The following is a 144,179-nucleotide window of genomic DNA, read 5'->3' on the forward strand; positions in this document are numbered from 1 at the left end:
AAAAGGAGAGAATGATCCAATATGGGAAGCGGGATACACAGCAGACTAATAGAATGGCAGATGTCCTAAACAGCACTCTAGCTTCAGAATCAGCCAATAAAGCATTCAGATCTGGCTAAAAAGCCCATGAGAGTTTCACAGGCATGGAAAGCCAAGACACTGTGGCAAAAAAAAAAAAAATGACCTATATGAAAGATCTCTGTGAGTGAGATCCCAGTGGAAAGAACGGGCCATCAAAGAAGGAGGTGGTTTTCTCTGAAGGGAGGAGAGAACTTCCACTTTGACTATGGTCTTGTCTAAATAATATCGGAGTTGGCAAACTCAAGAGGCTTCCATAGCCTTGGCAACTCATGACAAGAGCCTTGGGTGATTACTGATGCCATAAATAAGAGTGTCAATTTTTAAATCAACAACAGGAGTCACTGTGTGCCTACTCCCCAGGTAGGATCTCTGTCCTTAATGTGTTGTTACTATGTGAATAAATGGTAAAACTACTGCTCAAATAGTACTCTATACTTTGTATGCCTTTGTGGGTGCCGTCTGTTGAAATCTTTACTTAGTATACACTAAGTTGATCTTCTGTATGTAAAAATAATTGAAAATGAAAAAAAAAAGAAATTTGCTCAACATTTAAATGAGCAGACTTTGAATAAAGCAAGTGAACTTCCATATTATCTTGTGTAATCAGTTGGAGGACTTAGGAGACAAAACTAAGGTTTCCCAAAGAAGAACTCAGGGCTTCCTTGTAACTCAGGAGTGAAACATCAACTCATCAGCATACTAGCCTGCCCTGGAGTTTTGGGACTTGCAAGTCCACAAATTGTGTGAAGCACTTCATTAAGTAAATTTCTTCCATTATTTATTTTATGTTATAGGTTGTTTTCTCTGAAGAATCCTCACAAATTATCCTAATTCACTCTTTCCCCCCTTCTCTCTCCCTCTCCCTGTCTTTCAGCCTCTAATTTCTACTATCTCTTTCTTTCCCCTCTTTAGTTTCTTACAGAAAAAATTATTTTTAAAATTTTACTGTGAAAATTATTCACATAGCATTTTAAATTTATCATAAGATATTTCATTTTGATATTATTGTATACTGTATTGAAATTCATTCATTCATTCATTTGAAAGGCAAAGAGACAGAGTGACTGTCAGAGAGAGATCTTCCACCTACTGGTTTGTTTCCCAAGTGCCCACAACAACTAGTGCTTTGCCAAGTCCAAAATAAATGCTAGGAAACTGGATGCCAACTTGCATCTTCTAAATGAATAGCAGGAACCCAAATACTTGAGCCATCACCTACTGTTCTCCAAGTGTATAACAGTAGAAAACTGGAATCCTTAGTATATGGCCAACTCAAACCCAGACACTTTAAAATGGGATGCAGTCATCCGAAGAGAAATCCCAGTTGCTAGGCCAAGTATGCATGTCTTAAGTTGTGTTTCTAGTTACTTGTTGCTATAATGTAGACATTCAATTAGTTTGTGTTATTTTCAACTTTAATTATTCATATCTAAATTAATCTAGTACATTTTGTAGATGTCCTTAAAGTTATTTATATACATGAATATTTTATCTGCAAAGAGAGACAGAATGCTTATTTATTTTCAACATATATTGCCTCTTGGCCTTTTACTAAGATCAAGTGTATTTTCAACATGTATACTTTTAATTGCTTTTTCCTACCCAAATTCCTTAATTCAGAAAGGAAATGCTTACCAAAATTCTCATTTTCATATGGTGATAAAAAAGATGACCTATGAAATCAAAACATGGTTAATCCTGGGAGAGGATAGAGAGAATTAGGAAAAACTAGTGGCCATGTTTGATTCTTTATAGAACTATGACCATCTGACATATTTTTGTATACTAAAATAAAAGAAATAAACAAATTCAATATAATTCCAATGCAATGATTTCAAACAACCTGATTATATAATCATATATATTTTACAAATATATATATATATATAGTATCCATATTGGAAATAAAATATTTACCAAAATAAAATATTTAACAACCATAGGCAACATTCAAAAAGAATAGATAATCTTCTAACTTCTGAGAACTTCGTACAAATGATGTTCCATTTTGATGAAAGTTGATTACAAACAAAGAATCATTCCAGGTGTGATTTATTTTTAAAGATGATCAGTCATCATCATGCATGCAAAAAAGCAGAGTGCAGTGACACAAAGGGGTCAAAACAGTCACATACACACAGACACAAAAAGGATACTGTGACTGTATTCCACACTCTATTCTAGGTTGTAGATTTGTAAGTGTCTTACCATGGTGCAATATATCAGAAAGACAGTCCCAGGAATACTGGAGATAAACACCATGGGTTCAAATTCTCTTCTCTCACTCTGTGATCACTCTTTGATCTTTATGTTAAACTTCTCTGAGCCTCAGATTTCATTACCTGTAAATTGCAGGTAATTGTTTTAGCAATCAACAGGATGATTATGAAAACTAAATGTGTTATGATTAGCAAATGTGTATGGATATGTGTCCGTGTGTGTGTATGTGTGTGTTAAATAAAATTTAAATGTATTCCTCTTTGGGATGAAGATACACAATTCATATGCCTCAAGGCAAAGGTATAATTGTTGTCTGAAAAATTATTCTAATTAGTTCAATAATTTCTACATTTGACTAACAAAAGATGCAGACTTTACTACACGGTAATATTTCTACATTTTATAGGGCATTGTGATAAAAAAGAAAACTATTAATATTTTTCAAGAGTTCACAAAGAGCTAGGATTCTGCATCAGCACTCTGTGTTCTTTCTTCTTGCCACTATTCATTACATAATTTCTGATTCTAATATGACAGCTGAAGTGTGACTCTTTTAAGAAATGGTCTCTGATTCTCATTTTGGGTTGCATCCCTGGATTATGTCTTATTGGACCCTCTGTTCTTCCCTTGATAGTGCTCATCACAATTGTAGTTAAAACATTATTCTTTTTTTTTTTATTTTTTTTTATTTTTTTTTATTTTTATTTTTTTATTTTTGACAGGCAGAGTGGACAGTGAGAGAGAGAGAGACAGAGAGAAAGGTCTTCCTTTTTGCCGTTGGTTCACCCTCCAATGGCCGCCGCTGTAGCGCGCTGCGGCCGGCGCACCGCGCTGTTCCGATGGCAGGAGCCAGGTGCTTCTCCTGGTCTCCCATGGGGTGCAGAGCCCAAACACTTGAGCTATCCTCCACTGCACTCCCTGGCCACAGCAGAGAGCTGGCCTGGAAGAGGGGCAACCGGGACAGGATCGGTGCCCCGACCGGGACTAGAACCCGGTGTGCCGGCGCCGCAAGGCGGAGGATTAGCCTGTTGAGCCACGGCGCCGGCCTAAAACATTATTCTTATCATTTCTTTTATATCTCTTTCATTGTAAGACTTTAAGCCTCCCAGGAACAGGGGTCTTTCGTGCTTGTAGCTGCAACTTAAGTTTCTACAAGTGTAACACAATGTATAAGTTTTTGAATAGAAAGATCTAGACATACTCTGTTTATCCCAAACTGTTAAAGACAATAAATATCTGTTGCATAAATGAATGATGAATTGGAAATATAATAAGTACTAATTATATATTTGAATAATAGATTAGTAACAGATTTGTTTATGCAAAGTTATAATGTTGATTGTTGGTACTAACCTTTTTTTTTTTTTGACTGCCAGAGTGGACAGTGAGAGAGAGAGAGAGACAGAGAGAAAGGTCTTCCTTTTTCCCTTGGTTCACCCCACAATGGCTGCTGCAGCTGGCACGCTGCGGCCAGCGCACTGCACTGATCTGAAGCCAGGAGCCAGGTGCTTCTCCTGATCTTCCATGCGAGTGCAGGGCCCAAGCACTTGGGCCATCCTCCACTGCCTTCCCAGGCCACAGCAGAGAGCTGGACTAGAAGAGGAGCAAACAGGACAGAACCCGGCGCCCCAACCGTGACTAGAACCTGGGGTACCGGAGCCGCAGGTGGAGGATTAGCCTATTGAGCCATGGTGCCGGCCCGTGTTAACCTTTGAAAACACTACTTTAAGTCACCTTTTAACAATATAATTCTAGTTAACTTACATTGCAATAATTTAAGCACCGAAGGCTACGAGATTAATAGGGAGAATTTTATGGAATTCCCTGATATGCTGAGCTTTTAACTTCTGGGAAACACATACTTTTTCCTGTAGTTCACTAACATAGATATTGCTATGAAGTGATTTTGCAGCTATAGTTAAGGTACTCAACCAGTTGTCCTTGTTTTATGAAGATAATGTGGGTGGGCCTTATTAGATTGTGAATTTAGGTAAGTAGGTTAGATACAGGAGAAGTCAGTGATGTGAAGTGTGAAAGGAATTCCATGCAAAGGAATTTCTCTGTTGCTGGCTTTGAAAATGGTGGCGACAAGTGGAAAGAATATAACAGAACATAGGAGCTGAGCATGAAGCCAACATGACAGCCAGCAAGGAACAGGGACCTTACATCTATATCACATGCAACTGAAACTTACCAACAGCTCGAAGGAGTTAAAAGAGATTTTTCTCTAGATCTTCAATCCAAAAATAATTTCTAGTCTACTTGTCAAATCATAACCCTCATTGAGATACTAAATAAAAAAACTCATGTACACTAACCTGAAGATTACAGATACTAAATGAGAATTGTATGAAGCTACTGAATGTACAGTCATTTGCTATGCAGAAACAGAAAATGAATAAATCTTTCGATGAAACAGGTTGATTTGATTAACACATGCAAAGAAAACTTTTACATATCTCAGATAATTTTGATTTGTCTGACTCTAACTTTTTGAGACTCAATTTTAATTGTTTAATCATAAAATCTAGATGCAATAAAGCAAGGGTATTAAAATATTTTATTAAGAACATCCTATAAATTAGCTTTAGTCAACAAGACAGTGTTAATGGCAATGAAGAAGGTTTAAACAAGAGAAACAAGAGTTTTCAGATAGACGGTGGGTATTTGGGAGGGATTTAACTCTTTATGGTTCAGTAGGAAACCCTTGCTGACTTGTTTATACATGCCAGAGAGATAATCCAGATTTGTACATCTCAGAAGTTTGTTCCCTTCAATAGCCATCGACCTTCAGAGCTTTTATTTCATAAGCTTGCTTGATCCCTGCTACTTTATGTGAAAATCACAAAAGGAAGAGGAAAATGACAATCCTATTACGTTGGAAGATTGGCTCTGTGCCATTTCTCTATGTCCTCCTATAAATAGGTGAATCAGTAGTCTTGAGACCACAATAAGAATAATTTCTCTGTTTAACAGAAACAATTCACATACTCTCAGTCAGGAAAACTGCAAATGGAGGAACCAAGCAGAGAGGGGGGGGTCAAGGTGAAAAGAAACTTCTGATTTTCTTCAGTAGAGAGACAGCTGCTATCATACACAACTCCCAGCACTTCCTACTTCATAATGTGTTGGGAGCAATAATGAGCATCCCTTGTATGTCTGAGTCCCTAACATTACTGTCTCATGTTGCTTTATTACCATAATAAACTTGTGAATCATACTAACTAACTCAGTAGGGCTCCTATGGTAAATTCATTTTCAAAATCTCTTTTGTTGTCACAAATGAGATCCAAACGGGTGCCAAGTCAGCAGTTCCTAGCTGCTTATTAATATAACACATTACAGAAATTCATTTAAAACTTCAACAGATGTAATATAATGGAACACTACTTATAATTGTAATTATGCTAACAGTTAATAATAATTGGGCCTCTTTGCTTATATTTCATTTTGCTCTAAAGACAATTGGATCTTTTCAAAAGTACATAACCCCTCAGCAGGTGTTCTGCTTAAAAAGCTAGTATAATTAAGCAAGAAGGAGAAAAGTGGTTATGGCATAAGCAACAAGAGTATAACTGAAAAATAGAAATGAAATAGATTTTAAGATTTAGTTGTTCTCAAAGAGAAAGCAACATTGAAAAAACAAAATTTAGGAAGCTCAGTGACATTGAACAGCTACATGGAAGTCAGAAGTAATGAAATTGTGAAATGATATGTTTAGCAAAGCTTTGTTGACAAATTAATATGTAGAGTTACATATCAAGTATAAGCACGATATTCATCAACAGTTAATGTCAGCAAATTGTACTCTTGAAACTTAATAAAAGTTTAGACTATACATATTCATTTTAGTGCTTATCATAATATCTGTTTTGCATCATACCAAATGTATTTCTATTATCATGTCTGTATCGTATTACCAATATGATACATAAATACCAATACAATACATAAAGATAATACACCAAATATTATGAAGAGACATTTGGTAACAAATAAACTTCTTCATTAATAGAAACTATTGATTTTTACTCATAATTCTCCATAATCTAAGATTTTTAGTCTCTCAGTAAAATTTGTAGGTTTGAATGGATTCCATTTAAATGATTCTGTCACCTTCACATACATAATCTCACATAAATAATTAAGTAAATGCCCTGAGTGATAGTGAATGACAATGATAAATAATAAAAATATATTTATAATGTATATTTTAGGAAAATATATTTCAAAGAACCCAAGCATATGCTTTGGTTCTAAAAGCTCAGTGAATACTCTTGTAGGTTCTGGATAGAGACTGATAAGCAATGAAACATGATTCCTTTTTCAGAGAATTCACAGTCTAGAAAAAGACCTGTAATAAATTAGTATATATTTATATACTGTGATAACTGGTATAATTAAAATAAAAGTTGGCAACAACCCAGGAGATAGAGTTAAAAATTAAAGACATGGAGTGTATTTTTCACAAGGAACTGCTGTAGCTCATGCATGATAAGGATAGTTTGAGGTGAAATAGACGAGATGGGCTGAGGTGATTCCAGGCTGAGTTTAAAAGGGTCCTTCAGGAAGTATCTGGAAAAGACCACTAAAAATAGGTTTATTTTGGTGCAAGAAATTTTGAAGTTCATGCAAAGTTTTTCAAAAACAAACATTCTTCTTGCACTTTTTGATGATCCCCCATATGAAAGAATTCTAAACTTTTGTGCATCAAAAAAACCTTAACTTTTCATTCTATTTATTCAACATTTTTGAAGCACACTCATATGCACGTAAAACTCTGAAGGTATATCAACATAAGTAGAGCAGACTGTGAATGGTCCACAGTAATCTTAGAGATAAGTAGAGAAAGTTCAAGATAGAGTAGATTAAGGAATTTTGGATGTTATTTTAACTAAATGGAAGTCAATGTATTTTAAGTCATGGGCACCAGCATTAAGGCTGCTGCCACTTGTGACACCTGCATCTCATTTAAATAACTGGTTAGAGTCCCCACTGCTCCACTTCAGATCCAAGTTCTTGTTAATATGCCTAGGAAGGCAGTGGATGATGGCCCAAGGAATTGGACCCCTTTCATCCATGTGAGAGATCAGGATTGAGTTCCTATCTGTTGGCTTCTGTCTGGCCTAGAACTGGCCATTACAGTAATTTGGAAAGTAAAACAGCAGATGAAAGACATATATATAAATATATACATGAAGACATATATATATATATATATGTATATATATATACATACCTTTCAAATCTTAAAAAAAAATAGAGGTAGGTGTTAGGTGGTTATGAGGCTATTCAGGATACCCACATTTCCATATCCGAAGTGGCTGAGTTTGAGTCCTGTATCTACTCCCATTCCAGCGCTTTGCAAATGCAGATGCCAGAAGGCAAGAGGTGATGCCTCAAGTAATTGCATTCTTTCCACTCTTGTGGGAGACCTAGATTGAGTTTGTGGCTGCTATTTTGGGCTGGCCCAGTTCCAACTGTTGCAGGAATATGAGGAATGAATCAGCTGAGGGATGATCTCTGTTTCTGCACCTCTCTCTCTCACTCTCTGTCTTAGAACTGAATAAAAATAAATTAGTTTTTTAAATGTGAAGTCAATCATAGTGAAATGAACTTGAACTTCAAGCAAAAGGAAAAAAGATGACATCAAAGTTAATGTAAATTCTTTAAGTGCTTATTACATTTCTCAACATTAATAAAAGGTGGAAATGTGACTTCAGTTTATAAAATGAAGATATTTTGAAAATTTAAGCAATTATAAAACTGTTTCTCAGTTGAAATAAAGTAATTCCTGATACTGATATTCAATGCAAAAACCTCTTTGAATAGAAATCCTGTATTTGAAAGGAAAATGACCACTCTACAATCCCCTAGTGCTTACTCCAAAGTGAGAAGACCAAGCCAAGTCAAATTGTTCTTGAGAATTAATCTTTGGTTTCTTCTTGCAGCTGTTTCAAGTGGTTTCTGAATATCAATGCAGCATTAAGTCCAGGCACTTTGTAAGCACACACCTCAGCCTATTACAAATTCAAGCCAATATTGAGGAAAGGTCAAAAAAGTATGAACAGAATCATTATTCCTAATAGGGTTCTCCAAACTGTTCTGAAGAATATAACTATTAATCTCTAATGGGAAAAGAAACTGGTCCCAACCTATCTTTGAATCACGTACAACATGGGCAGTAATGCCAGACAAGAAGAGCACAGTGGTGAACAACAGCTGGATATGCTAGCAAGAGCAAGGATTCTTTTCTCAAAGGGCTTATTTTGAACACTCAGTCTACACTTAGCAGTGTTTTAAGCTCTCTGAGCCTCACTTATCTGGTTATAAAATGCTGATACGATTGAACATAGCTGTAGTGAGGATTAAATGAGATGACGCATGAAAAGCATCATTACAGTAACTGATGCATGATAAGCACTTAACACTTTGTGACTATTTTTCTTTACTTGTTTAAAACAGAAAATAAAGCTTATTTAATGTTGCTTCTAAAAATTCAATGCTTGCAAAAATAATATCAATAAAGTTACTAATCTAATGAAATAGTTAGAACATTTATTCTCTATAAAATAGCAAGGCTCAGTAAAGTATTTTATATGATAAGTGATAATAGCATGTAGGATATACACAGATCATCACATCAATTTCAGAAAAGTGGCTCTCAAAGCAGGAACTCCTAGCTTCTCTTACCTCTAACAGACAACCAGCCAGAGATCTCAGGGTGTGGGAGGATGGATTACTTATATAGCATGGATTGGAAAAGAAGGAGCATATATAAAAACATAATGGCAATACTTTACCCAACCTACTGTAAAGCACACCATTCATTTCAGATCACATTATGTGCTGAACCTTCAGCCTGAGTCTACTCACATTTTTCTCTGCAATTATTTCAACATTGATTATTAATTTTGGATGTTTGAATAACAAATATGTGTGCTAATTATATGAAATGGCTATATAAGAAAATAGCCATGTTGTATCAAAATATATTTAATGAAAATTCTCAATTATTTTGGATCACTTATCTTTAGCTCTGAATAACTAAGAGTTCTTGATTCCAGTAGCCCAAGATCAACTCTGCCCCTGTATCATTTACATCTAGAATATCTAATGGGAAATTTTGCAAGTTTCTCTCATTCATCAACTACATTTCAGCTTTTATTTACAAATATAAGGATATTAGGAATAATGCAACACAGAATCCTTAAACTCTTTCAACATGTTTTCTTTAAACAACAGTAATTTGGGTATAAGCACACACACACACATTAATAGGAGATAAATGCATTTGGGCATAGTAACCAACCTGTTATCATGATCTAGGACACATTTTCCAAAGTGCAAGTCACATAGAAGTGGATTGGATAACATAATTAAAGTAGTCTGGTTAGAAGCTATTTTGTCCATGCCTTCATCTACACCTTGAAGCACAAAATAAATACCAAAGAACAAATTGGAAATCTGGCTTTTGCTGTCCTTCAAGGTGGTAATGGTACTATTGTTAGATCAGATCCCACTTGGAGATTATCATTGTCCTATATGAATAGGCTGGTATGTTGGTGGTTAGAAAATTATAGTAGCACATTAAATTTTGAGAATTTTATTTTTCAAAACTAATTTGTTGTTTGCAGACATATTAAAAGCCTTGATAAATTAATTATTATGATTTCCCATATGTTCTATTCACACAGGAATCAGAAGAGCGAAAGGGGGGGCAGATGGAAAGAATCCATTTATAAAAACATTATGGGTAAAGCTCCCAGAAAGTAGAAATTTAGCCATATGCTGATGTACATTGAGCTAATGTCCAAGTTTGGTTCAGGGAAGAGTTTTAAGTTAGGAACCGAGAGTGAACTCAGAGAGTAAGCCAAGCAAACATACATTATTCATTTGGTAAGCACCTGATTATGACAGCTCAGTCTCAATTCAAGGTCTATAAATCAAGGATAACTTAGGGTTGAAAAACAAGCTCCTTGCTTTGCTGAATTCTCGCTGGAAGCAGTCAATATCTCTGCTGTACTGTCACATTCTCATAGTGCCCTCTACTGCCTTTTCTGGCAGACTTGGTGGCAACAGGTTGCATGACAGTGAACTGAAGTACTTTTAGGAAACAGCAGTCTGTCAGAAGGGACAATAAAAACTGGTAGATTTCTTTGTTATATTTTCTTTTCTCCGATTGCTAGAAGGCAATCTAAGTTTCTCATGTAATTTAATTCTTCATCAGTTCTAGACCAAAGATCCCTCATGAACACCTCTCAGAATACACTGAACACAGAACCAGGAAAAAAAAATTATAAGTTAAAGGGACAATTATTAACTTACTAACAAAAAACATTTTTAGCACATTAAGTAGTCCTATAATTGATTATGAGCTAAGAAATAATGTTTACAAATTATTGCTTTAAAATATTAAGCACATAAAAACAAAATGTTCAAACCACAGATTGTAAATTTGAACAAACAGCTGTCTCTCCCAATAATTATAGAAATTATTATTTTGTAAGCCGTTGTAATTGAGGAAGTCCAGGTCTATGTAAGAAGCTGAGAATTATCTTTTTAAAACACAAATGTTTACAAAGAAAGGAAATTATTCAAAATGGAGTCTTGGAAAATTGCTAAGTAAAAGTAAACAAATGACATTTGATTTACAATGCTCATAAGGTAGTAGCAGAACTTTTTGTATGTCCATAATTTCACCATTAAAAACTCAATGGATAGGTCTCAGGAGAATACAAAATGACTTAGCAAAATAGTTTAGTGGGCAAAATAGGGAAGTTATTCTGCACAAATTAGCATAAGATAACATTTTTAGTCTCTTTGTTTTAAAGAAAATCTATACTAAATTAATATAAAATAGAACTTGAAAGATATCTAGATATAGCTATAAAATTGGATCTCTAATTACCTTCAATCACATACCAACTTCATAACCCAGAAAATAAAAGAAAACAGTCTTGCTTTGAAGATTGCTTTATGTCAAATCACACTTTGGTATTATTTTATAATAAATAAATATAAAAATTAAATTCAGAATGAACAATCATGTATTTCCTATTGTTTAGTGGGAATTTATCAATGAATATAAAAAGGAAGAGGAGAAAAAAAGCACTACAATTTGTTCTCTCTCCAAAACAGAAATGGTAAATCACACAAACACATAATTTGTTCCATTATATATTGTAAAGGTTATGTTTATACTACGAACCCTGAATGAGATTAATGAGTTTTCTCGGCACAGTAAAACTCCTCCACAGAAACAGAAGCTAAATTGCAATAAATCACAGGTTTATGTTCACGTATTTATGGGATGGGGAAGATTTAAAGTTCCTCAGTAGAGAAAACCATCCCAAAGTAAAAGAGAAAATTATGGCTTCCGTAACATAAAGGTAGATAAACTGGAGGAGACTTGAAATTGTGCATTCAATACACTTTAATAATGTCAGTAATTTATTAAAAGTAATTATCATGGCACAGTTTCATACTAGTACTTCGCCAGAAGTGACAAAATGCTGGTTCAATATATTATTTTCACATGACTATATATCAAGACCAATTAAATTAGAGTTGTGATTTTTCTACATTTGCCTTAAAATTAAATACCACCTTTTCTTTCAAAAATGTGGACAAATTATTACAGGTGTATGATCTAATTAATCCACTATAGAATATCTCACATTTAAGTCAAAAGTCAGTAACAATCTTATATTACTTTCAAAAGAGAAGATTTTTTTTTGTTCATTTTAGGGAGAAACATACTACTAATGATATTTGACTATCAGGTAAGAACAAAAATCTGTGTATGTATGTATGTATATGTATATAAAGAGAGTTTGAATAAAAATTGTAAGGATAAACAGACATTAAACGTATCTCAGTTTTACATGAATAGTCTGTCTCTTTGATTTATTGTGACTTACTGGAAAAAAATGCAGAAATCCGGTTACAGCAATGTTGACCCAAAATTCAGGATCCTAGTAAATGTTACTTTGCCCATATCTATAAATGAAAGATTCAAAGTCTCACTATTGGAACCAGTAGACTGACCTTTCCCTTTAATATCTTGAAAACAAAAATAAAAAGACAAGAGAATCTGATATATATTTTGCTCCTGGGAATATCATTCAATCTGACTCAAGCTTGACATAATACTAAGAAAAGAGAAAAATTAGGTTGCTTCAGATAAATAATGATCATTTCAAGTGAAATATTGATAGGTAGAAAAATTCTCGTGAAAGAGTTGAGAAAATAAGTACAATCCCTACAAATATAATACAGCAATACAATTGAACAAAATTTTATAAGTTCTAGAATGTCATGTATAATACTTTTTTTTTAAAAAAAAGATTTGTTTATTTGTTTGAAAGTCAGAATTACACGGAGAGAAGGAGAGACAGAGAGAGGTCTTCCATCTGCTGGTTCGCTCCCCAAATGGCCAAAATGGCCGGAGCTGCGCCAATCCAAAACCAGGAGACAGGAGCTTCCTTTGGGTCCCCAACATGGGTACAGGGGCCCAAGGAGTTGGGCCATCTTCTACGGCTTTTTTAGGCCATATCAGAGAGCCAGATCGTAAGTGGAGAAGCCAAGACTCAAATCGGTGCCCATAGGGATGCCAGCACTACAGGTGGCGGCTTTACCTGCTATGCTACAGCATGGGTTCCATATAAAACATTTTAAAAGGGTTACCTTTCTCATCTGTATTCAAAGAGACAGACAAACCATGGAGATAGACATACATCTTCTGTACTTAAAAGGTATTAAAAGCTCTTTGCAAAAAGCGTAAATTCTAAATTAACTATTGATAGAAAAGAGCATTTTGATGGAGGAATGAGAACTTCCTCAGATTAAAGAATGAAGTAATATTTATAACATATTTTATTGTACCTTGAAAATTGTTACTCATAAGAGGATAAACAATCACATTCATACTACTAAATATTTTAATTCATCCAGTTTGATATTTCCACTTAAAAGATATTTAATGAATAGTAGTCAATAGTAAGCCAGAAATGCAAAAAGTAATAGTGCAAAATATTACCGTAAAACAGGAAACATATCCTTAAAAACAATTTTTTAAAAACATAAAACTTTCAGAAAAAAAATAATCTGTAGATAGATTAGAAAAGACATCTATTTTGAAATCTACAAAACACGGTTAAAAAGATAGTTTTGTTTATTTTTTTAGGATTTTTTTTTTTATTTATTTGAGAGGTAGAGTTACAGACAGAGAAAGGGAGAGACAGAGAGAAAGGTCTTCCATCTGCTGGTTCACTCCCCAAATGGCAGCAACGGCCGGAGCTAGGCCAAACTGAAGCCAGGAACCAGGAGTCAGGAGCCAGGAGATACTTCTGGATCTCCCATGCTGGTGCAAGCACCCAAGTTCTTGAGCCATCTTCTACCACTTTCCCAGGCCACAACATTGAGCTGGATGAGAAGAGGAAGAGCCAGGACTTGAACTGTTGCCCATATGAGATGCCTGTGTCACAGGCATTAGCTTTACCCACTATACCACAGTGTTGGCCCGATAGCTTTTATTTATTATTTTGACAGGTAGAGTTAGACAGTGTGAGAGAGAGAGAGAGAGACAGAGAGAAAGGTCTTCCTTCCGTTGGTTCACCCTCCAAATGGCCACCATGGCCGGCACGCTGCATGGATCAGAAGCCAGGAGCCAGGTGCTTCCTCCTGGTCTCCCATGCAGGTACAGGGCCCAAGCACTTGGGCCATTCTCCACTGCCTTCCTGGGTCACAGCAGAGAGCTGGCCTGGAAGAGGAGCAACCAGGACAGAACCCGGCGCCCCGACCGGGACTAGAACCTGGGGTACCGGAGCCACAGATGGAGGATTAGCCTATTGAGCCATGGTGCCAGCCCGTGTTAACCTTTGAAAACACTACTTTAAGTCACTTTTTAACAATATAATTCTAGTTAACTTACACCCTTATGGGTGCCACTTTGTGTTCCAGCTGCTCCACCTCTAGTCCATCTCCCAGCTAAGGACCTAGGCAAAGAAAGGGAAGATGGCCCAAGTGTTTGTACCCCTGCCACACACATGGGAGACCTTGATGTAGCACCTAGCTCATGGCTTTGGCCTAGCCCAGGTCCAGGGGCCCTTGCCCCTATCTGGATAATGAACTGCCAGATCAAAAATCTCCCCTCCTCTCTCACTGTAATTCTGACATTCAATTAAATTTTACAAAACTGTGAAGACAAAAAAGAGGAGTGGATATATCAGGACCTCATAATGTAGAATTCATGGCATAGATTTTGAAGTGAGGAAATAAGGGTATATTACTATTTAATGGACATAGTTTCATGAGTAAAATATTTATAAATACCTATACACTAAAAATATCAGATAATAATCTGATGCTACAATGCATACAGAAATATTTAGGACCTAGTAACACATATAATTCTTAAAGAATAACAAATTTATAAGATCCAGTTTCAAGACTTGTTATTAAAATGAAATAAAACCAAATAGGGTTAGCCACATAAATAATTGAAAAGAATAGACCTGAAAAATACACAGAATCTTCCATACAGTATTGAAAAATTCATATAATTAAGAGCTGTGCATGGATTTCAACCATTTTTGTACCAAAATAAATCTACCTTTTCATTCAACCTATACCCTCATATATACATTAAACTTTTCTAGCAAATTTTGTTAGAAATATATTATTTAAGCCAGTGCCGCGGCTCACTAGGCTAATCTTCCGCCTTGCGGCTCCGGCACACTGGGTTCTAGTCCCGGTCGGGGCGCTGGTTCTGTCCCGGTTGCCCCTCTTCCAGGCCAGCTCTCTGCTGTGGCCTGGGAAGGCAGTGGAAGATGGCCCAAGTGCTTGGGCCCTGCACCCCATGGGAGACCAGGATAGGCACCTGGCTCCTGCCATCGGATCAGCGCGGTGCGCCGGCCACAGTGCGCCAACCGCGGCGGCCATTGGAGGGTGAACCAACGGCAAAGGAAGACCTTTCTCTCAGTCTCTCTCTCTCACTGTCCACTCTGCCTGTCAAAAAAAAAAAAAAAAAAAAAAAAAAGAAAGAAATTATTATTTATTGACTTGTTTGAGTGTTGATCCAGAAAACCAATCTTTAGATAGTTTAAAATTTTCCTCCAACAGATAATTGAAATGTTAGTTTATTTTGGTGCAAACTGTTTTTAATCATGCATAGTTTTTTTCATAATATGTACCATCCATGAACAGACCATTCTAAAACAATTTTATGCATCTTCCCAGTGTACCATCTCTATCTGTCTTTCTGATAATCATTTTCATCATATATTTGTTTGACCTGTTCTCAAACTTTCTATGGAAAGAATAATGCATTTTCCTAGACCATAGATATAATTTCTTTTTTTTTTTTTTTTTTTTAATTTTTGACAGGCAGAGTGGACAGTGAGAGAGAGACAGAGAGAAAGGTCTTCCTTTTGCCATTGGTTCACCCTCCAATGGCCGCCGCGGTAGCGTGCTGCGGCCGGCGCACCGGGCTGTTCCGATGGCAGGAGCCAGGTGCTTCTCCTGGTCTCCCATGGGGTGCAGAGCCCAAACACTTGGGCCATCCTCCACTGCACTCCCTGGCCACAGCAGAGAGCTGGCCTGGAAGAGGGGCAACTGGGACAGGATCGGTGCCCCGACCGGGACTAGAACCCGGTGTGCCGGCGCCGCAAGGCGGAGGATTAGCCTGTTGAGCCACATAATTTCTAACGACTACCAAGACTTTTTTCACTTACTCCATGTTTCATTGAAAGATAGAAGGATCCCAATTTGCCTGACTGTATATTTCTCCTTCAGAAACCTTACAGATAAGGAGAGAATGATATGAGATTTTTACAATACTGAAAGGAAAAAAAATTGTCAGCCAAGAATACCGTCCAACAAAGCTCTCTTTAGACATAAGGAAGAGATGAAGACATTTCCAGGAGGCCAAAAGTTGAAAGAATTTTTCACTACTACACTATGTACAAGAAATGCTAAATGAAATTCTTCAAACTGAAAGTGATGTTAATCAGTAAAGCAAGTAAGAAGACAATATCAAAAGTTAAAAAATTCACTGATAAGAGTATATAAAGAAATTCATAATGTCCTACTATAGTAAATATGGTATATAAAATTTATAAATTTACTGCAAACCCCCAAAATATATGAGCACTATGTTAAAATGTTAAGAATAGGCAATATTGAAAGAGATCAAATGTAACATTAAAAATTCAAAATATGAAGAGGAACAAAGAACAAAAGTAGAGTCCTTTATGGGGATTTCTTATTTCTTTTCTTGTCTTCATCTCTATTTTGTAATCAATGTTGAATTTTTGTCAATTTAAGACAGCTTGTAACAACCAAAAGTTTTCTGTAAGCCTTATCATAACCACAAAACAAAAACCAGTCAGATTTATTAAAAATAATAAGCAAAGAAACAAAGGACATAACTAGAGATAGTCACTAACCTGGAATGAAGATTGCAAGAGAGAGAGAGAAAGAAACTACAATAAAAATGCAAAACAAGTATGAAAATGGAAGTAGTAAGATCTTACCTATCAGTAATTACCTTGAATGTCAGTGGACTAAATTCTCCAATTAAAAGACAGAGTGCCCAAATAGATTTAAAAACAGCATCCAGGGGCTGATGTGGTGCAGAGAGACGCTCCTGACCCCTGGATTTGACCTGGCCCAGCCCTGAACTTGCACCATGTGAGAGTGAAACACCAGATGGAATCTCTCTCTCTCTCTCTCTCTCTCTCTCTCTCTCTCTCTCTCTCTTCTCCCCCCCCCAGCTCCTGCTCTCTCTGTAACTCTGACTTTCAAATAAGTAAATAAATCTTTTAAAAAAGAAGATAACTTATTTTTTAGATTCCATATATCATGTAATATATCAAATATAATGTGATATGTGTCTCTCCATGTTTGACTTATTTCACTTAACATAAAACTCCAGTTCCATTCATGTTGTGGCAGTTGTCAAGATTTCATCCTGGGCCCGGTGCCGTGGCTCACTTGGCTAATCTTCCACTTGTGGTGCCGGCATCCCATATGGGCGCCGGTTCTAGTCCCACTTGCTCCTCTTCCAGTCCAGCTCTCTACTGTGGCCCGGAAGGGCAGTGAGGATGACCCAAGTGCTTGGGCCCTGCACCTGTATGGGAGACCAGGAGGAAGCACCTGGCTCCTGGCTTCATATCGGTGCAGCGCCGGCCGTAGGGGCCATTTGGGGGGTGAACCAATGGAGGGAAGATCTTTCGCTCTCACTGTCCATAACTCTACCTGTCAAATAAATAAATAAATCTTTTAAAAAAAGATTTCATTCTTTCTTATGACTGAATAATATTATAGTTTGTATATGTATTAGTTTTTTATCAATTCATCAGTGGACTGACTTGTTATTTCCATACATGGTTTTGTGAATATTCTTGCAAGATTCAGCCCTTTATCATTATACGATGACATTGGTCTCCTTTTTACTGCTTTTGACTTAAAATCCATTTTATCTGATAGATACCTGGCTATTCCTGCTTTGTTTTAGCTTCCCTTTGCATGGGATATATTGTTCCATCTTTCTACTTTCAGTCTGTGTTGTCTTAAGGGTTAAATGCATATAATTGAACACTTTTTAAAAAGATTCATTTATTTGTTTGAAAGAAAGTGTAGAGAGAGAGAGAAAGAAAGAGAGAGAGAGAGAGAGAGCAAGCAACTCCATCTACTGGTTCACTCCTAAAATAGCTGCAATAGCCAGAGATGGGTCAGCCCAGTATCAGGAGCTTGGGTGCAGGGTCTCAAGCACTTGGACCATCTTTCAGTGCTTTGCTAGGCACAATAGCATGGAGCTGGATTGGAAGCTGAGCAGCCAGGATTAAAACTACTGTCCATGTGGAATGTCAGTATTGTAGACAGTGGCTTTACCCACTACTCCACAACGTTGGCTCTAGGACCAAATAATATGCTGTGGTTACTGGGGACTAGGAAGTGAATTGGGGAGTGAGGAATGGGGAAAGATGGATTGATGGGTACTAGACTGTAGCTAGATAGGAGTAAGAAATTCTGGTATTCTACAGCACAGAGGTGATTATAGATACTATTAAAATATTATCTATTTCTTTGTTTAAAAAACTAGAAAATAGAATTCTTCATATTTTCACTATAAAGAAATACCAAATGCTTAAAAGGATAAATATATTTAGCCTGATTGGATGCTACAAAATATATACATGCAAAAAAGTCACAGCATACTCAATAAATGTAAAATTAAATATATTTGCTAAAATGTTTAATAAAAATGGAAATGAAAATCTATTCATAAATTTTAAATGTAATATAGCAGGAGAAACAATATGATTTAAATGTAGCAGAGGAAAGACTTGGAGAAAACAGCAAAGGAAAAATGACTCGTATCTGGAGGTTACCTCTACCTAGAGAAAGGTTAATTTTCTTATAAGTTTTATTTAACAGAATGATGTCATCTAGAAAGTCAAATGTAAAGAGAATCTCAAAAGTTCAATTTTTAAATCATTTTCTTTAATGATATACATGGGCCCTTCAAAAAGTTATTGGAAAATGCGTATTAATTTTAATTTATTTCTATCACAAAGTTTTTAATGTGCCCCTCTATGTTTCATTCAATGAGCATTGAAAAAGATGGGTCAGTTTCGGTACTGTTTCTGCTACTTAATAGTTATATGTATAATTTTAATTTTATGTGAATGAATTTTGTCATTTGTCAAAAAAATGGAAAATGATGCATGCCACCAACATTTTTATGAAAAGGTTATGCAATATTTATGAAACCAAACTGGGTATGAAAAGTTTTAAATCACTAAACACAATTATTTAATCAAAGATTAATTAATACATGAGGATCCACACCTGCATAACCATAAAAGTTTTATAATATCCTATTAGCACTTATAAGTAGTAGATATCATTGAATTCCATGTTATATATTGTAAAAACTGGCAATAAGAAATAGCATTTGCTAAATTAAATTTCGTTTAAAGTTTCTGACATAATGTGTGACCTTTGATCATAACTTATAATCATTAAGACATTTTATCTTGATTTTTCTTCTACTTCTAGAAATATTCTCTGTTTCACATACCTCATTCCTTGTACCATTGGTAAACATGGGATGCTGCAAAAAGCAAGCAGATTTGCAGATGCTTTTCAGATATATCTGAGCTGCTGTTTTGAGATCTAGGGCATTTCTTATACAACGTGTTGTTGCATATTCTTTAAATGTCAAGACAAGCTCTCAAGATTATACACGCTTTTCATGATGTCTACCGTAGCAAATTGTCACTTTTCAAAATCTAAACATACTGATTTATGAACAATCATGAAACATTCTGTTGGCAATTTTTTTTAACTTTCAGAGCTTAATCAAGCATTTCTGATAATCATATTTTTCTATTGTCTTCTAATTGAATACCAATTATTGTAAATATTAGTGAAAATCCCAATCATTACATACATTTACAATATCCATTGACATAAAATTTTAAAACTGAGTCAAGATGTTGAGTATGATAAGTGCTTATGGGTACGTATATATGTATATAGTTATTTTAATCATAAAATTTTGCCAGGTTAACAAAGTTACTTTAAAAGTTTCATAAATTGGGGATGATAATAGAAGTAGCTTATAACATGAGAAGGAATTTTGGAATAAATTTCATATATATGAAAAATATAGAAATGATTATATAATAAATGTAACAGACTCCATATTTTCGCAAGAAATACTAGCCAATAATTTCTGCCTTAAATAACTTTCTATATATTAAGAACTAAGAATTTATTACTATAATACTCTTTGATATAATCTCATTGTTTTCCTTTTACAGTCACAGTTCGTTTTTTGGTAAAGAACTTTTGAATAATGAATATGACTGTACAACATGAAAAAAATCTGTTAAGTTTTGTTGGAATTAATACAACACATGAAAAATGCATTGATATAATGTCTAGGATATCTGTTCATGTATCTAATTTTTCATTATTAATTCATTTTTCTTCCCACCATGACGTTCTCCACTTTCACTCATCCAAATAAAAAGTAATCAATCACAAGAAAGATTGAAGGCTGATTCCACAGTTATACATTGTATACTACATAGCTATGTAAGTAATACACAATGTACTGTAAGTCCCCAAATTAGCAAGAAAGTAAAGTAAAAGTAAAGCAATGAAGAAGTGGGATACACAGCAGACTCAAAGAATGGCAGATGTCCTAAACAGCACTCTGGCCTCAGAATCATCCCTTAAGGCATTTGGATCTGGCTGAAGAGCCCATGAGAGTATTTTAGGCATGGAAAGCTAAGACACTCTGGGAAAAAAAAAAAAAAAAACAAAAACCTAAATGAAAGATCTCTGTGAGTGAGATCGCAGTGGAAAGAATGGGCCATCAGAGAAGGAGGTACCTTTCTCTGAAGGGAGGAGAGAACTTTCACTTTGACTATGACCTTGTCTAAATAAGCTCGAAGTCGGTGAATTCAAAAGGCTTCCATAGCCTTGGCAACTCATGACTAGAGCCTAGGGAGATTATTGACGCCATAAACAAGAGTGTCAGTTTGTTAAGTCAACAACAGGAGTCACTGTGCACTTACTCCTCATGTAGGATCTCTGTCCTTAATGTGTTGTTCAATGTGAATTAATGCTATAACTAGTACTGAAACAGTATTTTACACTTTATGTTCTGTGTGGGTGCAAACTGATGAAATCTTTACTCAATATATACCAAATTGATCTTCTGTATATAGAGATAATTGAAAATGAATCTTGATGTGAATGGAATGGGAGAGGGAGCGGGAGATGGGAGGGTTGTGGGTGGGAGGGAAGTTATGAGGGGGAAGCCATTGTAATCCATAATCTGTACTTTGGAAATTTATATTTACTAAATAAAAGTTAAAAAAAGTAAAGCAATGAATTTAAATATAGACTCATGAATGATAAGAAACCAATGATAAGGCTATTGGCCTGAGAAGAAATCTTTATAACTTTCAGTGCAGTCCAGGAAGCTGATACTGTGGTCAGTAAAGTTACCTTGAGTCATCCATCAAATAAGTACAAACTAATTGCTCTGCAGAAGTTTGACTCTTCTTATTATTTAGACCATAGTTTGGATTTTTCTTCTAAAAACATCCCCCCCAAAATAGGACTTTGCAATGCTGAACAGAAGTCACACTACATTCAGTGAAGCACTTTTCAAAGGATCTGTTCCTTTACTCTCTTGCTCCTGGATCATTCTCTCTCTTCCTGGCTGTCAAGAGATATTTTATCTGGCGTGAATCTCATCCTTTCTTCCTCCAACTCTCAGATGGTATGCTACTTAACTTGGGAATAAAGTTTGGCCTCCTGCCTGTGTTCTCAAAAGCCCTGTATGGGTTGGTTCTTGACTGAGTCTCAGGTACAGTCTTACAGCTAGCATCTTCACAGCAGTTCTCATCAAGCTTCTTAAATGCTTGCTGTGCTTTTTGATTTTGATATAAACTGATTTCAGTACAGTTTAGTGGGGCTGCAATTGCCTCCCCTCATCACTGAAGGCATCCCCTCCAGACTTTCATGTGCACAACCACTAGAGTTATTACAAGCAACCTGAGTAAACCGATTTACTTCTGCATTCCTGTACCTCTCGCTGCTATGTTCACAAAACTTATGAACATGTATGACAATGACCATGCTACATTTTTAAAAATTCATTTGCTATTTAACTTCCTAAAGGCTTGCTCAAAATAATAATAATGCAGTATGACCCAAGGAGATTTCTTGCTACTGCATCATTACCATAGCCTAGCACCAAGAACAATGTCTGACTCATAGCTGTCATTTAATAATTATTTTTAAAAGTGATTTCTACTTTATTTATATATTTACTTATTTGTTTTTGAAATGCAATGAGAGAGGGGAAGAGAGAGAGAAAAAAAGAGGAAGGAGGAGAAAAAGGAGGAGATGGGAGGGGAGGGAAAGACAGGAAAGGAGAGGAGAGGAGAGGAAAAAGAAAAGAAGGGAAGGGAAACAAAGGGAAGGGGAGGGGAGGGGAAGGAATGGGAGAAAAGGGGAGGGGAGGGGAGGGGAGAGATATATAGATAAAGAGAGAGAGAGAGAGAGGTCTTTTCCATCTACTGATTCACTCTCCAAATGCCCACAACAGTCAGGCCTGGGTCAGGAGTCAGGAACTCAACCTGGGTCTCCCATATGGAAGGCAGGGACCCAAGTGCATAAGCTATCATTTGCTGCCTCCAAGAGTAGACATCAGAAGGAAGCTCCATTGGAATCAGAATGCCCAGAATTTGAATCTGGCATCCCAAATGGAGAGTTAACTACTGTACAAACACCCACCTCTAATAATGATTTTTAAATCATAGAAAAATGGGAAACTAATATAAACTGAGCATGCAGCTCTCTGATTTCTGGGAAAGTAGAACATAAATTACATGAAGGGGTCATCTCCAACCCTCAACACCAGATTTTCAACTCCTCAGTGAACTTGAGATGATGAATGGCTATATGGTTGTTGTGATTTTCATATGCTTCAAGCTGAGCACATTTAAAAAGTTCTGCAGTGGGCATTTGGATTAGCAGTTAACAATCCACTTGGGATGCTCAGATCCCAAAACAGAGTGCTTGTGTTTGAGTTCAGCTCTGGTCCCCATTCCGGTTTCCTGCAACGCACACCAGAGGAGGCATCAGTACTTGGGTCCCTGTCATCCATGTGGAAGACTTGGATTGGGTTCTCAGCTACCATCTATTTTGGAAATTTGAGGAGTGAATCAGAGCATGATTCTCTCTCTCTCTCTCTCTCTCTCTCTCTCTCTCTCTCTCTCTCTCTCTCCCCTTCTGTTTGTCTTTCAAACAATAAAATTTATTAAATAATTGAAAAACCTGCTTTTTCTCTTGAGGTGCTATGTATGAATTATTGGAGTAAAGTGATTCTAATTGTTGAAACAATGCCAGGATCATCTAATTTTAAAAACAGTGATCCATAGGAATGGGTGCAATTTCTATAAGCCTGCAAAATTTTATCTTTCAACTAAAATATAAAGGCTACTGAACAATACTGGGTTTGGAATAACTTCCCCGATAAATCCATATAGGAAATCTATTCTATGTAATCACTCAACTGTAGACTCATATGCTTTAACAGGAGAACATGTATATGAAAGTACTTCAAACAGTACATGGAAAATGAAGTTGAAGTTAAGTTTACTTTGATTAGACAACTTTTGAAATCCATGAAGACATTTTTGCTGACTTTTTGAAGATCTCTGGTATGCATGCATTTCAATTTTTTACACAAAAAATTTCTTTTTCAATTCTACTTGCCAAGAACTTTTTGAAGTACCATGAACTCATATACATATATGGAATTTTTATAATAATAGTATTTATTACTATTATTATCACTATTTACAGTAATAGGTTATTATATATTATTATAATATATTAATATATTAAAATAATAGTAATAGCAACTAGTATTATTGTAATTGTTTCCATATATAAATTAGTTATATAATAAGTATATAATAAATAATATATGTACATATGTTATAGATCCATACAAGAATACTTGAGTGAATATAATATACTCTCATCTCTGTTGCAGAACTAGATGAGGAAGCTCAACCTGGTGGAGTCAACTTCTTCTTTCGAAGTCAGAAAAATTATAGTTCAACACCTAGATTTCTCCCTCACACCAGGATATTAGTTAATATTTTTATTCTCGGACCAGTATGCGATGGATAATCTTTGAGAAGTGTCACTTCATTCAGTCTTCACAATAGCCCTTTGAAAGAGTGCTATTATCACATCTATTTTAGAGATAATCCATTATGTTTGAGTATTGAGACCATATTCCTGACCACTTTGTTATACTTTATAAACATTAAAAAAATCAACTATCACTTCTCGGCCTTTTGGCTAAGATCAAGTGTAAAAAATCAACTAGGACTGTTGCTGTGGCATAGCAAATAAAGCCTCTGACTGCAGTGTTGGCATCCCATTTGGGCACTGGTTTGAATCTCGGCTGCTGCACTTCTGATCCAGCTTTCTGCTATGGCCTGGGAAAGCAGTAGAATATGTTCAAGTGCTTGGGCCTCTACACCCACGTGAGAGACCTAGAGGAGGCTCCTGGCTCCTGGCTCCTGGTTTCAGATCGCCCCAGCTCCATTTGTTGCAGCTATTTGGGGACTGAACCAGCGGATAGAAGACCTCTCTCTCTCTCTCTCTCTTTCTGCTTCTGCTTCTCTGTAACTCTGCCTTTCAAATAAATAAATAAATAAATCTTAAAATAGACAACCAAGGCAAAAGAAGTAAACTTGCTTAATAATTATTTACTGCAAACCTATTAAAGTTGGAACAGATTTCATTCCAAAAAGCATACTTTATTCTAATGTTTATAATTTGAAAATTATAAATGATAATTATGAACAGTAATATTTCAATTAATAGAGCTCCTGTTAAGGGGTGTCACAGATTTATATATGTGTGCAAATAAACCTATATATATACATGTATATAAATACACACACATTCTATTGTATGTGTGTGTATGTTTGTATATGTACACAAATTAGTTTTCAAGACAGTTTTCTCAGAGAAGGTTTTTTTATTAATCCAAATAGTTGAGAAATATGCTTAAATGGATCATCAGACTAACACATATGTATGAAGAAACTCATCAAGACAATCCTATATAATCTACTTATGGCAACAAAGAACATGATTCTATAGAGAATCAATAACTAGACATGTCTAATAGGTGAGGTTTTAGAAAAGTCTGCCCATAAAAACAAAGACTGAGAAAAGGTTAGTCTAAAATGTATCTCTGATCAATTTTTCCTGTTAAATAGCGATATAACAAATGCTGGATTCTATTGAGACATTAGCGTACATTTTGATGAAATTATACTAAATTAATAGATGTGTAATTTTGGATGAGTAATGCATATTTATGTCTGGACTCTCCAAATTGTATTTATTCCAAGAAATGTTCATAGAAGAGACAAGGAGGACTTCCATAGCTCAGGCTACTGCCTAATGGGAGTCTTGGTTGGATGCCAGAAGTGTTTCAATGAGAGTAGGAGCTGAAAAGAGGCCAAGAAAGACCAGATCACAAATTACAGCTACTAAGGTTTTCAGTTGCAACTGCCAATATAACAAGCAGCAACTTGCTGGCCAGCAGATAGTCCTAGAAAGAAAGATGTCCTGATGCCTCCACCCTGCCAAGTACTATGTTTCATGCCTACACTACAAAGCTGCATGAGCCAAATCTCCCCAAAATACAGAGACAACGTAGTGACTATGGCTATGAGGGAGGAGTCAGTGACTAAGAAAACAGAGAAACATCAAATTATTCATAGGAGGTTATTTTAATGATCAGTTCATTATGTTTTAAGTCATTTGGAACCAAAAATTTAATATTCATCTTCTAAATGATATTTATGGGCTGAGAAAAAAGATTAATTCAAGACAAAAATTAATTCAAAACAAGAACTTTTTTCTCTATACTTACTTTTATTTGTACATCCTCATTTTGCCTTGCCTTGCCTTGTATATTCAACCTTAAATAAGCTGTATTCTAAAATATCCACATTGATTATTGATGTTTTACCCAGCATAATTTTCAACTCATTACCATAGACTAGGACCAAAACAATGCATAGAAAAAATGAAACTTGGCTTTACAGAGAGCTTTATACTTAGCTTATTTTTTTTCCACCCTGGTTATGTGTGAAAGATTATCTTTCAAACATCTTCCTAATTTTGTGAACATTTTATGTATCTTCCAATTTCCAACACAAAAGCTATGAAATATAATATTCTTTTTTATATTTTAAAGATTTATTAATTTGAAAGGCACAGTTACAGAGATGTATGAGGCAGGGAAGGGCCAGAGTTTGGTGGGGAGGAGAGTGCTTCCATCTGCTGTTTCACTCTCCAATGGCTGAGACAGCCAGGATGAACCAGGCTGAAGCCTGGAGTCAGGAGTTTCTTCCAGGTCTTCTATATGGTTGCAGGGGCCCAAGCACTTGGGCCAAGGAGCTGGATTGGAAGTGGAGCGCTAGGATATGAACTGGCACCCACGTAGAATGCCAGCATCACAGATGGTGATTTAAGCCTCTATGCCACAGGACCAGCCCTATATTCCTTTTTATATAACCAATATCTATGAGTTTTACATTAGGTACAGAATATTCTCCTTGAAGACTGAAAATACAAAGATAAATGCAATGCTATTATTTATCTCAAAGGAGCAAGGACTCATATCTCTGGGTTTGAGGTCACAACATTAGACACTTAAAGTCAAGTCACTTTCATCAGTACAAAATACCTTGAGAACATAAAGAAAGAGCAGTAATGTTCTGGCTGCTTAGGGGTACTTAAAATGCAGGTGACTTTTGAGTTCTAACTCGAGTCATATTTTGATAGGAAAATATTAAAAATATTATTTCAAGTATAATAGTTGCTTGTACAAAGGCACAGTACCATGATGAACACATTGTATTTATATTTACAAGTTATTTCCACAATGCCTTTGATTAAGGGTCATGATAGCAACAGAAGATATAATTACATAGAATTTGATAATAGGACGTGTCCAGTAATCAACTGATATCAAATGAGGAATTACAGATTATTTAGTGCTAAGCAAGCAAGTAACATTCTTTCATCGATTGAGCTCTCAGCAATCTGTTCATTCTCCAATGTATCTCCATTCTTTTATCAATATTAGCTTCCTAAATATACAGATTAATAATTACTGCAATTTTAATACATATGTTATTACTGGTAGTTTTTACTTTGTATCTTATTACTTTTAGGCTGCAAATACTCCCAATTCTTGCTGTCAGGTAACAGATAACTCAATGCTGCTTTGTGTAGCGTGTAATACACTTCACAATCTGGCAAGGCCAGCTTTTCTAGCAAACTTTCTACTTTTCTCTCCCACACATTACACTCCAGCCTTAGGGAAATCTGCCATTCTTGTCCATGTTTCAACTCAGTCTAATTATCACTTCCTCTTTCAAACCTTTCCCTGGTGCCTTTAGGCACACAGTGTTACCCCCTCTGTCTGCTCCCATGAAAGAAGGTAATTGGCTGTCATTCAAGGATCTTAAGGAGAGTATTCCAGAACTGAGACACACACTGGATTAAATAACCTCAAAGGTCACTCCCAGCACTTTATTACTTTCCTACAAGCTATTAAGTTTGCATAAACATTACCCACATCAACAAGCCCAATTACAACTGAAGTATTTTACATTTAAGTTATTTGAGAAAAATAAACTATGCCTCAAGCTGTCAACTACATTTTTGTTTTAGCTTAGAACTTCTTGTGTCTTTCACAGTGGTGACACAGCATTTTATATTAAAGGGGCAGAAGACTGTATTAACAGAGATATGAATATCCTAGATATATTATCTATGCTAGGTGTTATGTTATAATGTAGTATACTGCTTTGTTAGAGCTACTGTAAAATTTCCAAAAACTGGTGACTTAAACAACAGAAATATACCGTTTCACATTTTTCAAGGTAAAAAGTCCAAAATTAAAGTGGCAGCAGGGTTGTTTCCTTTTGTGGGCTGAGAAGGAAAATTTGTTCCATATCTCTCACCTGGCTTCTGCTGATATATTGGCCATCTTTGGCTTTAGTGTGTTTGTAGATGTCTTATATACTACCTGCTGTCTTCATGTGGCATTTTCCCTGTGTGCATATCTGCATCTGAATTTTTCCTTTTTTATAAGGATGTCAGCCATATTGAATTAGAAAGCCTTAAAACTACAATATCACTTAATCTCAATTGATTGCATGGGCAACAAACTTATCTGTATCCAAAGTCTCACTTGAAGTACCAGGATTTAGGACTTCAGCATATGATTGTAGGGGGTGAGAGGTACAATATATAGTCACATTGGTATCTATACTAAACTGTACTACCTATTGGATATATATATGTATATATATAGACTAATATAATGATACACAAATGCAAATACAGTATATAGATAATACACATTGGTATTTTAGCATATTGGCATATTAGGTTGATAGATAATCTATAAGAAGCACACTTTAGGAACTGGCTGGGGTGCCTGAATTCCATATGGGCTCCGGTTTGAGTACTGGCTGCTTCACTCCACATTCAGCTCCCTGTTAATGTGCCTGGAAAAGCAGCAGAAGATGACCAAAGTGCTTGGGCCTCTTCAATTCATGAGAGACTAGGAGAAAACTCCTGGATCCTGGCTTCAGTCTGGTCCAGCCCTGGCCATTGCAGACATTTAGGGAGTGAACCTGCAGAAAGAAACTCTCTCTCTCTCTCTCTCTCTCTCAACTCTGACTTCCACATAAATAAAGTCTTAAAAACAAAACATACTTTATTGACTTATTATTTTACTCTAGGAAAAGCTGTAGGCTGAATTAATTATTGGTAAACCTTAAATTTGGCAAACTTTTCGTAATATATTAATTCCTTAAAAGAAGAAACCACAAAATATTGTTAAGAATTGTGAGATGTTCAATATTATTTTGAAACATGTGTTCAGACAATTAACATAAGTGTTTCTTTTTCCCAGGTAAACTTTCAATTCTGTGCATTTTATAAAGCCTTAATCTTCATATTGAAGTTCTGGGGCCTGCTCTGTGGTACAGAGGCTTAATGCCCTGGCCTGAAGCACCGGCATCCCATATGGGTGCCGGTTCTAGTCCCAGCTGCTCCTCTTCTGATCCAGCTCTCTGCTATGGCCTGGGAAAGCAGTAGAAGATGGCCCAAGTCCTTGGGCCCCTGCACCCATGTGGGAGACCCAGAAGAAACTCCTGGATCCTGGCTTCAGATCTGCGTAGCTCCGGCCGTTGCGGCCATCTGGGGAGTGAACCAGTGGATGGAAGACCTCTCTCTCTGTCTCTACCTCTCATTGTAACACTGTCTTTCAAAGAAATAAAATAAATCTTTTAAAAAAGAGACAAATTGAAGTTCTACGACTCTAACTTTGAAAGAAGGGTTTGACAGTTGAACCTACAAATGAACATAGTTCTGTTCCTTCCCTGAAGATGTGGAAAAATTGCCAATATTTCCCAAAGTAGCATTTATACTGCATTTCCTCATTTTATATTGGAAAAAAAATATAAAAATGCCCACAAATACATGAAAACTACTCAACATCACTAACCATCAGGGAAATGCAAAACAAAAGAGCACTGAGATACTAACTGGTCTTGCTCACAATTCTGGATACTCATTTTATTTTTTTAACTTTATTTAATAAATATAAATTTCCAAAGTATAACTTTTGGATTATAGCAGATATTTTTCCCCCATAATCTCCCTCCCACCCACAACCCTCCCATCTCCCGCTCCCTCTCCCATCCCATTCACATCAAGATTCATTTTCAATTATCTTTATATACAGAAGATCAATTTACTATATACAAAGTAAATATTTCAATAGTTTGCAGCCACATAGAAACACAAAGTATAAAGTGCTGTTTGAGTACTAGTTATACCGTTAATTCACATAGTACCACACTTTAAGGACAGAGATCCTACATGGGGAGTAAGTGCACAGTGACTCCTGTTGTTGATTTAACAATTGACACTCTTATTTATGGCGTCAGTAATCACCTGTGGCTCTTGCCATGAGTTTCTCATTTTATTTTTGATTACTAGAGGATTACATTTTTTGTTTAACCATGGTTATCTAGAAAAAATACTAAAGAATTAGAATATGTAGGTATCACTGATCAGTCATTTTGATTGGAAGTCTTGAATACAGAATTTTTAGATATGATATACTTCTCATAATCAAATTTGTACAGATTATTTTACTTACATTGTTCTTGAAACACCTTGTTTCTCTTGAAGAACTAAAGCTTTAATGTTATTCTAAATGTGACAAATCAGATCCTTAATAAAATTGAAAATAAATTAGCTTAACAGGTTTCACTCAGAAAGATATGTCAGTATAATACTTAAGATTTTAAAACACTATACAATATTATCTTGAAATGTCCAATTTTTATCTAAAATCCAAAATGTAAAATCAGATGTTTTCACATTTTAAATTTGATTTATTAATGGTTTAATGAATCAAATAAAATTTACAAGGCTCTAAGAATTCTTCTAGCCTTAAATATTTAAGTTTATTTTTATATTACAGTAAACCAACCTTTGAAGTTGCCATAGTAATATTCTAATAACAACTATAGATAGTGATATTTTTCTAGGTAGAATAACAAGAGAAACTTAATTTACCCTGAATGAATATAGTTTCCCTTTGTTCTAGTTAGAAGTAAAATTCTAATTACTCTATTTCTCTTTAGTGAAGCCTAAGAATGTCCTTCACAATTTTAAATTACATAGTCCCTAAAGTTTAAAAAAAATCTGTTAGAAATTTTACTATCAATCTTAAATTTATTTTCTCTTTTTTGGTTGCTAAAATCTTCTTTGTACCTTAGGTTATTGTCTGAAATGCACTCACAGACATTTGAACTCATAAAAATATATGAGTTTTATTAATTTGCTAGGTGAATGCTTCTGCCTTTGCAGACGTTTTCTCTAGAAAAGATTTTCAGTGTGCTGTTCTCTCAAAGAGAACTATTCTTAGTTAATACAACTGTCTTTAATTCATAAATCTTATTCTTCTATTGCACAGCCTTCACATTCTATATATGAATTCCTTACAAATATATTTTTTCTGTGACATTGCACACTACTTATCTTCAATATTTCTATTTCTCAATAATGGAAAGCAAACTTATTCAGCAACAAAACAATAATTTTTAAAAGCAAGGGTAACATTGGAAAGCCAAGTCTTAGCTTGAAAAGTTAAAACTTGGCAGGCGTGCTTTATAGTTCTAACATTCTATCAAAATTTAATAGTTCTAATTGCCTAATTATCTGCTCCAGTGCAATAATAAAGCATTTTAATATTTCATTTTCTACTACAGAAAAAGGTATTCCAGTCTGTGCTAAGGAACCTTCTGGCCCTTTTTTGAATGCTAAGCAGAAGTTTTTTAGTATACTCTTGCACTTTTGTAAGCTGGTTCCATCTGTCATCACACTTTTGTGCCCTCCACCCCCCTTCTTACCCAAATGTTACTTATTTATTCCAGGAACACCTCATTTTCTTTGCTTTATCTTTTTTTCATTGGCAGCTCCATTTTTTATACTCATTTTTACGCTCTTCAATAAATGTCTCTCTATTTCTGTGTGTGTGCTCTTTAATGCAGGCAGTAACTTCCTTTCTGAATCTTTATGCCACCCCACGCCTCTGAAAAGTTTTTCTCTACTTCAGATCTTGCCATTAGCACCTCTGCTAATCTGCAGGTCTGTGCTGCACTGAATAGTTAGAGAGAATCAATGCATCTCTTCAGGCACTGACAGGAAGAACTGCCTTGGGCTCACTCAGCAGGATGAGGGACCATGAGGTCAGCAACAATAAGATGATTTAAAGACAAGATCTAAGCGCTGAATTCCTACTTGGGAAATTCTGTGATCCATTTGTGTCTCCTAAGAGAAATAATATGTATGAAAAATTTATTTATTTACAACTTGAGAAAAATTTATCCCTTGCACCATGAGCACACAAGGTATTGCAGGGTTTCATGCACAGAAATACTATCATGGATGTTCAGAACTGCACTATTATTGTATTAAAGATCAGAACGCTCAGTTTCTGCTTCCCGCACTGGCCTCTGTTCGTTCAGCCCATCAGGTTTTTCAGCATTATTATTTAGGTACCACATGCTTGTTTAGAGATTTTTGATAACTCACAATTAAAATATCTACTGTTCAGTTTCATTATAAAGTCATAACAGACAAGTCAACAGGTCTTAGGGCATTCATATCAATGAGGGAGATTAGAATCAATTTGTGAAACTACTTGAAGTCATTTTCTTTTCCTGGGGAAAAACTAATGTTCAATTGAATAAACTGAGGAGAGACCAAAAACAATCATATTTTTTAAAATAATTTATTTCTAACATGACTTTTTTCTTAATAACAATGCAATGCATTGCAATTCACAGGACAGTATTAAACCTAAATAAAAGATTTTTTGATTAATATAGTTACTTTCATTGTTAATCATGATGTGCTTCAGTAGTACATCTCAATAGGAATTAACTATATTATCATCCCCACTTAACTAGTGGGTAAGAAAAGGAAAGTCCCCTTTACCTTATGACTTAAGGTAAAATGGAGACTCAGATTAATAACAAATCACAATTGCTTTAAAATTTGATTAGTTTTATGTATAATGAGAATAGGGAAATAGCGATTATACCTGTATGCTCCTTCAAAAAGCACTTTTTACAAATAATGTATATAAGGAAAACCTTTCACAAGAAAGAATATTTATATGCTAAAAATATGCTAAACCAGGCTTAGATAGGTTAGCACCATGCCTAATTCATTATTTTACAGGCATGTTGAAAGCAGCTAAGAGTATGCTTCATTTACTTTTTTGAAAAAGCCTTTTATAAGGATTTTTGTGACAAGCCCCAGTTAAAAATAAAAAGAATAAATGATCCAGAGTAGAAAACCAATCATATAGATTTGGTAAAGTAGGGCATTTGATATGAAATTATCTTTATTATGGTTTTAGAGATCACAACTATTTGTAACAATCATGAAATTCCGGATCTGATAAAAGAAAGGATGAAATTAACAAAGGAAGTGTGTATCTTAAGGGATAGCAGTTCATAAAATAGTTCATATTTTCTTTGAAAAGGTGTTAAGTCAGCAATCTTATAGAATATAATTTAAATACCCATGGTTTTTTGTTTGTTTGTTTACATATCCTTTCTCCTCCTTATAAAAATCCTGAATTAAAATGTTTACTTATTTAACACAATGGTTGATGTCTTTAGATTAAGCTACCTCCTGGATGTTAGCATCCCATAGAGGCAGTTCTGGCTGCTCCATTTTTTTTCTTTTCTTTTCTTTTCTTTTTTAAGATTTATTTTATTTATTTGAAAGGCAGAGTTACAAAGAGAGGTAGAGAAAGAGAGGTCTTCCATCCCCTTCACTCTCCAGATGGCACAAATGCCAGAGCTACACCGATCTAAAGCCAGGAGCCAGAGCTTCTTCCAAGTCTCCCACATGGGTGCAGGGGCCCAAGGACTTGGGCCATCTTCTACTGTTATCTCAGGCCATAGTAGAGAGCTGGATCAGAAGAGGAGCAGCCAGGACTAGAACCAGCGTCCATATGGGAGGCCGGTGCTTCAGGCCAGGGCTTTAACCAGCTGCGCTATAGCGCCAGCCCCCTGCTCCACTTCTGATCCAGCTCCCTGCTAATGCACCTGGGAAAGCAGCGCAATATGGCCCAAGTGCTTAGGCCCCTATACCCATATGGAAGACCCAGATAAAATTCCCAGCTTCTGGATTTGGCCTGGGCCAACCCTAGCAATTGTAGCCATTTGGGGAGTGAAACAGCATATGGAAGATCTCTCTGTTTCTCCCTCTCTCTGTAACTCTGCCTTTCAAATAAATAAATGTTTTAGAAACAAAAAAAGTCACCTTGCATATATAGACTATATTAAGCTGACCTCCTTTAAGTGGGCAAAGATCAATCTTTTAAGAAACACTTAAGAAACATGTGACCAATTCTAGAACCATGCATATAAGGAAATCAAATGTAACCAAAAAACAAAAACAAAAAAACAAAACATAGCTGATATTCAAAGGGGTAAACTCCATTTAGCCTAACCAAAGATGTGCCAAATGATTTTGCAGGTTTTAATTTGTTTATTATTCATTGGGATTTTTGTAAGCATTGCAGTAGCTAACTTTACACCTAAACCACAGTGTGAGCTGCAGGGTGGAGTGGTCGCTAGGCAACCTTACCAGGCGCACATTAAGTACCAGATTTTCCTCATTTAAATCTGCTTGAGAGCTGGAGAAATGAGAGATTTTCATGGGCAGAACTTTTCAAGTTGACTTGGCTAAACTAAGCAGACTGCAATTTGTATGCCTGAAATTTTGTCAAAATGGCAAGGGCCAGAACAACAGAAATTGTTTAAGAAAATACTATTACTGCTGTGAGGAGGAATTTCATTCAAGGAGTAGACCTTTTTGGTCCTTAAATATAAAGAAAGATTTTCCAAATACTATAATCATAACTGGTATATTTTTAGTCCTGTACCACCTGATATTCTGAAAATAATTATTTCCTGAGGAATTTAATGTGCCATTAAGATGAACCCAAAACTTAGATACAATTAAAAAGAAAATATTTACTCTTATTTGTAGATTTAAGTAGAGAAAATTTCAATTTCTTCTTATCTCTAGTAGCTTATTGGCAGGAATTGAGTGGATAGATTTTGTTTTTAAGAAACTGTGGGGGCAGGAGCTGTGTCATAGTGGGTAAAGCTGCCATCTGCAGTGCCAGCATCCCATATGGGCTCTGGTTTGAGTTCCTGCTGCTCTACTTCCTATCCAGCTCTCTTTTATGGCCTGGGAAGAAAGTAGGAGATGGTCCAAGTCCTTGAGCCCCTGTACCCACGCAGGAGACCAGGAAAAAGCTCCTGACTCCTGGCCTCAGATCAGCTCAGCTCTGGCCATCGCAGTCATTTGGGGAGTGAACCAGGGGATGGAAGACCTCTCTCTCTGTCTCTCTCACTTTCTGACTCTCCTTCTTTCTCTTTGTAACTCTGACTTTCAAATAAATAGGTGAATCTTAAAAAAAAGAGCCTATGGATATTGTTTTTATCATTTCTATTGCAACTTTAAGAATTAATATTTCTGGGGCCAGCATTGTAGCTCAGCCGGTTAACATCCTGGCCTGAGGTGCCAGCATCCCATATGGGCGTCGGTTCGAGACTAGGCTGCTCCTCTTTCGATCTAGCTCTCTGCTATGGCCTGGGAAAGCAGTAGAAAATGGTCCAAGTCCTTGGGCCCTGCACCTACGTGGGAGACCCTGCGGAAGCTCCTGGCTCCTGGCTTCAGATCAGCGCAGCTCCAGGCGTTGCAGCCATCTGGAGAGTGAACCTTCAGATGGAAGATCTCTTTGCCTCTCCTCTCTCTGTGTAACTCTGACTTTCAAATAAATAAATACATCTTTAAGAAAAAGAATATTTCCTTTCAGCGTATGTCTCTTTATATGTATATCCTGAAAATTATGAAATATTAAGATAATTATAAAAATCTTAATTGTCTGTAATTGAGTGTATCATATATTTGTTTATAAGTTGCAGTTTTTCATTAAATAATACGTAAAAAACATCTGTGGTTTTTGTGAGCTAGTTTTGTGATTTTATTACTGTGTATTATTTCAATATATGAAATTAACTCAGGAAATTATTTGGGCCAAATTAATAAGTGGATTAGCAATTTATTTTATTGTTAATAAAAGTTTTTCATCACTGAGTTTGTGTATTAAAATAATTATGTATTAAATTAATTATTTTGTTATATTTTGCACACCTCTTCCACTATACTTGTGAAAGTGTTTCTCAAGAAATAGTCCAGAAAAAAAAAAAAAAAAGACAAGGTCATAAGAATACTAAATCTTTGTTTGGTTAGGTTATAACATTGTTTTCCAAAGTGCTCCTACACATTAGCACTCCCAGGAGAATATGTGAGTGTCCCACTAGGATGCTCACCAAATTCAATTATTGCCATAATTTTTTTTTCATATTTGCCATCCTAAGGAATCATTATATATCTAGTTGTGGCTAGTTTTCATACTGGTAATAATAAATGAGAATCATCTAATGGTTGTTTTCTGTGAAATATCCTATGGGTGATTGTTTGCATGAAGGTTCATGATCTCCTGTGTCCCTACCTGTGGTAACTTCCAGGTGGCATGCCTTCTGAGGAGGATTATACTATTCTATCCTATTGAACTAGGGAGTACTTAAGTAAATGCTGTCCCTAGTTGTATGAGACTAGAAATGGTGTATATCCCTTTTGGGCACAATTATTAATTAAGAACCATCTTGTGATGTTTATGATTCTTTTTCCTCTATCCTGAGACTAATACTGTTCCAGATGGGTTTTCTCCAGGAGCCTGGTCTCTAAGTAAAACCACAGAGCAGCGTCAAAGGAACTGCGAAGGACATACACTCTGAAGGGAAACTTGGTTGCTGTTTCCATCCAACAGCAGTTCTTAGGAGTTCTGAGTCTATCTTTTGGGTACTAGTTCTTTGTAAGATTGAAGTGTTCACAATATTATTTCCAATCCCATGATTTATTTTTCTTTCTCTGGTGTATTTTGGTGAAAAAAAATCTTCAGTGGATTTACCAGTCTTTGCTCTTCTGCTCAATTCTATTTAAAAAAAAAATCCTTCTCTCTCCTGAGATCATTATATTCTGAAGTCTTTCACACATCAGTAGAACTACTTTGTAGATATATCAGACTTTGAGGTTTATTGCTTATTTTGAGTAATACTTATGACTTTACTTTTGCTTAGTAATTTCATTTAATTATTTTTATGTATTTGAAAAGCAGAGCAATAGAGAGAGAGACAGATAGAGACACAGAGAGAGATCGTCCATCCTCTGGTTCACTCTCCAAATGTTCAAAACCACCATTGTTAGACCTGACCAAATCCAGGAACCTGGAATCCTCTCCAGGTCTCCCACTTGAGTGGCAGGAACCATCATCTGCTTAAGCAATCATCTACAGCCTCCCTGCTGTACTAGCTGGAGGCTGGGTGGGAAACACAGGTGATACTCAATCTCTGGCACTCCAGTAGATGGTGTGCGTTCTCCAGCAGTGCTTTCCTTAATGTGCCACACCGGGTACCTTGCTCTAAGGTTTGACCATAGAGCTGATTTTATTTTCTGCCATTCAGTTTTAATATTATCTTCTTTTCATAATTTATTCAAATTATATGAATTGTTCTATTTGGGGACATAAAACTTTTAAAAAATATTTCAGCATTTATATATATATATACACATATATATGCAATATTTGTAATTCATCAAATGTACTTAATTTTTCTATCAGCTATGTTTATCATTTTATTAGATGTTTGCTAGTCATTTTAATAGAAAATTCCTCAGTGTTATACAGATGAGGTTTTTTTTTTTCCTTTTCTTTTAATATTTCTCTATTTATTTGAAAGGCAGAGAGATATTCAGAAAGACATATGTGTGTGTGTGTGTGTGTATAGAGAGACAAAGAAAGATAATCTTCCATCTTCTGGCTCACTCTCCACATATCACTAGTGGATATGTGGCAACCCTGAAACTTCCATTTGGATGTCAGGGACCCAACTACTTGAGCCATCGACTGCTTTCTCCCATGAGACACAGAAGCTGGAAGCTGGGTCTCAAGCAGAGCTAGGACCTGAACTTCGAGTCTCTGATATAGTATCCAGACATAACAAGTGGTGACATAACTGATAGGTCAACATTTACACATTCACCAGTTTTTAGTCTTTTATATTTATGATTTCCTTCATTTAAATTTAATTTTTTAAGATTTATTTATTTAAAAGGCAGAATTAGAGAGCAAGGGGGAGAGACAGAGAAAGAGAGAGAGAGAGAGACAGATCAATCATCCATCCACTGGTTCACTCCTCAATTAGTTGTAATGGCTAGGTCTGGGCCAGGCCAAATGCAGGAGTCTGGAACTCCATCTGGGTCTTCCACATGCGTGCAGGTGCCCAAGTACTTGGGCCATCTTCCAGTACTGTTCCAATAGCATTAGCAAGGAGCTGGATCAGAGTGAAGCAGTTGGGACTTGAACCAATGCTCATATGGGGTGGTCATCTCACCAGTGTAGCCTAAATCCTTGTACCACAAGGTCAGATCCCTTAATTTAATTTCGATTTATTTTTTTTCTCTCATACCTTGAAATGGGTGCTTCTCTGTGAATTTTAAGCATTTTCCCTTTTCCATTTAGGTAGTAAGGTCTCTATTTAGAAGTTTTTACATATGATAGTTGTGTTCTGAAGTCTAATTGAACTGAGTATTATTAGTATATATTTTCAATTCTGAGTTCAGTTCCTAACACCTGGATCATTTAGAAGTGGGTACACTCATTTTTAATATTTTTTTTGCTTCAGATATTACCTTCTAGTTTCATTCCATTTTGTCACAAATTGAAGTAATTAATTTTTGAAGCATTTTACATGGAAAATGTGTGGTCAAATATTATAAGTGTTCCAAGTGTGCTTATAAGTACATATTTAACATTTGTATGCAATAACAATATAGATGGATAGATGGATGGATGGGTAAATGGATAGATATCCATTACATCAAATTATGTGAATTTCATTATTTAAAATATCTATATTTTCTGGGATTTTTGCATGTACTATTAATTAATGATGTAAACATAGTAAATGTTCCAGCTATAAATTATTCCTTCTCACATTTATCTCAATTTTCATTTCATTTACTTCAATGGTCTTTTTTTTTTTTTTTTAAAGACAGAGTTACAGAGAGAGGTAGAGACAGAGAGAGAGGTTTTCTATCTGCTGGTTCACTCCCCAGATGGCTGCAGTGATGGCAGGTGCTGAGCTGATCCATAGCCAGGAGCCAGGAGCTTCTTCTGGGTCTCCCACATGGGTGCACGGGCGTACGAACTTGGACCACCTTCTACTGCTTTCCCAGGTCATAGCAGAGAGCTGGATAGGAAGAGGAGCAGCCGGGACTAGAACCAGCGCCCATATGGGATGCTGGCACTTCAGGCCAGGACTTTAACCTGCTGTGCTACAGTACCAGCCCCTCAATAGTCTATTATTAAACAACCTAAAATTATTTATCTTCCTGGTTCTCGCTCTGTCTCTTGATGTTACATCTTAAAAATACATTTTTTAAATATTCCTATAACTTACACAAGAAAAATGATATATGTGACAACAAATATGACAACAATGATTAAAAAAAATTTCCAAAGTGCAAACTTGTAAATGCATCAACCTAAAATTGAAGCAAAATAGTTCTTTATTAATATAAAGCCAAAACTATGAAAGTTTATCATCAGGAGACCTTCACTAAAGTAATTGCTATAGTTTAAATTCAAAATTAAAAAAAAATCCTATACAAAAAAATAAATGAAAAAACTTGAAGTAATAATCTTAATGAATGACAAATCTGTAGATGGACTTTATAAATTAATAATTTGCAAATCTTTGAGTTAAAATTACAGCATTTTTGTACAAATTTGTTTGTTATACATTTTTATCTTTATATCTCCTACTAGCTTACACATTCTAGGAGCTCAAAGATGAATTTACTCAGAGAGCAAGTGACAAGAGCATTTGGTTTCAGTACAACAAATTTGTTTTTGTTTTCCTTCCTTTTTTATGTTTCGTTTTTGGTGTTTTTTTTTTTTTTTTTTTTTTTTTTTGACAGGCAGAGTGGACAGTGAGAGAGAGACAGAGAGAAAGGTCTTCCTTTTGCCGTTGGTTCACCCTCCAATGGCCGCCGCGGTAGGCGCGCTGTGGCCTGCGCACCGCGCTGATTGGATGGCAGGAGCCAGGTGCTTCTCCTAGTCTCCCATGGGGTGCAGGGCCCAAGCACTTGGGCCATCCTCCACTGCACTCCCTGGCCACAGCAGAGAGCTGGCCTGGAAGAGGGGCAACCGGGTCGTTTTTGGTTTTAAAATTTAATAATGAACTCTTGAAAACAAATATTATTGAATTCTTGAAGACAGATACACACATATTTATTTTTATTTTTTGTATTACTCATGGCTAAACTCTAACATCTACCATGTTCTCCATTAAATTGATTTTATAACTCAGTTGAAATTAGAGTAGCAGACTCCAAATCAGTGAACTATGTTCTGCTTACTAGCAATGTTACTCAGAGGCATACTTGCACATTCTTGCCCATGAATTTGCAACTTGCTGCCCCCCAAAGCACTTGTTTATGAGATATCTCCTCTAACCCAGGTGGCAGAGAGAAGACTAGGACAGAACAGTTATGCTAGCAGCAAGGGAATACAGCACATTTAAACTGAGGCAGCCTGAAGGCATAAAACTACATGGTCACTCAGTCAGAAGATGCCTTAGGGTAACTCCTGAAATCCTTTGGTGAAATGATTTGAAACACACAAAAGTCACTCAGCAATGTAATTTCATAAAAACCTATTTTTTTAGATTTCTTACTAGTTTTTTTTTGAAACAATTAAGTATTTGAAAAACAGAGAGAGACAGATCTCATTCACTGATTCACTCTTCACATGCTGGCGGTAGCCTAGGCTGGGCAAGATGGAAGCTGAGAGCTGAGAGTTCACTTTAGGTCTCCCAACTGAGTGACAGGCAAATTTCTTATTCTTTCCATTCCAGTTACATGTGCCATCATCTGCTGCCACTGTGGTTCACACTAGCAGGAGGCTGGAGTGGAGAAAGGAGTGGGAACTAGACCTAGGCACTCTGATGTGAGTGTCAACATTCCAAGTGGCATCTTAATCATGCCAAATGTCCACATAAATCTGGATAAGAAGAGAAGCAAAACCTGACATGTTGATCCTGAAATTAATACCATAACCATTCCAATGCAGAATGATGTTGGGCAACACGAAGATAAAAGATCAGTAATATTCTCAAAACTCAAAACAAAGACAAACTGGAGTAGATTTGCTGTTTGGTTGCAATTTGAGATGCTGGTATACAATGTTCGGATGCCTGGTTTGAATCCTGGCCAGTTCATTTCCAATAGATTGAACTTCCTGTCAGTTCGAACATTGCAAGGCACCAGATAGTGGCTTAAGTACATGATTCCTGAGACTCACTTACCAAGTTCTGGATTCCATCTGGCCCTGCCCTGGCTATTGCAGACATTTAGGGAGTAAACCAGTGGATGGAAGGTATCTGTCTCTATGCCACTCTGCCTCTTTGATAAAATAAATAAACAGACCAACAAACATAAGAGAAATAAAACCAGAGACTAAAAAAAAGACTAAAAAAAGACTAAAAGCAAATTCAAAATTTTCATATAAAAATTTCCTCTGACTTCTAGGGAAATTGTGTAAGAAATCCAATTCAGAAACTTAGCGCTTTTTACTTACGGCAGTTCATTTAGTTAATTCTAGACAACAGAGGTTTCACATAAATATTTCCTTATTCATTCCATGAAATTATATCCTATGGACACTTACTGATGGTAAGAACACGAAACGTGGCAAATTGTTTTTTTTTTAATTTCTTAATTACCTGTAAAATTAGGGATAACAACATATTTTACTCATTGGACTGCCATAAGAATTGAGTTGCTCCATCTTAAGTGCCTAGGGCATCTCCTACCACATAAGAAATCAGAAAAAAACAGCCAAGGCTAAGAACACTCAACTGCTAAACAAGTGACGCAGTAATTTAAGGAATAACAATGAAAATACTAACAACAACTTTTCTCCTAAAACTCTTTTTTAATCTTGCCATGTCAAAAGGTCATTAAAAATGGAAAAACAATGGCAGATAATTATGAACAAAAGGGCATAATAATAAAAAAAAAAGCATTTCAATATGAGCTTCAGGTTTGCCTGTTCATATGTTTTTGACTATTTCTTTTTAGATAGCTTCTCAGAGATTGAAGAGAACTGTCAGTCATCTGAGAAGATGCAGGTTAAGGAATATTTTCATCCTTGAATAAATCATGACCAAACACTCAAGGTTTAATTTCAGCTGTTAGGAAAAGAGAACACGGTTGAAGCAGGCTGGAACTATATATTTCAACAGGAAATAAACAAACAATAGAGACTAAATATGGAATCCTGGTCTGTGAATGTTATGTACATCGCTGTTGCCTTAAAAGAACTTGATGGGCTGGCTTGACTTTGAATTTGTCTCCTGAACAGTTCTTAATAAGATATAAGCTACTGGGAAGGAAATGAAAGAATCAAAGTCAAACTTTCTCTGCAGCAAATGTAGATCTTTTATAATATAACATTAGAGTCAAATGGCCTATTTCCAAAAAAAAAAAAAAAAAGAAAGAAAGAAAGAAAAAGAAAAAAAAGCCAAAAGAGAAAACAGTAACTGGAGGCAGGTGCTGTGGTGTAGTAGCAGGTAAAGCCATCTTCTGCAGCACCAGCATCTCATATGGATACCTGTTTCAGTCCTCGCTGCTCCACTTCCAACCCAGCTCCCTGCTAATGCACCTGGGAAAGCAGCAAAGGATGACTCAAGTATTTGGGCCCCTGTAGCAAAATGGGAGACCTGGAAGAAACTCCTGACTCCTGGCTTTGGTTTGGCCCATTGCAGCCATTTAGAGAGTAAACAGCAGATGGAAGATCTCACTCTTTTTCTCTCTGTGTCTCTCTGTCTCTCTGTCTCTCTCTCTGTTTCTCTAACTCTACTTTTCAGACAAATAAATAAATCTTAAAAAAAAGAAAAAGAAAACGGTGACTGGAAATGGAAGTAGCATTTCTGATTAAGTTATGTGAACTTGAAAAACCTGAGGGTGATTCAGCTGCAGTCATGGAATTTTTCAGACTGAAGCATTTAGTATCATGAATCTCAACATGGTACCTTGGAAGAATCATTATACAATGATGTTCAGAACACATATATCAAAAAGTATGGTCAGAGACATCCTCTTTATTTTGGATTGCATCTTCTACTTTTCAGTAAAGAAATAATGTTACCTAGCTGCAGCAGATATTTGATATTAACTCATAAGACATAACCACTTGCTTAAATTCTTTGACATTTTCTAGTGGAGCGCTTGGATCTTTTCCTAAAACCAGGTTATGCTGAAGCAGCAAGTTCTAACTTGCATTAAAAATTTTAAAAAGAAACAAAGATCTGTGATCTTTCTTGAGTAAATATATCCTTAGGGATGACTGAATATGTCCACTTACACCTCCACCTGCATACATAATACAGAGAGAACTATAGACACCCAGTTACCTTGCCCTTGAAGAACAACTCATTTCCTGCTAAAAGCCACAGACTTGCCCTAAGAAAGCCAAACTAAATGATGAGCCAAGATCAGTCTGTGGTTGTTTAGATACCCCAGTCTTCAAGGCACCACATGGAAGATTTAAGAACTGGAAAGGAGCTGAGACTTGTGTTTAGAGATAGAAAATAGAAAGCAAGAGGGAATGAAGATCTGAACAAAATTAGTGGTGGCTCTTGTCATAGAAACCAGGGAGGGAGTTGGGTCCCACATAATTTAAGGGTTTCAAAGATTTTGAAAATTGATGGAAAAAAGCCCAAAAACATATTTTTTATATTTCAGTTTCAAATGACAAAGGAGAAACTTGAGCACCAAGAAGAGAAATTAGTAGTAGAGGAAAGTAAGGAGCTGAAAATAGACAGGAACATTTTTTTTTATTGCCAATACTTTCTAATATATGAATTGTCACCTTAGAAAGTGTCTGATTTCTTCAAATCTTTTGAAAATATGGGAAGAACTGAAATTGAAATAAAGCCCCCATTGATTTTATAACAATGTGTGACAATCAAGTGGTCACTGTTAAAATGTGCAAAATAGCTCAGAAAATTCATAGAAAATGTCCTGTAGTCTTTATTTATTTATTTAAAATTTGTTTATTTGAAAGGCACAGTCACACACCACACACACACACACACACAGAAAGAGTGAGAGAGAGAGAGAAGGAGAGAGAGAAGGAGGGAGTGAGGGGGAGAGTGAGAGAGAGAGAGAAAGGTCTTCCATCTTCTGAGTCACTCCCCAGTTGGCCACAATGGCCAGGGATAGGCTAGGCTGAAGCCAAGAGCTTTGTCTGGGTTTTGCTCATGTGTGGCAGGGGCCCAAACACTTGGACCATCTTCCACTGCTTTTCCCAGGCTATTAGCAGGGAGCTGGATCGGAAGTGGAACAGCTGGGAAAAGAACTAGGGTCCATTTGGGATGCTGGTGACACAGGCATCAGCTTTACTCACTCCACTACAATGTCCACCCCTCTGTAGAAATTTTAAGCACTGATAATGTTATTAGAGTAAGTGATGACCTTCCAAAATTACTGTTTTAAAGAATAAGCCCTTCACTGTAGACATCCTAGTGAATACATTTAGAAAAGTGAGCTCTTTACATTTTGTAAAATATATGTATATATTTGTGATTTTATTTTTAATTAAACTAAAGACACTCTTAAAATTTGTCATCATTTTTGACAGCAGAAACTACTAAAAATAATGACAGAGTAATACTAGAGAAAGTTCATAGTAACTAAGTGATGAAGGATTAATAGCCAAAAAATATTTAGTTAAATATATTCATAGCTTAAATTTATCCTCCCGATGCCACCCTACATGCATTTAAGTCTCTAGTAAATCTAGCTTTAATCTATAATTATATAATTATCTAATGACAGATAATGATAGAATATATTATAATAAGTGGTGTTTGTATTTGGAAAGGCAACAACAGCATCTAGAAAATCAGAGTTTAAACAAAAAATGTCAGTTCCTGTCGACGGGTTGTGTCAGGAGAATTAACCATACTGGATAAATAAATAAAAGCAAGATCATCTCCAAACTGGAAAATGATATTCATTGTGAGGGAAAAACAATACACAGCATGGAAAGGCTTCCTAAGTTGCTTGGTAAAGTGAAAACATAGAAGATTTTTCAGAAACAATTATGGTAATACCATAGTCACAAAGTGGATGAGGGAAAAAAGCAAAAACTTGAGCTCCGCATGCTAGCTACATGGGGAAGAATGTGTTATCCTGTCTGCCATGATTGCAAGCTTTACTCTATTACTGCCTGATATATTTGAGCCTACCAAATAGATATAAAATGATAGCAGATGACCTCCTGTGGGATTTTGTGCACAGAAAACGAAGGATGAATCAGCCTGAATTGAATTGTGTTTCTCTCTCCCAGAGATAAATATTGCATACTAAATCAGTTTCAGTGTACTCTCACTGCCTTCCATTTAGCTTAATATATGCAGTGTCAAGTTATTTCAAACTGAGTACCGTTTGACTCTATGTACTGTTTGTCTAAGGTAAAAATTGGAAACAGTTAAAGTAATGTATAATGAAATTTTTTTCCCACTCCCACGATTTTTCACTGAATAGTAAGAAAAATCTAAGAGCTGGAACCTTGACTTAACTCTTATTGCTAATGCTCCTTAGTGGTGTGAAAACTCATATCTTTGGAATTCTAAGAACCGACTTCATTATTTCATTCACAGACTTTGTTTAGTCACTGTCTTAGTGAAATGGAATAAATCAAGCTAGGTCGTATTTTTTAACTACAAGTTTTCACAAGGTTACTATATTCCTGAAGACATTGTCATCTGCATCTGTTGTATCAAAGATACATTTTTTGTGTCTGTGTGTGCAGAACTGTTTTCTCTGTTTCTGAAGTGGATGTGGGTGGACAGGTGTATATGTAATATATGCAAACTGTAGTTAATAGGCAGATAAAAAGACACTGGATACAAAGTTCTTGAAAATATTTATAGTGAAAAGATAACACTGCCTTCTCTGCTCTTTTTTGGCCAGCGCCGCGGCTCACTAGGCTAATCCTCCACCTGCGGCGCCAGTACACCGGGTTCTAGTCCCAGTTGGGGCACCGGATTCTGTCCCGGTTGCTCCTCTTCCAGTCCAGCTCTCTGCTGTGGCTTGGGAATGCAGTGGAGGATGGCCCAAGTCCTTGGGCCCTGCGCCTGCGTGGGAGTCCAGGAGAAGCACCTGGCTCCTGGCTTCGGATCTGCACAGCACGCCGGCTGCAGCAGCCATTGTGGGGTGAACCAACGGAAAAGGAAGACCTTTCTCTCTGTCTCTGTCTCTCTCTCACTGTCTACTCTGCCTGTCAAAAAAAAAAAAAAAAAAAGATAATACTCCCTTCTCTGCTCTTTCCCTTCCCCAGCAGATATTTTAGCCAACACCTGAGACAAAGGGGAGGGATTAGAACAAGAAAAAAATAATCAATGATAATTGATATGGAGAACCACACAGCAAATTCAGTACAATCACATTGGTTAGGACATTTGGATGGGCTTCTTTAACAAAGATGCACAACAATACAGGTTTATTTATCTTCAATGCAGAACAAGTTTGCAATAGAGTCTTTGAGATGAATTTGTCTATGATGCAGGTGTCCTCTATTTTATTGTAACATCCCTCTGAGGATGACCTGATGTTAGAATTTAGCATGACTCTTCAGCCAGATCTGAATGCCTTGAGGGCTGATTCTGAGGCCGGAGTGTTGTTTAGGACATCTGCCATCCTATGAGTCTGCTGTGTATCCCACTTCCCATGTTGGATCTTTCTCTCCCTTTTTGATTCTATCAGTTAGTATTAGCAGATACTTGTCTTGTTTGTGTGATCTCTTTGACTCTTAGAGCTATCAGAGCTATCAATTGTGAGCTGAAATTGATCACTTGGACTAGTGCGATGGCATTGGTACATGCCATCTTGATGGAATTGTGTTGGAATCCCCTGCACATTTCTAACTCCACCATTTGCGGCCAGACCGATTGAGCATGTTCCAAATTGTTCATCTCCTCCCTCTCTTTTTCCACTCTTAGATTTAATAGGGATCACTTTTCAGTTAAAATTTAAACACCTGAGAATAATTGTGTGTTAATTACTGAGTTCAACCAATAGTACTAGAACAACAACAACAACAACAAATACTAAAAAGGATAAAGTATTACATTGTACATCTAAAGTCAGGACAGGAGCTGATCAGTTCATTGTTGCTTATAGTGTCCATTTCACTTAACAGGTTTCCTCTTTGGCGCTCAGTTGTCATCGATCAGGGAAAACAAATGATATTTTTCTCTTTCGGACTGGCTTAATTCACTCAGCATGATGTTTTCCAGAGAGTATAGCAGGCATGGAAAGCCAAGATATCATGGGAAAAAAAAAAAAAAGACCTAAATGAATGATCTCTGTGAGTGAGATCCCAGTGGAAAGAACGGGGCCATCAAAGAAGGAGATACCCTTCTCCGAAGGGAGGAGAGAACCTCCACTTTGACTATGACCCTATCTAAATAAGACCAAAGTCAGCGAACTCTAAAGGCTTCCATAGCCCTGGCAACTCATGACTAGAGCCTAGGGAGATTACTGACGCCATGAACAGGAGTGTCAAATTGTTAAGTCAGCAACAGGAGTCACTGTGTACTTACACCCCATGCGGGATCTGTCCCTAATGTGTCGTCTAAAGCCAAGTGATGCTATGACTGGTACTGAAACAGTATTTTTATACTTTGCGTTTCTGTGTGGGCGCAGACTGATGAGGTCTTTGCTAATTATATACTGAAGTGATCTTCTGTATATAAAGAGAATTGGAAATGAAAAAAAAAAAAACAACCTGGTGTTAAAATGGAAATGGCATAGAAAATTAATTATTTTGAAAAAAAAATTATGTAGGATCTCTGTCTTTAATGTGCTGTACATTGCTATTTAATGCTATAATTAGTAATCCAATGGTAGTTTTTTCACTCGATGTTGCTATATGGGCAAAATGTTGAAACCTTTACCTAATATATACTAAATTGATCTTCTGTATACAAAGAGAATTGAAAATGAATCTTTACATGAATGGAAGGGGAAAGGGAGCGGGAGGGGGGAGGGTTGCGGGCGGGAGGGAAGTTATGGGAGGGGGGAAGCCATTGTAACCCACAAGCTATACTTTGGAAATTTATATTCATTAAATAAAAGTTTAATAAAAAAAAAAAAAGAATTTAGCATGACTCACCAAAATGTGCACAATTTGGGAAAAGGAAAATAGTAAGGTCATGTATTGTTGGTTATATTTTTATTTAAGGCCACAACCCTGAAAATTAAAACAAAAACAATCATATCAAATGGTCCAGAAATTAGTCACTTGGCATACTAGATTCAAGAATGATAAGAAAGTCAGTCTTTGATCCAAGCAATCAGGTCTTTAAATAGAACTGATGGGTGGTTGACTATAAATCTTGGAAAATGTCTAGCACTCTGTTATTTTCCTAAAGTTGGTAGCTAAAATTACCCACAATGCACCTTCACAACTTGATGAAAAAAATTTTGTCATTGTTTTTGGTTCTCATTCTATTAACAGTTCTGTAACTGGTAAGAGGTGATTGATGTAACAGTATAGCGGCCATTGGGGGGTGAACCAATGGAAAAGGAAGACCTTTCTCTCTGTCTCTCTCTCACTGTCCACTCCGTCTGTCCAAAAAAAAAAAAAATACGCCTTTGAAGTGAATCTTGTTTTTTCTACTTTCTTGCTAAAAGACTTCTCTTTACCTTAATTTGTTACTCTGTGAAAATGGGAATACAATTCAATAGGTTACAATAAATATATGGTTTATATTGCAAACACATAGAATAGTATTTAGCCAGAGCGGCAAGATGGCGGAATAGGCAGGGAGCACACTATTAGTCTGGGGGAGAGACAGTTTAATATAAGTGGAAATACTGCAGGGTCAAGGAAGAGTAGGGGATGAAACAGCAGAGGAAACTCTTCCGGAACTAGTGATTCACAGTGTACCTGTGTGGAGAGCGTGGGAGCCCAAGTTGGGGACACCAGCGGCAGACTCAACACACCAGTGCCGGAACGGGAGGTGAGCCGAACCTCAATAGCCCGAGACACCAGCGGGCAAACGGAAAGAGGAGACTAGAGGGAACGAGGCTTGAAACTCCGTGGGGAAAAATTCACCAGGCTAACTAGAAGAGAGAGAGGAAAAAAATAAAAAAAGTGACCGATACGGACACGAGTTTCTCTCTCTCCGCTCACCTCTCAAAGGCGAGCAAGACAGAGCAGGCACCATTTTGGACATACGTCATAAGCAGGGCGACCTCAGGTCTACACCAGCCCTGAGCCTAGCAGAAAAACCCTGACTCTGGGGGGAGGGGTGAAATAACAGGAGATTAGCATCTAACTTGGCAACCCAGTGGGAGACTGCAGGAGAATTGGAGCCCACACTGAGGGCAGCAGAGATTCCCTGTGTGGTCCTTGGGAAAGAGCTTCCGATCTCTGGCTCCTGTGGGTATATCATTTGCCTGCTAACTACCTCCAATTACATTTAGCTGTGCAGAATTACTTCCCTTTTGAATCAAAAAAAGAAAGAAAGAAAGAAAGATTTACCACACCTAACCTGGGAGTGTCATCTTTGACACACCCTCAACCCTGAGGAACCAAACACAGCTCTCAGTCCACACTCATCTGAAGCCTCTAAGGCTCCACTGAAAGCAGACAGTCCACTGAATATAGAGCCATAGTGTAACAAGAAAAAACACCACAGTGAAGAAACCAAATATCTCCAACATGCCAAACAACAAACGCAAAAACCGAGGTAACAAGAACAAGGAAGACACTATGACGACCCAAATGAAAAAGACACCCCAATTCAAGATTATGAAGATGATGAGATAGAAGCAATACAAGAAGCAGATCTCAAAAAATTGATAAGAACATTAAGAAGTTCTCAAAAACAAATTCTTGAACTACAGAAATCCTTAATGGACAAGATAGAAAATCTCTCTTGTGAAAATGAAATATTAAGGAGGAATCAAAATGAAATGAAACAACTAGTAGAACAAGAAACTCTGATAGTGACGAGAAATCATAATGAAATGAAGAGTTCAATAGATCAAATGACAAACACATTAGAGAGCCTTAAAAACAGAATGGGCGAAGCAGAAAAGAGAATATCAGACTTAGAAGACAGAGACAGAAAAGGAAACAGGCAAACCAAAGAAAAGAAGAAGAAATTAGAAATCTAAAAAATATTGTCGGGAATCTACAGGATACTATTAAAAAACCCAACATTCGGGTTCTATGAGTTCCTGAAGCATGGAGAGGGAGAAAGGATTAGAAGGCATTTTCAGTGAGATACTAGCAGAAAATTTCCCAGGTTTGGAGAAGGACAGAGGCATCTTAGTACAGGAAGCTTATAGAACCCCTAATAAACATGACCAAAAGAGATCCTCACCACGACATGTTGTAATCAAACTCACCACAGTGAAACATAAAGAAAAGATCCTAAAATGTGCAAGAGAGAAACGTCAGATTACTCTTAGAGGAGCTCCAATTAGACTCACAGCAGACTTCTCATCAGAAACCCTACAAGCTAGAAGGGAATGGCGAGACATAGCCCAGGTACTAAGAGAGAAAAACTGCCAGCCCAGAATACTATATCCTGCAAAGCTCTCATTTGTGAATGAAGGTGAAATTAAGACTTTTCATAGCAAACAGAAACTGAAAGAATTTGTTGCCCTGCAAACGATGCTTAAAGATGTGTTATACAGGCCAGCGCCGTGGCTCAACAGGCTAATCCTCCGCCTTGCGGCGCCGGCACACCGGGTTCTAGTCCCGGTCGGGGCACCGATCCTGTCCCGGTTGCCCCTCTTCCAGGCCAGCTCTCTGCTGTGGCCAGGGAGTGCAGTGGAGGATAGCCCAAGTATTTGGGCTCTGCACCCCATGGGAGACCAGGATAAGCACCTGGCTCCTGCCATCGGAACAGCGCGGTGCGCCGGCCGCAGCGCGCTACCGCGGCAGCCATTGGAGGGTGAACCAACGGCAAAAGGAAGACCTTTCTCTCTGTCTCTCTCTCACTGTCCACTCTGCCTGTCAAAAAAAAAAAAAAAAAAAAAAAAAAAAAAAAAAAAAGATGTGTTATACACAGAAACACAGAAACATGGTCACCAATATGAAAGAAGGTAAAGGAAGGAAACCTCACAGCAAAAGATCACAGGAAGCTCAATTTCTCTTACACATAGAATTAAACTCTGATGCTCTGTTAAATCAATGTGTTAAAGTAATCTATTATATTCTCCTGATGTCTGTTAAATTCTAATTGTTCAAAAACAGCTGAATTTTTATTAAGAGCTATGGGTTATTTAAATATGTGCTTATTTTCAAAGATTTGAATAATCACCTTGTAACAATGATCAAATTTGGTCTATGTTATGTCATGATTTTAAGGAATCATATTTCAACCAGATATTTTGGATTTTGAGCCTTCTTGGCTGATCTGTACAGTGATATGCCCTCAAGGAGACCCAACAGGCCAGTCCACTGCAGTGGCTTTCAATGTGGTAAGCCTGGGCTTCAGCAGAAGTCAGCTTGTGAAGAGCCCTGGCAGCTCTGCCAAGAGTTGGATCACTGGAAATGGACCTGCCCTGGAGTCGAAGGATGCCCAGGTCAGAGCCACAGATCTTATTGGCTCTAAGCTGAAAAGCCCTTCACTCAGCCCAACTTCCAAAGTGACCACTGCAGCTGAGGGGATGGTCAAGTAGGGTCAGCAACATTGCAGGCAGAACTGTAAATTTCTTGTTAGAGATGCCCCCTGCCTTTACCTGGCCAGCTCTCCTCCCAGGGCAGCCAAGTAATGAAAGTCAACAGAGTGCCTTCCCCTAGGAGGTTCACACCTCCCTTAGGTTGTACCCCATGGGAAGAGATAGATAGGTCTGGGCCTCTTAACTTACAAGACCTAAAGCCCACCCGATTATTATTAAGCCCCTTCTATCAGGTTCTATTTGCCTCTCAATCAGAAAAATTACTTGTACTTAGCACCTTTCTTAGCTCCTCTAATAATGACTCTGTCCTTTGTTCTAGACCCTGTCTAGTGCACTTGGGCCTCATTCCTTCGTAATCATAACCTCAACTCTACCACCAATGGCTCTACTCCCAACCTGTGTGTACTGATGGTCCTCTTCCCCACTTAATGCTGTATAATTGTTCAAACCTGGTAAATGCCACTCTTAGGATCATTGGTTACTATCCTCACTCTGTCTTTTATGACCTTGTCTAAATATGATCAGAGTCGGCAAACTTGGAAGGCTTCCATAGCCTTGGCAACTCATGACGACAGCCTAGGGTGGTTCCTGGCGCCATAAACTAGAGTGTCAATTTGTTGGGTCAACAACAGGAGCCACTGTGCACTTGCTCCTCATGTGGGATCTCTGTCCTTAATGTGCTGTACATTTTGATTTAATGCTATAACTAGTACTCAAACAGTATGTTTCACTTTGTGTTTCTATGTGGGTGCAAACTGTTGAAATCTTTATACTAAATTGATCTTCTGTATATAAAGAGTATTGAAAATGAATCTTGATGTGAATGGAAGGGGAGAGGGAGTGGGAGAGGGGAGGGTTGCGGGTGGGAGGGAAGTTATGGGAGGGGGAAGCCCTTGTAATCCATAAGCTGTACATTGGAAATTTATATTCATTAAATAAAAGTTAAAAAAAAAAGAATAGTATTTAGCACATAAGAACTCAAAATTTAATTTAATTATGAGTCTTTTTCTATAACAATAGTTTTAGGCAGGTATTTTATAATTTATCACTGTAAGTTCTGTTTATAGACTTTTATTTTACTTTATTAAAATCTGTATTGTTTAATAAGACCTAATATAAAAGAAAATCAAGTACATAGAACTACAAGGTTTTTTTTTTCTGTTTTTACTAATTTCTAACAAATGATACTTTTAAAATTTATATCTGTCTATAAATAATGGCTTCAATATTGGATTAAATATGTTTATCAATTGGCCTGTTCTTTAAAAAAAAATTACTAGTAAAATTGTAAAACTCTGTGTATGTGGTTAAAAACCAAAAAAAAAAGTCTGTTTTAGACAACCGGAAACTAATAATTCTTTAATATTTCATTCCAAGCATACAGCAATAATAAAGATTTGTGAGTGCCTACCAGAGCACAAAACAGCTTGAGAAATACAGCTGAGTATGGTGAAGGCATCCTGATGAAAGAGAGTCAGATAAAATTTAAGAAATTATGTGGAGTATAAATTATAAGCAAGCATTTAGCACACAAAACCATGGACAGTAGCTGATGTTCTGCATCAGTACAGGGCTGGCAGTAGTAATAGAGTGTGTGGTTCGTGCTTGAGCATGCGGATATCTTCACATAAAAGAGAAAAACATTCCTGCCTGTCGTGATGGGTCAAGAGTGAGGGGACTTCACATCACAGATGGAAGAAAGAGAACAGGCACTGGGAGGACACGCAGGAGAAGGGCAAGAAAAAGCAATCGAGATTAACCAAGTTGCCTACGAAAATTTTAAATCTGAAAGTGGGCAACATGAATAGCAATGGAAGGAAGGGGGGAGAGAGAGAGAGAGAGAAAGAAGGAAGAAGAAAAAAATATAATGAAAATGAAAAATAGCAAATCTCTCTCTCTCTCTCAAAATTCAGACCTTGGGCAGGAATTTGGTACAGTAGTTAAGCTGCCAGTTGAGACTGCTGAATCCCATATGAGAATGCCTGTGTTTGAATCTCACCTCCACTTCTAATTCCTGCTTCCTCTTGCTGAAAACCGGAGAGGCAGCAAGTGATAATTTAAGTAGATGGGCCCTGCCACCCACATGGGAGACCTGGTGAGTTCACAGCTTCTGGCTTAGCTCCCAGTCAGTGGCTGTGGCAAGCATTTGGAAATGAATCAGTAGGTGGGAGTGCTCTCTAACTCTCTCAAATAATGTATTTATAAAATTTAAAAAGATATATTAATTTTTGAAAATAGAGGCTAAAATGTACGGCATAACCCAAACACAGAGGACCTCGTCTCCTTGAATCAGAGCCCTGTTGCTCTCCTGATAGTAGTTCAGTTGTATCTGACTTTACAAGAGAAGTTTGTAACAACCTTTGGCCTTGATGCCATACTTCACTACTCACCTACACATCAACCTTTGCTTGAGAAGCTGATAAACTTCAAATCATAGTACTGCACACTCAATCCTTCGGTCATAGATAAATCTAACTGAAACTAAGGAAAGAGGCCTAGATCTGTGCTTTCCAGCACATTAACCCCAGTCACATTAGGTTGAGCACTGGTTCAAATTGAGGTGAGCTGAAAGTACAAAACACATACTGGGGGCTGGCACTGTGGCATTGCAGATAAAGCCAATGCCTGCAGTGCTGGCATCCTACATGGGCACCAGTTTGAGACCTGGCTTCTCCACTTCCCATCCAGCTCTCTGCTGTGGCCTGGGAAAGCAGTGAAAGATGGCCCAAGTCCTTAGACCCCTGCACCATATAGGAAGACCTGGAGGAAGCTCCTGGCTCCTGCCTTTGGATTGGCACAGCTCCAGCCATTGCAGCATCTGGGGAGTGAACCAGCGGATGGAATATTTCTCTCTCCCTCTCTGCCTCTCCTTCTTTCTATGTAACTCTGACTTTCATATAAATAAATAAATCTTTAAAAAAACACATACTGGATATTGAAGACTTAGCCTCAAAAACATATACATTATTTTATCAAAATTTTTAAATTGATTACATGTTAAAATAATTGTGAATATTGAGCCTAAAATATACTATTCAAATTCAATACACTTATTTCTTCTAGGTTTTTAAAAATGTGAGTGCTAGAAATTTTTTTTAAATATTTATTTCTGGGGCTAGTTCTGTGGCACAGTGGGTTAAAGCCCTGGCCTGAAGCACCAGCATCCCATATGGGTGCCGTTCATGTCCCAGCTGCTCCTCTTCCAATCCAGCTCTCTGCTATGGCCTGGGAAAGCAGTAGAAGATGGTCCAAGTCCTTGGGCCCCTGCACCCACATGGGAAGACCCTGAGGAACCTCCTGGTCCTGGCTTTGGATAGGCTCAGCTCTGGCCATTTTGGTCATTTGGGGAGTGAACCAGTGAATGGACGACCTCTCCCTCTCTTTTGCTCTACCAATATATATGTCTCAAATAAATAAATATTTTAAAAAAAGGATTTATTTATTTATTTTTAAGGCAGTGACAGAGAGGGAGAGACACAGAGATAGATTCTCCATCTACTTGTTCACTCTGAAAAAGGTCACAATGTCCAGGGCTGGGCAGGGCCAAAGCCAGGAGCTAAGAGCTTCATCTGGGTACTCCATATGGATTCAGGATCCCAAGAACTTGGGCCATCTTCCACTGCTTTGTCACATTAGCACACTAACAATAAGATAGTTTGGAGCATCCTGGGCACGAACTGGTGCCCATACAGGATTCTGGTTTTGCAGGCCAGGTTTAACCTGCTGTGCCACAACGCCAGCCTTGAGTATTAGAAATTTTAAAAAAATTTTATTTGAGAGGAGAGAGGGAGAGAGAGAGAACTTCTATACAGTTGTTCACTCCCCAAAGATGGGAACCAGGAACTCAATTCAGGGGAGTGGCAGGGGTGCTAGTACTTCAGCCATCAAAGTTCCCTCCCAGGGTCTGCAGGGTATTGAAATCAAATATTCCAAGATCAAACATGGACATCTTAACTGGTATGTTACCACTAGTCCAAATGCCTACTTCAAATTATATTTCTATTGAATCAACCTGATGTAAAATTTTATCCATCAAAAATCAAAATCATTTACCTTTCTGTAAATGCAAAAAAGAAGAAAGTAGCCCCCTACTGAGCAGAGATTTGTATAATTATAGTATGTAATCTATTGCATTAACAAGATGTAAGTCCACTTGGTTGTCCTCCTAGTCATTCACCATATCAATCTGTACTTTATTGGAGGACTTTAGAGTATGTGCTATTGAATTTTTTAAGCCAATTAAATAAATCGTTACCTCTTATACCCCTGTAATCACAGTTTTAAAATTCTCCCTTACTAATGCTGAAAAGTACAAATGGCAGAAGAAAAATTATAATTTCTACCATATGTAATTTGAGAGTCAAAAAAAGATAATATTAATTGAACAATCATGGTAACTGACCAATGTATTGATTTTTATTTATTTATTTATTTTGACAGGCAGAGTGGATAGTGAGAGAGAGAGACAGAGAGAAAGGTCTTCCTTTTTGTCGTTGGTTCACCCTCCAATGGCTGCTGCGGCCGGTGCATCTCGCTGATCCGAAGCCAGGAGCCAGGTGCTTCCCCTGGTCTCCCACGGGGTGCAGGGCCTAAGCACTTGGGCCATCCTCCACTGCCTTCCCGGGCCATAGCAGAGAGCTGGCCTGGAAGAGGGGCAACTGGGATAGAATCCGGCGCCCCGACCGGGGCTAGAACCCGGTGTACCGGCACCGCAAGGCAGAGGATTAGCCTGTTAAGCCACGGTGCCAGCCTTTTTTTTTTTTTAATTTTTATTTATTTATTTATTTTGACAGGCAGAGTGGATAGTGAGAGAGAGAGACAGAGAGAAAGGTCTTCCTTTTTGCTGACCAATGTATTGAAATGAAGAATAAAAACCAATGCATCCATTTCAGCATTAAGTAGCTGAGAAGTCAGTACTTTGCTAGCTATGCTACTTAGTAGTAGGAAAGCTCTACAGTAGCTCAAGCATTGCACTTTATCTATTATCCATTGCATGTCTTTCCACATTTTCATGTCTTTGAAAACAAGGTGCAGCAATGATTGATGATATTCTATAATTTCTGCCTAGCAGACAGCATTAAGCAACAGAAACATAATTGCCTGTGCACGAGCAAGCAAGTATCACTGTTACTTGTGGCATGACAATACATGTGCCATGCCAGTGTTTTCATCAACAAACCATCTGAAAAAGAATAGGAGTTCTGTTTTGATTTTTAAAAGTTTCTGCAGATACAGTCTAGTAAGATTGGAATAAAGCAACACGTCTGATCAAATCATGTCCATATCAAAAGAGAAAGTTCTGGAGACAACACACAGCAATACTGACATAAATGCCATCAATTATCTTGATAATCCAGGTGACGGTGCATTTTGAACATAAATAAAACTAAAAGGAATGATACTTCTGATTTTCATGTGAAGAACTCTTAAAAAAAAGTTAAACCAATTTATTTTGTTTCTATTTTCCTTTCACTTTGGTAATGTAAAATTAAAAACCTCTTCCCCCATACAGGCGTGTCATATAAAATTCTTACAAAAGTTTGGAATTAAAATTCTAAATTACAGAATTTAAATAAATTACATTTTAATTAAGTGCATTTTCTTTATTAAAGTAAAAAATAAAATTTGATTTGCGCTATCTTTAATTTATGAACTAGAAATCTGAACTGTGAATTGAATAGCTCATTCTCAGTGATAAGGTTTCTAGAATCTCTCTGAGTTCCTGATTTTAGCTACTCATTCTATTAGATCATTTTATGATTACCAATGAAATATCAAAATGTTAAATATTATGCTTATGCTATTTCTTCTTATATATTCTATTTAAAACAAATGTATTGAGTTATCTATATAAGACACAAGAATATTAAAAACAGTAAATATGACTCCTTTTTACTGCTGATGTCTACCCATTATGATTCTTTTTTACATTCTCTGAATTTACAGTTGTTGCAGTTTTTTAAATATTTATTTATTTATTTATTTGAAAGAGAGAAAGAAAGTAAAACACAGAGAGATACATCTTCCATCTGCTTGTTCACTCCCTAGATGGCCATAATGGCCAGGACTGGGCCAGGCTGAAACCAGGAGCCAAGAGCTTTATTTGGGTCTCCCACTTGGATGGCAGCAGTCCAAGTACTTGGCCAATTTCTACTGCTTTTCCTAGGCACATTAGCAAGAAGATGGATTGGAAGTAGAGCAGCTGGGACTTGAACCTGGGCCAATATGGGATGTTGGCATCACAGATGGCAGCTTTATCCCTTAAGCAACAATACTGACCCTAGTATTTGCATTCTTAAACAGGATTCAGCCTGTTGTATCTTTCTGGACATTCATTGGATAAACAAACAAAAAATCAAGAATACAAAATTCACAATATCCTGCTAAGTACCTGTTTTTTAAGTTCAGGGGATAGGATTGAATCCATAAAGAAATAATCAAAATCAATTAAGTAAATATTTGTCTTTTGATTGCCTAAAAGTCACAATACATTTTTCCCCACAGAAATAGATGAAAGCTATTTCAAATATCATTATTTTATCTTATTCATAGAAAATATAACATATGCATTCATTATAAAATTGTAAATTTTCTTCAATTGCAATACAACACACTTTTGGCAATGTTCTCTATAGACAAATCTTATTTCTTCTTACCCCTTGTATATTTAATATTAAAGCAAAAGTCTTTACCATGATTTTCTATGTCTTTAATTCTTTAGATTCCTGAGTTTTTTGTTTGCTTGTTTATCTCTGAGTATGTGTTTGTGTGTGTACAACTTTAATATTTTTGTCCAAGAAGCATTGGTGAAAGATGTCTTGGTGCTGTGTGTGTATGTGTGTATGTTTGTGTGCCTGAAATTGTCTTTAAAATTTTTTTATCACAAACTTAATCTGATTGTTGTTACAGAGAGTACAACTGGCTTATTTAACACTCTTTCCCAGCTCCAAAATCCCTTGGCAACCTCCAATATAAAGCCATAGGAGAGGGAAATTCAGTTTCAGTACTCAATTCTCAGCTTCCTGACAGCTATGAGTGGCTAAGAAAAACAGTTGTGTCTGGAAAATTTTACCAAGATGAAACTCTGCCAGCAAAGGAAAATATCAAGAAAAACTTTTGTTTCTTGAGGAAATACAAATATAAAGATTCAGCTGCTGTGGCACATTTACTCTTTTCCAACCCATGTATTCTCTTGCAAGAGAGATAAAAATCATCTTGTGACCATGAGACAATAATAATGAGGACGAGTGCCTACGTATGTAGAGTGACCACGCAACCCAAGGAAAAAAAAATAAGAAACTCCCCTTTAACGTTATTGTTTTGTTAGCTTGTCTGCTTCAAGTGACCAAGTGATTCAGAACATCAGCATGGTAATTAACTCTTGCTACTGCATTGGCCTGCCACACTCTCATAGATTCAAGCAGTAAAATAGCAATAAATCCAAATGGGTTTGGACTGCGTATTAGTTGCACATACAACATAACAAGAACAGTATGGTGTCAGCTTCCCACATCTGTAATTCCCTAGCATACCACTAAACCAAAGGGGTCAGGTGACAGATGAGATAATATGTGCTTTTATAGGTGAGGGAGGGTTTCAGCTAAGTAGCTAGTAAGATAGAATACACCATTTCTTACCAGAAACAGGAAGGTGAATGTAAAATTGTTTTGTACTGCCTCTTACAACAGTCTAGAGTGCTGTGTTCCAGGCACAAAAAAATTCTGCCGGGACATGGCCACCTGTACTTATACTTTCCCTGTGTGTCCTCTATGGAGACACATAGGGTTGCTAAGATACTATGGCAGGGTCATTTCTCCACAAGCATTTGTTAAGTGAGAATAATATAAACCATGTATATCCATGCTTCAATTAATCTGGTTTTCTTTTCTTTATAGCTAAATTAATCCTACCTGATGGACTTCAGCACATAATTTTATACTTTAAACAACTGCTTCTTTGGACTATGAAGGTAACGTTGAATTGGCTTTCTGAATTCACTGAGACTCAAGACAGACTGTTGCTAATTTGATTCTCTTTAAAAGATTTATTTATTTATTTGAAAGGCAGAATTATAGAGGGTGAAGAGGGAGAAAGAGAAAGAGAGCCATCTTCCATTATCTGATTCACTCCCCTAATGCTGCAAAGGTCAGGGCTGGGCCAGGCTGAAGCCAGGAGCTTCATCCGGGTCTCCCATCTGGATGCGGGGTTTTTGGGCCATCTTCCACTGTTTATCCAGAAGCATTAACAGGGAGTTGGATCAGAAATGGAGCAGCCGGGATTTGTGTCCATTTGGGATGCCGGTGCTATATGCAGTGGCTTAACACAGTGCTACACTGTGCCACATTGAAATTTGTTTTTACATTTTTCCATTTATTTATTTGAAATGTAGAGCTACTGAGAAAGATGGAGAGGTGAGAGAGAGAGAGAGAGAGAGAGAGAGAGAGAGAGAGAGAGAGAGAGAAGAGAGAGAGAGAGACTTCCATTTGCTTGCTCACTCCCCACGCAGAAGCCAAGAACTTGGAACTGAATTCCAGCCAGGTCTCAATATGGATGGCAGTGCCCAAGCACTTGTTTCATCATGTGCTGCTTTCCCAGACACATTAGCAGAGAACTTGATCAGAGCGACCCAGACTTGAAATGTTAGGGAGGCTGGTGTCGGAAGCCGCAGCTTAACTCAATGCGACACCTGGCTCCTGGCTTCAGATTGGAGCAGCTCTGGCCATTGCGGCCACTTGGTGAGTGAGCCAGCGGAGGGAAGACCTTTCTCTCTGTCTCTTTCTCTCTCTCACTGTCTGTAACTCTGCCTGTCAAATAAATCTTTAAAAAAAAGATTTATTTGACAAGCAGAGTTACAGAGAGAGAAGGAGAGATGCAGAGAGAAATCTTCCATCAACTGGTTTACTCCCCAGATGACCAAAACTACAGGGGCTGGGCCAGGCTGAAGCCAGGAGCCAGGAGTCAGGAGCCAGGAGTTTCTTCCTGGTTTCCCATGTGTGGACAGTGGCTCACAGACTTGGGTCATCTTCCACTGCTTTCCCAGGCTCATTAGCAGGAAGCTGGGTGTGAAGTGGAACAGCCAGGACTTGAACCAGCACCCATATGGGATGCCAGCCCTTCAGGCCATGGTTTAACCTGCTGTATCACAGCACTAGCCCCAAATTTTTATTTAAAAATTTAAAATATACTCTGTTGCTGTTCAATAAAAACTTCTTGATTTTTTAAAAAATTTATTTATCCATTGGAGAGGTAGACTTACAGACAGTGAGAGGGAGAGACAAAAATAAAGGTCTTCCATATGCTGTTTCACTCCCAAATAGCCACCATGGCCAGAGCTGCACAGATCCGAAGTCAGGAGCTAGGAGCTTCTTCTGGGTCTTCCATGTGGGTGCAGGGGCCCAAGTGCTTGGGTCATCTTCTAGCGCTTTCCCAGGCCATAGCAGACAGCTGGATCAGAAGAGGAGCAGCCGGGACCAGAACTGGTGCCCATTTGAGATTCCAGCGCCACAGGCAGAGGTTTAACCTACTGCACCACAGCACCTGCCCCAGCTTGATTTTTATATAATAGACTTTAGACTGTACCTGTGACCAATAATTATTATTTTAAAATATTTACTTTTGCTTCTTGTATTAATTTCTTTATCAAATTTTCCATTTACTCATGCTTAGCTTTCTCTTTCCTACTGTTGCCTATCTTCAATGTCTCATAACTTCATTTTTGAAATTTTAGTACAATTTTAAGAATATATTATTTTGTTGCATTTTCCTTGTAATTTCTACATGCATGCATATTCAAATGGAAGGTTTAATGGTGGGTTCAATGAAAGTGAACTGCTGTTATTAAGAGAAAAACTTCCTTTAACGCTGTAAAGTGAAAATAAGTAAACGTGCTTTTAATCCACACAATTAATTGTTAAGTAACTCTAATTTTTCTTTAGGTGGAGTATTACAATTGCTGTTATGCCTCATAATGTTCCATACTCCGACTTTTGTATTGTCAATTATAAAAGCAAAATATTGAGTGCTTTCTATGTGAATACTCTTATTGAAACCAATACATGTATATAATTTAATTTACTTCTACTTTAGAGATATATGGGGATCATTACCCTCTTTTATATATGAGGTAACTGAAAAAAGTTGTATTCCAAAGATGATACAATTTGGGGGAGTTTTTTGTTAGTGCATGTGTGCGTGTTGTGTATCAGGCATTTGACTCCACAGCAAGCTAGTAGAGAGGGATTTGGTGATACTATGTAAAGAAACTCTCAATCCAAAAAATTAATAATATATACTAATATGTTGTACAGAAAAGTAAGGATAAAAGCAATGATTAATTCTTAGTATTACATGGGGCACACCCATTCTAAAACTATGTAGTATCTGAAATTTATACTACACTGAACAGTTATTCACTTTCTATCTGAAATTCAGATTAAACTAGATGCTCTGCTAGTTGGTTCGCCAAATCTGGCAATCCTAGGGTTAAAGACAAACATACTGCACTTAGAGGGAGAATCTAGGATGGAAAGGGTGTCATTGTATTTCAAGTTGCAATCGGAAATATGGGTATTTCATAGAAAGTGGTATAAAACTGTAAGGAATAGAATGTAGGTGCTATTGACAAGTTCTCTGTTGAGTCAATTTCAGGAAGCTCTTAAAGCTTTGAATTTTAGAAGAAGTTGAAGCAGAAGGCAGTTTGAGTGAAGAAGAGTAGGGATCCATGGAAGCCCACTACTTTTAGCTCAATAGTGGGAAATAAAAGTTCTCCCATAGTAGGTTTCTGGATTAGAAATGTGCATGAAAGAAAATACTACCTTTGTCCAACCTATTTTTTCATGATTTTCTATAACAAGAGAGCAGTATTACATGCACTCAATTCACATTTGAAAAAAATAAGGAAAATGGACAAGAGTAGGACTCAGTCTTGTTGAACACAATAAATAAGAACATATGTTTCCCAGGGGTGGGTTTGGGTATGACATTGACCAACAAGACATTTCACAGGGATGGAGAAAGGGCTGAAACAATCTTTTTTTTTCCCCAGTTTTAAATAGCTAGATTGATCTTATTGAGATTATGGGATCCAATCCTATAAAATCATAACCTGTTAGTCTTTCACTCCAAACAGTTTCAATAATAGAGTGCCTCCATGAATCCACACACATTTGTACACAAGTATGTGCATGCTTGTATACACTATATGTATTTTAACTGTGTAAACCCTGTACTAGGTTTTTAAAGAAAAAAATTCATGCATTTTTATCACCTTAACTTAAAGAATTTCTTTTTCTAAAGTACATTTTGAAATGAAGATATATAAGACATATTCAGAGGAATGACCCTTTGTTTAGCAGTGAAAGAAAATAGTCAGGGTTACCACCTTTGCTGCAAAATATCACAGAGTCTGTGAAATAAGAAAGTCAATATGTATTAGACAAAGAGAAGAGAGGTGTATATAGAGAGAGAACAGGAAACCAGCCAAGAGGAAAACAGCAGGGGGTTGCTTGTTGAGCCCAGTGACCTTTCTCTATTCCTAATACACTGAAGATTGTGTAGACCACAGGGAAAAAAAAACTATTTATTTAATTCTTTACTTTTCTATATACAGGTAAGAAATTTTCTCTTCTCTGTTTTCTATTTAACTTTAGCAATATTCCCCATTGAAGTTATTACACTTGTAAATTCAGCTCAGTGTTAGCTGAATAGGAGAAAATAATCAGTATCTTGAAGTTTTTCCTAATACTATTTATAAAACTCTCCAAGAACTGCCAGTATTCTTCCCCTAACAAGTAATACTATATGCACCAAGGGAAATGAAACAGAGCTGAGAGTGAGTCTTGCAGGCTATTAAACATTTAATAAGTAATAAGGATCCATCAAAGTGTGGACTATTTTTTTTTTTTTTTACATATTACAACTGCAGACAGTCATTTCCCAATCTGAGTTATAGACTAAGGAGGAAAGCCATTGTGACAGAAGAATCAAATATCAAGTGACTAAGAATAGCTGATTGATTGTATTTTTCACTTGTTAATATGAACTTTCAAGGACTGAGTCATGAGTTCAGACAGTTTTGTGCCATTGTCTAAGTGTACGTGTCTCTGACTCAATATCTCAAAATACTGAGCTCCAATTTCCTTTCCAATGTCACAATAACTGCTTTGATACATTCATTAATCAGATCTGCGTTGCAATTTGTCTTGTCTTGTGATATCAGAAACTAAAACCAATATAGGAGGCATTAAACATAATTTGGTAATTTGGCATGTCTCTCATATTCTGATTGTCAAGACTGGCTGATTCTATTAAGTCAAAATTTCAATGATAGCAGAGTTAAAGTCCATCTCCATAGGATATATATCACTTGTTTCTTCTTCATTCCACACTCCAAATATAGCCTACCCTGATAGCCAACTGTGAATAAGACCCATAAATCACTCTCCCCAAATCAAATACAATAACCTTCACATACTGTGAAAGGTAGGCAAGTTTCTAAGATGTCCCCAAGATTTCTGGTCACTCACTTTCATGTCCTGTATAACTGCATCTCCCTGCAGGTAGATTCGACCTGTGAATGAGATGGAATATCACCGCTGCGTTTATGGGTTTTGCCTGGGTAAGTACATCCTAATAAGAGAGCCCTTTAAGAGCAGGCCTAGTGTTTTTCTGATATCAACTATTCTCTTTCTAGGTTTGAGGATGTAACCCCCCATGTTGTGAGAGAGCAGCATTGCTCATGTTGAGGGTGACCTGTAGGAGCTGAAAGAGAACTCAATTGACAATCAGCAAGAAAACAAATATGTCAAAAAATATTTTAAAAAAACACCTCCAATAACCTAAATTAGCTTGAAAATACATTCTTCCCTAGTTAAAACTGCAGCTTGCCAAAGTTAATTTCAGCCAGGTTAGGCTCTGAGCAGAGGACTGTCAGGTCATGTTTAGACTTTTGTCCTATAGAAACTATAAAATAATATATTTTAAAAAAACTGCTAAATCTGTGGTAGCTTTTTTATGCAAAAATAGCAAACTGTTACCAATGGCTTTTAAGGCAGTCATCATAATACAAATTCATGCTGGCTGATATTGTTTTATTATTTGAAGTATTTGAAATACAGGACTACATTTATATAGGGTCCCAAAATAAACAATAAACACACAGCACATAGCCAAAAAGTGTGTTTGTAGTATATCCCTTGCTGTTGCAGCCACACATGAGCGAACTAGCAGTTGAAAAAAAGCTCTCTTTCTGTCTCTCCCTCTCTTTGTGTAACTCTGACTTTCAAATAAATACATAATTATTTTTTAAAAAAAGAAAACTTTTCGGACATATCTAATATCTTTAAGTTTCCGTTGCTTCATCAATAAAATGTAATTAAAATAGTACCAACTCACAGAGGGCAGAATATTTGCATAACCATGCCTCTAGTAGACTGACAAAAAGAAAACAGAAAATGTGAATGTTTGAAATTTTAAAGTTTTTATAACCCTGTTATTTGCTGTCTTCATAGATATCTTTACATATACTAAAGTAATAAAGAAAATTAAATTCCTGCTGTAAAATGTAATTTAATTTCTTTGAATAGATTTTACATAGTTAAAAGAAACATTTTACCAGGCTGTGGTTAAATGTGTACTTTTTCTTCCATTTTAAACAGTGTTATTGTTCAGTGGGGGCTTTGGGTTTTTATAAAAGTGTTGATCATGACTCCAATATGTTTGTATTCATTCTCCAAAAAAAAAACAATATAAACATTGATTTAAGATGATAATAAAAAAGCACAATTATAATTCAGTTATCATCTTTAGAATTTCAAAAGCAAACAAAATCACTCTAAAATTTAAGGAAAGCGCCAGGTGATTTCTTGAAAAATATTTTCACTTTATGAAAAGAGAATCTTTTCATTAAATATTGCCCAAAAAAACTCACTTAGCAGGTAGCTCTTATAGACTTTCTAATTGAAATAAGTTTTTTCTTAAGAATAAAAGAAAAAGCTCATTTTTGTACTGCTTAAAGAAAAATGTTAAAATAACCTCTCAAAAATTACTTTTCTATCTGAATCAATTTGGGTTTTACAATATATTTCCAAAATTTATTTTGTGTTTTCCAAATTCACAAATACATTTTTAAGCCTAGTAAATATTTTTGATTTTTCCAAAATGATTCTCTTCAGTCATTTGCCCAGAATAACTCCAGAGGATCTTGAATAGGACTTTCTGATAGATACACTTAGATATGAAACGTCTTGCAACATGATTGACAGATTCTCATATACAACCTAGATCTAGAGAGAGTAGATGTCATTCTCTGGGGCTGCAAGAAATGAGTTTAAAGTATCTAGTACTAAATTTAGCTATTAATTTTTATAGTCATAAAATTAATAGTTTGATAAATTGATTCTGAAATGATCACAAATATTGTATCCTATGCAGAAGAAAAAAAATAAAAGAAAATGTTTACTAATCATATATGTTTATATTTCTGTCATTATGTCTTGGGAATACTATGAAAAATTTTCACTTTGTTAATAAGCATTTTCATTTCTCTTTTTACTGGTTGTGTTCAAACCATAAAATATATGTATATAATCAGAAAAATCAAATCCTTTCTTATTTGCTATGGTTTTTTAATTTATAGTATCCTAAATTCTAATAGCGCTTATCGTAGACTGGAATGTAACAGAGAGACTCATCATCAACCATCGATAATATTAAACTCACAGGAGATGCCTTTACTTAGTTTTCATACAAAGCAGGAAATCATTCTTTCTGTGATGAATGAGTTTTCAAATACAAGAAAACAAAACTCCTGCCTCTACCTGCATTTAAAACATAGCAAATAAATTATTATTTTTATGTCTTTTTATCTATATAGAGTAACAAAAATGTAAAATTAATCATATCAATAAACAGAAGGAGGGAAATAAAGACATATATGCACAGTAGGAAGTATCAATTTTCAGAAAAGATTTGCAGATAGACAGATGATGAAGAAACAGCTATATGCCACTATGCCTCCAGGCAAAAGAAAAGCTACATGTAGTCTAGATGCCTTGAAAACAGTGTATGTTGACAGTATATCTTGACTTACAGAATAGAATTTCCACATTGATATAAATTACATTAACAAGTATAAGTGATTACGATAAGAAGATTGTAATAAAGCAATGCTTTTAATATTTTATTAGGTAGCTTTTAAATGTTGGGAAAACTCCACTTAGATGAATATTTCCCATGAATAAAATTCTAGGAACTAAAAAGAGAAATGCATTTTTACTCTGGCATACACAAGCATATTGTTAGGAAGCTACAGATGGATATCGTCGAGAAGGATGATGAGACTTACTATTCCACTAAGATCGATTATTATATAAAAACTGAGAAATTTCCTACAGCAATTAACAAATAATTTTTACTTGACAAATTGTGACTTTAAAAAAAAATCTCTTTATCTCAAAGAGAAATTCAATTAGGGCCTTGAAGTTCCTGTTGCCTGAGCAGCAGTCACACACACCTGGTCTCTGTCACAGTGCTTGATATTATCTACCAGTGAGTGACAGAAAAGCCCAGGACTAACAAAGGCTCGTTCTGTTCCTGTCTGGATACTGTGGTATACCTTTCTTATTAGAAGTGCCCAGGAGTTTTCTCTGTAGAAGTAGAGTGCTAGAGTAGGTAATAGCTTTTTCTTGTTTTTAACCATTCATATTCCTGATTCAAAAAAGGTCTCTCCCTTTCTCATGGAAATGCCTGCCCCCTTTTGGCCAAAAAACAGCAATTTAATTTACTTTGAGAAAGTGCAAAACAGAATGTCCTCTCTTTTTTCATCCCCACTTACATTATCCAGTGGACAGTTCTCAAGAGTAAAAAAAATTATATATATTATTTTGATACAGAATTTCAGTCCCAAGTAGACTCCTATTTTTTATCAGTCAGAAGTAAGATTTGGAACTAACAAAATATTTTAAGTTTTAGACAAAAGAAATAAAAAGTAATTGGTCAAAATAATTCTGTTTTAAATTCACATGTCAGGAGCCATCTCAAATTTATTACTTCCTACTGGAATAAAACAATATTAGTAGTAGTAGGAGAAGGAGGAGGAGGAAGAGGAATAATAAGATTTAGTAAGATTATAAATTAAATGTTATTCCTAAAACTTGTGCCCATTTATATTAATTTTATGAATCTCATAACAGTTAAATGCATCACAAATTACTGATGCTTAAAAGAAAAATAAAAACATTCTGTTTATCCCAGTTGTTAATTTCTTACTTGATTCTAATACTGGGATCAGGAAACACTGCTTTGTAAAAACTATTGCAAAGAGTATGAAGAACAAGAAATACCCAAGGGCAAAACCAGCTTAGTCATAAATGTGAATAATCAAGGAATGTCAAAAAAGCCAAAGTTTTGGCAGAAAAACAGAATGATTTGAGGTGAGTGTCAGGTTGGTCGAACACTAACCTTTGAATCTGTGATTAGGAATTAGGTGGCAGTTCCTGTTGCAGAGTTAAAAAAAGAAAATAAAAGAAAACAGAGCTTTTTGGCTTTGCCCTAAAAGGTGATTATTTCATCAAGAATGACATTGGATTTATTTATGGCTTTGCAGTATTGAGTACTTACACTGAGATTTGATGGCAATCTGTTTCTTTTTTGAAATAGACTAAAAAATAAATGTCAATTCTTTTTAAATATTGCCTGAAAAACCCTTCGTTTTGAGAATGTCACGTTACCTTATTTTGCAATTTATTTAATCAGAACCAGTAAACATAACGTAATATTTTATGAGTCTCTATTTCAAGAATTCTTAATTTCAGTTTGTGCTTGTTTGGGGTTTTTGGTGTTCATATAAAATTCCAGTTTATATTTAATTGACAGCATTGTCCATTATTCCAAGCTACAGCACTCTCTCTCTCAAGCACACACACACACACACATCTTTTAGAAACTGGGTTCTCTCTCCCTCATCCTAGGTTATAAGGAGTAGAAGTGCGGATGGCAAGAATGGTCTTATTGTTGCCCAATCCTCGACAGAACTTTGGACAGGCTTTCCAATCCTACTTTATCTCCATTTTCTTGGAACATTTAAGGTTTCACAGCTTGGAATTGCAAGTTACTTTTTGTGCTCTTTGTCATGTAAGTCTGCTTAAACGCCATTTGCATGTTTTATTAATCCTAGACATATTTTTCAAGAACCCAAGATCCTCCAGGAAGATAGAGCCCAGTTCCTGTGGGAGGATAGTTCTGTAAACTACCCCCTCTCAGGCAGTTAAGAGAAAGTTTTGCTTTTCCTTAGGTAAAAACCGATGAGCAAAATTGCCGTAAAAATCTTCTATCCAGCTCCTAAAAACTTCCTCAACTTTTGTTTCATTAAGCTTCTCTTTCTTTAATACAATAATAAAGTTTTCTTGACTTGCTTTATTTTGGTCAGCACAAAGTTTGTTTTGACAATCTCAAGTCCATGGTGTGTGGAACTCTTTGTGTGATGTGTATGGGAGTCCATTCTGTGCTCAAATTCTCATTTCATAACTTTGTCCCAAAATTTCCTTTGAATTTATACCTAGGGATTGTTCTTGGTCTGTATCCCTTTTTGAGTGTATGCTCCCATGTGGGCAAAGATTAGGATGTAGACATAAAACAAAACTTTTGAAATTCTTTTGTGCCATGATCCTGTTTAATAATCTGGTGCTACAAAACCTCTTAAAATGTTCCATTTAAATCTATAAAATAAAATACATAGGATTCAAAGGAAATCAATTGTATTAGAATACTTACAAAAAATATTGTTAAAATGTGACAGAAATATCTTTGCTTCTTTAACACTTTAAATAATAAAATATAATTGCTGCTTTATTGTGAACCATAGCATCAAAGTAGTGATAAATGATAGTTTGAGATATCTATAAATAGGCCCTAGGGGAAAACAAGCATACAATTTTTGTTGGTAAATATCAACAAATTTGTTAATGTAACTGTGCAGTTATTTTAATCTATTCATAATTAAATGAAGTGTTAAATTTAAGTTGGTGATTTTTTTTAAAAGATTTATTTATTTACTTGAAAAGCAGAGTTACAGAGAGGCAGAGGCAGAGAGAGAGTCTTCCATCCACTGGTTCACTCCCCAAATGACTGCAATGGGTAGAGCTGAACTGATCAGAAACCAGGAGACAGGAGCCTCTTCCAGGTCTCCCATGCAGGTGCAGGGGCCCAAGAACTTGGGCCTTCTTCTACTGCTTTCCCAGGTCATAGCAAAGAGCTGTAAAGGAGGTTGAGCAGCCACTCTAAGGGGTGCCCATAGGGTATGCTGGCACTACAGGCAGTGGCTTTACCCAGTAGGCCACAACACCGGCCCCGGTAATTATTTTTAAAAGTAACATTTTATTTTTCTTATTCAAATATGTAGATAGCTTGGCCTTGAATAAAAGGATCAGAGGATGCTGTGATACTGATCTAAGATTGCAAATGAAAATTAAGGACATAATGGCCCAACCTAACTTTTCATCACTTAGAGATTTAGATAGGAAATTGTGTCTGGATGCCTACAGAAATAAACTATAAATCCCTCTCATAAGATATCCTCCTCATAAACTGAGCCCATGAAAAGATAGAAATGCAAAAGGTTGGAATTCTAGCACAATATCACCAGATATTCATTTTCACTAGCCTTTAACTGCATCAGCATTAAATGCACTTACTCATCCGACTATGCTAAATTCAAATGCCTTAGTGACAACCTGTTCACTTTCAATGGTATTTTTGTAGTGTGAGATAGGAAAGAGCACCAAGAGAAGGAATGTTTTAGTAATGGCAGAGATGCTATAGGGATCATTTACTTAAAAATGTTCTTTAACTTCCTGAATACATCAGCTTTAACAACAAAATGTCTCCTGTAACAGCTGTATAAAGCTAACCTTGTTACATATTAAAATGACAGTACACATCACTTAAATGCAGTTTGCTGTCTACTTTGCATGTTGTATAGATTTCTAAAATCATAGTTTTGAATAGACTTTATGCGTTTATACATATATCAAATTATCACACTATACCCCACATATGTGTACAATTATATGCAATTAAAAATTGGGGCCAGAATGGTGGTACAGCAGGTTAAGCGACCACCTTATGCAAGGCTCCATAGGAGCCCTGGTTTGAGTTCCATCTATTCTACTTCTGATCCAGCTCCCTTCTAATGAGCCTGGGAAAAGCAGCAGAGGATAACCAAAGTATATGGACTTCTGCCACCCATGTGAGAGACTTGGATATAGTTCCAAGCTCCTGGCTTTCACCTGGCACAGCCCCAGTTTTGCAGCCACTTGGGAGTGAACCAGTGGATGGGAGATCTCTTTGTTTTTGTCTCTCCCTCTCTAATTCTGCCTTTCAAGTAAATAAATAAATCTTTTGTTAAATTTTAAATATTAAAAATATATTTTGAAAATGTTAAATAGAAGTAGTTTATATACTTTACATCTACTTATAATTGATAATGATTTCAATTTTGTTTCATCTTTTCTTTTTGGACACGTAGAGTTATAGACAGTGAGAGAGACAGAGAGAAAGGTCTTCCTTCTGTTGGTTCACTCCCCAAATGGCCTCCATGGCCGGCGCTGCACCAATCCGAAGCCAGGAGCCAGGTGCCTCCTCCCGGTCTCCCACACAGGTGCAGAGGCTCAAGCACTTGGGCCATCCTCCACTGCCCTCCTGGGCCACAGCAGAGAGCTGGACTGGAAGAGTAGCAATTGGGACTAGAACCAGTGCCCATATGGGATGTCGGCACTGCAGGTGGAGGATTAACCAAGTGAGCCAGGTGCTGGCTCCCTATGTTTCATCCTAATATTAGGAACTACCAGTCTTAGGGTGACCAAGGTAATTAGAAATTATTTAAAAAGGCAATCTACAGTAGAAAAATAAAATGTAGTCATAAATACAAATTCCTGAGTAGAAGCTTAATCAATACAATAGGTGGGACAGAAAAGGATGCTTAGCTTTAAACTGAATTAATTTAAATAGTATATAAGCTGTAAGCTATTCTAAAATGCAATGCTATGAAACTGAATGTCTTTTATTCTGTACTGTGTGCTTAGTACTACTCAGCTAATTCTCTTGCGTTCTAATCATGTCCAAAGCTTTTAAACAGTTTCCTTTGAAAACTATTAAGAAGGTGTTTATAAACAGAAGTAATTCTGTCTATATTTGTGTTTTTTATATAAATCAAGGAAGCCCTCCCCACTCTCATAATGCCTATGGTTGCTTCCTGAAAAAAGCCCTCTGGAAAAATAAGATTATCAAGTTAGGTTATAGATCATTGTCATAGATTGGATCCACCAAAAAAAAGGTGGGGGGGGGGACATAGCAACTGAATTTGACCAGTTTTCCATCTCTCCTTGGTTTGCATACAGCATACTGGGTTAGAAAGACAGGAAAAATGAGCTGACATTTTTGGTCCTACAGCTAGCTTCTCACCGTAAAACATCTCAGTGTTTCTGTGGAGAGATGAGGCAGTACTGTATGCATTTGAATGTGATAACCTCTTAGATTATGTCTTTATCTGACTCTGTTTGATAAAATGCCAGGGACTGTGAAAAGTAGAGATGATTATAAGGAACAAGACAAATCATAACTGCATCACTGCAATTTCTGTAGCTCCACATGTGACTTTAGTACAAAAATAGGATCTAAATTAAAAAATGTCTTAGGGGGAACAAAAAGTCAGTAGCATTTTGTAGTATTTTGGGGAAGTATCAATCACCAGGCAATAGCATTGGTCACATGGTGTCATTTTCTAATGTAACTAAAATTATCTAACAAGGACAGATACATGGGCAACAGACAAACCAGAAAGTGTTGTGAAAATTGCAAAGAAGAGTTGTGGAGCCAACCAGCAATTTATCCAGTGGGGCAAATCCAAATATTTTGAACAGGTGCCAGTTCTAACAGTCCAGCGCCTGAGTAGGAAAGCTGTAAATGACTCATAAATTCCTGTCTCAGTGTGGTTACTCCCATGATTTATTGTTAAAATCTGTTACAACTATGATAACAAGTATTCAAGTACTTCCATGTAAGTGTTCAAACCATACAGTTTACCTAGACCTACATAATATATCTTTTGCATGTAAAATTGCTTATTCAGAAGCTAAATATTTACTCTTTGCTTAAGGTATCAAATGGTCCACCATGCCATGGTTAAAGCAATATTTTATTTAGTTGTCTGTACAATATTAACAAGCAGATTTATGTATTGTTAAAATGTCAATATTTTCCTTATGAGATATTTAACTTCCGGATATATTTATCTAAATCCCAATGAATTAAAAAAAAGAAAGCAAAATGTTTATACACTTTATCTGAGACTTAAGTACTTATCAAAGGATATAAATGAGATTATTATTCATTTTAGGAATCTCCTTGTTCTTATTTCCCTATTATCTCTATTACATCCCACTTATCAGGGTCTAGCCCAGTAACTGAAACAAGCAAAGGATAATTAACACAATAACAAATAGGTCAGTTCATAACATATTTAATCAGAACTACAAAACAAAAAAGAGAAAGATGTAGGAAGTGAATACAGAATACTTAAATATCACTAAGGAAAGTGAACTCACACCCTAGTTTTCCTCAGTCTTGGAAGACAGTTTCCAAACATGTATTTTTGGACAATGTAGTATCCCTTTTCTTTCAGAGAAGGAGCCTACTCCTGACATTTGCCTTATTTTTGTAGTGATGACATTTATTTAATTCACTGAAATTCAGACTTCCCTTAGAAGCATATTCAAAAGCAAAATCCTTAGACCTTTTGTGTATTAAGAAACACAAATGCAACTAACATGGTTTGCTATCAGATACACAGAAAAGACATGGAAAAAGAGGGGGGTAAAAAAGACTAAACGAGGCCGGCGCCGCGGCTCACTAGGCTAATCCTCCGCCTTGCGGTGCCGGCACACCGGGTTCTAGTCCCAGTTGGGGCGCCGGATTCTGTCCCCGTTGCCCCTCTTCCAGGCTAGCTCTCTGCTGTGGCCAGGGAGTGCAGTGGAGGATGGCCCAAAGTCCTTGGGCCCTGCTCCCCATGGGAGACCAGGATGAGCACCTGGCTCCTGCCATCGGTTCAGCGCGGTGCGCCGGCCGCAGCGCGCCTACCGCAGCGGCCATTGGAGGGTGAACCAACGGCAAAAGGAAGACCTTTCTCTCTGTCTCTCTCTCACTCTGCCTGTCAAAAAAAAAAAAAAAAAAGACTAAACGAGGTATTTCCTTTAAGTGATTTGTTCAAGGGGACTATCAAAATGTTAAAATTCTACAACATTTTTCAGCTATTGTTTTTTTTTTCCATTTGTTTGCATTCAAATGCAACATAATCTTGTAAATTTTCTTTCCAGGTTTATGTGCCTTGCTTTAAATAGAGCACACATCATCTGGAAACACAAGTTAATCTCATATTTTATTTCCAATGAAGATATATTTCTCGAGTGTAGAAACGAAGTGCTGTTTTTCTTTATTGACTTTTTCACAATCTGAGCCCATCTTTGAACCTGGGGAGAGCTGGGACTTTCTAGAGAATCCAAAGCTTCCTTATCAACAGAAGCAAGGCTGTCTCCAACAGATGCTGGGAATCCTGGGAACTAACAGATCCCATGCCTTGTCTGTGAATCTAGACTGAGATCCCATTCAGTGCTGTCTTTCCTATCCTTTTTCTTCCATCGTCAAGTCTTTGTTCCATTATATACTGCTGCTTTTTGAGATGTAGTCTAATTTCTTGTAAATATCCATAGGACTTCCATGGATAAAAAGAAAGTATAAAGAGAAAGTATAAAGAGAAATAATAATAACCTAGCTTTTCTCTGAATCATAGCATACTTCTTATAGGTCGCATCTGTCAGGGACCTTTCTCAATGTGTCTTCAACTCCCCTTACCTGTTCCACTAGTCCATTACTGATCCTTTACTTGTTACAAGCCATGAAATATTCCTCACCATCTACACTCCTAGAGCCTTCAACAATGACTATGCATTCAATACTCTTATTCCCTTCATTTCGCTCCTGTGACAATGAGCTCTCATGTTTCGCCCCTCCCCCATCTATCCTTTCCTTTAATTTCCTCTATTTCATGAATATTAGTTTTTCCAAAGTCAAAAGAAAAATGCCAAATCACATTTTTCATTGAAGAAATAATAGTACTGTTGCAGACCAATAAGATGCTCCCACAAATATTAAATTCTGAAATTCTGTATTTTATTTCACTTCTACATCCAAAGTTCTCCATCACCAGCATTAGCCTGAACTCTCAGCTATCTTAGAGAACATGAAGAATTCCCTTCCTAATCATTTTCCCTTATTCTTCATACCCCCCCTCTAGTCTAACCTTTGCGAAGAAATTAGAGGTATATTTTTAAATACAACTAAAACATAAGGCATCCCCCACCACACCCTATCACTTCAAACTCATTTTCCAATAATGAAGCTCAAAATTCGTAACACTGCCTGCAAAGTGCTATCCTCCACCACTGCCTCACTTCACCCAGATTTCCTGACTGCTACCTGAACTGCAGCTGTCACTGGTCCACTTTCAGTTCCTTCCATGTGTTGTACATTAGTCCTGTCCCCACGAAGTTTGGCAATTACTGTTCCTCTTCTAGCTATGTGTATTCCTTGCCTAGGACCTATTGAACTTTTATTTTCATTCAATTTGCAAAATACTCATCACTTCTTTAAAACGGTTCTCTTCCTTTGACTTCTGATTATGTTTCTTTCCAATACATTATCTTAGCACTATTTGTGATTTATTCCTTGAATTATTGTTGTTTGCAGCTATATATTTGAAATTTTTCAAGGAAGATATTCAGTTGACAAAGTCGGAACAGGATAGAACAATAAAGCAGTCTTAGTAGCAGCTTTTTAAGATCTTTAACTGTTTTTTTTTTATTATCAATTAATTAGAATTGCTTTCTGTTTTTAGTAACCTAAATTAACCATGCTTTTTTAGTTGGAACCTGTTAAACTTTGGCTTTATCTATTTGTAGAGCCATACTAAAGTACTGAATATAATAAAGGTAGAAAAAAGAAGTCCTTTGAAACCTAAAAGAGGACACATTTAAACACACAACCAACAATGTTTTAATTTTTATGAGCAGTAACTGTGAATGACAAAAGGCTTTAAGTGGTCATGGTTAAAATTATAAAACTTATTAGACAACAAGAAGAGGCACTTGTTTACTCCACACACTATTTTAGAAAGTACTTGTAAGATTTTATTAATTTATCCTTTTTTAATTCTCTGGACCTCCTTTCATTAAGATAGCCATCATGACTGATTATGCAGCAAAATTTATATATTTGACCAAACCATAATATAAACACAGCTTTTTTTTTTAACTGTCAGAATTAAAAGAGAGACAGAGAACACCAATAGGATACAAAATTGATGTTTATTTGTCAATAAAATGGGAAATAAAATCCTTAAATACAAATTAGCACATGGAATCATCCCATAACTTGGAACAATTTTAACAGAGTCAGAACTAGCAAAGAGAAGAGAGCTCACTGGATCTGGCTAGAAAACGTCAGAGTAAAATTAAATAAAACTATTAAAAGAGTATATTGTAGTTTAAAGACTATTTAAAAATATTAACATATGTGTATTACAAAAACTTTGTTTTAAAAGAAGATCATATTTTAATTAATAGCTTTTGTATCCAGAAAAATTTTTATTACCTTTTGTGACCTTTTTACACCTTTTACAACTGAAACTTGTTTTTTTTTTTTTTTTTTAACCAGGAATAGCTTTATACTTGGTGGCCTTTTTATCTGCTGAATTGTAGATTTATATCAAAATAATCCTTTAAAAATCTGTAAATTAAGGCAACATTTTTAAAATAGATAACACATCAAATTTTAACCTTAGTTACTTTTAAGCAGTCTTGAATTTTTTTTTATATATGGGCTCTAATGAAAACATTTTTGTTAGACACATTTATCTCATTTACCTTTACCTAATTTATATTTAGCAGTTAGAACTCAGTGACTTAAGATGTTGATATTATATCATACATACCTTTATCTGAATTAAGATCAAAATTACATTTACATGGAATTTTACTCTTTTTATAAAACTCCAGCTAGAAATCAATGACATAAACCAGAGATTGAAAAATCCACATCAGGGCTGATCACCCATTGTTATTTTTCATCCAGATCTGTAAAAACCAAGACACAAAACGTTGGCAAGTTAAAAGGCAATTTTTAAGGCAGCAATCTTTCTAGATTTAAAAGAGAGAACTTTTTGAACATACACTGAAAAGGTGTCCCCTTAGACTGAGCAGAGCCCATGCTCAGGGAAGGGACAGAGACTCCAAAGACAAAGCAATAAAGGAGACAAACAGGCAGGACAGGGAGAAGAGTTTACCTCCCAGGATTATGGATGCAGACGGTGCATCAGAAAGTGGCCACGAGACAGGAACAGAAGCCAGTACATCCAGGAAAGGCCTTTCTTTAACCAGACCAGAGTCTCCCATCCTAACACCGTCGTGCTCAAACGGAATGGAGACTGTATTGGCATCTCGTCAGACCTCCAATACCCAGAAGGCGCCACCAGAAAACAGGAGTCGACTTACCAGAGGACCTAAGGCCAACTGGTTGGTGAAGAGGTTGAGCTGAGCCTTCCAGGTCGATGAATCGGGACACGGGGCCCTGGAACATCATCAGGGGGCGCCTCCCCTATGGCCAGAGCACCAACCTGGAAGGATCGGAGCGAGGTCTTCCCAGAGGTGGTCTCCATATCTCACTGGGGCCTCCAAAATGTTGTACCTGAGTGAGTGCAAACAAAGGAGCTCCACAGATTGATAAAATTTGATGGTCCTTTATTGCCAGCGGTGGAGAGTGGGCTCATGCCCTAAAGAACTCTCCACCCTGAAGCCCAAAGCAACAGGGTTTATAAAGGCAAAAACCACAAAATCGGAGGGGAATACATGGTTGCTAGGACTAGGGGGAATACATGGTTACTGGGGTCAAGCTGACCTAAAACCTATGTGAAACTAGTATCAATTATAATCTTGACAATACCAGTTACAATCTTAACAATTCCAATTATAATCTTGACATTAATCCAAGTATTGGTTTTAATCATATGTAGGACATAGACAAATTACATTTTTATCATTAAACCAGGTGTAGCCTATCCACTTCCACGCTTAAGCAATCATGCTGGGGGTTTCTATGCTCTGCCAAGTGTGATGAAGTGGACTGCTATTGTTGAACTGTTTTAGATCATAGTTTCAGACCAGAGTCTCATGGTGTGGGGGGACACCTTCCCAGAATGGAGTCTCAGGTTCTCCAAAATGGAGTCCCTACTGTCAAGGTGCTACTTCAATACATCCAACAACATGACTGTCTCCTATACTCCCTTAATTTTTCTCAAATCTTGCCAATTCTTTCTATGCCTAGCATGAAATTTTACCTAGATTATATTTATAGATAAGCAACATTTTGCTCTGTCTTCAAACGGTTCAAATAGTTATATTCTTAACACCCACATGAGCAATCTGGTTTGAGTTACTGGCTCCTGGCTTTGTCTTTCTCAAAGCCTCTGCAGGCATTTGGGGAGTAAGCCACTGGATGCCAGATCTTTCTTCTCTCTATGTATGTGTGTGTCTATGTGCATCTCAAATGAATAAAATAAATAAAAATAGAACTCTATCAGATGCAAAAATAATTTATTTTTAATTACCTTTTTTAACTATCAGAAAAAAGTTTTGAATAAATATTACTACCTCATTTTTATAATGAAAACTGAGACTCAAAGAGATAAAATAATTTCTTCATGTCCATATTGTATTAAATGGTATTAAATTAAAAACCCTATTCTTTAGCTTCAAATCATGTGCTTGTTACACCAATTACTTTGCGTATTTTTTCTATAAATTAAAAACACTTATCTGGGTGATTTGCATGAATGAATTGATGCATGCATAAACAATCTAATTGAAAATTCACATGTTTTGAAGATCCAGTTGTTGGGCAAATACAGGATAAAATAGAGTAATTTATAGTTTCCTAGGAAGTAGCACCATACCAGAGACAGTTTGTGGTCTTGTGGGTTTAATTCTGTAAAAACTGACAATTATTTTTTTCTGAAGAGATCAAGAATATGAAGCAAATAATAAGTGTAACATAGGTTGCAGAATTTTATTTAACATAAGTTTTAAATTTGGTTTAAAAAGTTATATATCCGATTAACTTTCCTTACCTGAAGATATATCTAAAATAATTTTCAATTAATCATTCCACTTTCTTTCTATTTTAAAATGAGTTTACATTTAAAGATCATAGTGATTTTAGGCTTAATATTTCTGTAAAGTGATATGAATCACACCTGCCTTTAAACATTTCTGTTCCTGTAAGTGTGAATGCAAATTAAGAGAATGAGAAAATTATAGGCAATTTATGTTTGTTGTAGCCTTGGTTCTGTGGCAGTAGGAGAAAATGACCCATAATCTGTCGCCCTGGTAACCAGAAATTCACAGAGCATCATAAGGGGCTGCCCCCACTAAGTGCTTCTCTTCAAGTCTTAGTGGGAGAATAAGCAGGATAATACAATCAACTTTAAAAATCCTCAATAACATGGCAAACTTTCATCCTTTAAAAATGAAATCATTATCATTAACACTTCTCCAAAATGTCTGTATTCACTGTTGCTGAAATTGTATAAGAGAGAAAGAAAAACAGAGGAATCAAAGGCTTTCTCATTCTTAAATTGTACCTTGAGATAAATTCAGCTCATCACATTTAAAATCTTTTTATTCAAAGGAAAGAAAGGAATGAAGGAAGAATAGAAGAAAAAAGGCTGAAAATTTCCCTGCATCATTAGTTTACAAATGTTGCTTAGTTTTTTAATGTGAAATATTTTATTTAATGGGAAAGGACAACATTATTTTAAATACTCTCCTCCTCAAATTTCAAATCCTTAAAAAATGTCTCTAATCGTCAGGCATAATTTTAGTGGCCTAAATTCCATTGTAATTTTTATTTTTAATAAAAATTTACTTACAAATTTGAAAGGCAGAGTGGTGGAGAGAGAAGGAGAGACAGAGAGAAATCTTCAATCCACTAGTTCACTCCCCAGGTAACCGCAACAACCTGCGTTGTGTTAGGTCAGGAGGAAACCAGGAGCCAAGAACTCCATCCTGATCCCCAACAAGGGTTGTAGGGGTCCAAGCACTGAAGCATTTTCCACTGCTTTCTGTGACACATTAGTAGAGAACTGGATCAGAAGTGGAGCAAGTAGAATTCAACCAGCACTCCATTGTGGAATGCTGGTATTCCAGGTGGCAGTATAAACAGTATCACAACCCGGGCCCTTCACTGTCTTTTCTACTATAAAAAATGTCTTAAAAGACTTAACACACACTGATTTTATATATATATATATATATGTGTGTGTGTGTGTGTGTGTGTGTGTGTGTGTGTATATATATATATTTGACAGGCAGAGTTAGACAGTGAGAGAGAGAGACAGAGAGAAAGGTCTTCCTTTCGTTGGTTCACTTCCCACATGGCCGCTACAGCCGGCAGGCTGCGCCAATCCGAAGCCAGGAGCCAGGTGCTTCCTCCTGGTCTCCCATGTGGGTGCAGGGCCCAAGGACCTGGGCCATCCTCCACTACTTCCCGGGCCACAGCAGAGAGCTGGACTGGAAGAGGAGCAACCAGGAATAAATATCCATAGTGTATTTTAAGAACTGTAATTTTATACATTTCTCATCAAACTTCTTGTGTGTACACATATTTATAAAATGGATATTTATTCTTAATACGGTAGAGTCAAAATATAGACATTTTAGAAAATAATAACTCCCAAAATAGTTCACAGCAGTTCTCAAAATACACTATGGAGATTTGCATTCACATTTATGTAATGTGAATGACGGCTTTTTGTTCTAAGGCTTAAAGTCCGCATTTTGTAAAAAAAGTTATAAATTAGAAACACAGGTGGAATGTGAACAAATATTCAGTTAGTGAGTGTATAAGGAGGACTTCAAAACCATGGACACATAGTCTACTGCTAAATAAATATAATTTCTATTTTTACTTAGAAAACCCATGATATCACTAAACAGAAATTTTGGTTTTTGTTTAATTTACGTGGGCAATAAAACAACACTGAGGAAGAGGGTGGTCATTCTCAAGGATACTATCAGTTACTATGTATAGTATATTACTCAGTTCTCCGGTGTTAAATAATGATTTACTTCATATGGAGTTCTAACTCATTGCTATAGGAAATCTACTTCTCCAACAGGGGTAAATCAAAAGATCCATACATACTTGTCCTTAACCATCAGACTGCATCAGTTTTATATAGAGCTAGCATCTTTATGTTGACACCAATCCCATTAGTGATAACATACACTTTTGCTGCTTTCCTTTAACAGCAAGCACCATGAAAAAAAAAAAAAAGAAAAAAAGAAACCAATGATCTCAAAAGTTTGCTATTTATGAACTTCAGTTCTAATTCATCCTATGACGTTCACAGTCCCTGTATCCTCACCCATACTCTGTATAATATTTTTGTGACATTTCTAATAGTTTCATAACATGAGGTTGAGTTCACTTTTTCTACCTACAGCTACTTAAAACTGATAACTGATTCATGATATTTACCCATAGTAGGTAGGTGTGGGATGTAGTGGTTGTCACCGTCTGGGATGCCAGCATTCAGTGCATGCAATCCAGTCATGTCTCAGCTTCCTATTCCAGCCTTATGCTAATGCAAGTCTGGGAGACAGCAGATTTCAAGGTCCCTGCTGCTCATTTGGAAGTCCCAGATTGAATGACTTATGGCTCCTCGCTTCAGTTTGGCCCAGCCCCTACTCTGTCTCTGTCTCTATCTCCCTCTTTGTTCCTGTATCTCTTTTTCTCACCCTACCTCCTCCCTCAAATAATAATAAAAAAATCATCAGGAATTAACAGGCATAACTGCATTTGAATAGCTAAAAATATAAGAAGCAATACACATTCTTCCTTTAGGATAGAACAGACTTCCACTAGAATAGATCCCAATGGAAGAAAGCCAGCAATTATGCCATAACTCTTGTTGATCTATATTATTCATGAACATCACTGTGCATCTTATATAGTTATTCTTAAGTTTTTGCATTATCACTTGCATCTTGATATCTTTCTCTTGCTTTCCTTACTTGTCCTTTGCAGCCTGTTAAATATTCTCTCTCGTTGGACTCTAAATCATTTTTGAACAAAATCATAGGAACTTGATAATAATAATAGCTATCAAACCATAATGGGTTCTTTAGTTTTCCTCATCAATAATTTTCTTCCACTCTTTTATGTGTCTCTCTTTTTCTTCCTTATTGCAGATCTTCCCATGTTTCCACATTTCCTGTTTTCAATATTGGCCCTGCTGGTCTCACTCGGCAGGTGGCAATGTCTCTTCATTCTCTGGTGAGGTTTAAATCATTACACTTCATTTTCACAGTGTCTTTTCTCTAGAAAAACCCAACACTTGTCAACGTGCACTTCTCTCAGTTCTGAATCATATCCACCTCTCCATATATCACCCCTCTTAGGTCAGAGGAAGCCCTTGACCCCAGACTTCCTTTCTGCTTTTGCAAATATTCCCATTCTCTATATCTGCCTCGTCCATTAAAGTATTCTGTGATACCACATGAAACTTAAAATGCTATTACCAAAGAAGGGGATGCAATTATGGTACCAATTATAGTTTCATAACAAAGATTGCTATCACCACTTCCTCAATGCCTATTCTAGGATTTTTTTCACTCAAGGTCAACATGTATTATAAAAAATCCATGCAGGCATTTTCTAGATGCTTCCAAACAAGACTACTCAGAAAACTCTGCTGCTCAGAATGTAGGAACAGGAAGATGAAAGAAAATACTTCTTAATGTTCAAAAGTTTTTTTTTTTTTTAAGAGAGCCTTGTTTAGGGTTCAAAGTGCCATAATTCCATGGATATTACATATGTTGGTCTTCACAAATTGTCCTTATAGGTTATTTAATATGCACTTTCATTTAGGAAATATTGCACTGAATTATTTAAATGAAAAGATATTTGACCTACTAAAATCATCATTTCAAACCTAAAAATTTCATATATTTTTTCTAGTATAACAGCCATTGTTAACTCCAAGGTCCTTTACTATTTGTCCCAATTCTAATATTTACTTATCTTTCACTCCCCAGTCATTATCATATTTTTAGCATAATTCTAGAGTATCTTGCTATCTTGTATAACTCAAATCCATAATGTATTCACACTAAGAGATACTGCTCTCCGAGCATCACTTATGCACATTTACTAATGGCCAAACTTGGGTAATCCCATTATCTTTTTTATTTAATTCTGGCTCAGGACTTGAAGACTTACTGGAGAAAGTATGGTAATTGTATTAATAGGCTTCTGTACACTTTCAATTCAGTTTAATTCAACTAATGTCTATGATATTCTATACCTATCACTAAGTTGGGCACTAGGAAATAAAAGAAAATAACATGTGTCTTTGGTTGAGAAACATTCCTTATGCTGAATGATAGACAAGAAATAAAATAAAAATTAATAACATTTGTCAAATGCTAAGAAATAAATAAAAAACAATGTGCATAGTATGATTTGAGCGCAAATGAGGGGATTTTCCACAGCCTAGATTGACCTTGGAGTTTGTCTTGAGAATAAATTGATTCCAAGTAGTAAGATGACTGCAACTTAAAGAAAAGAGATTTGAAATACCTAAGTATGTTTTAGAAATTGGAAATACCTTTAGCCCGGTGAAGAGCTAAAGGCTTGGCAGGTAGGAAAATGTTTGTAAAAGAGGAATTGTATGCAATAATTTTAATAGATAGAATACAAGAGTGTACACCAATTTTTTAAAAGGAATTAAAGAGTCTCACACAAGGCTCTCAGTGGCCTCATACAAGGGGAGAAGGATGGACACTGTGGATCTAACAAATTTGGGAACTTCCAATACAGGTATATGACAAGCAGTAAACCATTAGGGTACTTTCAAAAGTTTGTGACAGGATGAAATAAAAGATATATTTATTTTGGTCAAAACTGTTTTGAAATCTGGGGCAGGTGGTGTGGCATAGCTGGTAAAACCACAGCCTCCAACCAGCATCACATATGGGCGCTGGTTTGTGTCCCAGCTGCTTCAGTTCCAATCCAGCTCCTTGCTAATGGTCTGCGAAAAAGCAGTAGATGATGGCCCACATGCTTGGGCTCCTGCTACTTTTAGGGAGGCCTAAAAGAATCTTCTGGTTCCTGGTTTTTGTCTGGCCCAGTTCCTTTGTGGCCATAGGGTGGATGTTCTCTCTCTCTCTATAACTCTGACTTTCAAATAAATAAGTCTAAAACGTTTTGAAATTCATGCATGTTTTTCATGATATGCATTTTCTGTGAACATTTTGGAGACCCCTTGTATACAGTATTGAAATGTAGGATAGCTATGTGAATAGAAAATACATATCTGAGGCACCTTTATGAAGAGTAATTAAGCTCAGGATTGTAGATGAATTATTTAGCCAATAGAGGTCAAATAAGAAGGAATCACAGGAATGACAGCAGAATTTTTCAAAGTTGAATTAGAAGGCAGAGCTTGAAACATTTAAAAAGGGGAATAGAATTATGAAAAAAACCTGAATCTGACAGTAGCATAGAAGGCAGGAATGGGATTTCAAGGAGTTTGTAGCAGATGAATTCATTAAAGAAAAATGAGAAAAACTGACATTGAATAGCCATATGAGCCATATGGTCTCAAGTTAGGATGATGTTTTATAAACATAACAGAAATTGGATAAATTTCAAATGAGAAATATAAATATAACTACATAAAATTAAAATAAAAAGAACAAGTATACACAATAATATCAATCCAGAAGCAATGTTAAAGCAAGTATAATATGTGGTTAAAATGACTGCTGTATAAGAATTCAACATAGAAGCAGATATTGTTGCAAAGCGGATCAAACCACCATTGGGAAGCCCATATCTGAATATCCAAATGCTGGTGCCAGGCCCAACTAGTGTATACTTCCAACCCAGCTTCCTGTTAAAGAGCCTACAAGGCAGCACATGATGGCCCAAATGTTTGAAATCCTGCTACCCAAGAGGTAGACTCATACGGAGTTCTTGACTTCTGGCTTCAGCCTGGTCTAACGTTGGCTGTTTGCCTAACGCCTTAAAAATATCCATATTCCTTGACCCACTTCAACATCTGGAATCATATACTTCCAAATGGTAATAAATTCTTATGAATGGACTCATCTCTGGATTGTTTATAGTAAAAAATAACTAAAGAAAATGTTAAATTGTAAGAAATTATGGCATTTGTATATGAAAGAATCTCTGTAAATATCAAAATTGCTTATGTTGAATTTTTGATGATTATAAAATTAAGTTTTAGGTTATGAACAAATAAAATTAAGTTTTAGGTTAACTGGAGAAAGTAGAAAACTGTAGTGTGTATGTTTAAATGTGTGTAGATTTGTGGGCCTGCTGAGAGTTGAGGAGATGTGTAGCAGTGGATTCATTTAATGGGATACAGATAAATCTGGGAATAGCAGGGATATTGTAAAGTAAGTCTATCGTAAGTTTACTGGGGAACAATCTGTTAAGACCAAAAGAAGAATACTGGATGCTAAAAACTTTTATTGAAAAGAATTATTAGTATTCTGCTTCTAGAGTGATGTCATCTAATTTTTCTTCCATTGACACACAAATATGAACTAAATTAAAGATGCTACTCAAAGTAAGTAATGTAGGTATTTAAGCAACGATTTGGGAATAATACAATTGAGTGTGGCAGTTTGGAGCAGTAAGGTCCTTTGTGGACAAGATAGTATGTAATGATTTAAGACCACATTAAAGGGTGTAGAGTCAGCAGTAGAGACCAGAAAGAAAACAGTGGGCTAAGCAGAAAAGGAAGAAGATGATGGAAATCATTCAGCAGTTTCAAGGATTTGTCCTTCGTACCTGTGAGGCACATCCTGGTAATTCCCAGAAGGAACTGGAAGAAACATTTTCAAAATCAAAGCTCTTATAATGACCTAAAAAACATTGCATTAATTTCTTGTTGATGCTGTACAAATTTAAGCATACCTAAGGGCTGTTGTCTTGCTAAGTGATATACAGCCCCAGACAAATTTTTAGAAAGGGCATTAAGAGAAATATTTTGGATCCATGTAAATGGATATACTGTCAGTAAGAAGGTATTTGGGTGGGAAATGTGAGGAAGGGGGATATTTTAAAGAGAAGTATTCACAACATACATTGTATTGTTTTATAGCATGCCATCCAATTTTCCATCTACCCAGAATTTTACCTGAATATCTTCTATACTTTTGAATTTGCTAAATACTGTATAACAGAAGGAAGGATGGTATCAAATGAATATCATGTTTTTTGGGACAAATGTAAATGTTGTTTTCAAGATTTGGATTCCAAGTGCTCCCTAAGGGGTGGTGCATAAACATTGTAAAAACCCCTCAGGATATTGTTACACATAAATATCTATTCCTCAACTCAATAGTAGAGTTAAGAATTTTATCCTTAGATTGCATGTTAGTATGAAATAAGAATACCATAATGATATTTGATTCTATCAAGATATGTAACGTATCTCATCAATTTAGGTTCAATTTAAGTCTTAAGAACCTACTGAGATGTATACTATTTTTAGAAGTGTTTAGAGATTAAAACATATTAGCAAATCACAATAATAATTTAATTTAAACCACAGCTGATTGGGTTAATAAAAATGTAAATATTTTCCTAGATCACTAGCATGATATCTTCCCTCTCACATAGAATCAAACCATGTTATATACATCATGACTGTAATAATGTCTATAATATGAATACTCAATATAATCATAATTATATTTTTATTTTCAGAACTTTAGGAAGTAACTGGAATAGTACAGTGTATTTTAACATAATTTCACATTTCATCCAATTATTTCATTTGAATTTTTAATTGACATATAGGCTTTTTAAAAAAATCTTATCTATAATCAGATGTAAGGTGATATTATCTAACCAATAAAACATAAACAGTACAGCACAGGACATAATTACTTTTTAGTTAATCTTTTCACACTTGAACAATTGGATACCCTTTTTTTCCTTACATCCCCTCAAAGTTCATAGATTCATCTCTTTACCACAGGTAAGAGTAATTGCTTCAAAATAATAAATGTGAAAACTGCTTAGAAAGGGAAAATGCCTAAGTCAGAAAGGATAGTATGCATTCTGGGCACGTGAACAGGTTTCTATGGTTAAACATTTATATGACTGAAATCAGGGTGGAGTTCCTGGCTTTAGACTGTTGCCTCCATTTGAAGAATGACCAGTAGGTTGAAGATCTCTACTTCTCTTTCTGTGTGTGTTTGTGTATTTCTTTCTTTCTCCTCCCTGATCTCTCTGTTGCTCTGCCTTTAAAATTAATAAATACATCTTTAATAAATATTTATAGGTCTATTAAAGTCCATAGACTCATAAAAATAAGTTCTAAATATTGATTATACATTTTTAGAAGAAATAGTCAGATATATCACAGTGTCTTGTATCTTAGATTTTAAAAGTGAATCAAAATTTTATATAGAAGGAAGTTGATAAAGACACTCACCTTCAGGAGATTTAGTATTTTATTGAACATAGTACTTAAATTAACAATTATAAAATCAAAAGAAGTATATACAAGATCTTCACTCTTTGTATGTCCTAGGTTTCTCGGTGTGAAATTCCATTGCAAAAAAAGCAAATCAACTCAACTCTTTCCATTAAAAAATGAAGAAGATTGAGACCTTTTCAATAGCAATGTTCAAAAACATGCTTTTGCACTTGCAATAGCATATTTTTATGAATTAAAGAGTGCAACAAGGAAACAGAAACATTGATTCAGTTTAAATTTTGAGTTACTAGTTTCTAGGTTTTTCAATGTTATTTCTTTCATCACTTATAAAACACACTCAAATTAATATAAACATTATAAAAATTAACTTAATTATTTCATATTCTGAATTGTGGGAAATATGGATTGTGATTAATTATACCCAGAGGTTTTATTAAAAAGATTTCGTGATTTATTTGAAAGGCAAAGTGACAGGGAGAAAGGGAAAGATAGGAAGATATCTTTCATACATTGGTTCACTCCTCAAATGGTCATGATGGTTGGAGCTAGGCTAGCCTGAAGCCAGGACCCAGAACTCCAACTGCTTTTCCACATGGGTGTCATTGAGAAGCCTTCTGCTGTGTTTTCAAGAGATTTAGCACAGAGCTGGATCAAAAGTGAAGCAGCCTGGACTCAATCTGGTGCTCTAATTTGGAATGGTGGAATCACAAATGGAAGCTTAACCTGCTGTGACACAATGCCGGCCTCACCACCAATGATGTTAACCATAAGTATTTATAAAAAATCATGACCTGAAGGACATAGGTCATTAGCTTGTTTATCAACCTAATACCCATTACTTGCACCTTCCAAATCAATGTTTTGCATTTCAATGACTGATTTTAGAATAGTAAGAGTTAAATGGAGTAAAGCAAACTGAAAATCCTATGGTAGAAAATAGTTTAATAATGTAACTTCTGTGCTTTTTTTTTTTTTTTTTTTTTGACAGGCAGAGTTAGACAGTGAGAGAGAGAGACAGAGAGAAAGGTCTTCCTTTTCCATTGGTTCACCCCCCAAATGGCTGCTATGGCCAGCACGCTGCGCCAATTCTAAGGTGCTTCCTGCTGGTCTCCATGCAAGTGCAGGGCCCAAGGACCTGGGCCATCCTCCACTGCCTTCCCGGGCCACAGCAGAGAGCTGGACTGGAAGAGGAGCAACAGGGACAGAATCTGGCGCCCCTACTGGGACTAGAACCTGGGGTGCCGGCACTGCAGGCAGAGAATTAGCCTAGTGAGCCATGGCACTGACCCTCCTGTGCTTTTTAACATTTAGTGAGTCTGCATGTTTCCTATCTACCTATGTATGAAGCCAAGATTTTATAAACCATAAGCTTGACATATGCTTTGTGATCAGACTCTGTAAAATGGAAGTTCAAATGAACACTGAACAATGCTATAGCCTAAAATCTAGTGTTACACATTGGCATTGGTGTTCTTTCAATCTAGTTAAATATGATGCCAAAGGAAATTGCAGCTGTTTCTCATTTGTCAATGACAATCACCTAAGATTTTTGAGAACCAAGGGAAAAAGAACAGAGATAAATGAGAATAAATCCTTGTAAATCCAACCATATCATTAAAAAAAAAAAAACACAGTAAATTAGAATTAAATCTTGTCTGTGTGCTTGATAAGATGAATTTCCAACCTAATATATAAAGTGTTCATTGACTGTTTTCCATTGAAGTCTTCAGTAGCAGAATTATTAAAGATTCACGCAGTGGTCTACTATGTGGTGTTAGGCATGCACCCAATAGGTGTTCCATAGCTACTAATTATTTCTGCTGTTTCAGAACTCAAAGGTGGCTTTGGAACATTGTATAATCAATGGAAGAAAAATACAAATTACATTAGTGGATTTCTTAAATTATCTTGGGGTAAGGATGGCAAGGAGTGAAAACAGCAGATACTTACCAATCAGTATTGTTATAGGTGTGCTTTCAGCACAGCATGGACAAAATATCTACCCCATGCTCCAGATATCACAGCCCTTCCTGGTCTTCTGTCAGTAATCCAAGTCTGTTTCCGGAGGACACAGGCAAATTCAAACTCTTATTTTCTTGAATAACATAAAGGATAGTTAAAATGAAAACAAGCATAAAGGAAAGAAAAAAAGTTAAAAGAAACAGGAAAATGAATGGAAGGAAGCAAAGAAAGTAGGGAGAGAATAGTGGAAATATTCCCTTGCATTCTCAGTGTCTTTTGAGAACAGGGGCATTATTGGCCATGAATGAAGGGCAATGATTATCTTTTTAATATTTTATTTACTATTTGACAGGTGGTGTCCCGTCCCGCGGGATGTCAACTAGGGCCAAGTACCTAGAATGGGGAATGAAAGGGACAGGAGACACAAGGAAGGCAGCAAGACAAGAGTTCTGATCAAGCTGCAAATTTTATTTTTCAACCACACACTTATATATCATGGTGCAGTTACAGAGAAAGATAGAGAGAAAGGGAGAGACAGAGAGAATGGTTTCCATCAGCTGGTTCATTCCCTAAGTGGCCGTAATGGCTGCAGCTGAGCCCATCCGAAGCCAGGAGCCAGGAGATTTTCCAGGTCTCTCATATGGTTGCAGGGGTCCAAGCACTTGGGGCCATCTTCCACTGCTTTCCCAGGCTATAAGCTAAAAGTTGGATAAGAAGAAGAACAGATGGGACAGAAACGAGAGCCCATATGGGATGCCTGCACTGCAGGCGGAGGCTTAGCCTCCTCAGCGCTGGCCCCAGTGACTCTGTCTTACAATAGAGATTGTTTCTATCCCTGGCTCCACCAATAACAATATCAGTTACTGTAAAAACCAAACTAAATAAAACATTTCCAAACATACCCATGAAGCTGGTAACTTCTTGCTAGAGTATTTCTGCAGAACTTTGTGTCTCATGGAGCTCTTGGTAGATTACATGCTGTATGGTTCTGAAAAAGATGATAGTGTTTCGGATGTTTTCATCAGTTAGAAATGTTAAACTTCCACTTTGCTTATTGCCTTGTCTAAATACTGATGAATTTTGTGGATTCCAAAGGCTTCCTTAGCCTAAGCAGCTCATGTCAAGAGCCTTGGGTTATCACTGAGGTCATACATAAGAGTGTTAATTGCTAAATTAACAACAAGAAACACTGTGCATTATCTTCCCATGCAGGACCTCTGTCCTCAGAGTTGTATTATGAGAGTTAACAGTAAAACTTGTTCTCAAAGATTTACTTTGTTTAGTGTATTAAGTGGAGGATATTCTTATGTCTCAAAAGTTATAGTTATGTCTAAGTGCTCACAAAAGCTGTATCATTTTTGGTTCTTTAAAGTTAATGCAGTTTCTCAAAAAAATAAAATAAAATAAACTTAGAGATGCATTGACTTTTTTTTTTTTTCAGACAGAGTGGACAGTGAGAGAGAGAGAGAGAGACAGAGAGAAAGGTCTTCCTTTACCGTTGGTTCACCCTCCAATGGCCACCGCGGCCGGTGCACTGTGCTAATCCAAAGCAAGGATCCAGGTGCTTCTCCTAGTCTCCCACACGGGTGCAGGGCCCAAGAACTTGGGCCATCCTCCACTGCACTCCCGGGCCACAGCAGAGAGCTGGCCTGGAAGAGGGGCAACCGGGACAGAATCCGGCACCCCTACCGGGATTAGAATCTGGTATGCTGGTGCTGCAGGCAGCGGATTAGCCTATTGAGCTGCGGCGCCGGCCAAGATGCATTGACTCTTGAACATCCCTTGTCTCAACTGTTGAGGAGCAGTTTTATTCTTTCATATAATTTGTTGAACTCTACTTAGTATAGCATTAAACTTCTGTATATAAAGTTAATTCAAAATAGATCTCAGTTAAAAATAGGACTGGGAATAGGAGAAGGAGAAGGAAGAGCAGTGGGAGTGTTATGGGAAGTCAGGTATGGTGGGAAACATCACTATGTTCCTACAGTTGTATGAAATGAGCGAAGATTTTATTCCTTAAATAAAAGTTTTATTTCAGAATAAATTTTTTAAAAAGTAATAAAAAAGCAAACTATTGCATGAAAATTTTGTTGCAGAATACATACAGAACAAATTACATTTATATTAAAATTTTTAAAAATGCAAGAATATTGGGTATGTTTTGGAAATAACCAAACATGTGATCGAAGTAAAAAAAATGTGCACAGAAAAAAGTAAACATAAAATTTGTATCAACAATTTCCTGGGAAAGGGAGAAGAACAAAACTGGGGAGATGCTTTTCTACTCAGAGGCATTACCTTTATCTGTAGTATCCTGTTTCTTAAAAATGGACAGCATATATATTATTATTGTTTGTACATTTGACTGCATGGTAAATATTTAAAATATATATTTAAAAGAAAAAAAGAAATGTGAAATGTTTAGGAGATAAATTTATTTTTCTTAATTGGATGTCATTCACTGTAAGCATATATAGAAACATCACATAGTAACTCACACATACAGTTTTAAGCATCAGTTAATAAAAATTAAAAAAAAACAACACCAGAAATGTATTGCACACTACACCATTGGTTTTCTATATTGGATGCACACTAGAATCATGCAGGGAGCTTTTGAATTTCCAAGTGTCCAGACTGGGATCTAAGGGAATTAAATCAGAGTCTGCAGAGGTGTGACCCACACATCAGTAGAGTTTAAAGTTCCCCTCCTCAAAGTTTTTGATTTTAATGTTATAAAGCAAAATTCAACATACCACTTTCCTCCCCCAAATTTTTAAAATCGTTACTTCATAATCAAGTGAAAACTATAATACCCCTCACATGCAAGAATCTGGGACTAGGATTTCAATAGGTGGAGCAAATGAATTCCATGTTTGAGAGTCCACATATAATCTACTTATTTATTGATTTATTCATTTGAGAGGTAGATTTACAGACAGTGAGAGGGAAAGACAGAGATAAAGGTGTTCCGTTCTTTGATTCACTCCCCAGTTGGCCGCCACAGCCAGAGCTATGCCAATCTGAAGCCAGAGCCAGGTGCTTCTTCCTGGTCTCCCACATGGGTGCAGGGGCCCAAGGTCTTGGGCCATCTTCTATTGCTTTCCCAGTCCATAGCAGAGAGCTGGACTGGAAGAGGAGCAATCGGGACTAGAACAAGTGACCGTATGGGATGCCGGCACCACAGGTGGAGGATTAACCTACTGCACCATGGCGCCGGCCCCCATATAATCTATTTTCATGCTACCATGGCTATTTTATTCAAAAGCCCATTCTATGATGGCAGAGGTGGATGGAGAAAGAGGCTGACTGACACCAGTTTGTATTCACATGATACACGGATACAAATTCCAGTTACCATTTTGTTCACTTCATTTTTAAAATCTTCCTCTAGTGAGACCATCCTTTGGTGATCATTTGTATAGGACACAGATATCTTTGTATTTTTTGCCCTTTTAGAGAAGTTTATCCACATGTGAGGATGTTTTTGAAAACTAAAAGCAAAAAGGAGAGGAGAGGAGAGGAAGAGAGAAAGAAAGGAAAAGAGAAGGGAAGAAAGGAAGCAAAGCAGGGAGGAAGGAAGAGAGCAGGAGAAAGAATGGAAGGAACAAGGAACTAAGGAGGGAGGAAGGAAGGGAGGGAGAAGAGGATGAGAATAGCATGTACTCTTAGAATTGTTTCTACTAACTACATTGAATCTTTTTATATTAATATCACATTAACATGAAAAAATTAAAAATAGGTGAAGCAAAAGATGTTAACTATAGATAGCCTGCTATTTAGCAGAATCATGGTAATTTACAAATATAATCTCTGTCCTCTGCAATGAACAAACTACCATTACCATTTTTTAAGTGAAGAAAGTCAATATCATTGATGCAATAAAATGGTTCCATGTATAATCCTGAGACTCTCCTACCTGCCTCTTTCTCTTTTGTAAGAGGACACTACCAGAGAACATTCCTGAGGGACAGACTCCAGTAGGGGCTGTAAAGAAAAGCAGTCTGAGGAGTGTTCCCCTAAAGAGAGGTAGTAGGGAAAGAGGCAGTTGGCTATGGCCACTATCTATGGATCAGCAACTCATATATTTAAACTTGGTTTGCATAGTTGTTTCAGCAGACAAAGCCTTGTGGACACTAAGGCATAAAAAATAAATAAATAATGGCACACGAATATGAACTCTTCGGAATTCATGAAAGGCACAGTTTGCAAGTCGGCTGGGGACACGTGCAGAATGGGCAATGTAGCACGATTTTCATTTTTTAGTACTTTCTATTCAGAGTCAAGGGTTAATAATATGCAACATATTCAAAACCAGAGAAAATTTCTAAATAAAAAGTAAATCACAAGGTTCTTAATTTTTATACCCAAATGGAAGAGACATACTTGTATAAGCTAAGTAAATATAATTACTAAATAGGAGGTCAAAATAGGAGATGGGTAATTAAGGGATTGGATCACCATGAAAATGAAATCCCTAAGGAGAATAGTCACAAATACTATAAATATATAAATTTTTCATCTTGATTCATTTTTGAAGCAAAGAAGAATTAATGTTCAGAGAAAAGGAACAAAGAATGTTAGCACTCACCTACATAAAAGAAAGTGAAATATCCACAGAAAATTTTAATGATGTCACTGTGGAATAGCAATTCACAATACAAAATGTGATGTTCCTTTGTCAAGCACACTAGAAAATTACATGTGATATTTTATTTTTTGAATTAAATGTGTTCTATATTTAAAGGCTGTTTTCCAAGATATACATAATAACTTTGGTATGGTGCACATCTATAAGTAAGTGCTACTTACTCATAATAATCAGTTTTAAATTAATGTATTTCAGGAAGAATATGAGTAAGAATGTAAAAAGCTATGCATATGTCCCAAAGCAGAGTTTAGGAAAATTGTATTTCACTTTGTTTTACTCCATGTTTTGTGTCATTTTCTAGAAATTTTTTGAAAGTATTATAAATAGAATATAAAAAAGTATGAATTGGAAGTCACAAAAATAAACATTCGTTCAGTATTTAATTTCTATTATAGCATGTGAGAGTTGTAGTGACTAAGTTTAAATTTCTAGTTACAAACATATTTTTCTTATCTTAAAATATTTTTAGAATATTTCAAGCAACATATCCTAAACATCTACAAGATAATAGTTGGGAAAATAAATGACCTACAAGGAGTAGCTACAGGGCTGGTAATCAAATCTCTAATATCATGTCTTAAAAGCAAATCATGGAGCTGCATACTAAATACCTGACAGTATTTTCTCTACTCCCAGAGAGAATATGACTTTCCTCTGCAAAACATTTAAATTGTAGTTTGCATCCAATGCTCTCAGACTCTCAAATTGTTTAAGACTTTAAAATTTAATCAAGGGATTTCTTAATGGAAGCTAGGAAGAGCAACATCAGAAATACATTTGACAAAAGGGTAACAAATTTCTACTTAATTATTTACAATGGCCATCTACAGCTACACAGAGACAGAAACATAGACTCTGGTGCATCAAACTCAGCCGTCTGAAAGAACAAGGGCATCAATTCGTTCTCACGCCATGCAAACAGTTTTCAAGATTGCATCTTGTTGATCTTGATGACATTTGCAAATCTAGGATCTGAAGCTTCATGCTGGTAATTTATGGCCACAGGTCACTCTGAATTGAATATTTTCAAGGTACAGAGAGCTTCCTTGTCATTCACATGCATCTAGTTTTGTCACCGAAAACATGTTTTCCATCCTATCTAAAGGCTGCTTTTCTGTCCTCTCTCTCCTGTGTGTTTCTCTGTGTCTATATTTAGGTATCTCTATTTCTAAAATAAAGGAGACACATTTTTCTCTAAGACCCATATTATAACAAAAATCAATACTAAATGATGAATTAAAACAGTTTAATTTGACCTATATGGATCAGGAATTTTCTCTAATTTTTTGGATATTTACTAATTTGGAATAGTAATATAATCTAATAGTCTAGTAGTTGAGTTCAAAGGAAAAAAAAACCTTATTTAACTTAGCTCGGATTATGAATTTGTATACTTTGCTCTTGTTAGGAAAAAGAGGCACAGAATAGAGAGGAGGCAGTGTATAAATTTACAGCCAGACTGAATTTCTTCAGAGAAAATAAATCCATAGAGGTGGGTGACCAACTGCCCATGTGCCCATAATGGAACAGGGTCAGAAGGCCCTGACCCCCCAGGGCCGGGCCTTTTTATATTTTAGGAGGGCTGGGGATAGGGATGGGTTAGGGGGAAGCTGACAGAGGGGAATTTCTGGATCTGGTCTTTCAGGTGTTCAGAGCAACTGGTCTTTCAAGTGGTCAGAGCAACTGGTCTTTCACATGGCTGTAATGGGTGGGGTATGAAGGCAATAGGGTGTGAGAACCAATTGAGTTTCAAGGCCAGGAATACATTCCAAAGTTTGTCTTTTTTGGGAAATGAGGGAAAATGGCTGAGGCTTATGTTCCTGTTCCATCAGCTCTTAAAAAAATTGTCCAGAATTTTTCTTACTAAGAAATAGATATACTCACAGATGAATACCTGCTGTATTAGTCTTGTATATAATATGCAGTATTTATCAGCCTCAACATTTTCAACTTCTAAGTTATACACTGGATTTTTTAAAACTTTCATTGGAGTAGACATCTCTTCAAAAAAACTTCATTATACATAAATTTACAAGGAGTTTTTGAAGAGCAGTTAGCTTTTTCTTTTGCAATTAAAAGACAAAGCTAGTGACTAAGTTTACATGTTTTTGAGCTATAGTCTTTATTTGGATGAGTTAAGTTTTTTGAATACACAGGTCCTACAATTTTATATAAAACCAAATGCATATCATCTCTGAAACGACACAGTATGCCTTAAATCTTACTTTATTTTTCAGAATACACAGGGATGAAATTGGGAATCCTTGTTTAATATTAAACAGAAGATAATTCCATTCTGAAAATAAATCTATAGGCATGTAAAATATAACCATGAACTCAAATTTGCTTTAGAACAAATGAATAATTAGAAACATCTCTGAATTATTAAACAAATTTCTCTAAGTTGTAAAATCTTTGAGTCCTAGAGTCAGAAGGAATCTTATGAATTATTATAGTCCATGTAGTAGGAAGTCCCTTTTGCCACATCCTGCAGAAGCAGTCATCAACTCATCGATACAGTAAACATGAAAATATAACTCAGACCCAAAGCCCGACTCCTATCATTGCATATTCTACTTTTCAGAATAAGCACTATAGTAAAAAGAAAAGAATTATGTGTTTCTTACTGAAGCCAAAATAGCAGTCTTTTCCTTGGGGATCTCCCTGTCTATTGATTAAGGTATAAATGTAAATAAATACTTAAACATGAAATATTTTATTGTTGATCTTGGTGCAATATGAACTTTTAAACTAAATTCAGTATTCATGTAGAAATAACAGTGCATAGCAATTAATCACTTTTTAAACTTGATCTGTAGCTCTAGAAATTATTTACATTGTTACACTTTCCTTTACCACATCAGCCAACTCACAAAATTCTCTTCTTTCTATTTTAAAGATTTACCACAGGATCTAGCATTGTGGCCCAGCAAATTAAGCGGCCACCTGCAATGCTAGCATCCCATAGGAGTGAGGATTTTGGTCCCACCTGCTCCACTTCCTCTTCAGCTCCCTGATAATGTACCTCTGCAAGCAGCAGAAGAAGGCCTAAGGGCATGAAACCAGGCTCCTGGATTCAGCCTGGCCCAACCCGAGCCGTTGTAGCCATTTGGGATGTGAACCTGGGGATGGAAGATTTTGTCTCTGTCTCTCCCTCCGTCTCTGTTACTCTGCCTTTCAAATAAATAGAACAAATTTTTTTTTTTTTATTTAAGAGAGAAGTAGAGTTACAGAGAGAGAGGGAAATACAGAGAAAAAGGTCTTGCATCCGCTGGTTCACTCCCCAAATGTTCACAATGGCCAGAGCTGGGATGATCAGATCCATGAGCCAGTAGCTTCTTCCAGTTCTACCAGGTGGGTGCAGGGGCCCAAGCACTTGGACCATCTTCTGCTTTTGCAGGCTATTGCAGAGAGCTGGATCAGAAGAAGCGCAGCCAAGACACAAACTAGTACCCATAGGGGACATTGGCACCGCAGGCAGAAGCTTAGCCTACTATGCCACAGCGCTTGCCCCTACAATAGCACATTTGAAAGGAAATTGCTATGGGATGATTGAGGACACAGTCGTGCTTAGGATGCTTTTTTATTTAACTCTATGAGAATTCCTGGGCCATTCTATTATTGGAGGAATCCTGAGAATATATATATATATATTTTTGACAGGCAGAGTGGACAGTGAGAGAGAGAGACAGAGAGAAAGGTCTTCCCTTTGCCGTTGGTTCACCCTCCAATGGCCGCCGCGGTAGGCGCGCTGCGGCCGGCGCAGCGCGCTGATCCGAAGGCAGGAGCCAGGTGCTTCTCCTGGTCTCCCATGGGGTGTGCAGGGCCCAAGCACTTGGGCCATCCTCCACTGTACTCCCTGGCCACAGCAGAGAGCTGGCCTGGAAGAGGGGCAACCGGGAATCCTGAGAATATTTTAATGGAAGTAAAGATATAAAGGCAAAGACTTTATGAAGAGATGATAATGAATTTCATTTTATATTCAAGAACTGTTTAGAGTCTGAGATATTTATTTACAAGGTAGTATATTGTCAGTGGGCAACATTTTCATTGAATGATGGCAGAAGACATGAGACTGCTGAGTTAGGGATAAGGGATTTTGCTGTTCTTTGATATATTATAGAGCAGGCAGCCAGTATGTAAGTTCTCCTGATTCCCAAGGTCCTCAGAGTTGAAGCAGAGCTCGGCTCATGTTGGTTTCTACATAGCAAATTTACCTCAAGCTTAGGAAATTCAAATCTTTCATAAGTGGCTGCTAGCAAACCTGTCCATGCTTTTCTTGAAGAGAGACATCAACTTGTTTAAACTGATCAGCAAACAAATGTGTCCAGATGTAGTCCCCTGAGCAGTAGTAGCCTCAGGGTCACCTGGCAATGTGTAAGGAATGCAGAGTCTGCAGGTGGGAACAAACCCCCAGGTACTGCTCACATCCTAGAATTAGAGAACTACTTGCTCCAGGAGAGACAGAGACAGGGGATGGCAGGAACCACAGAGACCATGTGGAGCAGGCTCCTGACCTATCCAGACTGATCAAAGGAGGGAGAATTTAAGGGTCTCAATCTTGGGCCAGTGTTGTGGCGCAGCAGGTTAAGCTACTGTCTTTAACTCTGGTGTTCCATGCTAGTTCAAGTCCCAGCAGCTTCACTTCCAGTCCAGCTTCCTGCTCATGCACTTGAACAGGCATCAGATGATGGCCCAAGTATTTGAGCCCCTGCCACCCACCTGAGAGACCAAGATGGAATCCCTGGTCCATCACTGGCTGTTGCAGCCATTTGGGGAATAATCCAGCAGATGGAGGATCTCTGTCTCTCCCTCTTTCTCTGACACGTTGCCTTTCAAATAAATAAAATAGAACTTTTTTTTTTTAAAGTTCTCTAGTCAAGAGGAACAATATTTGTCTTTCAAGGCTGCTTGCTACACCAACATCATTGGAACTGAGTACAGGACAAAAGCCGATATGAGTTCCGAAATGAAATGTCATGGAGAGTTGTCTCCAACTATTAATAGGTAATATTGTGTTTTATTGAGACTGGAAATTTCTAAATTAGTACTAGCATCCACACCTGACAAAGCCATTATCTTGATTAAAAAAAAGTCCCAATATTTCACATGGATTTGTCACTAAATATCGTGGAAGATTTCTGTTGAAAATGCCTGAGGCTGGCGCCGTGGCTTAACTGGCTAATCCTCCACCTTGCGGCTCTGGCACACTGGGTTCTAGTCCCAGTTGGGGTGCCGGATTCTGTCCCGGTTGCTCCTCTTCCAGGCCAGCTCTCTGCTATGGCCCGGGAAGGCAGTGGAGGATGGCCCAAGTCCTTGGGCCCTGCTATGGCCTGGGAAGGCAGTGGAGGATGGCCCAAGTCTTTGGGCCCTGCACCCGCATGGGAGACCAGGAGAAGCACCTGGCTCCTGCCTTCGGATCAGCGCGGTGCGCCGGCTGCGGCGGCCATTGAAGGGTGAACCAACGGCAAAAGAAGACCTTTCTCTTGTCTCTCTCTCTCACTGTCCACTCTGCCTGTCAAAAAAAAAAAAAAAAATGCCTGAATGTTTGTAGTTATAGTAAATAACTATTCTTCTGATCTAATAAACTTGGGACAATGGCAGAATCCACATAAAAGTTATATAAAAGTTTGAATTAAATATTTATCTATTTTGAATGAAACTCAACCTGATTAGAATTATATCTTCCCAGATCATTTAAGGAATTAGCAGAAAGTTTCAGTTTAAGAATGTTAGCTATCCTTTTCTCATTCTCATCCTGTTTGATGAGAACCAATGATGCTCAATAGCCACAAACTGGACAAAATCTTTAGTTCACATTCCTGCCTGATAAGATTTTCAGTAATCTACAGATTTACACTATTGCCAAAATATTTTAACAATTGTGAAAAAGGACTTCCGGGGGCAGACGTTTCGTACAGTGGTTAATTTGCCACCAACGAAGGGAGACCTTTCTCTCTGTCTCTCCCTCTCACTGTCTATAACTCTACCTGTCAAATAAAAAAATAAAAATAAATAAATAAATAAAAAATTGCCACTAGGGATGCTGGCATCCAACATCAGAGTGCATGGTTTGTGTCCGAGCTCCTCTGTTTCCTATCCAGCTTCCTATTAAGCTGATTCCTGGGAAGAAGCTAATGATGGTTCAAGTGCTTGGGTCCCTGCCACTCACAAGGGAGACCGGGATGGAGTTCTGGGATACCGACTTTGACCTGGCTTAGCCTTGGCTGTTCAGATATTTGGGGGAATGAACTGGCAGATGGAAGATACCTCTCTGTCTCTCTTTCTCTTGCTGTTTTTCAAATAAAATGAGTAAGTAAGTAAGTCTAAAAAGCACCTTCATTTAATTGTGTGTGCTCTGTGCAATCTGCTTGTTTTGAAAGTGTGGGCAATACAGAATAGGAAAAAAAAACAAAAAATATTACACATCGGATAAAATATTAGCTTGTATTTAATAAAAAATAATTAACATAAAATTTCAAATTATTAAAAATAGAAAAATATAACTTATTAAATAGGCAAAATTAGTAAAGAAATGTATTGGATGATAAGAAAAAAAACAAGATAACATAATGGTTAAAAATGTTTAAAAATTTGCTTGGATTTAGATATTAGAAATATACAATAAAACTATCATGAAAAAGTACTCTATATTACTTAATGGACCAAAATTTAAATTTATAGGAATATTTTTTTAACTTTTATTTAATGAATATAAATTTCCAGTGTACAGCTTATGGATTACAATGGCTTCCCCCTCCCATAACTTCCCTCCCACCCGCAACCCTCCCCTCTCCTGCTTCCTCTCCCCTTCCATTTGCATCAAGATTCATTTTCAATTCTCTTTATATACAGAAGATCAATTTAGTATAAAGATTTCAACAGTTTGCACCTACATAGAAACACAAAGTGAAACATCCTGTTTGAGTACTAGTTATAGCATTAAATCACAATGTACAGCACATTAAGGACAGAGATCCCACATGAGGATCAACTGCACAGTGGCTCCTGTTGTTGACCCAACAAATTGACACTCTAGTTTATGGCGCCAGTAACCACCCTAGGCTGTCGTCATGAGTTGCCAAGGCTATGGAAGCCTTCCAAGTTTACCGACTCTGATCATATTTAGACAAGGTCATAAAAGACAGAGTGAGGATAGTAACCAATGATCCTAAGAGTGGCATTTACCAGGTTTGAAAAATTATACAGCATTAAGTGGGGAAGAGAACCATCAGTACACACAGGTTGGGAGTAGAGCCATTGGTGGTAGAGTAGAGGTTATGATTACAAAGGAATGAGGCCCAAGTGCACTAGACAGGGCCTAGAACAAAGGACAGAGTCATTATTAGAGGAGCTAAGAAAGGTGCTGTCTAAGCTACAATTAAGTTTTCTGATTGAGAGGCAAATAGAACCTGACAGACGGGGCTTAATAATAATCTGGTGGGCTTTAGGCCTTGTAAATTCAGAGGCCCAGACCTATCTATCTCTTCACATGGGGTATATCCTAAGGGAGGTGTGAACCTCCTAGGGGAAGGCACTCTGTTGACTCTCATTACTTGGCTGGGCTGGGAGGAGAGCTGGCCAGGTAAAGGCAGGTGGCCTCTCTAACAAGAAATTTACAGTTCTGCCTGCAATGTTGCTGACCCTACTTGACCATCCCCTCAGCTGCAGTGGTCACTTTGGAAGTTGGGCTGAGTGAAGGGCTTTTCAGCTTAGAGCCAATAAGATCTGTGGCTCTGACCTGGGTATCCTTCGACTCCAGGGCAGGTCCATTTCCAGTGATCCAAGTCTTGGCAGAGCTGCCAGGGCTCTTCACAAGCTGACTTCTGCTGAAGCCCAGGCTTACCACATTGAAAGCCACTGCAGTGGACTGGCCTGTTGGGTCTCCTTGAGGGCAGATCACTGTACAGATCAGCCATTCATAGGCCTGCCACCCATTGCTTCTGATGCCTAGCTTTCTTTTCCTCCTGGTTTGTGTTAAAGCAGACCAGAGGATGCAAGTCAAGGGAGTGCCCAAGTCCCATCTCTAATCTTCGGTGGCCTGAACTACAAGTCTATAGTCACAGGCATGTTCTGTAGTAGTTTTTCTAAGGTAGACAATGCCCATGAGGAAAATTATATTCTCACTTTAAAACTTTCTTTCCCTTTGGTCTGAAAGGGAGGTTTTTTCTACTTACTGTATACTTGGCTGTTGGCGAAGTGAATCTAGCTATGAGATTATTATTTAAGTTCTTATTTTGGCTATGCTATTACAGAAAAATGTTAGCCATCTCTTTTATAAGGTTTAAAGATTAAATTGTGCGTCCTACAGATTCCTTTATAATAGAATTAGTTTCCTACCTTGAAGAGAATAGAGAAATGAAAGAACAAGTTGGGCTTAGAATAGAGAAATGAGGGAGCAAGTCCTAGATCGCTTGCTGACAATAGCAATATTACATGAATACTTAGCAAACCGTTTCAACCATTAGATAACAACTTAAGAAAACATTTACCAGAAGGTCCAATGCCTTCTATAAATTTTAAGAATCATGTATTTGAAAACACCTCTTAAATATCTAACATGGTGTAGTTTGTTTAGCCAGTAAACTTAAGCACAACCATATAAAATGTTTATAGTTTCTTTCTAACAACACGTTTAAAACATATGATATACAGATTCAGGTCACACAAATTAAAATGTATCTTTGATTGATTTTAGCAGCTTAAATTTATGGACAATCTTATCTATAAGCCATTTAAAATAAAACTTTTAATAAAATTTCCCCATGTGGACATACAATATGTACACACATATAACATAGCATAATAGACCAATATAGCAATTTTAATAATAGCTTTTAAAATCTTTAACTCTTTTTGTAGATTGCCAATTGATTTGAATTGCTTTTTGTTTTTAGTAACCTCAGTTAACCATGCTTTCTCTCAGTTGGTACTGTTAATACATTATTGGCTTCATCTGTTTACAGAGCCATCCCAAAGTACTGAATACAATAGAAGTGGCTGGAAAAAGTCCATAGGAACCTATAGGAGGACAGCTAAACACAGAGCCAACAACGCTTTAGTTTTATGAGCAGCACATCATATATAACTATGGATGACAAAATACTTTAAGTCGCCATGTTTAAAATTATAAACTCATCAACCAACAAGAGGCACTTGCTTACTTCACAGTATTTTTGAAAGCACCTGTAGGATTTTACAAGTATTTAACCCTTTAAGCCTCTGGGGCTTTCTCATTAAGATAACTATCATGTCTAGTAACACAAGATCATTAGACATTTTAATTCTCAAACATTTGTATTAATAGCATTTTCCATTATAGAAACTTAAAGTCTGGTACCACATCACATCTTGACAGTCCTTCTAAAATAATCCAAATAGACTGATTAGTTGGTGTCTCTATAAGATGAGAGACATAGGTCCTTTGATTTTTTCAGTTGGGCCCAAACTGGAAAAACCAAAGTCCAGGATTTACTAGAAATTTATAGACCAGATTGTTTGAAACTTTGATTTTTTGAATGCCTGTCAAGAATGCCAAGAAGGCTCAAAATCCAAAATATCTGGTTGAAATAAGATTCCTTAAAATCATGACATAACATAAACCAAATTTGATCATTGTTACAAGGTGATTATTCAAATCTTTGAAAATAAGCACATATTTAAATAACCCATAGCTCTTAATAAAAATTCAGCTGTTTTGAACAATTAGAATTTAACAGACATCAACAGAACATAATAGATTACTTTAACACATTGATTTAACAGAGCATCAGAGTTTACTTCTATGTCAAAGAGAAATTGAGCTTCCTGTGATCTTTTGCTGTGAGGTTTCCTTCCTTTACCTTCTTTCATATTGGTGACCATGTTTCTGTGTTTCTGTGTGTAACACATCTTTAAGCATCTTTTGCAGGGCAGGATGAGTGGCAACAAATTCTTTCAGTTTCTGTTTGCTATGAAAAGTCTTAATTTCACCTTCATTCACAAATGAGAGCTTTGCAGGATATAGTATTCTGGGCTGGCAGTTTTTCTCTCTTAGTACCTGGGCTATGTCTCGCCATTCCCTTCTAGCTTGTAGGGTTTCTGATGAGAAGTCTGCTGTGAGTCTAATTGGAGCTCCTCTAAGAGTAATCTGACGTTTCTCTCTTGCACATTTTAGGATCTTTTCTTTATGTTTCACTGTGGTGAGTTTGATTACGACGTGTCGTGGTGAGGATCTCTTTTGGTCATTTTTATTAGGGGTTCTATAAGCTTCCTGTACTAAGATGCCTCTGTCCTTCTCCAAACCTGGGAAATTTTCTGCTAGTATCTCACTGAAAAGGCCTTCTAATCCTTTCTCCCTCTCCATGCCTTCAGGAACTCCTAGAACCCGAATGTTGGATTTTTTAATAGTATCCTGTAGATTCCCGACAATATTTTTTAGATTTCTAATTTCTTCTTCTTTTCTTTGGCTTGCCTGTTTCCTTTCCTGTTCTCTGTCTTCTAAGTCTGATATTCTCTCTTCTGCTTCGCCCATTCTGTTTTTAAGGCTCTCTAATGTGTTTGTCATTTGATCTATTGAATTCTTCATTTCATTATGATTTCTCGTCACTATCACAGTTTCTTGTTCCACTAGTTGTTTCATTTCATTTTCATGCCTCCTTAATATTTCATTTTCACAAGAGAGATTTTCTATCTTGTCCATTAAAGATTTCTGTAGTTCAAGAATTTGTTTTTGAGAACTTCTTAATGTTCTTATCAATTTTTTGAGATCAGCTTCTTGCATTTCTTCAATCTCATCCTCTTCATAATCTTGAATTGGGGTGTCTTTTTCATTTGGGAGTGTCATAGTGTCTTCCTTGTTCTTGTTACCTCGGTTTTTGTGTGTGTAGTTTGGCATGTTGGAGATATTTGGTTTCTTCACTGTGGTGTTTTTTCTTGTTACACTATGGCTCTATATTAAGTGGACTGCCTGCTTTCAGTGGAGCCTTAGAGGCTTGAGATGAGTGTGGACTGAGAGCTGTGTTTGGTTCCTCAGGGTTGAGGGTGTGTCAAGGATGACACTCCCAGGTTAGGTGTGGTAAATCTCTCTCTCTTTTTTTGATTCAAAAGGGAAGTAATTCCGCACAGCTGAACGTAATTGGAGGTAGTTAGCAGGCAAATGATATACCCACAGGAGCCAGAGATCAGAATCTCTTTCCCAAGGACCACACAGGGAATCTCTGCTACCCTCAGTGTGGGCTCCAGTTCTCCTCCAGTCTCTCACTGGGTTGCCAAGTTAGATGCTAATCTCCTGTTGTTTCACCCCTCCCCCCAGAGTCAGTTTTTTCTGCTAGGCTCAGGGCTGGTGTAGACCTGAGGTCGCCCTGCTTATGACGTATGTCCAAAATGGTGCCTGCTCTGTCTTGCTCACCTTTGAGAGGTGAGCGGAGAGAGAGAAACTCGTGTCCGTATCGGTCACTTTTTTTTATTTTTTTCCTCTCTCTCTTCTAGTTAGCCTGGTGAATTTTTCCCCACGGCGTTTCAAGCCTCGTTCCCTCTAGCCTCCTCTTTCCGCTTGCCCGCTGGTGTCTCGGGCTATTGAGGTTCGGCTCACCTCGCGTTCCAGCGCTGGTGTGTTGAGTCTGCCACTGGTGTCCCGAACTTGGGCTCCCACGCTCTCCACGCAGGTACACTGTGAATCACTAGTTCCGGAAGAGTTTCCTCTGCTGTTTCATCCCCTACTCTTCCTTGACCCTGCAGTATCTCCACTTATAGTAACCTGTCTCTCTCCCGGACTAATAGTGTGCTCCCTGCCTATTCTGCCATCTTGCTGCTCTCAAATTTATAGGAATATTAAATCAAGCATTTGTGTTGTTAAGGAATTGTGTGGATTTATAAACTGATACAATTACTCTGGAACATAATATATTGAAATCTCAGAAAGTAAACATTTTTCTTCCTGTAAATAGGAAAAAATCACTATAGCAGTAATATTCCTAAAATAATACAAGTGAAGATAACATAATGTCCACCAAAAGAATGGCTAAATGAGTTCTCATAGAACACATATGTATAAGAGGTGAAATGATTGCATCACAACAATGAACATCAAAATTGTACAAATAGAAAAGTTTATATATAAAAACATTTTATAAGACAAAACATTTTAAAAGATTAAAAAATTTTAAAAATTCAGATATTTCATAAGACAAAAAACTGTATAAACAAAAAGCTGCAAGTTATAAAACAGTGGTACACATATAAATAACTTACAAAATGAAATGAGTGATATACAAACAAGCAATTTGGAACTTATGTGTATTTGAGAAAATATCAGAAAGATGGAGTGGTAGAACAATCCATAAAAGAAATGGTGAGGCCAGCGCCACGGCTCACTTGGCTAATCCTCCACCTGGGGCGCCTGCACCCCAGGTTCTAATCCCGGTCGGGGCCCGGCATTTTGTCCCGGTTGCTCCTCTTTCAGTCCAGCTCTCTGCTGTGGCCCAGGAAGGCAGTGGAGGATGGCCCAAGTGCTTGGGCCCTGCACCTGTATGGGAGACAGGAGGAAGCACCTGGCTCCTGGCTTCAGATCAGTGCAGTGCCGGCTGTAGCGGCCATTTGGGGGGTGAACCAACGAAAAAGGAAGACCTTTCTCTCTGTCTCTATCTCTCACTGTCTAACACTGCCTGTCAAAACAAACAAACAAACAAAAAAAAAAAACAAAAAAACACAAGAAATGGTGATGTTCCTTATCTAAAAATGAATAGTGAATTCACAGATTTGTAATTATTTATCACCATGCTTAGGAATTTACATTTGGATAATAAACAAAAAGTTGTATGTACCAACATTTCACAATAAAAAAAATGGGAGAGAAAAGCCAGAATATTTAAAGGTGTTAAATGAGGGGTAAAATATCTGACCCTTACCAAAGCTCATGCGTGGCATGTGCACACACACACACACACATGACAGAGAGGGGGTAGGGTGTGGAGGCTGAGAGAAGTATGTGTTATTTTGTGTGTGTCTGTAATAAAGGGTACATTCCTATCCTCTGATGTTTATACTGCCTTGCCTACTCTTCCATATTTATTCTGATCTTGGGAAGAATTGGAGACAGGTATAAGTGTGAAAGAGTGGCTACTAAGTACCAAATTATAGTTGGATAGGTATAAGAAATTCTGGGGTTCTACCACAAATTGAGAGTGAATAAATGGAACACTTATGTATAATACACTTTAGAAAGCTATAAGAAAGGACCTTGAATATTTTAACATAAAGAAAGATTTGATGAGATAGATCTGTTTACCCTGACTTGAACATTACACAATGTATACATGAATGAAAACATAACATGACACCACATAAATATGTACAACTATAATATCAGATTTAAAAAATTGAGTTTCTTCTGATATTTGTCCTTGACTTTTGAGTCTTAATTATTTTGTTTCTTAAGATGCATCTCCCTCCCTTGGGAGCTTTCTTATTTTTGTGCTATTAAAATTTAGATGGTCTGGGCAGGTGTTTGGCAGAGTGATTATGGTGCCACTTAAGATGTTGTCATCTCACACACAGTTCCTGGGTTCAAGACCTGGCTCCATTTCTGACTCCAGCTTCCTCCTAAATGTGCACCCTGAGAGGCAGCAACTGATGGCTCAAGGACTTACTTGGGTCCCTGCCACCAATGTAGGAGAACATAATAGACTTCCTGGCTCCAGGCTTCATCCCAACTCATCCCCAAATGTTGTAGGCTTTGAGGGAGTAAATAAGAAAATAGAAGAGCTTTCTCCATCTCTGCCTTTCCGTCTGTCTCTCTGTCGCAGTCTCTCTGCCAATAAAATAAATAGATCTGTTAACACTTTTTAATCCTTTATGAATTCTAGAGAGAATGAAAATTGGAGTTGACTTGTGGGTTTGAATGATAATTTCTTTGATATTGACTCTAAAATTCATTCTTCCACGTGTTTTACATGCATCATAATACATTCACTGCTAAAAAAATAACTTACTGTTTCAGGTCTATCATGTGTTTTCCTAAAAATCTGAATGCATATTTTTCATATTGATTTTTCTCTAAAAAATCTCCATGCTACACTAGTCTTTACTAAGGAACAAAACAATGGAAAACTTAGGATAAAAAATTGCATAGTAACTGTTATTCCCTATTATTAATAAACAAAAAGGTGGTTTAGATTAGATTAAAACTTTCATAAATTTGTGATAGTGTTGATACTTTTGTGCAATACACGTGTTTTATAGACTAATGAAATATTAATCACTGAATTTTAAAATGAGACTCTTGCAAAACTCCATTAATATTTTATGAAACTTTGCTGAATTTTGTGTTATAAAAATACATGCTTTAGTTTCTGTGGGTTTCATTGACAATTTCTTTTAAAATGAAAAACAAAAACAAAACCCAAAATGCTCCCAATGATAAGAGTTTTAAGTGTTAATATTAGATGTTGTTAGATTAGAGAATTTAGGGTCCAATTCTCAATATTGCTGGCAATTTTCTAAATTGTGGAAATAGATAAACCATCATTACAGGCTTTCTTAAGACTATGGATAAGACTGCTAATGTCTGAAAAAACTGACATTCTCATCAAGAATTTTATAGAATGTTCAAATTTGTTTATCTTTAGATCATAAAATAAAATGAAAGCATAGGCTGCCTTTAATATGAGTAGATTCAGTCTTTAAACCTATTTATATTAGTAAATTGTGGCTATTTCCTAATTTTTAAGTCAGTTTACACTGTTTTATAGGATATATGAAAAAATTAAACAACTTCACAAAGAAAGTATAATTATTTAATCTTACAATAAAATTTATAACATTAGTAGCTATGTCATATAATATGTGTGTGTGTTTACTAGGTTATTCGTAAAGTAGAAAAAATTGTACTTACTTATACTTTTACAGAATTATAAAAGGGGAAAAATTACAATATAAAACAAAATCACCAAAAATGTTTTTGTAAATTTTGTTAAATGACTATTTCTCTCCAGTCCACTCAGCAGAGAAATATATCAAACATATCAGGCATGTTTTTTTACTCTAAAATGTATGTGTGTACAGGCCAGTGTTGTGGTGTAAGAGGTAAAAGTCACCATCTGTGAGGCCAATATTCCATATGGACACAGGTTCATGTCCCATCTTCCCCATTTCTGATCAAGTTCCCTGCTAATGGCCTGGGAAAGGCACAAGAAGATGGCCCAAGTGCTTGGGCCTCTGCCATCCACATGGAAGACCCAGATGAAGCCCCCAGCTCCTAGCTTTGTCCTGGCTGTTGTAGCCACTTGGGGACTTAACCAGTGGATGGAAGATTTTGCTCTCTCTTTCTGTCTCTTCCTCTCTATGTGTAACTCTGACTTGTAAATAAATAAATACATCTTTAAAAAAATATATATGGGGGGGGGGTCAATGTTGTGCCCTAATGAGTGAAACTCCTGTCTATGATACCAGAATACCATATTGGCACATGTTTGTGTCCTGGTTGCTCTACATCTGACCCAGCTCCCAGCTTGTGTGCCTGGGGAAGCAGCAGAAGATGTCTCAAATGCTTAGGCATTTGTCACTCATGTGTGAGACCTGAATAAGCTCTTTGCTCCTGGCTTCAGCCTGGCCCAACCTGGCTGTTGTGACCATTAGTGTTGTGAACCAGAAGATGGAAAATTTGTCTCTGTCTCTCTCTATAATTCTTCCTTTCAAATAAAATAAATACATCATTAAAAAATAAAAATAAAGGGGCCAGTACTGTGGCACAACAGATAAAGCTACCTCCTGTAGCGCCTGTGTCCCATAGTGGAGCCAGTTCAAGTCCCGGCTGCTCCGCTTCAAATCCAGTACCCTGCTAGTGTGCCTGAGAAAGCAGCGCAGGATGGTCCAAGTCCTTGGGCGCCTTCACCCATGTGGAAGACCCAGAGAAGCTCTGGCTCCAGCCTGGCCTAGCTCCTGCCATTGTGGTCATTTGGATTTGGGAGTGAACCATCAAATGGAAGATCTCTCTTTCTCTCATAAAACTTGTTAAAATTTTAAAAAATATATGTATGTAAATATCTTTTAAAATATTTGTGGGTATTTATATATGCATGTATGCAGACACATGTACATGTGTATATATATATAAACATATATGTAGATATGTGGGTAGACAAATATATAGGAATGAAAATTGGATGAAAGAAGAAAGAAAGAAATTGAAAAAGGAAGGAAGGAAGGAGGGAAGGAAGGAATGAAGGAAGAAAGAAAAAGAGTAAAGATTCATTCACCATTAACATGATCTAAAGCAGGCATTTCTGAGATTAAATACTGTACTCTTAACACATGAAAATCCCTACGCTGAGTTAAGTTCAGTTACATATTTTTTAGTCCCTGGAAGAACTCTGTAAAGACTGGTATAGGTCTTAATTAATACATCTTCCCATAAGCTTACACTGAGGCAAATTTAGGAAATAAAATGTAAAACTGTAAGATTGATTGCGGGTCCTCAGAAAGTTAATGGAAATTCTGTACTATGAAAAAACATGCATGAATATAAAAAATTGCATCAGAATAATTTACCATGGGCAAGCACTTGTCACAGCAGTTAAGACTCCCCTTGGGATGCCCATTCCTATATTGGAGTGCCTGGGTGCAAGTCCCAGCTCTGCTCTCCATTCCAGCCTCCTGCCAGTGTCTACCTGGGAGGCTGCAGGTGTCGACCTAAGTGGTTGGATCCTGCTACCCAGGTGAGATACCCAAACTGAGTCCCCAGCTCCTGATTTCAGCCTAGACTTTTCAATCCCTGCCATGGTTCCATTGCTCCCACACTAATATTCACATTGGAACACAACTTACAGGCAGTTCAGGATTAAGTACAACACTCCTTGGTCCTTGCTTTTCTTTCTTTCTTTCTTTTTTTTTTTACAGTCAGAATTAGACAGTGAAAGAGAGACAGAGGCAGAGAGTTATAGACAGTGAGAGAGACAGAGAGAAAGGTCTTCCTTCTGTTGGTGCACTCCCTAATGGCCGCTACGGCCGGCACTGCACAGATCCGAAGCGAGGAGCCTGGTGCTTCCTCTGGATCTCCCATGCAGGTGCAGGGACCTAAGCACATAGGTCATCCTCTGCTGCCCTCCTGGGACACAGCAGAGAGCTGGACTGGAAGAGGAACAACCGGGACTAGTACCTGGCTCCCCAACCAGGACTAGAATCCGGGGTGCCGGTGCCACAGGTGGAGGATTAGCCAAGTGAGCCACAGCACAGGCTGGTCCTTGCTTTTCGATGCTTCCCCCACTGCAGCCTACATTTTTTAGTGATGTTCCTTCTGAACAGAATGTCTTGTCCATTTTATTTCTGTTATTCCTCTCTCAGCATTTAGCTTAAACATTATTTCTACAAAATATCTCTCTGATCCTCCTGAGGCAAGAGTGGGCCTACTTCTGTTCTGCTACCCAAACGCCAAATTTACAACACTAACCCAATGACCACCATGCTTTGTCTATTTTTATACTAGCCAAACTTCAATAAATATTTGTTAAATATGTATTTATTTTTATAAGTGCAAAGTCCCTATCAGTGAAAGTCCTATTCCTTTCTGTATGACCAAACTTATTATAGAATTGAAATATAGTAGGCATTCAATTGTACATCTATGGAAAGTAAGATAATAAATAAAATATGAAATATTCACACTGGAAAATTAGCAGTTAATTAGTTAATCAAAGTTTTATATTATAAAGAGAAATTTACTTTTATGCAGTTATTTAGTTTACAGGAAAGCACTTGAAATATTTGTGGAAATGAGTATTAACTTTAATTCCATTTTTCATGAATTTTTGAAATATCTTCATTCAATTATAAGTCATACATTTCTAAAAAAGCTACAGACAGTAACAAACATCAACATTTTCTGAACTGTTTGTTGAAATGTAGATCCCTGGGTCTACAAACTGAAGAAATCAAAATTTCTCATTGCAACTCTGAAGTCTACAGTATAATTCCCAACTTGATTTTTATGTGTAAGAGAATAAATCCTTATGAACCATTATAAGAAGTGTAGAGAATGTTTTGTTTTCTATTGATTTTAGAACATGCTGTCAGTTTAGGTTAAATAATACGCTGATGTGAGAGACAAACGCTCATTTTTGTTTTCACGAAGAGCCAAGTTCAATTATAATTTCAGCAGTCTGAGTTGCTTGATAGTTTCAGCATTAAAAATATTCAAATGGTGTTATGCTAAATGAAAAAAATCCAGGAACAGAAAGGCCAATACAGCATGTTCTCACTTACTTGTCAAAGCTAAAAGATCAATCTCGTAACAAAAGAGAGTGGTACAATGATCATTAGAGGCTGCTAAGGGAGCAGTGGGGAGAAGTTAGATAATAAATATTAAAATACAAGTAGATAGAAATTAGTCCTGGTGTTCTATAGTGAAAAAGGGTCACTATAGGGTACAACAATTTATAATATATTTAAAAATAGGTAGGAAAAGAAAGAGCATGATCAGCCCTAGACATTACAGTCACTTGGGCAGTCAACCAGCAAATGGAAGATCTCTCTCTCTCTTTCTCTCTCTCTCACTCTCTCTCTCTCTGTTTTTCTACTTCTCTATCTGCAACTCTGACTTTCAAAATAATAAATAAATCTAAAAAAAAAAAGAAATACACACACACACACACGCACATATTGCTAAATATGCTAGCCAAGTTTAATGAAGAGAGAACACCTGACAGATCAGGTGGGCATCTCAGTAAAAAACTGAGAGCACGTTCTGAAACCAAATGCCTATAATGTAAAACAGAAGCCAGCCTCTTGTTTGTCTCCCTTAGCCCTAAGTGTCTCTGCCTGTCCTTTAGCAAAAGAAATTCATTGAGGGAGTGATGCGCCAGGCTTGACAAGGCTCTAATCACTGGACTCAAGAAGTCATTTGCTTCCCCAATAGATAAAACTTGTGGACTGATATTCCATAGGTGTTTGTTTAGGGAAATCCTGAATCGAAGCAGAGAAATTCTGGGTAACTACCAATTGACTGTAACCCCATAATGCTCATCATGAATTCCCTAAGGAGCATGGTATCACTGACCAATCAAAAAAAAAAGCCACGAGCATCACTAGCCAACCAGGAACTTGGACTCAAGTTGAGTATGCACTTCTCAGGCCCAAATTCAATCTAAAAAACTTTCGCCCCTTAACCTTAGGGAAGCCAAGGAACTGAAAAATAGTTACCTGGTTTCTTGCTCTGCACTTTGCAATATTTATTTTCTTCCATCACCTGATTGTCAGTAATTGACTTTCTGTGCTTCGGGAAAACAGACCTGGTTTGGGGGCTCTATAGCAGTACCTCCAATTAGTTTGGGGTGTTAGTTGGCAACAAGTCTGTGTTCAGGCTAGAGTTTTTGTAGAAATTGTATATGGGCTTTTGGTTTCTACTTCCCTTTGCCCCACTGCCCAGGATATGTCTGGGTGGAGTGCTTCTTGGGCAAGGAATTCCTGCCCAGATATTCCTGGTATTTCTCCCAGAACTTCATAGTGAACCTATCTATTAGACCCTTCGGTGTAGGATGGGACCGATTCCCCTGTGCTGTCCCTAGGAAAGAATTGGGCTTTCCCTAACAACGTTATTGAACAAGGGCAAGCATTTTGCTGTATAAATGCTGGTCTACTTTCAGCACTTCCTTCTACATTTCTTTCCTCATTTAGCAACATCAACATTTTCATTTTCTTTAGAACCACTTATACACATAGGGTAATGTCTACTTAGCAACATCATTCTCTCAGGAGAAGTAACCTTTAATGTAACGGGGTGGCATGGGAGAAAGCGTCCCTTCTGTGTTTTCTTTGAGCTGGCATGTAGGCAAAGAACTGGTTATGGGTATTCTTCACTTGTTATCTGTCCTATGCTGTTCAGAGGTGGCCTGGGAAAGGTGGTTTTGTGTCATCCAAGATAGGCTGGAATCCTTGCCCCAGCCCATCTGAAGCTGGGCTGCTTGTATTCTATTAGAGACAAAACAAACAAGCGCATTAAATGCACATGGTGTAAAGAGAAGGAGTAATAGGAAGGGAGTTATACTGTCAAGGAGACACAACAGCTAGAATTTCCATGACCCAATGCTGGGTCACAAATTCTGACAGTGTTCTGCCTGGTCCTGGAGTTGTCTGACCTCACCCGGAATATTGACTATGATCTTGTATCTTTGTAATTTGCTTCAAAAACAGACTTTTTATGCAGCATAGCACAGACACCTCTTTGGGCAGCAGTTAGCACGTCTGACTGCCTGACTGTTTTGAAGAACTGGGTTTAGCAGCCCTAAACTAAGAGCCCTACTTTTTGAGATAGAAATTATAATTATCTTAATTTAATAATTGTATGTATCATACATTTACAAGTTGTCATTGTATACCCCCCCCCTTTTTTTTTAACTGACAGAGAAGCAGGGGCAGAGTTCACTCCCCAGTTGGCCGCAACAGCCGGAGCTATGCTGATCCAAAGCCAGGAGGCAGGAGCTTCCTCGGGGTCTCCCACATAGGTACTCAAGCCCAAGGACTTGGGCCATCTTCTATTGCTTTCTCAGGACATAACAGAGAGCCAGATCAGAAGTGGAGCAGCTGGGACTCGAACCGGTGCCCATGTCAGATGTCAGAGCTGCAGGCAGCAGCCTTACTTGATATGCCACAGTGCCGGCCCCATTGTATACCCCTTTAATAAATATAAATATTATGAGTCACTTAATAGAAATTAATTTTTTAAAAAAATTCAACAAACTGAAACTTCCTAATTATATCTCTAGTAGCAGAATTTATTAGGAAAAAAGCAAAGATTTATATAATGTAGTCCTTTCCCTCTGTATAATATATATAGTGCTCATATAGTATTATAATATTTATAAATACAACCTAGCTAATATACTAATAAGAAAGGTACTGAAGCTGAAATATCTAAAAAACTTGAAAAACAGTATAAAAACTATAGTGTACTCTTCTGGCCACACTTACCAAAATCTTTAGTTGCGATTCGTGTTCCTAAATATTATTATAATATTACATCCCATAATAACCTTTTAGTAAATGATAGTTTGACAATATTATGACATCTAGTGAGGTCTTTTATATAAACACATTGTAGGATGCTTGCACAATGACAAAATCACCCAATGATACATTTTTAAGAATGTTTCTCTTTCACCAACTAAAACTTGACTATCGTACAATTAATAAAATCATGTAGGTATGTAGTCTTTCCTTACTTAATTAGCATTTTCTTTTCAGGGACATATATGATTTACAAATGTGTTTCTATTTCTGTGATCACATACACAAACTTGCAATTGCATACAATTTCCGTCTTTAGTGCCATATGGTCCTTTTTTAAATCTTTTGTCTACCAGATTGTATAGACTTTTACTATGGATTTGGTTTATCTAACTCATTTTCAGAAGTGAAATGAGATTTCTGATTAACTTGACTCATTCTTAAATGTATAGATTAAATGCCTCTTCATGTGTCTGTTCACATCTGGGATTCCAGATGTTTGCTGTAATAGTCATAAAAATCAGCATTTCCAGGGCAGTGAAAAACACAGAAGAATGAAAAAAGAGAAAATTGTGTCCCTCTCTGCATATTATTTCCCAGAAATTGGATATTTTTCCTGTACCACCCAAATTTAATTCATCAAAACCCCAAAACTTAAACAGTCTTAATTCAGATTTAAGTAAACCGGAGTCCTAAATAGCAAGAAATGAATTTTCCATTTGAAGTTTCTCCTGGCTAGATAAATCTTACTGTCAGAATTGCCTAAAAGGAGACAATTTGAAATATTTTCTTTGATGTGATTTCTTTAAAAGAAAAATCAGAGCTGGAGTTTGACACCCTATGCTGCAGCCAGAGACAAATGACCATGGCCAGGAGGCTAGATAGCCACACAAAAGTAGACATTAGCAGAAGGTCCAGGTTCCAAGTGTTGTGAGACAGGATGGCAGCAGATTTGTATCCTCTCAGTGTGACGAGGATTCTGATTCAGTGGGGGTGTCAGGAGTGTCTCTGGGTTGTTGGCACAAAGATGTTTTAGTATGTGAATGTGAGAAGAGGATTTCTAGTGTTCCTTCATATTACAAATAAGCCAAGGCACAGAAACCAAACCATACAAATAAATGAAAGTCTCACTATGAACTCTAACAAGTATTTCCATTTTCTTTAAAATAACTTTACTTTTTAAGATATAGTTTATTTGAAAGGTAGAGTTACAAAGAGAAAGGGGGAGATAAACACACGTACACACACACACACACACAATCTTCCATCTGTTGGTCTTCTCCCCAAATGGTCAAAATGGCCAGGAGTGGGCCAGGCCTAGGCCAAGAGCCTACAACTGCATCTGGGTCTTTCACATAGGTGTCAGGGACCCAGGTTCTTTTTCCATCTTCTACTGCTTTTCCACATGCATTAGCAGGGAGCTGAATGGGAATTGGAGCATCAGGGACCTGAAGTAATTCTTATATAGCTTAATCTCTTGCACCACAGTGCACATCTTTAGTAAGTATTTCTGAATAAATTCTGTACTTGGGGATTTCAAGGGAAACCACCAGGAAAGTTTTAATATGATTTTTATCCATAGCAGTTTTTTTTTTTTTCACAAAGTAAAACTAGAAAGTATGCTTGGACATTTAAACATTTTGACTTCGGTATTCTGACATACAAGTATTGAAATAAGGAAAAATAATCAAGATAAAATGAATAATGAAGACTTCATTTATGATTTAAAAATTAAGGAATTACATACAGAATGAGGAAGATGCAACCTAACAGAATATATATTTAAGTTATTCCATATCAATATTATCTGATATTCACTTAATGCCTCCAAATTAAGTGAGAAGAATTATAGTTTTAGAAGAAGTGCAACAATATACCACCATATTTTATGTATCTTTTCTTCAATCCTGGGCATCTATGTTAGATGAATCTTGGCAATTATTTATTGAAGACAGTAATCAATTCAATTCCATTTATCATCTATCACCAATGTTAATAATTTGCTTAGAAAATTCTAGATGTTATGGAGAGTTTAGAAGGCATTTTATAGGAAAGATAATTTGTAAAACTGAAATAATAGTTGCTTCAAAAAGAGTAAAGTTTGTATGAGGCAGAATTAAATGTGAAGTCATACATTGCATTGTATCCTTTCTGAATGTATGAAAAAGACTGAGTGTGAGAGTAATGATGACATGGGGGAAAAACTGAATGTATTGTCTTATTACTTAACATGTTCAAGCAGAGAACCTGTGACATGCCTTGGCATGTCCAAAAAATAGTAGAGGTGAAACCTAGCAATTCAATTTTTCCTCCTGGCTGTTTTGTGGCATGTACAGAATTAGAACCTAAGGAGCCCATCTTATTTTTCCCAATTCAATCTGACTTATCTGTGTGATGTTCACTAGCCTGCTTCTTCTTCTTTGGTAGTGGTTAATGTATTATAGTCACTTCATACCAGAAAAAAGTAGGCTGTGAAATGGTTTTCCAACTCTTTGTACAGTGTCCTGAAGAATAGCCATGCAAAACTTCCCTTTTTATGCCTGATATGAAAGATCCCAAGAAATTTAGAAAAGAGGGTATTATTTGAAACAAATGAAAGAAAATTGGCATTTGTTATATCAAAGTGGTTATTCTGTTTTAATGTCCATAGGCATAATAATTATAGATCTATTTTCTATTATTGGTTTAGTTCTCTAAAATTGTTTATTTTTATCCCTTCTGGAGTGGGAGACTAATTTAGACTGAGAATTTAATTAAATGTGTCCTGTTTGCTTCTCAATTGTTTTTTTTTTTTAAACTTCTCTTGCTTCTCTGCTTTTTTTTAAAAGATATTTTATTTATTTATTTGACAGGTGGAGTTACAGACACTGAGAGAGAGAGAGACAGAAAGAAAGGTCTTCCATCCAATGGTTCATCCCCCAAATGGCTACAACGGCCGGCTATAAGCCAATCCGAAGCCAGGGGATTCTTCCTGGTCTCCCATGCGGGTGCAGGGGCCCAAGCACTTGGGCCATCCTCCACTGCTTTCCCGGGCCACAGCAGAGAGCTGGACTGCAAGAGGGGCAACCGGGACTAGAATGTGGTGACCATATGGGATACCGGTGCTGCAGGTGGAGGATTAACCTAGCGCACCACTGCGCCAGCCCCTCAATTGGTTTTTACAACAATATAGTATATAAAATTGTGATCAGTTTACAATGCACTTCTTTTTTTAAGATTTATTTATTTATTTGATAGAGTTACACAGAGAGAGAAGGAGCAGCAGAGAGAGAGAGGTCTTCCATTTGCTGGCTCACTCCTCAATTGGCCACAAGGGCTGGAGCCATGCTGATCTGAAGAGCTTCTCCCACACAGGTGCAGTGGCCCAAGGACTTGGGCCATCTTCTACTGCTTTCCCAGGCCATAGCAAAGAGCTGGATCAGAAGTGGAACAGCCGAGACTCGAACTGGTGACCATATGGGATGCTGGCATTGCAGATGGTGGCCTTACCAGCTACACCACAATGCCGGCCACCAATATACTTCTTTAATGCTTAACAATATCATAGTTTAACTTGTATCAGAAAAGATTCAAGACATACCATATAGTTTTGCTTATAAAAGTAGTTATTAGCATATATTATGAGTGTACTTTGATCCATATTGCGAGAAAAATTCAATTTCATCTAGTGGACATACCAAGTTAATGCTCATAAATTTGTAATTCCAGAAATATGCAAGATATTACAGCCTCCCAAAATATACATAAGTTCTTGACATCGGTAACCTAATATTTTCCCAAAAGATAGAAATTATAGTCACAAAACTTTGTTAGCCTGAAGGTATCCATGAAAGTGTCCAAGATAAAGCAACTTTCCACTAACTTTTCATATGATTACAAAAATCTGAATAACAAAACTTATTTTGAATGTGAGTCATTTCAAATGTGTTGAAATAATGCATATTCCTTGCAGGTCAATTTTCTCTACCTGAGTGGATGTTTTATGACAGTGTAACCAACTTATAGAGTCTTTGCCTGAGTAACTATTTGACATAATGGCAATTATGAAACTTCATAAAATGTAAAAATAAACCATTGTGAAGGAATTCCATATGATTGAAACCTGACGATATTAGTAACAAAACATGGAGGGTATGCACAATTTTTTACTTAAAATTATTATAAAATTCTGCAAAAGACTTATACTAGTGAAGCAAAACTAAAAGGGAAATATATGAGGATAATGGCCATAACTTAAATGTAGTAAAAAGTATATTTGCCCTCGGTCAAAGATCTGCATTTCCATCAGTCACGTAAATTGTGTCTTAATCTGCAAAACGTAGAAGTCAGTATCCACTCTGCATAATTCACAATGTTACTGTGCATTAAACCAGGATCAGAAAGTAAAATTGTTATGAACTATTAAGGTATATTTTTGATTAATTAATGAACACAGAATCAGAAATGTTGCTTGTGGTCTGTAGCCTTATGATACCTTAGTTTTATTTTTTAGGTTGCATTTTTTACTGTTTTAATTTTAATTAATTTTTAACAGACTCAATATGATTTGTAGATAGAAGTTTAATAACATAATGATATTTCCCACCTTCCTTCTACTCTACTTCCTTCTATCTTTCTTTCTTTTTAAAAAACTTTTTGAGATAACATATTTTAGATTTACATTAGAGTAAAAATGCTTAATACCTTTCTAAATAAGAAGTTTAAAAAGTATAAAGCAAAAAAATCCTACCATAGTGAGAACATAGACAATGGCTATAAACAATAATTGAATGCATAAATGACCATTTCACCCATATACAGTTTTTTGGTCAATTAGTCATTCATAATTTCTTTCAATGAAATACAACCAATGACAATGTAACAACTAAATATTTCCTGAGTGGTTATAAGTTAATAATTAAGTCGATCTGGACTTTAAGCCATTTCCTTTCATTGTATTTGAATGATACAGACGTCTGAAAGGAGACAAGTTCTTAGAGAGCAAGAGCCCTGTTTCTATAGTTAGTGACTCTTAATCTCTTACATAAAACTCTGAATCTAGAACAAATGACTACAAAGAGAAAGAAAATTGCAATTTGTTTTATCTAGCCTCCTTGTCCACAGGTTTTACTGGGAACATTGACTGGTACAAGGGCAGAGGAAGGATGGTTGATTCACAAATGATGTGGGTGAACTGAGTCACTCTAGGACTATGACCTTGGCTATGGCTCACACTGGTCAGCTTCCCTTGGATTCTGTCCATTATCCAAGTCCAATTCTTCCATTTTCCTGTGTTTTTTGTGAACTTCTGAACATCTTTCCATAATATATGTATTTTCTGCCTACGGGAGTCATAGTTGATGTTTGCTGCCTGCAGTAAAAAAATTTGATTATGTGATATAATGAATTCACCAGCAGTTTGTTTTGACATGTAGCATGAATATAGTAATATAATATATACTCTCTTTTTAGGACTAAACAAAGTTCCTCTTTCTTCCTAGTAAAGTCTCCCTTTCTTCTATCACTCTGATCTTTAAGTATCTGAATATGTTTAACACCTTCTCAAGGTGTTCTGTGATGCCTTCCCTGGAACAGCCTTATGGAGCAGGAGTGTGACTGTGTTGAAGACTCCTATTGGGATGCCTGCATCCCACACTGGAATGCCTGGGTTCAAATCCCAACAATGCTTCCAATTCCAGCTTCCTGCTAAAGCAGTCTAAAAGGCTGCAGGTGGTGGCACAAGTATTTGAGCCCCTGCCACTCACATGAGAGACCCAGATTGAGTTCCAGTCACCCAGCTTCCCCCTATCCTTGTTCCTACCGTTGCAGGCATTTGGGGAGTGAACTAGACAAAACCACTGTCTTTTCCCCCTCTGTAGCTCTGCCTCTCATAGATACTACAAAAAAAGAAAAAAAAAACTAAAAAAAGAAACCCTTACTCATACACTCATTCCTTTTTATAGTCAGATCTCTATCAGTTCATAAATTATAATATGGTAAGCATTGTTCTAAAACTGGCTGCTACCAAGGAAGGAAGACTGATACATTAGTAATGTATACTTTAGTGTCTACAGTTGTTCTACTTTTCACTAAAATATAGTGCTTCACACTGTTCATTTTGTGTAATGGAATTGATGGTGTATTTCTCAGGACTGATTTGTTTGGCCCAGCTTATATCAATTGATTCATTTTAGAACATTTGACAGAATAGTTGCTATCAAAATAATGCTGTATACAGAGCACATAAACATATTATTGAATGAAGAATGAACTGAAAGATCATAAGTTCTCAAAGATGATGCTCACAGCAAGAGAATTAAATTGCATAAAAATCAAGTCACTACTCTGAAATACATGTGCAATAAAAGCTTAAGAGAAAAATGTAAGATGAACTCAATTTCTCAGCCATTGCCATGAGTAGAGATGCACATCCTGCTGTTATGTGAACAATTATCATGCCTTGAGGGAACTGAATGAATGCTGGCACCTATTGGTAGATGGAATAAAAGTCTAAACTCATTCTCCTTTCATGAAGCTCACAAGCCATATGTTGCAAACTAATACATTAAATCGGCATAATGAGTAAGGTAACACATTTTACCACTGCTTGCTTACATTGCAAAAACTGTAACACTGTTAATATAAATTACCTGTAAATCATTGAATGTCTTTGATCTTGCAAATCTTAAAAATTATTAGGACACATGTGATGTAGAAAATATCCCAGGATTTGTATGGTAAAAACACAAGATACATTGAACTTTGACCTAAGTAACATTTTTTATTTTCTCTTAAAACTTCCAAACTATATGGTTTATACTTGCCTTCAAGTACCATATCCCCCCTGTATCACTTTAGTAAAATAAAATTGTGCATATCACATGCAGATATGATATCAAAACCCTTATTTTCACTTGTTGGATTATACTTACAAATATATTTTAATTGTGCAACTTTAACTTTCATGTTAACTACTATTACTATGTTCTATGCATAATAAATCTGCAAAATGACAGCCTTTGGGTTTATGTCAAGGAGACAATGAGTGTTGATGATTGACAACTAACACATAAACTGCATTTAGACTAGGAAGTCTGTAGAATCCGGGCCGGTGCCAGTTTAGGTCTCAGCTGCTCCACTTCCAATCCAGCTCTCTGTTGTGGCCTGGGAAAGCAGTGGAAGATGGTCCAAGTCCTTTGGCCCCTGCACCCCTGTGGGAGACCTGGAAGACATTCTTGGCTCTTGGTTTTGGATCAGTCCAGCTCTGGCTGTTGCAGCCATTTGGGGAGTGAACCAGAGGATGGAAAGCTCTCTCTCTAGTTCTCTCTCTCTCTCTCTTTCTCTCCCTCTCTCTCTCTCTCTCTCTGCCTGTCTGTCTGTAACTCTGCCTTTCAAATAAATACAGAAATCTTTAAATAAATAAATAAATAAATAAATAAATAAATAAATCTGCAGAATCAAGTATCTTCACTTCTGTCAAGTAACAGTGGGGCTGTATGGAGGGAGATGGAGCCTCAAATGAAGAGGCAGGAAATTTTGTACTCCTTTCCCTCCTTGTTCCTGTACTGCATGAGCATCTCTGAAAAGAAAAATGGGCAGATCAGAGTGAAGCCCCCAGGAATAAGAAAGAGTGAGGTTTGTGTAATTACCATACCTCTAAGCCTCCTCATAAAATCAGTTAGTCAAAAGTGTGCTCTGCACTGTGGAATATTTAAATGAACACAAGACACAGTCTTCTCAAGGAGGTTAAAATTCAAGTGAGGCGCCAACACATACAAATTAAAGTATGAAAAGTAAAGAGAGAGAGATTGGGGTGGGGGAAGCAGAGAAAGAAAGAGGAAAAGTGGGATAAACTTAAATGAAATGGACCAAATTACTGCTTGACTCCTGAAAAGTTGGAAGCTTCCCAGAGAAGATTAGAGTTGATCTGATTCATAAAGGAAGTGAAAGACAGATGTAGGTGAGAAAAAGGTATTAGAGAATGCCACAAAAAGGCAAGGCAGAATAAGAATAGCCATTATGCCAGCTATGAGCACCCCTTGTTTGAGAAAGGGAGGAGGACTCCCTGATTAAATGTCAAAGAATAATTTGATAAATGTTTGGGTAGGAAGGAGTAGATAGCTCATGGAAAATATTGAAAAAGTGCAGATGTTTGGTCTTGATATGCTAGATAATAAGGAAATACTGAAGAAAATACAATTTGATTCAAAGCTAATACATATTAATGTAATTCCAAGCTACTGCCGGGCCATTGTGCAGGATGTTATCTAGCTAAAATAATTTCCCCTGTTTTATAGATTCAAAGGAAGGGGAAGTCTCCAGGAGTTATATCAACTAGGATTGATGAGATATTTTTAATGTTATATGTTGGTTAGGTATTCGGGTGTTTCAGCTAGAATCAGTTTGTGGTTTCTTCATCAGTAAAACGTTTTCTACTTTTCTTGAAAGTTTATTTTAGATGTCAAAAAAGATTTAAAAATATGAAATTTCCACTAAAGATAACTTTGTAAATTAACACTTTTAAACTTCTAATTCTCTGTCTCCTTCATCAATATATGTAACAATGGTAGGTAAAATATATAAAGAAATGCTAAAAATCCAAAAAAAATAAGCATTTCTAGGTATTAGTAGAATATAAAGCTGTGAGTATGAGTAAAGCCATATGCTCTGTGGGATTCAGATCTCAATATATGCTGAGAAGCCTTAAGTTCACTTTGTATAAATAAGAAATCTGGAAACTGCACTATATAAGGTTGGAGACTGAGATAGGTAGAGCTCCTAAAATCAGAGTGTGCCCATTTTATTCAATGTTCCATTATTATAACAAAAATCTTAAACTTGGTAAAGAAAAAAATAGGTTATTTTCAATGATGGCTCCAGAGATCTAAGGCCAAGGGTTATATTAGATGATGGTTTTCTGGCTTGCAGGGACCCAAGGCAATGCAGGATGTCACAGGGCAAGAGATGGAGAGTGCACAAGCATATCATTGTCTACAACTCTACTTATGAAGTCGCCAGTATTCAATCATGGTACTCTACCATGATGTCCTTGCCTAATCCTCATCACTTTTCAAAGTCCTCACCTCTCAACTCCACCACCAGATTATTTTCTCCACTCTTGAAATGTCACAATGGAGATGAGACTCCTACATGAATTTTGGAGAGGATAAAGCACATTCAAACCATAGCAAAGGGCTAATGAGGATTTTCATTGATGGCAAAAGGAGCTAAAATAAGTTGCACTCAAATAGGCCCTAAAGTTATGGGTTATAAAATTAAGGATATTGTAAGTAGGTGGATAAAGACTCAGTTTTAGACCAGAGTTTCAGTTAGTCCACTTCTGACCTAGGATCTGGATTTGCAATATCCCATTTGGTAAATCCATGTCAGGCTGCTCACATGACATACCATAAGCAGATAGCTTGCCAACAGCATCTCACAGATTTAGGGGTTGGGAAGTCCAAAATCCAGGCAAATACAATGAAGGCCTGCATCAGAGCCATTCTTTTGTTCCAACTATGTATGACAAAAGCAATGAATGAGCCTTCTGGTGTCTCCTTGATGAGTGCACATGTTCCATTCATGAGAGCTCTATCCTTATTACTGAATTCCTTTTAAGAGATCCAACCTGTTAATACCATCACCTTAGAGGCTAGAATTTCAGCACATGAATTTTGGGGACATTCAAACATTCAGCTCATAGTACCCAGTATCATTGAAGGATAGAAGATTACAGCTGACCCTAGAAGATTTGGCTCTGGATTGGAGGAAACACAGGTTAGCCAAATAGAAACAGTATTCATGATGGATTATGAGAAGGAGAATAGAAAGAGAGAGAAAAAGAAAAACACTGCTCTAGTCATTGCTACATATCACTTAAGATGAACCTGAAAAGCTGAATTTCCAGTAAACTCAAAGATTACAGGATAACCATTCCAAATGAATTTTTACTATGAAATAGAAGCAATATGACAGCATGTAAAAGATTTTTAAATAATTTTATTTAAGGTATTATAAGAATAAAAGGGGCAATAAAACTGAAAAGTTTATTTCAACAGGAAGGGAGCAAAATTTACCATCGGATGGCAATCAAAGGATCCATTGGAAAGATTTGAAAAATTATCAATAATGAGAACACAAATTCAAAATGAGGTAAACTTTAGAATTTGTAGAATTGTGTTTTATCATGTTAATTGGACCCAATGAGAGAGGCAAGTGTGCAAATACTTTGGAATGATTCACATGTGCCAGAGGGTGAGAATTAAAGCCTTCAAAAAATCTGAAGCTTCCACGTCAGTGAAATTTTATGTATTTCAATAATCTTTGGCATGCCCAAATATCCTTTTGTATCAGTGGTTGAAAGACTTTAGAATTAGTATCACCTGTAGATTAATAAATTTTGGCAGGGGGTCAATAATTTGTATTCTTGGAGCAGGCATTTGGAATAGTGGTAAAAAACACTTTGGATGCGTCCATCCCATATCAGAGTGTGTGAGTTCAGTTTTTGGTTCTAACTCTGATTACAGCTTCCTGCTAATGCACACCCTGAGACACAGCAGGTGACGGCACCATTATTTGGGTTCCTGCCATCCACATGGGTAACTGAGGCTCCCAGTTCCAGCCCAGCCTATGACTGACCGTGTGGGCATTTGGGAAATGAACCAGCAGGTATGAGATCTCTCTTTGTGTCTTTCCGCCTCTCTTTTTCTCTCTGCCTCTCTACTTTCCAAATAAAATAAGAATTTTTATTTCTAACAAATTGCCAAATAATGCAAAGCAGAAAATAAGATGCTATTTGAAAAGCAGCACCTTGTAATCTATTGGGTATAAACTTAGTTCCAATGCCATCCATGAGAGGCTACCATCAAAGAAGCATTAGACCAGACAGATACAGTGGTGATTCGTCATGTAATAGAAATGACACATGGGCCAGGGAATTCTAGAGGAGCCAGGGAACAACATGTGTTTCAAGAACAATGACCCTAGTTTCATTTCTGTTTCTCCTTTGACTTTATACATATGACCTCCTGGAGGCTGATTAAGTATCACTGACAAAGGTGGATACTAATTTAGCTCTGATTCACAAATGGACAAATTGTTATTGAAAAATACGAAGTCTTTTTCAGTGCTGGCTCCTAAGAAAAAGGCAAAAGGAAATACTCTTCCTGAGAAAAGAGCTATGTGCTCATCGGCTCTGGGGAGATGGTGATGTTAAGTTCAGATAACAACCTACCCCCAGGCAGGCATTGATGGACTATTTGTTTGCAGCAGATATTTAAACAGAGACAGAAAGAGTGGAGTTAAAGTAGCTGACAAATAGTCAAGTGGAGATGGTATAAACCACATGCATTATTGGTCTCTCTTAATATTACTCCCGGAGATCTATTTGGTAAACAATATGGAAAGAATAGTGATGTAGATACTGAGGAATGAATCTGAAAAATTCACTATACCATATATTAATACAATGTACTATTAGTATATACCAACAATATAGAGTATACAATAGCAAGTTAATTGATAAATTTGAGCTTACAAATCAGTGAAGAATTAACTCTGCAGTAAAACTAACATGATTGTTTATATGGAAAACTTATTTTTTATTTTTATTAATAAAAAGAGAACAAATTTCATATATTTTATAGGTACAGTTTTAAATATATTTTTCTTCACTTTGTAAAATGCAAATCTACTGCAGTCAGATAATGATTTAAATATGAAAAAATAAATTGTTAAAAATGTAAAAGAAAATGAAAGAAGCCATGACCTAGAATGTGAAATATTAACTTCAAGAAGACAGAAAGTGGGACCAAAGGTGTGGTATAATAAGTGAAGCCCCATCCTTTGATGCCAGAAACCCATATGGGCTCCAGATCATCTCAAAGCTGCTCCAATCAGCTCCCTGCTACTGACCTTGGAAAAGCATTGAAAGATGGCCCAAGAGTTTGGGTTCCTGCCACCCAAGTGGGAGACACAAGCTGCCAGCCCTGATTTTGCAGTCATATGGACAATGAACCAGTGAATGTAAGTTCTCTCTTATTTCATCTCTCTCTGTCTCTCCTTCTGTCTCTGTAACTCTGACTTTCAAATAAATAAATAAATCTTAAAATGAAGACACAAAGAACACAAAATATCTAAGAAAATATCTGTATATTTGACTGTAATTAATTTAAATTTTGTCTGTACGAATTAAAAAGATAAACCATAAACAAAAAGGAGGTATCATCTGCAATATATATATATATGCATGTGTTTATATATAAATGTATATAGAAACCAAATATTGTATCATTTATTATTAGAAATATCTTCAATAGTAAACCAATGATAAAGTGACAAGTCAATGGGAAAATTCATAGAAAAAAATTCACAAAAAGATCCAAGTAAGCAATAAGCACAGAAAATTTAACATCACTAATAACCATAGAAATGAAAATTAAAACAATTAAATGATGTTATCGACATGAAATGGGCAAGAACGTTAACATGTATGACAAGGCCAACAGCAGGAATATTGTGGGATGTTATTTGGACTTGTTTTGTGTTCTCGATGGAAGTGTAAAATGCAAGCAGCGATTTGGGAAGCATTTGGCTCAGATCTATGAACAGGAAAGCTTAGAACCACTGTATCATTTAGAATGAGGTATAAGTATAAATAATTGTAAATCAGTTTACAGCGGCTTAATCAATAAAAGGGTTTATCTCAGACATTAAAATAAAAGTCATCTGGGCAGGCATCCCAATGCTAGAACTGTGGCTAACAATGGCCTCAAGCAACCAGACTTATTTCGTCACTCTACTCTCCTTAATGTGTGGCTGCTGCACCTGCAGGATCATTACAATCCAGACAAGAGAAAGGTCACTGATGACTGTCAGCATCAGCCCTTTAAGCCTAATTGCATTGGTCAGGACTATCTCATAGCATAGCTACTTACAGCCACAAGCAAAGCTGGGATTCAGAGTAGCTTGTTTTTCAAACTCTAAAGTTGAGGTATATTATTCTTAATGATTTGTCTGATGAATATTTAAAACAAAGTTTGACAAGACAGTATATTACTGCTATAGTTTGAATGATCTATGACTATTTTGAAATTTTCTGTATGAGTGAAATGCACATATCTTCATTTGATTATTATTTATACACCTTGCTATATTCCTGCTGAACTATAGTTTCTTTTGCTTTTGTTTGTTGAACTCTTAGTGAAGCATTAAGCTTTTGACTACATTGTGAATTAAAAATATGTTATCTAAAAAAAATAAATATGGAGGGCTTTTTATGGTGGTGAGTGCACCAATCAGCAGCAACCACTTTCTAGGCACACTCACGTCTATACATGCATCCCAGAGTGCATTCTGTGTTCAGGGGCATCACTTTGGACTTTCATAGAGACACACAATCTCAGAATCCATCCCAAATGTACTGAATAATATTCATATTTTAACAGGTGTTTTATGAACATTCACTTGGAAATTACAATTTGAGAAGCAGCACTCTAGAAAATACATCTGCATGTGTAATAGTGTATGCTGTTTCTTACAGGCAAAAAGGTAAACAACTCAAACATCCACCAATAACAGAATCCATAGATATTTTTCAATAGAATAACACACAGCATAAGCAAAATGAACAACTGGATCAATTGTTAATTGTTTTTATTTATTTGAAAAGCAGAGTTAGAGAGAGAGAGAGAGGGAGAGACAGAGAGAAATCATCCATCTTTTGGTTCACTTCCCAAATGGCCACAATAGCCTGGGCTGGGCTAGGCTGAAGCCGAGAACCAGGAGCTTCATCAGAGTCTCTCACATCAGTGCAAATCCTAAGTATTTGGGCCATCCTCTACTACTCTCCCAGGTGCACTACCAGGGAGCTGAATCAGAAGTGGAGCATCTAAGACTCAAACTGGTGCCCATATGGGATACCGCCATTGCAGGTGGCGGCTTAACCTGCCACTCCACAATGCTGGCCTCTGATTGATTATCATTAATGTGGAAAATACCAAAAATATAATATCAACAATATAATTATAATAAATAATATTATAATAATATAATAATATAAAATATAATATAAAATAAACAATAATATAATAATAATGAATATTAATGTTAAGACAGCATAAAAATTAAATCAACAGTATGATATCATTTGTGTACATTTTTAAATGTACTAAAGTATTTTTTATTAGATGCATACACATTATCAAAAAAATTGAAAAATGCATCAATGGAAGTTGATCATTGACTTACTGATATTGGTTAATGTGGAGATAAAAAGATAATAAAATGTGATTGAGAAAGAGGACATTGTGGTTTCAAGTGTGTCTATCTCATTTTTCAAAAACCCAAAGCAAATATGACAAAGTGTTAGTATATGTGTCTGAATATGTATATTGGTATCAGCCAAATCATTCTTTAAAAATGTTATAACTTTAAAATGTTTCATAAAGTATTTCTAATTTTCTAAAATTTTATTTTAGAGACAGAAAAATACAAGAGATCCCCATCTGAGGGTCCACTCTCCAAATGACTCTGATAATTAGAGCTTTGCCAGATTTGAAGCTGGGAGTCAGAAGCTCCACCCACGTCTCCCGCATGGATGTAAGAGACCCAACTACCTGAGCCATCAGCTGCTGCCTTCAAGGATCTGCATTAACAGAAAGCTGAAGTCAGGAGTCAGAGCCAGATATGAAACCCAGGAGCCTCAATATGAGATACGGACATCTACTACACTAAATGCCCAGTCCACCATAAGCTATTTTTAAAGATAACATGAAAGCAACTAATTTTTGAAAGAATAGTAATATTGTAACTATTTTCTGACAATTTGTTCTTAAATGACTGAACAATAGCTGCACAAAATGAATACATCTTTTATGAAGATTAAGCAAGCGTTAGAGCAACATTTGTAACAGATTTTTATAATAGTAAGACAGGACATTTCAGTGAATTTGTAGCTCAGTCCTGATAATGGCAGTTGGAAAATATAAGAACATATATTAATACATGCACTGTACACAAATTCATAACTGGGTTGCTTCAAAACTGCTGAAAATGAATGGAGAAGCAAGGAGATGAAGCTGAAATCTAAGCCTGCTTTTTAAAGAAAGCTGAACACTCTTAGCATCTGTGTGCCATCTTCCTAGGCTCTCATAATATACCTCTCCACTCCCTGCTTTGGCTTTGTCAGTGATTTTATTATATGTCTATTCCTTCTTTAAGCATTGTATCTGCTCAGAAATTTTGCATCCTACTTCTTGTCATGATATTTGCTTCATTATTATAATGCATCTTGATCTATGTTTTCTGTGCTTAATGTCAACACTAGAAGTCGCAGACTGCTTTACACTGTAGAATACAATTTCTTACATATAATATGCTGACATAGACATAAGACTTTGTCACAAAAGAACAATTCACTATGTTTCTTTTTTTTTGCTCTGTGCACCACTTTCACATTTATTAGTTATAAGAAAAGTAATAGGGAGAAAATTTAAGTGACATGCTGAGTATACACAATAGAGAATGGAAAGCCCAGAGTCTGAAACAATCTCATGCGCGTTCCCCTCTTCTCTTTGTTGCTTTCACTGTCTTTCCAATATCTTGAAACTAAAATCCAGAGACTGAGAGGTTTCTACCAAAAATATGAAAGCTCATTTTGATATTGGCGTTAAGTACCACTATTCTTTGTGTTCGCCTATAATAGATGCCAGGATAGTTGATTGATATAGAAAGCTATCTGTGGCTATTTGGACAATTTTACCTGCATATAAAAGTGCCTGAAGCAGAAGCTTCCAGAGGGTAATTATGTATCTAGAGCTGGAAGACTTTTAAATTGGTAAATCAAGAAGAAAAAACTAAATTGACATTAGTTGCACATAATATATTTCCATTCCTGGTAAATGCAAAGGACCACTTAAAAACTAATAAAACTAATGAGTACTTAGAGAAATCGCTAGATACAAGGAAACATACCAAAATAATAGCTTTTTCAAATGCCAGCTATAATCAGGAACACAAACACACACACACATACACATGCACATTTAAAGCCCAAAAAGCAATCCTCCTAAATATTTAGAAATAAACTTTGCAAATTACAGAGAATTGTAATTGAACAGAATAAAAGAGTAGTAAACATGCTTTTGAAACAAGATGCTATATTCCCAGGTAGTTTGAATCAATAGTATAAATTTGACTGCCATCCTAAAATAAGCACGCAATTTAATCTCCCTCAAAATTGTAATTTGAAGCAGATATGCTGACATGGAAATGTCAGCCAACATATGTTATTGGTTGCAGAAAAGCAAGATGTAGAACATTTGATACTTTCTTACTCGTCTAAGGTTGGAAATGCATAATAAATAGAATGTACATGTATTTTTCTTCTTTTCTCTGTATATGAATTTACAAAAGCAAGGAATAATGCACAACAAACTATTAACCCTGGTGACTGCTAGGACGCAGGTGAGCAAGACAATAGAATTCTTATATATTTTATATTGCTTGAAGTATTTATGATGACCATGTATTGCTTTCGAAATAAGAAAATGAATAAATCTATAAAAATGAACGCACTTCATATTAGGGGGCATAGAGGAATCCTTTTTGGTAACTTCTAGTTGATTTACAGAACAGTTCTAAGAAGAGTACTCACTCATATGTGGAGCATAAAAAGTCAAATTCCTATAAAAAGAGTTAAATGACAGAGTTTGTGAAGATGCTGATCAAATGGCACAAAACTCCCATTAGATAGGAGGAACAAGTTAAAAAACTCTATTCTATATCATGGTAATGATAGATAATGACAATATAATATATTTATACTTGAAAATTGCTAAAACAGTAAATTTTAACTATTCTCATTCACAGAAAACCAAATGTGTAGATTATGTTAATTAGGTTGATTTAGCCATTTCATAAGAGAATACATGAAGGAGTTTGAGGACGATTTAGTTCACAGGGAGAAGGACATGGAGAGACAGATAGGTAGTAATGTGGCCATGAGTCAAAGTATGCCAGTAGCCTCACAAATTCAGAATCCAGTGACAGATTCTGTCCAGGAGCTTCAAGAAGGAAGCAGATTGCCAGAATCTTGATTTTATCCCTGTATAACCAGCTCTTAGCATCTCACCTCTAGAATTTATAGAAGAATATATTCATATTGTCTTGAGTCACCTGGTATGTGATGATGTGTTACAGAAGCCACAAGCAAACAAATACCCACATGAAAGGTGCACTCAGAAATTTGTATAGGGAAACCAGGTACTCTGTTTGGCAAATAATCTATAGAATGATGATATTGAGAATGTTTAGAAAGGCAAAGCAAGAGGGAGAAGGAAATGAAAATCATCATGGTATGAGTAGAGCCAAAATTTAACTTATAAGCAAGAAAATTCAATGAATATCATTTTTTTAAAAAAAAGATTAATTTTATTTATTTGAAAGACAGAGTTACAGAGAGAGGTAGAGACAGAGAGAGGTCTTCCATCTGCTGGTTCACTCTCCAGATGGCCACAACAGCCAGAGCTAATAGGAGCCAGGAGCTTCTTCCAGGTCTCCCATGTGGGTGCAGGGGCCCAAGGACTTGGGCCATCTTCTACTGCTATCCTAGGCCACAGCAGAGAGCTGGATCGGAAGAGGAACAGCTGGGACTAGAACCCGTGCCCATATGGGATGTCAGCCCTTCAGGCAAGGGCTTTAACCTGCTTCGCCACAGTGCCAGCCCCAGTGAATATCATTGTAACATTCAGTCAAAACTGAAGGGCTGAGATAGTCATCCAATCAATCAGCCAATCAACACACAGATATTGATTGTGTATTATGTATATTGCTTGGGATGGAAAAGTAATGAGAAGTAGACTGTGCTTTCCCATAATTTGCAATTATGTAAGTCAAACAAACCACTGAGTAAATTAAGATAAATTGTGGTACGAGGGGCTGGCTCTGTGGCGCAATAGGTTAATCCTCCACCTGTGGCACCGGCATCCTATATGGGCGCCAGTTCTGGTCCTGGCTGCTCCTCTTCCAATCCAGCTCTCTGCTATGGCCTGGGAAAGCAGTAGAGGATGGCCCAAGTCCCTGGGCCTTTGCACCCGCATGGGAGACTGGGAGGAGGCACCTGGCTCCTGGTTTCGGATCGGTGCAGCTCCGGCCGTTGGGGCCATCTGAGGAGTGAACCAATGGAAGGAAGACCTTTCTCTCTGTCTCTCCCTCTCACTGTCTGTAACTCTACCTATCAAATAAATACATAAACTCTTTGGGCCGGTGCTGCGGCTCACTAGGCTAATCCTCCGCCTTGCGGCGCCGGCACATCAGGTTCTAGTCCCGGTCGGGTGCCGGATTCTGTCCCTGTTGCCCCTCTTCCAGGCCAGCTCTCTGCTGTGGCCTGGGAGTGCAGTGGAGGATGGCCCAAGTGCTTGGGCACTGCACCCCATGGGAGACCAGCAGAAGCACCTGGCTCCTGCCTTGGTATCAGCGCGGTGCACCAGCCGCAGCGCGCCGGCCGTGGCGGCCATTGGAGGGTGAACCAACGGCAAAGGAAGACCTTTTTCTCTGTCTCTCTCTTGCCGTCCACTCTGCCTATCAAAAAAATAAATAAATTGAAAAAAAACTCTTTAAAAAAATTGTGGTACTTGCTTTGTAGAACGATCACTCTAATCTTGATGGAGACTGAATTGAGAAGACAATATTAACCACAAAGTGAGCAAAAGTGTGTGCCCTCTGTGGAAGCCACAGGTGAAGCCTGGATCATAAGCAGAATGAGATCAGGGTTGAGCAGCAGTAGGGTTATGGGTCAAAGGATGTCTTATTTGGACTCTAAGAGACTCTCAAGTAGTAACCAGAGAAGGGATGCCTGGAGTTTCAGAGATCACAAAAAGAGTGCCACTTTTATTCTCTAAATAGGGAATCGTTCTAATATGAAAGAAAAAAAATGAAAAAAAAATACATCAAACACATCAGTGACTAACTAATATTCATAGCTAATGTAATAGGGGCTGGTATTTTTGGCCTAGTGGATAAAAATCACCACTTGCAACACTGGCATCACATATGGGTGCCTGTTCATGTCCTAGCTGCTCTACTTGTGATCCAGCTCCCTGCTAATGGCCTAGGAAAAGAGGAGAAAGATGGCCCAAGTGTTTGGGCCTCTGCACACATGGGTGAGACCTTGGTGAAGCTCCTGGCTTGTAGCTTTGGTTTGGCCCAGCCCTAACTGTTGTGGCCATCTGGGGAATGAACCCACAGATGAATGATTTCTATCTCTCCTTGTCTCTGTAACTTTGACTTTCAAATAAATAAATAAACTTAAAAAAATAAGGTGAGGTTGCTTCTGATCATGCCTACAACAGTGCCATTGATCTATTTCTAACTTGCATAATGGGGTGATGAAGAAAAATGTACATATATACATGACACACAACTTTGCATATTTGTTTTGTACAATATTTGGTATTATATTAAGGTTCTGGAAAGATAATCTACTATTCAATATCCACATTTGTTTTCACGCTGTAGTATTGGTTTTAAAACATAAACTTTTTGAGATAAGGGTGGTTTGGTCTTGTTAATCTGCTCCAAAGCCATTTCAGTGTCATGCACACATTATACACTAATTGGATTTCTGATGTATCTTTAAAAACTAATTTCAAAACACTAAGTAATCAGTGGCTTTGTCTTCAATACAAGACATTGCATCAGCAAAAAGTGTTTATTACTCAGCCACCTGTGTTCTGCACAAAGCAATTTAAGCAGACACAGACGCAGTCCCTGCCCCGAGGAACTGTCTAAAGCCAGTGCCATTGTAACATTCAAAGGTAGTCAGACAACAGCACTAATGACAAACACAAGCTACCAACATTATTAAAAATAAAAGAACTCACTTCATAAAGTTATTTGAAACAAGATGAGCTAGTATGTTATTTTGGAAAAAAATTACATGATAACTTAGAAAATATTCGATCAACTTTGTTGAATTATATAATACATACAGGAATCACTTTTATCGTCTAGAGATGGAAAGATTACAGATTTTTTCTTAGAGTACACTACATACACCACACTCCATAGGAAATGGACTTTAGATCATTTATCTACTGAGAACCGGGTTCATGTTTCTGTCTTCAGATTCCAGTAGAGTGTGGCCTTCTTGAAGGAGGGGACCAAGAGATACTATTGTTTGTACACACATTGTCACATAGTGTCTTGTGTAAAATACAGGCCTTACAGAAATGTGGAGGATAACTAAGAATAAAAAGCACAAAATAATATTAGCCCAGGCTTTTGTACAAGTAGTAAAATTCCCATGGGTGCCTTCTTCTTACTAGGTCTGCTATTGAATATTTGTGCAGGATTATTAATGTTTTCTTCCCCTTCAGAGAAAAGAAAATATTAAATCATCTCAGCATTTCCTATAACACTTTCCCATAACACAGATTTACCATATTTGCTTTGTACCAACCACTACCAAATTTTTTTTTCAATTGCAAACAGATGTTAAGTGAATTTCCAGTTTAAAGCACTTGAGTCCCTTTTGTAGCTTCAGTAGATATGGCACTCAAGCTACGTAATATAACTTGGGAACACCATTTACATAGACATGTAAATATAACTGGGAGTGGAATTGTGCATGGTGCTGCCCCTGAGAAAATTAGGGTGGCACACGTGATTCTCAGTGTAGACAATATTTCTTCTCACTGACAGATGTTCATACAGACTACCTTGTTAGAGCAATCTCTTCACTAGAACAGAAAATCTCACTCCCTCATACGAGTGTTCTCTCAAAACACAGCATTTTATTTTCTGCCAAGTGGAGAAGAAGCAGAGTAACACAAAAACTACAGAATTTAAATATTTATGACATCCTTATAAATCTATTCTAGAGAAAAGGAATTACAGGCTTTCCATCAAGCCATGCAATAGCTTTATTCAATAAAGTTTTGAGACCAGAACTTACATTAAATTAAATCATTCAAATCAACTGAAAAATTGGCGATAATCTACACTCAGATGCATGCTGTGATATGAGTTTGGAAAAAATATTTTAAGAGCTTTCTTCCTTTAAAGAGTTTTCTGGGAAAATACAAATTACACAGCACATAGAGCGAGGTCAGTTTGTTTACTAACACACTTAGGGAAATTTTTATGGAACATGAAAGATAGATTTTTGTATACAATCACTTTTATTACATTAAGTTCACATTTTACATAATCATATTCAAATGTTATTATACATAGAAAGACAAAGAGGTGGTATGGAGGACAGAATGACACTAAAAGAAGGGGTAGTGAAACAGAATAAATACGGAAAGGAAATAAATATAGCATTTCACACTTTTTTGGTAGACCAATTGATGAAACTGTAAACGTTACCTGCATAAGATTTTCATCATTGTAGTGTGATATGATCATATTGAGATTATCAGATCTGAGTTTTAAAGATTCAAGACATGCTGCGTTTAGGTTGAGATGGGAAGATAAAGATGGGCTCTGCCTTATAAAGAGAAAAAAATGGAAAGAAATAGTGGGTTTCCAGATCAAGATGAGTAAAAATAAACTTTTAGGGCAACCTATCGCAGTTGCAAGGAGTAGCCAGCCCTTTTAGAGCCCTTAAGGCTGCACAACTGCAGTTGCAGTATCCCTATCTTCAACACAGAATTTATTCTCCTCTCTATGCAAATGTAGCTTGATATGCAAGGGGAGCTTGAAGATCAGTATCCTCTTCAAGCAGACTGACATTTTAAGTAATTTCTTTATAGACTTTCTTTTTTATGGAAAAAAGAGATATTTTTTACTTGAAAGAGTTACAAAGACTTAGAGGAAGAGATACAGAGCAAGAGACCTTCCATCCACAGGTTCACCTCCAAGATGGTCCCAATGGCCAATGCAGGAGCAGGCTGAAGCCAGGAGCCAGGAGCCAAGAGCTTCTTCCAGTTCTCCCACATGGGTAACAGGGGCCCAAACACTTGGACCATCCTCCACTGATTTTCTCAGCCATTAGCAGGGAGATGAAACAGAAGTAGGTCAGCCAGGACTTGATGCCCTTGTGGGATGCTGGCATCACAGGTAAGTAATTTGCCAGCTACACCACAATGCCAGCCCCTGTACAGATGTTCTTAAGTTGAAAATGGAGTTACACTATATAGTTGCATGAGACTACAATCACTTTCTCTTTTTACCTCCAAATATTGGATTTAAAGCTAATATTTTTATTTAAAATTATAATTTCTGTCATTTATATATGTCTGGTAATCAATGTCAACATCAATGACAGATTTAGAAGTTGAGATTTTACTACTTATTCAAGGGCAAATCTAGGTATAGGCCTTATCTGTTTGCCTTTTTGTTACCTTATTTGTTTATTTGTCAGTGCAACATATCAGATGCTTTGATTTTAACTTAAATTAATATCCTTGAACATTCCCTAAAATGCCTTCAAAATGATAATACAGCTATTCAGCATTGAAGTCTTTTACACACATAGAAAATTACCTGCCACATGCTGAAATAAAAGATGATAGAAATGGTGAAATTTTTTAATGTAGGTTATATCATTTCAAGCTAGGAGCCGGTATTGCATAGATGCATGTATGATGAGAAATATGACAGAGGTGCCTAGAGTAATCAAAACAAAACTTTTTTGGCAGACTACTTTCATTGATATTTAATTCAGTTGTGATAAAAGTGATAAATAAGAGATACAGACAGAATCATACTGTTCTTCACTACTCATACAAGACTTTAAGATATTAATATATTAATTAGAGGTGTGTCCTGGAGGTGTGATATCTGTCAATTACCTAAGATGATTGCACCAAAATTTCTGCACTCTGAGATTAAATGAGGTATCAACTCAAATTCTAATTGGGACATTCAAAAGGCAAAAAAAGTGAGAACTGGAAGATAGCATTATTAATTTTTCACTCATTAAAAGTTATGTTTTTAACAAAAATACTATCCAAGAATCTAAGGATGCTTTAAAAAAGATTTAATTTATTTGAAAGACAGAGTTACAGATAGAGGGATAATTATGAGACAGAAAGAGATAGAGAGAGAGACAGAGAGAGAGAGTGAGAGACAGAGACAGGTTTATTCCTCAAATGCCCTCAACAACTAGGGCTGGAACAGGCCAAAGCCAGGAGCCAGAAAGTCAATCTGTATCTACCTCATGGGTGGTAGGGACCTAAGTATTTGTGCCATCATCTACTGCTTACACAGGCACATTGGCATACAACTGTATTGGGAGTCCAGAGCCAGGATTTGAACCAGTGCTTCAGTTGGGGATGTCAGTGTTGCAAGCAGCACCTTAACCTGCTGCTCCCAAACAGCAGCTGACAGGTTGATAGTCCTCGTCACTGCATCCCTGGCCCCTGAATCCTCTGTCTGTGTTCTTTGAATAATTATTAAAAGTTTGTACTAAGCAGCTCAGAAAATATCTATAATCTTCATCAACCCTTGTATCCTGTTTTCATTACCCTGAAGTTATGAAAAACACAGGCCCTGTCATTGCAGGCATATGTTCAGTGTATCAGTGGTGAGAGTGCTTGTCTACATGCATCTACTATCTTTTTACCTATGCTTTCTTGGTGCTTATTTGTTTATAACTTCTTAAAATATTTGATTGCTGTAGTGATAGAGTTTCCAGAGAATGTGTAGACTGAAGCATGTGTTCAACCCACCATGCTTAACTGGCTCTCTGCTTCTTTCTCAATCAATTTCTCATTAGTGAAAATTTCACCCTAACTGCTGTCCTCATTAGGCTGCAATGCTCTTCATTTCTCCCTTATTATAAAGTCATGAAGTTTCCATCTCCTGGGAGATGGACAGGATCACTATCTTCAGCACCAAGCACCTACCTGACGGTAACATAATCTGGGATTAACAGTGTTTCTACCTGCAACCACCAAAGCAGGACCGCTATTTAAATAACACAGACACCCTCAATACATGTGTGCTGACTGAAATGCACATGCGTGATGGCTTAGAGTTAATTCCTAAAATGCAAAGATTCCAAATGCTGCTTTTCTATGGAACTTCTGGTTTCCTTAAACATGTCCTGTTAAGTTTCTTTTAGAACATTTTCTTTCAGTTTGTACGATGCCACAGCTTTGTCCCTCTGATAACTTAGTGTTGCTTGCTTTGTAGGAATAAGAAGTTACTTAGGATAGTGCAATGAGCCACACATAGGTATTAGCTGAACAAGTCATGTCAAAATTCCTCCTAGTAAAATAATAACTATTGTTCATCAAGCTACACCACTAAAACTATATAGTGAAAGATATAACTTCAAATTCAGCATTGTTTAAATAAAGAATTTTTAAAAACATAATCTATACTCTCCTGCATTAGTCAATAAGATGTATTTGTTTTAATAGAAATTAAAGATCATGGAATAGAAAAAATAACCCAACAAAGTAATGATTATTTTACATTAACTTCAGTGTTAACAAATTTGCAAACTCTGGCCCTGAATTCTTGGAAAGGAGAAGAGAAATGAAATCAAGAGAAAATATGAAGAGAATTTCAATTCTATTTTTAATGTTTTATTTCTAAAAAAGAAATGTGAATGAAATATGGAAAATGTGAATATAGACAAAATAGGAGGCACAAAATTACTCATAATGTTTCCTTCGGTACCTTTGGGTATGCTTGTAATACACTGTAATTTGAGATAAGGCAGAAAGACTATAATATGGACTAGTTCAATAAAAACTTGAAAATCATATACAAATTGCTACTGTAAGAACAAAATCTACATAGAGTTGGAAATTTATGAATATTAACCTAATCATGATCTTTCTAGATTATGGAACTTAGGTCTGTGATTCATCCCAACATTTGTTCCAACTTGATCCTTAATGTAAAAAAAACAACAATAAATTAAGGAGATAAATTAGGAAAACAGAAGAGACAATTTTCTTTCCCAAGAAAACAAAAAAAGCAGAATTGTAAAGGTGAAATCAATATTCGAGGACTGGCTAAAACACTGCTAAGAAGACTATAGTGTTTTGCTATTTTATGAAGGCAAAATCCAAGTTTCTCTGGCACTTCCCCCATAAAATGTGCCCAAATATTTTTGCTTGTTTTCCATAATGTGCATTATTTCCTGATCAGTTTACTTGTATATATTATGACTTCATTGAGTCCATACACTTGATAACATCATTACTTAACACAATAAATCCTTATTTTGTAATTCTGTGAATATTTCAATGACGTAATATTTATTTCAACATTAACATAAATGCTATACTTACTGCTTGATTAATTTAAGTCCTTATTGGTTTTCTATATATAGGGCAATGGGACTAATGGGTTTAATATCATTTTTAATTTTTTAAAATAGATTTCTAAACTTAATTGAGGTGGGAAGCGCTTTTTTAGTTTTTTAAAAAATCCCTATTCTGCAGTAGTAATATCCCATAGAATACATCCTATTGATTCCCTAAGGTGTATTCAAGAGCTAATATTAAATGATTCCATCATTTCCTTGAAATATTGCCCCTTCCTGTGCTTTTGGTGGATGTTCTGCTGCAGCTTATTAAACAGCAGATGCTTGGGTATCCTGCTGTCATCCAGGGAGCAGGTTTATTTTGTCGCAAGTGACACTTCCAGATGGTGCACTAGATTCAGTCTAGCAAGCTGTTGATGAAATGGCTCTGGAAGTGGTGTAAGGCGTTTGTGGGCATTCAAAATTTCATTCAAAATTAGATATTAACACCATGCTGTACACATTCACATGGTTTGGTACTTACTGCCAGAGTTAGCTTTGTTCACTGAGTTTATAGAGGTCATTTTTTGTCATTGAATCCATGTTTTTGCTCCATTAAAGTATTATCTTTGTAACTTATTTTGGAGTTTTAAGTACAACTTAAAAATTGTAGTAGAGTATAGTGATGGATGTATGACCTTCTCTTTAGGTTTATAAACTTGCAACTTTTACATAATCTAAAAATATAGCAATGAAAGCTATATTTTTGTATCTCTTTATATATGTATGTATTTTCAAATAAAATTGCTATCCAATAACTTTTTACTTATTTTAAACAAGTTATCATTTTAAGAATGATAGTATATCAAGGGTTATTAATTTATACAATTAAGTTCTATACTCTTTATAGAAATAAAGGACAGAAAATTTAAATACTCCTTAGAAAATACTAAAAAGGTGAAATAGCTACATCACAAATGAAAGAATATAGAGAACTTGTTTTAGAATCTGTGTGTTATTCTGAAATAATTACCATGCCATTGCCATTGTCATAGTTTCCTATTTTTTCCTTTCCTTATTTCACATTGATGGTGTTCTAGAATTATCTCATAGCCAGCTCTAAACAATTTATTTCAGGATATGTGCATGCTTTTATTAATTACATTGCTTTAATTTTCATAGATCAAGAATTAGATTTACATAGATGATATTTATTTTATCTGCAGATTTGATTTTATAAAATAATAATGTAAATATCACGATCCAGGAATATATAGTATCATCTACATGCAAAGTGTCCTGTTTTCAGATAAATAAACTATAAAACAGTCTCTATCATCATTCAAATCATACCAAATAGAAAAACCACAGTCTTTTTATAACCTAAATGTAAGACATCTCACCATTTTTACCATGCCTTAATACACAGAAGAGGAGCCATGAAATATCACCTCTACTTAATAAAATGAGATCACAGAAAAGTTGGATTGCCAGACGGCAATGGTCACAACCTGGCCACCTTAAAGGGTGATGACAGTAGTATTGTCATACTTGAAGCAATTAAAATGAACACAACTTGACTGCTTCTAAGTGTTTTTAAAACAGAAATCCATCAGGGCATTGTTGAGACATTCAGGTCTTAAGAATATGGCACTAATGCCCAAGAAAGTATAAAAAAGCCAGCAGTCTCACTTTCCATTCCTCGTATGACTACAACTATAATGCAGAGACTTGACTTCACATAATTGTGCGGGGGGAGGAGCAAATGGCTCTAGCTGTGAGAAGACATATCTGATGCTGAAAGGAAACATTACGCATGTGGATATTACATATAGACATTGACCTTTATGATAAGTTATAACTTCATTTGATAAAACACTTTTGTATGTAACTTTTATTCACTTTTAATGCTCTGAAGCCACACAAACAAAATTATAATGACACTGTGAGGTTATAATCTTTTGAATGGTATTTTTAAATATTTCATTATAATATGAATAATCCCTAAGAATTTTAAGATATAAATCAGTGTTCACTTATTATATATAATGATTTTTATTTGCTGTAGAAGAGACAATTCCTGTTCCTCTGAACAAGGAACAATGAAAAAATAGATTTTAACCTACCTCTAATACATAAAAAGCTAACAATGACTGCCAATGAGACTGAAGCCAGTCTTCCTATTTTAGATGTTTTTAATTAGGTTTCAGATTTCCACTCAACATGTAACTTATCTCAATTAAAGATCCTTATGGAAAGCTATTTACATACATGTGAGACTTGATGCAATTAATTAATTATTGTTGATTATTAATCATTGTTAATCATTGTTAACGTTAATTGTTACATTTCAGCTAACAAAACTTATACTATGAAATAATTCAACAAATTGATTCATTAGAAATGGGTAGAAAGTATATGTTGTTTAACAAAGTCATTCTCCAAAATCAATACAGCCTCCTACATTACAGATTAACACTCACCCTTTTTCAGATAATCCTAATTACCATCTCATATCTAAACAGAGAACAAGTAGCCCAATTTTGATCAATATTTCATAATAGATACCTTTAATGATAGCTATCCATTTCACACCACTTTTGTTTGTTAAGCTGACATAGAAAATTAGCTCTGCTTTCTTTTGCTTATGATTTGCACTTACACATGAACCAGATGGCAGTAAGAATCAGATAAAGGAATAATAAACTTAAGCTAGAGAAATTGCGATTGTTTGAAACAACATAGCATTTCAAAGATATAAAAACCCCGATGGTTAAATCCTTTTTCTTTTGCTCCTTGTATGAGCTGTCTAATGCATTTATTTCCATCCACCTTTATTGGAGAATCTGTCCATTAAATTAAACCACGGAAAAGCAGGGCAGATGAGTCTTCATTCAGGGAACTAATAAGCCCACTAAGTCATGAACAGTACATCAGATGAGCTGCAGTTTTTCACCTCTCTTACACACCTGGGAGGCATTAAACAATTTTTTGCTCTGAAGGGGACTTTTTCCTTGTCCACTGGAAATACTTTTCTTACACCGACTCTAAATAATGAGCCACTTTAAGGTAACTCTGTGTAGAGGGACCTGTGTATCAGAAGCACATCACAGAATGTATGCTATTAGAAACCCAAGCTTATTACTTTGATGTGCCAAATGATGCCACAATTCAAAAATTCCTAAGGCTCTTTCTGGTTGGCATGCAATGAGGGAAGCAAGTGACAAATAAAGACATTCTAACATAGCCCGGCTGTCTCCACATCAAGGCCTGTATGAAAGTGAAATTTGCCTCTCGTAAGAGATTCTTTTGAGAGTCTTTCATGAGCATAGATCCGTGGGGAAATTACAAATATGTCCTTATTACACAAGAGGTTGACTTCAATAGCAGATTAAATAGTTAATATAAACATTATTCTGACAATGGATAAAAGAAATATAGTAGGTTGAACAGGCCCATAGAAAAGACAAGAGATAAATCTTAGGAGCACATTAGTCATTTCTAATTAAAGGCAATAAAATTAGGCATATTCAAATGTGTACTAGCATTTTACAACAAGTATATCTGTAAAAATAAAAAACAATTATAAAGAAAGTGTGGAAATATTTGAAATTTCTGAATTACCTTCTAATTGTTTACATGAGTGTTTTGATAAACTAACTGCCTATGTCAAATCATCAGGTGGAGGGAACATGCATGTGTACATGGAAATTTTGAAAATGTAAACATTTTCAGGAAATTTAATTGCAAAAAAGCCACTAGCTTTCAAACTCAATTTTTATGATATTGTTTTCTACTGAAAATTTGGCATAATTATATGAAATATTTCTAACATTGTTCAAAAAATGAAATAAAGTAATAGAGCACTTTGTGAGTCCTAATCAATATAGCTCATGGTGCAGACAACTCTTAGGGGAAAAATGAGGAAGAAGGAACTACCTGAATGGCATTCTTGGGCTCTTGTTAAATGACAGAGCATAGAGGAATAGTAGCATGGAAGTTTAATCAGTACTGCTAACGAGTGAATGACATTTTGACTTACTCATCAATTCCATTTACAAAGTACGATTGGCATCTGTTTTGGAGCACAAATCACATGTCAGTATTTTCTAGACAATAGATAAGCAATTGGTGGTTTTTGAACTTTAGTTAAACCAGACATATCTGACCAGTTGCTTCAAAGGAGTTAAGTCAATCTGTTTCAGTGAAGGTACTTTGAATTTCTTAATGCTCACTAACTTATTTAAGAACTGTTTTTTTTTTTTTTGCTTTTTTTAAAAAAAATAGCACAAATAGTAATCATTACTCAGCCTTAATGCTGAAGAACTTGCCAATGTATCTATTCAGTAAGATAGAGAAAT

The sequence above is a fragment of the Lepus europaeus genome, chromosome 6 (assembly GCF_033115175.1).
Source record: "Lepus europaeus isolate LE1 chromosome 6, mLepTim1.pri, whole genome shotgun sequence".
Taxonomy (NCBI): Eukaryota; Metazoa; Chordata; class Mammalia; order Lagomorpha; family Leporidae; genus Lepus; species Lepus europaeus.